This window comes from Phyllostomus hastatus, unplaced genomic scaffold, assembly GCF_019186645.2.
Source record: "Phyllostomus hastatus isolate PE091 unplaced genomic scaffold, TTU_PhHast_1.1 phas_contig_86, whole genome shotgun sequence".
Taxonomy (NCBI): domain Eukaryota; kingdom Metazoa; phylum Chordata; class Mammalia; order Chiroptera; family Phyllostomidae; genus Phyllostomus; species Phyllostomus hastatus.
The window spans coordinates 87,100,586-87,244,764 of NW_025333977.1; the positions used below are offsets into that span (position 1 = coordinate 87,100,586).

The 144,179-nt window shown below is 39.3% G+C and overlaps 4 protein-coding genes and 2 pseudogenes across 8 annotated transcripts; 3 read left to right on the plus strand and 3 right to left on the minus strand.

Annotated features, from left to right (window-relative positions):
* Nucleotides 1–257: 257 nt before the first annotated feature.
* TMEM39A (transmembrane protein 39A) lies at nucleotides 258–28,519 on the minus strand. Its single transcript, XM_045851720.1, has 9 exons — nucleotides 28,198–28,519; nucleotides 26,825–27,011; nucleotides 20,237–20,459; nucleotides 15,363–15,446; nucleotides 11,094–11,248; nucleotides 6,541–6,889; nucleotides 5,583–5,770; nucleotides 3,571–3,691; nucleotides 258–739 (listed from the first exon to the last, which is right to left on the minus strand). The coding sequence occupies exons 2-9, from the start codon at nucleotides 26,935–26,937 to the stop codon at nucleotides 506–508; spliced, it is 1,467 nt and encodes a 488-aa protein (XP_045707676.1). The 5' UTR covers nucleotides 26,938–27,011; nucleotides 28,198–28,519; the 3' UTR covers nucleotides 258–505.
* Nucleotides 28,520–30,635: 2,116 nt separating this feature from the next.
* Nucleotides 30,636–31,840, plus strand: LOC123827522 (annotated as a pseudogene).
* A 5,462-nt stretch (nucleotides 31,841–37,302) lies between these two features.
* On the plus strand, nucleotides 37,303–63,595 carry POGLUT1 (protein O-glucosyltransferase 1). Of its 4 annotated transcripts, XR_006787224.1 has the most exons (12): nucleotides 37,646–37,789; nucleotides 38,560–38,650; nucleotides 39,949–40,092; nucleotides 46,267–46,402; nucleotides 49,376–49,497; nucleotides 55,271–55,330; nucleotides 56,720–56,819; nucleotides 58,473–58,531; nucleotides 59,582–59,749; nucleotides 60,316–60,400; nucleotides 60,624–60,680; nucleotides 61,308–61,364. XR_006787224.1 is itself a non-coding variant. In XM_045851974.1 (11 exons), exons 3-11 carry the CDS (start codon nucleotides 39,998–40,000, stop codon nucleotides 61,462–61,464), a joined length of 954 nt encoding a protein of 317 aa, XP_045707930.1. In that variant the 5' UTR covers nucleotides 37,303–37,479; nucleotides 38,560–38,650; nucleotides 39,949–39,997; the 3' UTR covers nucleotides 61,465–63,595. The 4 variants fall into 4 exon arrangements, 3 of the variants coding, with proteins under 3 accessions (XP_045707930.1, XP_045707933.1, XP_045707932.1); XM_045851974.1 differs by lacking the exons at nucleotides 37,646–37,789; nucleotides 60,316–60,400 and adding an exon at nucleotides 37,303–37,479 and having other exon boundaries at nucleotides 61,308–63,595; XM_045851977.1 differs by lacking the exon at nucleotides 60,316–60,400 and having other exon boundaries at nucleotides 37,633–37,789; nucleotides 61,308–63,595.
* LOC123827665 lies at nucleotides 55,025–55,153 on the minus strand (annotated as a pseudogene).
* Nucleotides 63,596–67,020: 3,425 nt separating the features above from the next.
* Nucleotides 67,021–95,741, plus strand: TIMMDC1 (translocase of inner mitochondrial membrane domain containing 1). 2 transcript variants are annotated; one of them, XM_045852073.1, is made up of 8 exons: nucleotides 67,021–67,158; nucleotides 67,259–67,481; nucleotides 69,885–70,050; nucleotides 73,351–73,439; nucleotides 73,938–74,005; nucleotides 85,992–86,070; nucleotides 92,309–92,419; nucleotides 95,343–95,741. In XM_045852073.1, exons 2-8 carry the CDS (start codon nucleotides 67,273–67,275, stop codon nucleotides 95,491–95,493), a joined length of 873 nt encoding a protein of 290 aa, XP_045708029.1. In that variant the 5' UTR covers nucleotides 67,021–67,158; nucleotides 67,259–67,272; the 3' UTR covers nucleotides 95,494–95,741. The 2 variants fall into 2 exon arrangements, with proteins under 2 accessions (XP_045708029.1, XP_045708030.1); XM_045852074.1 differs by having other exon boundaries at nucleotides 67,045–67,139.
* Nucleotides 95,742–112,263: 16,522 nt separating this feature from the next.
* On the minus strand, nucleotides 112,264–142,415 carry CD80 (CD80 molecule). The gene is made up of 7 exons (XM_045851754.1): nucleotides 142,352–142,415; nucleotides 135,450–135,756; nucleotides 127,492–127,815; nucleotides 121,088–121,369; nucleotides 116,452–116,583; nucleotides 115,137–115,252; nucleotides 112,264–112,305 (listed from the first exon to the last, which is right to left on the minus strand). The coding sequence occupies exons 2-6, from the start codon at nucleotides 135,622–135,624 to the stop codon at nucleotides 115,152–115,154; spliced, it is 1,014 nt and encodes a 337-aa protein (XP_045707710.1). The 5' UTR covers nucleotides 135,625–135,756; nucleotides 142,352–142,415; the 3' UTR covers nucleotides 112,264–112,305; nucleotides 115,137–115,151.
* Between the last annotated feature and the right edge of the window lie 1,764 nt (nucleotides 142,416–144,179).

Consider the following 144,179-nt stretch of genomic DNA (forward strand, 5'->3'; position numbering starts at 1 on the left):
CCCAGTAGGCAACAAAAAGAATCCCATTTAGGACTACATGTAGCTTACTCCTTACCCCATGTACTCCAATTCTATTTGCCAGCCGAACAAAGAGAATGGGTGCTGGCAGGCAACTCCACTGACCTTCTTTTCTGCAGAAATAAGGTCAACTGGGGACTAAAGATAACTGGAGAAGGACTGAAAGCAAAGGAGACACACCAAAGGTATATGTCAAGTGGTATATGAGCTGTGTTCATAAACGAATGAGCTATTCTGGAGCCATACAAACAAATCAATCTCTTTACTGGAGAGGCATACCTTTCATCTGTATATTTGAATATACTAACACATGAAAGATCACATCACCTTGTTTATGGATACATTTAATATCCCTTACCCTTCCCACCTTCAAAACATAATAGTATACAAAATATAAAATATCTTAAATATTTATAAAAATTGCAAGAAAAAATAGAACGTATGAAAATATTTTTATCTGAGTTCTCCCTCATTGCTGAGAGGCAGCTTAGTTCGCCTTGAGTTCGTAACTGTTGAGTGGATAGGAGTATGCCCTGCCTAACACTATCCTGTCCCGGAGGAGCTTAAATAAAACATAGTAGTTGCAGAAGAGTATGAGAGCCATGGAAAGCGTGTGGTTCCACTTCTCCGACCTCAGTAAGGAATAGAGCTGGTAGAAGACGACACTGCCCTCAATGAGGATAAGCAGATTTAACAGCCTTAATGGACGATGAAATAGGAACTGTAAGGAAATCAGAAAGCAAACGTTATTTCACAGGGAAGTACACTACAGTTATTCTCACTTTTTTTTCTAAAACAATCTATTTATAGGTTCCTATATGTAATAACAGATAGATCTGATTATTGAGTATGAACCAGGCTATTTCTTATAGTAGAGACCCAAACCTTTTCCTTTTTTGCTCAAGGAATAATGAAATAGATTTTACTTCAATACCCCCGAGATACAAAAAGGGGTCATAACCATAAAAACTCTGCCTCTAAAGATTTTCCTTAGATTTTAGGTATATATTTTATTTGAGATAACCAAAAGTATAACTATCTATGACAGGAGCTGGATAAAGGACCAAATGGGAAATATTTTAGACTTTGCCAGTCAAGAGGCAAAACCTGAGGACATGATGGTAGTATTTACATAGCCACTTAAGATGTAACCATTTAAAATCCAATGTGACCTTGTGGACTGGTCTAAGCCCAGCTGACATATCAAGACAAATTTATTAATTTTTTAAAGATTTTATTTATTTATTTTTAGAGAGAGGGGAAGGGAGGGAGAAAGAGGAGAGAAATAGCAACGTGTAGTTGCCTCTCACATGCCCCCTACTGAAGACCTGGCCTGCAACCCAGGCATGTGCCCTGACTGGGAATTGAACCAATGACCATTTGGTTCTCAGGCTTGTCTGATTTCAATCCACTGAGCTACACCAGCCAGGGCTAATTTTTCTTTAAAACTATCTTTACGCACCATGGTCACTGATTTAAACCCTCTACACCAAGTGTTTCTGGTGTTTTGTTTTCTTTTTCTGGATATTGAAAAGCAGAGTGCAGAAATATAGGACAATAAAAAAGAAAGGGAAAATTAGTCATAAGTGGAGTTTGGCCAAAAACAGGTCTCAGTGTTTTCACACCAACCAAATTCTTCACTCTAAGAAGCTACATTCTGGCTTACTAATAAAAATGCATTACAAATAAAAAGAAAGAGGTCATGGGTTGCAAATTATGGTAATGGTAGTACATCATACCTAAAAGAAATCATTTAGAACTCAAGGCTCTAATCTGGGAATAAAGCCAAATTACTATGACAGCTCTGAAAGGCAGCAAGCTTCTCAGGGTCTGTCGTTAAAAGGAAGAAAATGCCTAATCTGGGCTGTATTACATGATATCCAGTAATATGTATAAAACTGACTCAGAATTAATATTCTATTGTAAAAGGGGTCAGTCAATTTCAGATTGTGTGGCAATTATAACAACTATAACTAAAAAAGCAGGCTTTACATTCTAATAGCTACAAGCCAGAGGCACATTTTAAATGACTGCCACCAAACATCAATGTGCCTAAGAATCATTTCCAAACGCGTTAATGCTGAAAATTCCTGGATCCTTCACAGATTCTGATTCAGAAATCTGGGGCTGGGACACCCATCACTATTTTTAAAGAGTGAACCAGGTGACTCATATGCAAGTGGCCCAAAGACCACTTTGAAAAGTACTGATTTATCTGTCTGGTCACGCATAATCAGTAATAAGTTAACTTCCCTAATCCTTCTTCTTTGGATTCCACCTGATTCTTCAGCTGTCCAGTGCTAGCAAGGAAAATACTTATTTTTCAAGTAGAAAATGCTAATAAAACATCTGGTTATTACAGGTTTCAAGGGGACAGCAGAGCCAAAAGATGTAATTAACAGTTTCTGGAATTTAGCTGGCTGAATCAAATATTCTGTGTAGAAACCAAATGCTCAGGCAGTTATGACTCAAGTCTACTATCCTCTACTATCCTCCATCCTAAGACAACCCCACAGAAGTCGAGGAGATGCTTATAGTTTCCTCATTAAAGGGTCTTTTACCTCCCACATGTTCCTCCCAACCCACCCTGCCCCCCCCTTCATGGCATTTACAAGCATCCTACCCTGATGCAAGTTCACAGTAATTAATTGAAAGGCCTTTAGTAGCAAACACCTGCAGAACCAAAAGTCCATGTACCCTCACAAGGAACATGAGAAAAAGGGACAAACAAAAAAGTATCTAAAAAAAACCAAAAACGATCTCCAATTCTCTTTTAGACTCTGATCTCCATTCAAAGGCAATGTACTGCACTATGGCATTTTTAGTAAGAATGGTCCCTGCATGCACCTTTGTTCCCACCCCCACTCCCACTGATCACTTAGCCTTTCTCTTATAAGTAAGTACTTCTGCCCGCTAGAGTCAGAATTTCTGGAAAATGAAGATGAACTGGAACATAACCCAAGGTATAAATTCAAATGGGTGAGAAGCTGGGTTTAGTGGGTATCTATTACTTTCCTTTTTAACTTTTAAGCCTTTTTTCTTTTTAATTCAGGAAAAGGTAAAAGGCTGCTGATCATGGCATTTGTCTAACTTTCAAAGGAAGTCAAGGTATTTTAAGATGATACATATCACAAATATATTAAAAAAAAGTCAACCCCAAAACATATTACATTACTATATTAAATATTGCTTAAGGATACACAGATACATTATAATAATGATACTATTAAAGCAAAATGTTACAAAAAATATAAGATGAAAAGGGAAAGTCTTAAATAACTGCCCACTCAAATCAAGTAATACTGCTAGACTCAATAAATTCTAATATAACTAGAGAAACCAGTCAAGCTGTTGAAATTAGATATTTGACCTTCAAACTGCCTTTCAGAAGACATTTCGAAAGAACAAAGGCCATCATTACAGAAGCAATAATCACATTGTATTACTGTAATTTCCTAGAATGTGCTTCACACTGTGGTAGGTGCTTACACATAATGGCCTTCTAACACTTAACCCTAGGCTTATGTTTGAAAAGAAATAAGTGGTACTTGCATAGAAGCGGGCATGGGATACATCTGAAGGCACTGCCACGTTGTAAGGCCCCATGGCTCTATATAAGCATCTGCTGTGTCGCACCAGCACCCCTTGAGGCCATATTGTATTTTCTGACCAACTAAGGGAGAAAGAAATACAATGTTAGCATATTGGCAATTACAGATAAGATAGTGTCTGGCAATGCCAGCTATATTTCTATGGAAGAGATTAAGTATTCAAAGCTTCATCTGTCTGAATTCTGCAAAGAGAGTTTTCTATGGTCAAACTGGAAAGAGTTAAAAAGAATTTGTTATTGTAACTTCATTGCTATACAGTAGAGAGAGGTTACAAAGTGATACAGTTAAGTCAATGACAAAGAACTAAGAGGCTTAGGAGAATGAGCAGAACTAAATGCAAAAGTAAGGTATCTGTGAGCCAGAAAATCAAGTGTAAGCAAGTAGACTGTCATCTCAATCCCAAGTGAGCAGAGTCTATCGGTGGAAATGCTAGAGGGAACAACCAAGAAGAGAAAGTGGAAGGCTGTAAGAGCGGGGGAGAAATTAACAGGTTGTCCAGCTGGCATGACATTTACTGCAGAATTACAACCCAAAAAGCTATATAGAAAATCAGTTTATCACATACTTTTAATGCTTCATATATGCAAGAAGCTCTATGGAACAACACAGACACACACACAAGGTACAGACACAGACTTCTCTTTTTACCGCTTTCTTGGTTTATTGTTATAGAGGTTTCTCTAGGAAAAAGAAGTTATGGAATAAGCTTCATTCTTTCCAGCACCAATGTAATGGAGTTGGGGTGGGGATGGGAATTTTCAGGTTAAGCTTAAAAAAAAAAAAATCTAAGTTAATTCATCTCTTCCTGATTTTGGAAAAGTTAGTTTCCTAAAAGAACTGGGACAGCATTTTAGATATGTTAAAAAATTCTAGTACCCTGAAGCTTTCCCAGTTCAGAAAATGTTCCGTCAGCCTTGCTCACACTTACCAGCATTAAAGTGATGATACACCTCATGGCCATGTGCCATCAGGAGCCTGAAGATGTACAGTACTAGTACTGTGGATTGTATTTTCAATTTTTATTGAAATTTGTCCTTTGCCCACAGTTGGGTTTCTTTCAGCCTGGCCCAATCTCTTTTCAGTTCCTGATCTTGAAGGCCTGTGCTAATCTGTATCAGACATCAAGGCAGATAATTGAAGGGAGGACTGTGAGGGGGAGAAGGGAGGGGAAGGTCACCTCAATCTGTCCCACTTAATTAGGGAAGAATTTCTAGGTGAGGAGATTTGTGAAATGTTCAAATTATAAAAAGGAGGGAGATGAGGATGGTCCAGATCTGAGAGAAAGGCATGATGAAGGCTCAGCAATGAGAGAATAAAAGGGTTCTAATGTTAGCCATTTTGGACCATAGGAACCAGACAGAGAAATGACAGATAAGGGGACACAATGAGAGCAATACTCAGTAAGCAATTAGGGGCAGTTTTCATTTAAATGTGGGAAAAGCAGAGAAATATTCATTAGCAATTAAAAAAAAAATGAAAAATGCAGGAAAATTACTAGAACAAATTTGCATTTATTAGAAAGAAAAGATGAGAGAAGCAAATTCCAGCTGCCTAAGTGTGAGATGATAAGCTAGCAACTATTTAGCTGTAGCAATGAAGATGAGAAAATGAATCTTACATTCTAAAGAGAATTAAAAATACATCATGACTCTGAATTTGGCCAAAGGGTTAAGACTGAAAGAAAACTCCGATGATAGCTTGGGAAACAAATTAGGCCTTCTAGAGTGACTGGGCAGCTGAAAAGTAGGAGGCATTTAAGGAGGTGCTAGGGATGGCGGTGGAGATGGGTTAATGTCCCCTATGTTCAGTTTAGAGTGATGACAAGCATCCATGTAGACAAAAACCAAAAATTAAATGTTCAAAGCCAAGAACAAGAATGACATACAAAGCAAATAAACATGATCAGCAGCATGTAGAAAGGTGTTATGTGGTTTTACCCTCTGGCCTACTCACATGTGCTGCGGAGCATTGCTGTAGGACCCATGTTCCAGCTTCTGCCACTTGCCCAGATGAGCGGCTGATTTATGTAGCAAATCACAGTATTTGGATGGCAGCAGTTGTGTGGTAAGCATGACAAAAGCATTGATCCATACCATAATGAGGTGCTCACACGACCAGCGCATGTCATAGTACTGGGTACTCTGGAAGAGATCAGAAGAGAGGAATGATCCATGCACTGGTAAGCAAGAAGGCAGAGATGGGTGCATTTACGTATGCCCTGCAGACAAATGCCACACTGAGTCACACATGCATTGGTTGTCTTGCTGTCTGTGCAGAAAGTTCACCAGCAGACTCCTCCAAATCCTTCAACCTGACTTTCTGACTGTATGAGTTAGGGCTGGGAGGGAGAAGCAATTATGTTTTAAGTGCTTCCTTTCTAGAAGAAGTGAGGGCTCTCTGTGAATGACCACTCCGGCTGTAGACGTGCTTCCAGTGGATGAAGGAAGGGCACTAAAATGTCCCAAAAGACTTTGGGCCCAGTGACATCCAGACCATTTTTCTTTTCTACTGAAGTAAATTGAAGTTTAGATAAAAGTTAGATTAAAATCAAGAAAATCCTGATAACCATGTTAAGATCAACCACAGTAGACTAAATTTTATTGAAACCTCGGTCCTCTTTTAGGCTACTAAATACTGACTCTATTTTAAGTACAAGTTTTATTCTCCCAGGAAACTGGGAAAAAAAAAAGGAGGAAAAGAAAAAAGGAGGGGACCACCACGGGTGCATCACATATATGGAAATACCTATCCACCAACCAGGAGCGGTATTAGTGCACTCCAGATGCAGCCGACCTCCACCATCCAGGCTGCCAAAGGGGAGACAGAGAAAAGGGGGAATTAAATAAGAAACACCCAGTTTATTCATTCACACACAAATCCAGGAAGCACATAAAAGCAAGGAACCACTTACCTTCACAAAACACAGGGGAAGAAATGCAACATAGTAGGCACTGAAGAGGGAGTTGAAGAGAACTTCCTTGATTCTGTGGTTGAAATCTGCTTTCAGACATTCTACTTCATTTCGAATGAGGTCTGGAGATAGAGGGCAGCTATGGGTGGGGATGGGTGTGCAGTTATTAAACTGTTCTTTTAGAGACTCCAGCAACAAGGAGAGGAAGTCTTTGGATTTGGCCAAGCCACCCACAGTTGAGGCACTTTCCTCTACCGCCTGGTGCTGAACCACATAGTTATAGTCTGTGAGAAGAAGATGAGCTCTACTATCTTGGTGGAAACAGCAGAGAGGAACATAAACACCAAACCTGTAGAAAAAGGTGAACACGAAAGTGAGACCACAGATGCCACCTAAGACAGATCTTGTAGCTATGTTATTAAAAGAGTCACCAGAGTGATTGTAATATAATGGGGACTTTCTTTACTGATGGTAATTCATTTTTGGGGAAGCTCTTTAAGTACTTTCTTTCCACAAATGCAATACATATTCACTGTAGAATGAATAAAAGAAAACTACACAAAATTGCAATGACAAAATATAAATCACCTAGAAATAATCATTTTTATAACTTTTATAATTAGGTGCAGACTATACACTTTTTTCTCTTGTATGTTAAGCCTCATACCATACACATTAGTGTGTAGCCTGCTGTTTTAACTTTGGGTATATTGAGCATTTTCTGTTATTAAATATTTTTTGTAATAATTTTTAAAGATATAGTATTTTCAGATAGATATACCATAATTTACCCATTTTTCTCTTTTTGGAAACTTAGGCTGTTTCTCATTTCCAGCTACTATAAATATTAATGGAATAAGCACCTTCCTACACAGATCTTTGTGTACATCTGATAATTTTCAATGGCTTGCCCTTCATGTTGAGTTTTCCTTCTCAGTCAGGGGTTCCCCTGCCTCTCCACTATGTCACCCACCCCACAGTTGTCTTAAAGGACAACTCCCAAAGGAGTGGAAGTAACCCTTACCAGTTTATTTTTCTCCACAGAACTTACCTCTCCATGTATTTTACATGTTTGTTAGATTTTTTATTTTGGGTTTTTCCCCCTTTGCCTATCCTTCCCTCACTACAATGTAAACATTGTGAATCAGGGATTTTAGTCTGCTTTTAATTCACTGCTGTATCCTTGATGCCTAGAGTAGTGGCTGAAACATACTAGGCACTCAATAAATATGTGATGGACTAATGAAAAAATTGCAGATGTATGATAAGTAAATATAAACTTGGTTAAAGGCCTGAATATTTTTGAGACTTTTCATAACTTCTTATAGTTACTCCAAACTTTGGTTCCTTAAAAATATTTTAAATACTTCCCCTAAGTTCTTAAAGTAACTTCTACATTGTAACTGAGGTATTATAAATAAAATGGTCATTTTACTGACAAAAATTCAGATGTGGAAAATAGCAAATGAAAAGATATGTAGTTACATATTTTATTAAAGAAATTAACAAATGTCACTTGTTTATAGATTTTTATAGAGGGAGAAAGGATGAGCTTAATTAGTACGAGAATGGTTAGCAGCAGCTCTGGGATCCACTGTGAATGTGCTCTGGGGAAGTAAGGTAGGAGCAGGTAAACACAGAAGCATGAGGCAGAAGAACTCACACCTATACAAAATTGCAAAGACCAGAGAAGGCTCTAGGTTCTACACTGCTGAAACACAAACTGCAGTGTAGGGGGTAGTAGGGCTGTAAGGCTGGGGAGGGGAGTAGATTGAAATGATGGTCCCATAAAATCTGAGTATGCCTTGATTTTATACTATGTGACTACCCATATAAATTTATGCTTATACTTCAGGCCCATAAATGATATCAATGATTGTCAAACTCGAACAAGCGGCAGAATCCTCTGGAGGGCATATTAAAAGACAAATTGCTTGGCCCTATTTCCCAGAGTTTGTTCCAGTAGATTTGGGGTGGATTCTGACAATATCTATTTCTAACAAACTGTCAAGAGATGCAGATGCTGCTGTTCTGGGAACCACACTTTGAGAACTATTGAATATAGAGTACAAGGGGGACCCAGAATTATCTTCGAGGGCGACACCCTTCTTGTACAGATGTCCCCCACTAGGTGAGTGTTCTAGGAACCCATCTGTATCAGTGTACCAGCTGGTGCTGTTTCGAGAGGCTGTGTTCGGCTTCAGTGAATTTTTTTTGAAGACTCTTTCAATTTCAATGTGTTTGCCCACTTCATGGTGGGTGATTTACGAGCGCCCACACCATGCTGAGTGTTCAGCAGATTTTGATCCAAAATGGAATGACCCCTTCACCCCATGCTTCACCCTTCACCCTCCGTATTCACCCAATACCAATTTATTTCCCTAGATGAAAAAAGTCCTCAAAGGGGAATGTTTTGCTGATGTGGAAGAGGTGAAACAAAAAAGGGCAAAAGCACTTAAAAGGCATCAAAATCAATGAGTTCAAAAACTGTTCTGAGCATTGGAAAAAAAATGTCAATAGGTGTGTTGCATCAGACGGAGAATACTTTGAAGGTAACTGAAGTCTGAACATGTAAATAAACACAAAGTTTTTTATAAATAAATTCTGGGTTTTGGGGGGATCCCCCCTTGTATGTAATGGTTAATAAGGGCTCTAGAATGAAAAAGACCTGATACTTTCTCACTAACTGTCTGACCGTGGAAAAGTTTTTAAATTTCTTAATCTGCCTCTACCTGTGGCAAAGACAGCTCATTGTCTACCAGTAGCCACTGTACTCCCGAGCTTCCACAGCACCAGAATCTTTAGCTGAGATAAAGGTGCCCTACTAAAGACTTAAGATAGCAGGGTCCAGACACTAGGGCACTACCATGATACCCAAGATCATTTGCACACACTGTACAGTAAAAGGAATAAATTTCTAATCTTTTAAAATTACTAATATTTTGAATCTGTTAGAACAGATTAAATATACCATCTCCTGGGTTATGGTGATGATTTCATGAGGTGATGTTTCTAAGTACCCAGCCCAGTACTTAGCACATAAAAAAGAGCTACATGTTTGCTATACTAACACACAATGAAGAAAGTATTAGCCAAATGTATATAAGCTAAATCATGCAAAGTAGTTAGTTTAATAAGCCAATATGTATCAGAATATACCATTATACACCCATTAGAAAGGTTAAATTTAGAAAAACAGAAAACATCAATGTTGGCAAAAATGTGGAGCAACCAGAACTCTTACAGAATTGGTAGAAGGATAAAATGATACAACTTCTTTGGGAAAAGGTCTGGTAGATTCTTATAAAACTAAACACAAACCTAACTTATAGCCTAGCAATGCCACACCTAGATATTTCTCCTAAGAGAATGAAAACATATTTTTACAAAAAAGACATGTAATAATGTGCATAACGGTTTCATTTTTAATGAAAAGCCCCCAAACTGGAAGCAATCCAGATATCCAAAATTAGGAAAATAAACTATGGTATATTTACACAATGAAATATTACTGACACACCCTGGCTGATGTGGCTCAGTGGACTGAGTGCTGGCCTGTGAAACAAAGAGTCGCTGGTTCCATTCCCAGTCAGGGCACATGCCTGGGTTTCAGGCCAGGTACCCAGTAGGGGGCACATGAGAGGCAACCACACACTGATGTTTCTCTCCTTCTTTCTCCCTCCCTTCCCCTCTAAAAATAAATAAAATAAAAATCTTAAAAAAAAAAAGAAGTATTACTGACACATGCAACCACACAGACAAATCTGAAAAACAATATGCTGAGTAAAAGATGCTTTAGACAAGAGTGTACATACTGCATGATTCCTTCTATATGAATTTCTAGAACAGGCAAACTAATCTATGGTAGAGAAAGAAATCAAAACAATGGTGGCCTTTGGGAGGCAGGAGGTGGGAAGTGATTGCAAGGGGGAATAAAGGATCTTTTGGAGTAATGATGTTCTATATTCGGATAGTGGTTTGAGTCACATAGGTATTTATTACAGCTCATAAATGTACACAAAATTTGTGAACTTTATTGCACAGAATTCTACTTCAAGAAAACTATAAATATCAAACTAATTACTGATATGCATATGCTGACATACTTTGTTTCATAATAAAATGTTGGTCAAAAAGTTTATAGGGTTTCATTATGGCATACTCCCATTACACAAACCCCAAGTTCAAAGTAATTTGACCAAAATGGTAAAACTGGTTGAACCAGTTCATTCAACTAGTATTAGCCACCATTCTGTGCCAATACAGTCAGTACCAGGGGCCTTTATGTGGTGAGCAGAGCAAATTAAGATACATTCTCTAGTGGTAGGAGAGCTATAACTCTTTTTTCCTGGGACAGTCCCGGTTTATGTCTAATTGTATCCCAATTTAGAAAATAAACTACAGGGTCACCCTACTCACTGATTTCTCCAATTTTCTGAACTCTTGGTTTATATTTAAAGAATTTCATTTTGTTCTCTTTTATACTATCAATTGCATGACCCAAATAATTTCTTAAAAGACTTACTAATAAAATGGGAAAACTGGATACTCACGGGTAGCCAAGGAAAAGGAGATTGAGGACTGAATGGCTTCGGAAGAGATTGACGAGTGTCCAACAAAGCACCCATCCACACAAAGTGAGCAGCACCAAGCGAGCTGATATCAGAACCATGTAGTGAATCATAGATGCTGCACCCGCCTTAGTGGCCTACAAGTTTGGGAGCACCAAAATGAACATTTTATAAACGACCTTATACAAAAACAATGTGCCTCAAGTAAAGACTTGGTAGATTTAATGAAAGTTAAACTGCCCAAAAAAAAAGGAAGAAAGGAAGGAAGGAAGGAAGAAAGGGATAGAGGAAAGGAGTGCAGAAGGAGGGTGGAAGAAAAGTGCCCCCCCCCTTATATTCAGGCATCTCCAGGCCGTTGGTTGTTTCCTCCTTGTATTCCCATAGTGCCTCATAGAGACCTCCTTTAAGTTCTTTTGATATTATCTCAGTTGTTTACATTGTGGTTTCTCAAAGTATGGTCCACGAACTATGTTCATCAGAGTCACTTGGGCTGCTAACACAACACAAAAATTCCTAACTTCCCTCACCAGATACAGTGAAAAAAAAATGGCAAGTCACTTGTATTTTAACAACCCACCAAGTGATTCTAGGTACATAAAGATATTAATTTATCTGACTCCAGACTAGATTATACTGGCTTCGATTGCAGCAAGTTTCTAATTTTTCTTTGAATCCTTTCCCCCATTCTGTTTGCTGAATTAATGTTTAATAAATTACCAAAGCTGCAAAAAATAATCAGATCTTCAACAAATCCCTATATAAATTAAGTTTCTTTTTTTTTGACTTTTGCAAACATGGGAATAATGCATAATCATTTCCAATTCTTTACACCACAGCTGTTCAAATATTCTTCTTTAATCCCAAAGCCTTAAAACTGGTTAAATATAATAAGAAAACATACTTGTCTAAACATGAAAGTCTGCAACGCCATTTTCTTTCAAAGTGAACTAGGAAGGAGAGAATAAGCAAAATGCAGAAGAAAAATGGTAGATTCCTATAACTTCTAAAACAAAAGTATCAAAACCAAGAAGGGTAAAATTATCTGGATAATGATCTTTTCAGGTCCCTCCACTATATCCATTTCTTATTTTACCCAACATACTACATTGCATATAATATATATATATATATACACAATATATACTATTTATATAGTTACATACGAATGCAAAGAAACAACTGAATTAATATCATAATGAACTGCTTACACCCCAAACTAAAAAAGGCCCACGATGTTCTCATCCAGAGCAGGGTAAATAGTTGTACAGAACTCCCCTGATACACACCTCATGCCAAGGTAACTCATGTTTCAAAGCCTAGAGAAGGTAATTAATCCCCTGGAATCACTCCATTGTCTCCATTCTCAAAAGTCTGGAGTTAGAAATAAAAGGCTGCTTCTGCCCAATGTCACCAGAGGTGCAAAGCTTGGATACATTGATCATTTTTGCCTTATTTCAGAGTCTAATAAGCTCTTAACTGGTGTGCTCTGTGTGACATATACTATACTAGGTCCTGGGGACACAGTGGTAACCAAGACCTCTATCTATACAAGACTGCTCAACCAAAAGGACACATATTAAATTTAGATTTACACAAGTAATTATTTTCATAGCTGTGATGAGTGCTACAGGAAAAGAGTAGGCTGCTGTGGAGAACAAATAATGGGAGACCCTAACCTAGGGAAGACTTCCTGAGGAAGTGATATTTTAACTGAGTTCTAAAGAACAAGAAGATTTAGCCAGGTAAGAAGTAGAAAAATATTCCTAACACTATGTTAAGTTAGAAATATAGAATATAAAATTTTATACAAATGATATCCCAAATATCCAGATAATATATACATAATACCCCCAAATATATATATTCCCTATATGCATATAAAGATTAGAGAAATATACCAAAATGTGGTTCTCTTAACGGTGTGGTAATATTTTTAAATGTTCTGCTTTATATTTTAGTGTTTCCAAGTTTTCTTCAGTAAAATGTACTACTTTTCTATTTATAAAAACAATTTTTAAAAAAAGAGTTGCCTTAGGTTGGTGAAAGAACAGCACAGTAACTTTTGGTCTTGTGGAGCATGTAGAGAAGTTAGAGTTGGCCTGGAGGTGAATAAACAGAGCCTGCCTAGTTGGAGAGGTATTCTGCCCAGAACAGTATTTAGCTTTCTGAATTAATTACCTCCAGCCTCTCCTTAAAAATGATTGGTCTTTCTCAGAGTAGGGATCCTTTCTGTGACATAAGCAAAACAAAAGGCAAACATATTTTAATAGAAGGAAGGAAAGATCATTTAAGATGGGTGTTATCCATCAAATTTAAGTATTTTAGAAAGAGAATTACTATATAGTTCTCATTTAAATTTTTGAATAGGTAATATATTCACATTGCTCAAAATACAAAACGTTTAACAGTGTTTGTAGTTAAGTTTCCCTCCTATTTTTGTCTCTCAGCCACCAAGGAGACAGCCCATTACTAGTTTGTACGTACTTCTAGAGGTAATTTAGTCATATATAAGCAAATATATTTTGTTCCTTCCTTGCTTTAAACACTGTTCTGTACTTTGCTTTTTTCACTTAATATATTAAAGGTCTATAAGTGAAGACATTTTCATCTTTTAATGGCAGGCTGCATGCAATTTATTCAATTATATTGATACACCATAATTATTTAAACATTCCTTTTCTGATGGACACTAAGGTACTACAAGTTTAAGTCTTTGACTAGAAATCTGTTTAAAATCAGCTTAAGTATTTTGTTCTCAGTAAGAATTACAGGTTTCTTTAGAAAACAGCTAATATATTCTCCAACTAAGCTTATGAAAAAACTGTTAAACTACTGTGATGCCATTAGAAAAAAGGAAAAATAGAGTATTTCAGAGTACTTTAAGTCATAGTCTTTGTAGCTCCAAGATAGAAATGCCAGTTATGAAGGGTTTACACACTAACTGGACATACTAATTTGATACAAATAAGTATCATCCTAAAACTCCACTGAGCTCCTCTAAAAAAAGAACAAAGTTTCCCAATATATATCCAAAAGTAAGCATATATTTTCAGGACCTAAATAAAGAACCTGGCAGAAAAAGTTATAGACAGCCTTTCCCACTGTGCAAAACAGATGATCCCACTACTATTGTTTTCCAGCTAATGGCTTTTAGATTATGATTTAATATCTGCAATCATTCTATGTTTGTAGAAATAAAGTTCCTGAAAATTAGAGCTTGCAGACATAAAGACTTCCCATGTACGTTTTGGAAGAAAAAAGTTGACTTGGTTATCAGTGATTACAGTAACTATTTGCTTAAAATTTCACAATGAATTATAAACACCAAGATTAAAATTATTAGACACTTTAGCTAAATTAATACTTTTTTTGTTTTTGTAATCATTTATAGGGCACAAGATAACAAAATTTTAAGAAAACACATTTACCTGCCTCCCTCACTGGAGTATATAAATATATATAAAAATGATAACAGTGGCCAATTCTATTAACAGCTTTAATTTAAAAAAAGACCATATTATAATATCCCAATTCTGTCCTCCACTGACTATTAAACTTAGATACTACTCTTCAAGGTAAGTCTTATGCCAATTTGGATGTGGTCATTTTAAAATTCCAAGTTGTGCCCTGGCTGGCGTAGCTCAGTGGATTGAGTGCGGGCTGCAAACCAAAGCATGGCAGGTTTGATTCCCAGTCAGGGCACATGCCTGGGTTACAGGCCACGGCCCCCAGCAACCGCATACTGATATTTCTCTCTGTCTCTCTTTCTCCCCCGCTCCCTCTCTAAAAATAAATAAATAAAATCTTAAAAAAAAAAATTTCAAGTTGTAATTAACTCAAACAAATGTCTCTTGCTAGCAACTCCACAAATGATATATAAATAATTTCAAGTAAATATTACTTTAAACAACTATTTACATAAAACCTTTCATATCAATAGTTACCTAAAATTCATCCTATTTTTACTGTAATTACTAAAATTAGAAAGACTGTACTGAAGAACCTGGAGGCTAGAAATGAGCTTCTACCAGACAAATCAGATTTCTAACAGTGCTTCTGAGTTATGTCACACTTGAATTTTAAATATATTGTAGAAAAAACTTTTTAAAAGAACACAATCCACATAGGAATAAAGAAATTAATTTATAATTGCATTCAAACTAGATTCAGACATTTCATATTTTCAACCTGAACCCATTCTAGTAACGAATTCTAGCTACAAGCGACAGAATATAGTGAATGAGCTGTTACCTCTGAGATGAGGGCCCATACAAGCCTCCTTGCAAGCATCACTGTGATGAACGCTGCCAGATGGTAATCAATGAGATGAAAATTCTGTAAGAGAAACAAACAACTTCATCAGAAAGAAATATGCATATCTAGTTGGAACTATTATGTAAAAAGGTTTGCATCCTCAAAAGATCTTCCTTACGTCACCTTACAGACCATGGGAATTTGAGAGATCTTGAGAGACCACCTATCTACTACTTCTTTCCACAGCAAGTCGCTTTAACTTTTCAAACACCGTTTTCAACTATCTGGAATGTACTCTCCTCTCCTTTTTTGAAAGTTTACTGTATTAAAAAGAAAAGATTAACATCTTTGGGTTAACAAATGGCAACTTGCAGAATTATGGCAAGAATAATTTATCTAAAATGCCATATTTTTGAGTGTCGAATTTAATGAATCAGTTGGAATTCTCAGTCTTTTGAATATACTGTTGCTGGTCTCTTTGGATCTAAGAGCTTATGTTACCTAATTGGGCATCTACTAGCCTAAACTCCCTATTTGCTGATACCTCAATTACATTCATTTAGTCTTTCTCCTTACTTTGATTTAGAAACATGTCTTATATTTGATTTCTTCTTCCTATAAAATGATAGTATTACCTAGATTCTATACATGATTCCTTCTGGTTCTAAGTCTGCACATGTAATGGTGATAAACAAAATGAAAAGTCATTAGCAACAAACAGAATCAGGATATATTTTCATTTTGATGGCCAAAGAGTCTGTAGGTTTCCACAACTCTCCTTCCAGAATGAAAAGTTCAATTTCATAATTAATACTTTCAATAAACATGTTCTGGGCATCCGTTACATACTGTGGTAAGTATTCTTCTTGAAACTGAAGATACAGTGCTGAGGAATGCTAGGCAAGTGTCCCGCTCCCCTGGATTCTACTTATTCCTCCAATGTGAGAGTGCGAGGGGATAGCAGGGATTACTAGTTGTCTCTTCTGCCATCACAGTAGAATTTAACTGGGCACTAACTCCAAACTGACTAAAGGTTCATTTCCCAGCCTCCCTTGAAAAAACTACTTGTGGCTAAGGGATGTGAGAGAAAGTGGTATGTTCTACTTCTAAGCTGTGCTCATAAAGGAAGAAGCTGTGCCTTTCCTCCTTCCTGCCGGCCAGATGTGATATCAGGAGTTGGAGCAGCTACTTTGGACTGGAAGAAGCGTGGTTTGGAAGAAGCGTGATGGGGTGGCAGAACAACAGATATAAAGAGTTGCCTCTTTGGCCTCGTATAACCTAATTTTTATTTAAGAGAATTAAGCTTCTTTTCTGTTTTAGCCACCCTATTATAGCACCTAAACCCATACTTTTAATAAATTTATTTAAGGGAGAAGAGCAATGACAATAAACAAGCTAAGCAGCAAAAGTATTTCTAATAGCTATTACTGCTGATAAGAAATATAACAGTAATAAATAATGACTGGTGGTAGCTCATCTCCTAACGACTATGCTGTACACCTGAAACCAGTACAAAATAATATTAAAAAGAAATTGTAATTAAAAATTTAAAAAGTAAATTAAAATTTAAAAAATAATGACCGGGAAGGGAGGTACAGAGCCAATTTAAATTGGTGGTTAAGGAAGATATTTCTGAGAAGGTGGCATTTGGGCTGAGTGCTGAATGACAAAAGAGCACCGGCAATGACAAGATCTGGGGACAGAGAGCCCCAGGCAGAGGAGAAAGTACTAATCATAAAGGCCCTAAGGCAGGAAAATATACTCTGGGTGTTTGAAATCAGCAAGAAGGTGGAAATGAGCAATAAAAAAATTGAAAATATATTCCCTAATGGGAAGTCATAGAAGTATTTCAGGCAAAGGATGCCTTGATTTTATTTGTTTTTAAAAATGCTCACACTGATTGCTGTATGGCAAATATATTACATTGGGGCAAGATCAATTAAGAAGCTGCTGCTTTTGATTCAGGTGAGAACTGACTGTGGATTGAACATAGTCAGTAGCAATGGAGATGGAGTGGAGAGATTTGGGATCCATTTTAAAGGCAGAGCAGCCAGGATGTCAAGAGAGCAGCTTACTGTACTTTCCCCAGATCATGTCTTCTTCCCTCTCTTAGAACTATAGATTCCTTCTCAGTTCTGAGACTCTCCCCTGCTCACCCCACTCATCCAAAATAATGTAAGCAAATTTAGCAGTCCCCTTAGCTAATGTCTGGGGGTCTTATTTATGCATCACCAGTCCATCTAAGACATTTTTTAATATAAAAAAATTTAAGTGCCTAATATATCTTATTGTTAAGCAAACTGTTACAAGTTGAAAACTTATCTGCTTATGATTAACTCTCTATAAATCATAATATTTGATTAATCAGAGCCCCCCCACTCCTGACTATTCTGAATAATTTACTATACTACTTATAGCTTTTATGATTCTTAGGGTCAGAACTCATTTAGCTAATTTCTTGACAGACAGAATGATACTTTATATATTTAGGTGTCCACATTTTCTTTTTGATAATTATTAAGATCTTGAAATGGAAAAAGAAAAACCTAATATACAAATGTGACAAATTTTTCAGTGTGGCATGCTTAACAGAACAAAACTTTAAAGAGACAGACCCTGGCTGAGGTGTAAGTAAGCCCCTTCTAGAAATCCCTGTCAGGCTGCCACCTGCCATGCACGAACACCTTCAGCAACAGGAAGTAACTAGGTCTCTGGCAGCCCTTTTATCTTTGAACAGCTCACTGACTCAGGCCCCTTTCAGATTCATGGGCTGAAATCTTACTTACTATTCCACATATGTTACTCTTAGCTCCACAATTAAATTTTAAGCTTTATGAGCAAGGATCATATGTGATGGATAAGTAAGCCAGTCCACATAATAACCTCCTCAAGTGTGCCTGCGTCTCTACTGCAAAGACTGGAAGGCTGAAAACTACATTCAGACTTTCTTGCAACCTAAATTCTGCATTTGATTTAGCTTCTGTGAAACAGGTATCACATAAAACTTGAACTCAGAGCTAAGCAAAGCGGAGAGATAGGCAAGTAAAAGGTACCTATTTTTGGTGGTTTGCATCAGAGCAAAGGAAGCAGAGCTCTAGAGTTGGCGCTGTAGCAGCAGCTTCCTGACTCACGGGAACACTGGCTCCCTTTGTTTCCAGGAAACATTTGTAGGAGACTTTTTAAAAAACTCATCAGAAATGGTGACTGGGAGAAAAGCTCTTTAATTAGTCTGAAAGTTCAACAAGTGAGAAGTTTCCATAGGATATCAGTCAAAGTAGAACTTGTACAGTGTATTTAAGGAGTAAATATAGAATAAATACAGGAAGTCAAGCATAGCAGACACTTTTGAATTTGAGTGCTCACTGTGTCACTATGTAATTCGGAGCCAGTTTCATGATTTCTAGGTCTCATATAACTCATTTATACAATGGGAATCATACAGTAGTATCTACCTGTTTTCAAAAGAGTAAATGAGATAATACTTGCAAAGAACATAGTAAGTGTCTGCTAACGTCACTGTTAAGATAGTGAAGTATTTACAGAGCTACCTAACTGGAAGAAGACCTAAAGATCATATAATTCAAACTGTTCATTCCATAACTCTGTGGCCAAAGAAGGATGGATGAAGTACAGTTTCTACACTCAGTAAACTCAAATTTCAGGTGGGAAAAAGGCTATTAAAAATAAAGGATATAATTTGACACTAAATCATTACAATTTTTAAACAAAGAAAATGAAATTCTCTTCACCTAGTAGTGATCAATATGGAAAGAAAATTCTTAATACTGAATTCAGGGAACAACCAACTGATACAAATATATATATATTTTTTTTTCTAATGTTTATTCCCTTCTCATACTATCTTAAAGATTTTGGTCTGCATATCCTTTCTACATTCACCAGGCCAGGCACGTTTTCTACTCATTTACAAGTCACAGATACGTAAACTACCCAGGATTAACAGCCTCTGTCTTATAGAGCACATCACCATCACCCACCCAGATCTGCCAGCCACTTAAATGTCAATCACCTGACTACCCTTACCATTATTTTACAAGACCTTCTATGCAGAACATTCTCTGCATCAAGATCATCACACCCCCCCCTAAATAACTGGGAAAAAAGCAGAAGAAACCCACAATATATTGTGATATACTTTAGCAGAGACAGCTAGTTCTTGTCTCAACTTTATTTTTGTAACAGAACCCAATTTTATTGAGAGTAACAATGAACTCAGTAAAGGGACTATGTTTTCCAGCCTCCCCTGCAAGACACATGTAAAAATTCTCTCCTTTGTACTCCCCTTTGCTATCTCCCCTTTCCGGCTGACAGGGATGAACCACGGCCACCTTGAAGGCCACACGTTGGACAACAGTCGTCAGCATCAGCCTGGGCCCGACTGACCACACAGCAGGTATGCTACTCCTGCCAACTAGGACAACTGCCTTAGACTGTTGTGTGTTTGCAGCATTATACAAATTTTGGGTTTATTTTTTATAGAAGCTTCCATTATTCTAGTACAGCCATTAAAAGGGTAGAGCTCCTAGAATTTAATCATATTGCCACCTTTAATTTCCAACAAATATAAATAACATGGTCTAGAGAACGTTAATATCAAAATCTTCCCATGATATTATAATAAATTATTTAAATGTTTTCTGCATTTTTATTTACATTTTTACTTCCTTCAGTCATGTAACAAAGCAGGATATTTTCTATTTTAACAATCTTATCGCATTATATTTCTGAAAGTAATCTGTGGTTTAACAGAAATACATTTTATTAAAAGAAAAATAATCTCTATACACAGGTTTTCCAACTAGTTTCTTGGCTAAGTAACATGAAGAACTTAAAAGCCAATTAAGACTTACCAATGAAGTACAAGAAGCAGGATGATTGTAAGGGTACCACCACACTGTTTTATAGATGTTGATGTACTGAATGAACAGTGCAACCAGCAGGTAGATGAAAAAGAGAAATTCAAAAAGCAAACTCCCATCCACAGGCAAATCAGGAATTTGGCAATGACGAACAGGACCTGGGGTGATTAAGGCTGTGATAGGTGGGACCGGAAGGCCAATAGCACTACCATTCCTGAAAGAGAAAACTAGAGTTAGCTCAAATAGTGATCACCCTTCAGGGTCATACAGCATAAAGGGCCCCCGTTTCCTTCTCCACCTGCCCTTTAACTGTTGGCTTTCCCCAAAACTCTACCCTAGAATCTTGGGCCCTTGTCTTTTCCCTCCACACACAGTCTCAGTGTCCTATAACATAATGTAGCCATGGCTTCCATTATCTCCTATATGCTTAAAACAAAAATTTTTCTCCACAGAGCTCACTGCTGAGTTTGACATGTTATGAAGCTGTCTACTGGCCATCTCTGTGTTCCCCCTCCTGTAATCCTGACCCTAGTTCATGGCTTACCCAGTTAGTTGCCCAAATCAGAAACCTGAGAGTCAAACTTTCCTTCTGCCTCTTCATACCCAATTGGTCTTTAAATCTTATGTATTCCACTTTATAAAACTTTTTCCAATGTTCCTTCTCTTTAAACCCCACTGCTTTAGTTCAAGCAGTTACTATTTTTCATCTAAACTACTGCAATAATCCCCATAAATTCAACTTCACTTTCATCAACTCCTCCAACCTTCCTTCAGAGATCTTTCTAAAGTGTTACTCTCTTAAATAAACCCTTTTAATGCCTCTGTACTGCCAACAGGATACTATCAAAAATTTTAGTATATCCTATGATGCTCAACAGTCTAGCCTCATCTCCAGAAACACCCTCTTTAACCCCGCACATACACATTTACTGACATAATCCTTCAAGACTTTTAAAATGATCAAGCATATCCTCTATAAAACTTACTCTGATTCACTCAATCAAAACTAATTCAGCTCTCCTCTGTGTCACCATTATATCTAAACTAGGCCTTTATCCTGGGAAAATAGAAGGCAGCAAGAAAAAAGGGAAGACCATAGGTACGATGGATTGACCCCTGCAAGAAGCCAAAGGCACGAGTCTACAGTGCATTGTTGAGCACAGAGTACTGTGAACATCGCTCATTCATAGGCTCACCAGGAGTTGCAGCTGACTCAGTGGCATGTAACACATACTTTTAACATTGCATTTTTCATACTACTATATAATTATTTGTATATATCTATGTCTTGTATATCAGACCATGGAGATACTTTTCCTAGATCACTGTAAATACATACCTTCAGGTTGAGGAGAGGACAAATACAGTCATGAAAAAGAGAATGATCTCTTACAACATGAATTAAAATAAACGGGTTTTAATCCCTATCTCCTTGTTGTTCTTTTCCAAACTGTTCTTTACCTCAGAAATAGCTGGCCATCTAAAATGGTAAAATTTCCCATTATATATACACCTGGGAATAGTTACAGAGATCTAAGAGACTATTATAGAACACAGAAAAGAGGGGTCATTTGGGTATTTCCAAAGAAGACTCTAGGAAAGGTACAATATTAGCATTACCACTCTACTCTAAAAGTTCCAAATACAGAATTCTAGCATTAGTACGTGATATTCACAGAACTTTGTGTGACTCACGAGGATATGAACTCTGCTCATTCTGAACAGTTAAGAGTACCAAGGCAGAAAAGCAGAGGAGCTAGAAGATAAGAACATGGATGGGGGAGAGGGTCAGAAAAAAATTATAAAAATTTCTTCCACTCATCCCCAGAGTGTACTCTAATAAAACAAGCTTACAAAGGAATAGGTGATGATATACCAATAAGGTTTCACAACCTCACCTGCACAATCATAAACCAATCATAAACACCATAGCCATCTGATCTGTTCTGGGAGATGGGCCCCAGCACTTCACAGCTCCTGGAGATCTCATTCACACAAAACAAAACATAAAAGGTGCCCTCTGGAGTTGCACAAGCTGGTGAACTTGAATGGAGGGGATTAATGCCAGCAGCCAATCTATTCCCTCATTCCAGTTAATCATAAGAGATGGAAATAAAGAATTCTGAAAAGAAGTTACAAGATTAGGGGCCTCTATTGTAAATCAAATAAAAATTTGAACTCCTGTTTAGCCAAAACTACATGAAGGGGGAAAAGCATGCTAAATTACTTATGACTTAAAGGTTAAAAAGGTTCTTATAGAATTTTTTTCCAAGTGAAGACTAATGTACTTTTGCTGTTAACAAAGTCAATAAAATGCTGGGCCTCAAGAAAGATATGCAAAACAAAGTACAAAAGATCTACACTTGTGATATTCTATACGCCTTGGCTATTACACTTCAAGCCAGAAGACAAAGAGACAAAGGTCAAATGAAGTGATCTGTAGCATTAGTAGGAAAAAGAAAATAAGGGAAAAAAATGAAAGCTTGAGAGGAGATGACTAAAGTTCTTCACCCCTCCTCCCCCAAAAGCTAAGAGCTAACATAAACAGACTTGGTTGATACATCACAGAAAATTTCAGGGGTGAAAAAAATGAAAGCATTATTCCCCTAATAGAATATAAAAACAGGTTCAAGAAAAGCAAAATGACACAAATTTTTGAGATATAATGTGGGATAGTTATCCCAGATTTTCCACTACCAGCTGTGGTCTTTGAGAAAGTAACTATATCCCTGAGCCTCAGTTTCTTCATCTATAGTACAAGATTGGTACAGATTCTCTTTAAAGAACTCTTCTCAATGTTAACACTGAGTATTATCTTCTAAACTGTGTTGTACTTCCCAAGACCAAGCCCAGGCTTGATGATTTGCTAGGAGGGTGAGAGGACCCCACATACAGTTGTGTTCACAGCTAAGATTTATTACATCAAAAGGAAACAAATCCAAATCAGCAGAGGGAAAAGGTACATGGGGCAAAGTCTGGAAAAAAACAAGTGCAAACTTCCAAGAGTCCTTTCTCAGTGGAATCATACAGGATGCAGGATGCACTTAACTCTCAGCAACTACTTGTGACATTATGTGTTCAGTGCTGTCTACCGGGGAGGTTTAACAACAGACTCAGCACTCAGTTTTCATTGGGGGCTGGCCATGGAGGGACTCTCTGCCTATCAGTACAAATATTTCCAGACTCCCAAAAAAGGACAGCAGGTGTTTAGCATAACCATTCTTAGAATGGCCTGCTTGCAAAGCTGGCATCTGGGAACTTGACTGGTAAACAGTCCTCTTACTGATATAAAAATTTCACTAAAATACTGAGTGGCTCACTATGCCTATAGCATTTGTGCAAACAATGTGGTTTATTCTGAACATCTGATCTGTCCTTGCATATAAAGTTTGTGTGCAGAAGAGTTAACACATTAGGTCTGAGATTGGCTTTTATGGAGACAGCAAACAACAGAATTTAGCTAAGCAAATGGATAAAGCAAGGAGGCTTCAAAGGAATAATGAAGAATAAGAAGGGATAAAGCAGTGATCATTTGGACATGCTCAGGCAATACTATTAACAAAGCACCTGCAAGGACAAAGCAAAGATAAACCACTCTTACTCAAGTAAGATTCTCCCTCAACTAAAAGCTCTCTAGGAAATTCAGAAACTCACAGTATGTCCTCCTCCTTTAGAAGGCAATTATCTTAAGCACACCGTCCTAAGAATAAATCCCTGTTCCCCATAGGTTACAGGTGGCAAACACAAGGCCCAAGGGCCCAATCTGGCCCTCCACCTTGTTTTATCTGGCCCAGTACCTTATTTCCACCCATCCACAGCACCGAGCTCTCGCTGAACTATTAAGGAGTAGTTACATTTATAGTCCTAAAATTAGAGTTGGCCCTTTGAAAGCAATTGCGAGGCTGATGTGGCCCCAATGAAAATGAGTTTGACATCCCTGCCATAGGTGGAAAACAGGTCAGGGAATTATGGATTTCATTCTTGACTCTATCACCAGACTAACTAGCTCTTTGACATTCTCAAGTTTAACTTCATGAATCATGCCATAAATACCTACCAAACAAAGGCAAATCGTCTCTTCTCCAGCTGACCTGTCTTACAGAATCAAAGATATCATCCAACATTATAACACACTTACACAATTACCTGTTTCTCTCTTCAGTACTCTAGACACTCCAGAAGAGCATTCTCTCCATCTGGACCCTGTCTTTCTTTGTACACATCCTTCCTGACTATATTCTAGGCCATCTACCACTGATTTTTATCCCTATTTTTATACACCTTCTTTCCCATCAAAATATAGTACCATCTTCTCCTAAAATAACCTCTCTAGATAAAAATGTCACAAAATAATCACTCAATAAGTGACACTTCAAACCATGAACAACTATGATCTTCCACTTTATTTTAGTCTGTTGAAAAATGTTTTTCTCCCTGCTGTACCAGCTAAAGAAACATAAGTTAAAAGAGAATAGTGGATAGAGAATGGTAGATTAAGGCAACCATGGCTGGAACCTTGAAAGCCAGGAAAAAGAAGCTATGAAAAAGGCAGAGAAAAGAATACATGATCTTAGCTAAATCCGCCCAAGAGCAGAGGTAATTTCCAAATGTTCCTAGTTCTTCCCAGTATTCTACTTGCAGACTAAGTACAAACATAATCATCTAGGAATGTGACTTTCAGTTCTTTTTAAATAGCGAAACACTTCATTTTACCTCTCCAAAATACATAGTACCTGGTACCCCAATATTTAAAACACACAGGAGTTAGTCTATTTAAGAACTAGGAAACCTGATGCCTAGACTGCTAGGATTGTCTCTTTCTCCCTTTTAAGCACTCCTACAGCAGCCCCTGAGACACTGAGGCGGGATTCCATGGGACAATTTGAAAACATAATTATCTAGGGAATCATCAAAGCCCAATTAGAAGAAAATGAACAAAGAGCAGCTGGAATTTACATAGAGGCAAGGCTAGACTTTTTTAGCTATCTAAAATTCCAGCTACACACAGCTACTATTTTCCATTGTAATTTGAAAGTATTGAACCACTAAGTTGACAGTCAGTATGTATTAGTAAAATGAAGGCATGTATTTCCTGTAGGAAACATCCTTTAGCTCAATACCCATGTTAGATACTATGTTCCTTCAAAAGCATTTTCACATATTCTCATTCTTTTTATTTTTATTTATTTTTAAAAAATATAATACATGTTATTTGTAGAAATTTTTGAAAATTCAGAGTAAAGTTTTAAAAAGTTACTGCAAGTTACCATTTCATTTATTTTCAGTATTATTCTATGATGCAGAATATCACTGTTTTAAAAGTATGAAATCCAGCCCTGGCTGGTGTAGCTCAGTAGATTGAGCACCAGCCTGTGAACCAAAAGGTCGCCGGTTCAATCCCTGTTCCAACCCCCCGTCAGGGCACATGCCTGGGTTGCGGGCCAAGTTCTCAGCTGCGGGCATGCAAGAGGCAACCCACTGATGTTTCTCTCTCACATCCATGTTTCTCTCCCTTTCTCTTACCCTTTCCCTCTCTTTAAAAGTAAATAAAATCTTTAAAAAAATAAAATTTAAAGTATGAAAATCCAAAGAACAGAGTAAAAAATAATACTCTAGAAAAATTATAAGCAATCTGTATACATAAACAAAATTTCAATTTAAAATTAGCATGAGAATCAGACTGGAAAAATCTTATTACCAAAATGGATTTTCATGGAGATCCCCAATGAAATGACAAACTCAGAACTGATTTGGAAGACTAAGTAGAACTTATGTCAGAAAGTCAGACAGAAAGAGGGAGAACAGGCCAGGAAGAAAGAAGTGCATAAATAACATCAGGAGGGCCTGAAAAGACAGCAGTAGTACTGACTACCAGATTTGAAAATTAGAATAAAAGGAAGAGAAAACTCTGTTCAGGGAAGAAGCAGAAATTAGTTGGCAAATATTATCTTGAGCAAGTAAAAGTCATCTCTTTCCACTGCTACATGATTAAAACTCCTGATGAAGTGAGTTATCCTAGATAAGAATTCTTCCTAACTTTTGAAATTAGAAACAGAAATAAATTTCCATTAAAAAAATCAATTTTATTCTCACATAACATGACACGATTCTTAAGATGTTTAGGTTATAGCTGACAGTTTAAAAATTATTTTCTTCAAAAAATTGTTTGAAAATTACAAGACCCTTGATACATGACTTATAATTTTAGAATCTCATGTAAACTGTCAATTTTAATTTGCCCTTAAAGAAAAATGCTAGTAAGTCATTAATCTACCACATTTGCCTTGTACTTTAATTTACTCCTCTTTTCTTTTAATAGCTAAAAAGGTGATGACCAGAAACTGGATTATCAACCATGAGTAAGGACTGGACTACTTTCAATTTGTGGGCCCCATATCACAACTACCTACCTCCCAAGTATTCTGAAATATTGAGCTTTCGGTTTTCAAAGCAGGATTTCTACTTCAGTGTCAAGAAATAATCTTCATAAACAAATACCTGAGTAGCATGATGACTTCCATATTAGATTTACTGATCACAGAATATTACAAATTATGCATAATCTTATTATTTCTTTACCTGTTTCTCAGGCCTGTTCCATTGCCACAGCCCCCACCAACCAAAGTCTGTAAAGAAGGTAAAGCTGAACGGCTTAGCTGCTGCCGACTAGGGCCCCTCCTTCCACCGGGCATGTCCAGGAACCAGTCTGCTTCCAGTGCCACCTGTAGTTGCAACCCAGGTTAATGGTTGTCAACCTGTTTCAACTCTGAACAACAAAAAAAAATTATCAGTTTGCTATTTTTAAACTCGGAAATATGACAAAACAGCCAGAAAAACTGAGTGAACAGGGCTTGTAAAACCAGATTTTCCAACATGCTCTTGGTGTCTATTACCTACTTTATTCTAATGAAATGACTACTCAAATTCTAATGGGTCAGGTCAGAAGGTTAAGTTCTGATCTAAAGTCTGTTCAGCATTACGGAAGTCACAATTTGTGTCTTTTGTTAGTTGAGTCATAGCACATGAAAGATATTATAATCAAATAGAAGTTCACAAGAAACATCTAATATAAACACTTCCAACTCAAATGTAATGTTTCTCAGCAAGCCACTTGAAATACAGGAGAATCAACACTGCCCAAAAGTTAGGTTTTGTTATCAAGGGATCTGGTTCTGAGATCAGATGTGTCACATGTTATCTGACTTTAACTAGGCGTTTAACCTCTGAGTTTATCAGGAAAAACAACAACAACACAACGTGTTCCCCCTCCTACAGAGGTTGCCAGGACTGACAGTGATAAATGGAAGTACTCTAGTAGACCCTTTTAACTCTGTAAAATGGTTCAAGTGGTATCTCCATATGTTTGAGTGAAAACAGTGGAAGAAACTCCAGTGGATGCCCACTCCAGAAAAATTTATGCAAAATCACTTAGAAATTACTGAAACTGAAGGATTAAAATATAAGTCACAGATGAAGACCCTCACTGAAAAGAAACTGCCTGCATCAATCTGGCAAAATCACGGCTCCTCCCGTATGGATAACAAAATCTGTTTCCTAAACAATACAACTTAAAAACTGAAGAAAGACACCCTATAAAAACGAACAAACAAACAAAACACCGTGGCTTTCGAAACGGTACTGCAAACTGATCGATGTTCCCCATTCTTACAGCTTTCGACAGTAGACTAACAAATATCAGGTGAGACAAAGCATTCAAACCGCTGGATGTAAGTAGGGCTTGCCGGTCCTTGCTCGAACAGAAAGAAAAGTGTGAGGCAAAAAAATTGGGATGGAAGAGGCGAAATTATGGGGTAGGGGTAGGTGGGTGGTGAGAGACTACAAGCTTGAACAGACCAGCCCCTAAAGAGGGGACGACAAGCCGTCCCCACCGCGAGAATCGAAAGAGCCTGGACAGACGGACAGAGACAGCACCGCAGCTCGGTAAAACTCACGCATGAAGGAAGCCCGGCCGGTGGGGCGGGATCCCTGGGAGGAGGCGGCAGCTTTACAAACAGGACCACAAACAAGAGAATTCCAACCCTGCGCTGGGCGAGCTGCTTGTCGTAGGCCGCGCAGCCCAGAGAGACGAAAAAAGGTGTTCAAGCTTCAAGCTGCCAGGCCCTCAGACTGTGAGTCAGTGCCAGACACGGGTAGAGCTAACGCAAGATGCAGACCCCAGGGCAGTCAGCATTCAACCTCAGCCTCCATTACCGCGGAGCTGAGCAGACGTGGCAGCGCACTACGATGACGTTAGCTCTGCGACGACCGGCGTCCCCCGGCCAGAGCTGGTTCCCGGAACTACACCAGCCGCTTTGGGAGCAAGAACCCCACCCACTCCTGTGTGCACCTGCGCAGTTGGGACGCTCGTGCTCCGCTAGACTGGTGGTCCCGCCTTCCCAGCTAGCGGTAACTGACGTATTTCCTCCTCCGTCCTCAGCCAGCTCTCCCGTAACAGTCATTCTTGTAATCTTACGGGCTGCAAGTAACAACTGTATGCAAGTTATCACTCCTATTTTACAGATTGGGGTAGGTGGCGTTGGGAGATGTCACCTAAAGTCACGTCACTGCTAAGGAAAGGAGCCCAATTCATGCAGTCTTGCTTCAGCAACCAGTCGTACCCTTATTGTGAAGGACTAGAGCTCACTGTCTAGTGGAAGAGACAAATTGTAACGAAATACATTCTGTTACAATTACAAACAAATTGCAATTCGTAACAGTAAATGAAAGGTTAAAATTATGCCCAAGTTCTGGAGATAGCACACAAGATAGTGTAATAGATTTTGGCAGATGGTGGTATCCATACCAAGGAAAGCTTCACAGAGAGCGTGGGGTTTAAAGCCAAGTCTACAGGAAGGAACAGGCGGTTGATAGAATGGCTTTCTAGGAAAGGAATTGGCAGATAATATGGTAAGGAGATGCACAACATCATGATGAAAACAGAAACTGTTGGCAGTTTGGTACTAGAAGAGTGAAAGTATCAAAAGGAGCACTTGGATGAGATCTCTCACTCTATAGATTTTAAGAGCCTTAAGCAAAAGCTCTTTGTATTGGGTATACGATTAGTTAGACATTATTGAGAGTTCTCTTAGGCACCAGACACTAGACTAGTAGCTTTATGTCATTTAAACCCCATAATGCTTGATACCACCACTGTTACTATTTTACAGAAAAACTGAAGTTAGGAGACATGAATATGTAAAACCAAACACATCATTAAATATTTTCATTGTATTCACCTGTAGGTGTAAGGAGTTTTACACATTTATTTTCTTAGTTACTTTGTTAACTGTTTCCTACCTTGCTACGTTGAAACTCCTTTGCCACTTTTTTGTTGGCTTCCCAGCATCCGTCCTGCATGCAAGCAGTTATTTAGTGACTACTATGCACCAGACACAATGTCGGTGAACAAGAGATATTTCTCTGCCCTCCTGGAGATTATATTCTAATGAGGGAAATGTTTATTTAATAAATAGAATAATTAGAGATTGCAAGTATTGTGAAGGAGACAAATAAGGGGGTGAGGGACACAGTAAGGAGAGTGCTATTTTGAGGTGATATCTGTCTGAGAGAATGACATATCAGCAGAAACTGAATGTTGGAAAGGAACCAGAAATGCAAAGATGGGAGAAAAAGTGATGTATATAGAAAATAAAACTTATGCAGAGATTCTAAGATGGATTAGAGCTTGGCGTGTCTGAGAAACTTAACACAAAGTTGTGTAGCTAGATCATGGTGAGCAAAGGGAAATGTGGCGTTAAAAGTTTTAACTTCCATAGCTGAAAGTCTTTTTTTTTTAAGAAAAGTTTTATTGAGCCAAAAATGCTATCCAAAAAGAAGACTAATTTTGCAACATGAAGTTCAAACCAGCACAGTTAGATAGAAAAAACATACATGTCCATTATCCTAAAGTTTTGCAAGTTATACATTCAGTGGGGGGTAAGCTGTTCTGAAGGGATTTACATTAGCTGTAGATAAAGCGGGTGGGAAAAGATGAAGCAGAGCTAGTTCTGGGATAAGCTCAGCAGAGTCCAGCAGGAAGTGTCTGTTCCTGTGCATTAGCTGTGAGCAGGAGGCTGGAAAATTCATGTCTTAATAAGTGGGTAACTGTGGCAAATTGGTGCAGCCATTATGGAAAACAGTATGGAGGGTCCTCAAAAAATTAAAAAATAGAACTGTATTTTGACCCAACAATTCCACTTCTGGGAATTTATCTGAAAATATCTAAAACACCAATTCAAAAGGATATATGTACCCAAATGTTCATTGCAGTATTATTTACAATAGCCAAGATTTGGAAGCAGCCTAAATGTCCACTAATAGATGAGTGGATAAAGAAAATGGTGGTAGAGTTCATGTGCCAGCAGCAGAGGATCCGCTTCCTATATTTTCCATGGCTCAACTTGGGACTCTGAACTTCAATAATGAGGTTGTCAAGATGAGAAAAGAAGTGAAGAGAATCCAAGTTCTGGTTATCCAAAAACTTGTCAGGAGTATTAGCAGACTGAAGTTAAAAAAAGGGTACTGAAGAAGCACTGTTAAAAAAAAAAGCAAAGACAGGCACAACGATTACTTGAAAAAATTCATGCCATGAAGAAATTGAAACCTGATTTAGTAATGAAATCTGCTCTTGATGATGATACCAATTTTTTAAAAATCTGCAAAAAGCCTGATTCTACTGCAACTAAAAGAGCAACTGCCAGATTAGCAACACGCCTTCTTCTGAAGAAAAAAATAGATGTGTTACAAGCTTCTGTCAAAGCCTTTAAAGATATGAGACAAAATGATACTGAAGTTCAGCCATCAAAGAATGCTTCAGAAGAAAGTTATTCCAAGGGCACTTCAGGTTCAAGTGATGATGCCATTAAGTTGCAGCATGAAGGAGCTATTATCAGTGAGCAAAAAGACAAAGAAGCCAAAATGTTGGCAAAGAAACCAATAAATTGTTCAAAAGAAAAAATAGCCAGATGGAACATGGACCCAAAACAGTGAACATTCCGAATTCTCCATCAAAGCATTCTGAAAAGGATTCTGTAGTTCTCTCTGAACCCCTGAAGATACCTGCTAACCCCACAATGAAACTGTTATGTCAAAACAAAAAAAAAAAGGGAAAACACCCAATAGCTCACTTGGTGAAAACAGTGATGGAGAAGAATTACATGAAGAAGAGGAGTATTTTGATGACAGCACTGAAGAAAGATTTTACAAACAGTTATAGAACAAAAATCCCCCCCAAAAGGTGTCTCCTGAAGAGAATATACTTGAAACCCATCAGGGTATAAGAAATGATTAAAACAAGCCAAGTACAGAAGGAAGAAAGTTTGAATCAGTGTTTTTTCCTTCTTTATCTGGATCTAAAACCTAATTTCTAAAAGGAATTGTAGAGAACAGGCTCCAAAAATCAACACCCCACGTTTTCAGCAAAATGAACCTCAGCTGAAGAATCAGTTTATTAAGCATGCACAAAGAGGGCCCCAAAACACAGCACAGCAGGCACAGCTGCCTCTTCATCCTTCCTGGGAAGCAAGCAGGAGGCGAAAGGAACAGCAATCTAAAATTGCTGTGTTTCAGGGGAAGAAAATTACATTTGATGATTGATTAGTACCTCTTTCTGTGAACTTTTCCATCTAAATTTTTTTAATTTTTAAATTTTATTTATTATTTTTTAGAAAGGGAAGGGAGGGAGAAAGAGAGAGAGAGAAAGAGAAACATCAATGTGCAGTTGCTGGGGGCCATGGCCTGCAACCCAGGCATGTGCCCTGACTGGGAATTGAACCTGCGATGCTTTGGTTCACAGCCCACACTCAATCCACTGAGCTACGCCAGCCAGGTAAATTTTTTCTTTTTGTTTTTGTTTTCCAGCCCATTATTTAAACTCATATTCAAATAAGTCTCTTTGGAGGAGGCATAGAAACAAGTTTATTGTTGTCCTTACTTCTTTTTCTTTTTAAGTGTGTTCAAATTGTGTTTATATAAACCTTCCACAAATCAACTACATAAATTGGTTTTTTAAAATATGCCCTGACTGTTCCCTTTATAAAAGAATTTTGAGTTTATAGCTCTCAGATTTCCTCATTTGTGCTTACCATGAAGTGTACTTCACTGGACTCAGTCTCTCCTTCTTTGCCTTGAAAATAAATGTTGAGATAGATTTAAAACAATGGAAAAATATGAGGAAATTGTAGCTATTTAAAATATAGATCACCTTTGCTAAAAGTTACTCTTGTTAGCAAAACTAAGGTTATTATAATAATGTTTATTATGAGTATACAGATAATAAATTATACTAATAAATACTAAAAAAAGAAGATGGTGGTACATATATTCAATGAAATATTAGACAGAAAAAAGAATGAAATCTTAACCATTTACAACAACATGATGGACCTAGAGGGTATTGTGCTAAGTGAACTGAGTAGAGAAAGATGAATACCATATAATTTCACTTATATGTGGAATCTAAAGGATAAAATAAACAAACAAAACAGAAACAGACTCATAGATACAGAGAACAAACTGATGGTTGCTAGATGGAAAGAGGGTTGGAAGGTTGGATGAAAAGGGGGAAGGCATTAAGAAGTACAAATCAGTAGTTATAAAATAGTCACAAAGATGTAAAGCACAGCCTAGGGAATATAGCCAATAATATTGTAATAACGATGTATGGTGTCTGGTGGATACTGAACTTATGAGGGGGATCACCTCATAAATCATATAAATGTCTAACCACTACACTGTATACCTAAAGCTAATAAAAGTAATACTTAATGTTGACTGTAAATGGAAGAAAGTGGGTAACTATGGAAATAGCCACCTGGAAAGTAATCCTAAATTCTAACAGATATACAATAGTATAAGAAGCTTTTTGCCAGAGCTGATCCGCAACTACTAATAGGCTAACTGCTCTCCTTCACTCACTCTCCAGCCACTGTAATTTTCACTTAGAACATCTCAGGATTTTTTTCTTGTTAATGTCATGAAATGAATTCAAAGACACAACCAGGAGTTTGAACATGGAGGGTCTTTTACACCACAGTGTTTGCATTTTGGCTGGCACAGGATCTAGAAATCTGTGGTTTTCATAAGCTCCAGGTTTCTGGCACTTAGTCACAGCTAGGAATCACTGGAATAAAATATCTTACCTGTTAAGGAAATAAAACTGTTATTTGGATTCAAATACAGCTATTCCACCTGTGTCTAGGGCCCACTTAACTCCCAACCTCATTGCTCTTCTTCCACACAGATAAACACTGCAAAATTGTGGCAAATACTGATTTATTTTCATTTCAAAGACATTATAACACAAGGTGATTTCCATTTTCTTCTGATCCCAGAGAATTGTGGAAAAGCTCTTTCATTAAAGTTTTAAAAAGTATTCTCCACTATATTAATTTTAGACTAACTTTGAAAATAAAAGTTATCGCAGTATTCATTATGTAGTGCACTGCCTTGTTGTGTGTTTTGATGAACATTCATTTTGAAGTACTGCAGACCTTCCTAAAAATAAAAGAAACTTTGACTCAAGGTTTCACTGGATTCCTAAAGAAGTCTTGTGTTGGGAACCGCCCTGACTGGTATCAGAGGCTGAAACCCCCACCTAGCTAAGGCTAAGGGAACGCCCTTGGAACCGTGAGCCAGCAAGGAGATAAAAGCTTATCTTCCTGGCAGGAATGCTGCTTCTGCTGCTTTATTCATAACTGAACCCCCAAAAGCTTGGTCGGTTAGCCAAAGACGGGTAAGATTCCCCACGGGGGGAACGACCTAAGACAGGCACGATCACTTTGGGAGGCCCCCCAAAAAGAAGGATTTGGGGGGCTGCAGCAAAAGGGGGTGATGGACCCTCGCTCCTCGGCTTTGACATAGCCTGAGTTCTCAGCGTCTGGGAGAAAATCTCCTTATCTCTTGGTTACCTAGTTCCCTTGCTCCACCTAAGCCTAAAACAATGACAGGGTGGTGCAGCTCGGTACTGAGAAGTGCGGACTCCCTGGGTGATCAGGCCTAAGAAAGAATATGTAAATTACTGTGAAACCTTCTTTGTTTAGAATGCTCTCAGTTGAATGAGAAGGGTCTTAGGAGGAAGGAAGTTAGTTCCTCAGTCTTACAGCTCTTTGACCCCAACTCAATAGACCAGCAGAGTTCTTTGTTTTCTATAGTTCCTTACTTCCCCTAATGAGTACTGTACTTTACCTGAATTATTATGCAAAATGAGCCTAATAAAAGCAGGTATGGACGGTAAATCAGCGCGCTCCCCACTAGGGGGGGTGGCCATTCTGTCCCTACTTCCCCACAGAAACTAGTCTGTCTCTGTGCATGTGTCGTTTTTTCTCGCGTGTTTATCGTCGAGCCATCCACAGCGTTCCGTGGTCACTGCTGGCCGGTGACCCACGTGCAACAGTCTTGTATGATATCATGTTGGAGATTCATTTTCCTTTTCTTGCCTACTTACCCAAAGTGAGTGACATGCCCTGTTCCTTAACTAATGAACATTATTTTGTCTTTCACCATTCCTTAACATGCATCCCAAGTTCTGTCCTCCACTATCACCATCCCAAGTTCTACCCGCTCCTTCTGCGAATCGTGACTTCCCCCTTTTTTAGTGTCTCTAGCACAATATTCCCTAACTACAGCTTTTCCTTTTTTTTTTTTTTTCCCCAGCCTGGAATACATCCCTTTTACCCCTTTATCCAGATGTCCACTTCATGTTGATCTTTCCCTCCACTGAAACTAGGAATGTTTACTTATTGCCTTAAGTTATTAGTTATCTCTGGGGAAGGCTATTTGTCTTCCCACTACTTCCAAACTCCTTCAGGGCACAGATCTCATCTTGTTCTTCCACGTATTTCCACAGAGCCTAAGATATCACTATGTACATTTTAGATAATGGATAAATACTTGTAGTTGTGTTAGGTAGAATAGATAGTAAATCAAGGCAGGGAGGAGGAGGGACACATATCTCAACCACAAATCAGCAGTCCTGAGCCTGGTCCAATAACATTGCCAGGTGTTCCAACATCACAAGAAACACCATGATTGCACAGGAGGAGGGCAGTCCTTGAAGTTCTACGTATCTTTTCCACTCTCTGGTAAAGAAAGCCTTTCAAACTATACTTTCGCCTCAAGGCCTGAAAGGCAGGAGAGGGTCCACAGCGCCCAAAAAGAAGAGGCCCATAAAACAACTTTGGTTAATTGCCTGCCTCTGGTCATAAATAACTTTGGGTAACTACCCCAACTTCAATTAACTACCTCCAATTATGTATCTGTTTTACAACAAGATGAACAAATGTAGTCTGGAGCAAGACAAGGATTTGGGCTAACAGACTACCACACATACCTAAGTTTGGGTAGTCGTGTCCCCCAGGAAAAGTCGGTACCACCTTTACCTGTCAATCAGTATGTAAGTTCTTTACCCTACCCTGCCAACTATATAAGTCCTCAGAACAAAGGTGTCTCTCTCTCTCTCTCTCCCTCTCTCAGCTCTCTGGCCACCCAGGCACTTGACACTTCATACTTCCACCACACTTACCCTGCTTTGCCTTGAACCTATGTCTTTCACCATCTCACACCCAACCTCAACAAGGCCTATTCTCTTCCCTGCGAACTTATTACCAGTAAACTCTGTTTGCAGGCTAATAGACTTGCAGATCTGCAATTCTTTACTGCATCCATGAGAACTGAGTTTCCGGAAGTTTCTACCAGAACAGTGGTATGATCACTATATACCTAAATATACTGTCCAGTATAATGTTTGCCCACTAACATTTTTTATATCTAAGTCACCCCAATTTTTATAAATTCCTATTATAAGGAGACCTATGCTACACTATTGCAAGACCTTGGGGTTTAACAGCGCTGTACACTACAGCGCTGTACACTGCCTGTACACTGCCTGTATTGCCTGTACACTGTACACTACAGTGTACAGGCAATATCTATATACACCTATATATCTATGTATTTTATATACACACATATACACATTTTATATATTATATAATATATATTATATAATATATACATTTTATATATTATATAATATATTATATAAAACATATATTGCATATATTATATATAATGTGTATATATACTTTTCCTCCCATCTTCTAAATTTTTCTAGATGGGCTTATAATTAAGTTAACAGAAACTGATTAGCAGGAGAAACTCAAATTGTATGTAATGCATGCACATAGGGAGTTCACATAAGCATGAAAATTCCAAAGACAGTGAAGCAACATTGGATATATGTGACATTTTGGACAAATGAGAGAAGGAGCAGGGGGTAGGGTCTTAGATTTCAGAAGTGAGAATGGGCTATAAGTAGTTGAGGAAGAGTGGAATACACAATGCAGGCAAATTCTTAGACAGTAACTCAAACACACTGGGACACAGTAGGTACCTCCCTAAAAGGCCTACACCTGAAGCCCTGTATTTACCATCCCTAATTCAAATTAGGATAAATCAAATGTTCTAAGATCCTTTGCCTGGAGTAGCCTTTTCTATCTGATCTGTTAAACAAGAAGGGGGAGAGGCGAGGGCTCTGAGTCTTTTGTTTCTTGATAGACAGCTTAAAATTCAATATCCTCAAAGGCAAAACTTGTGGTTGAAGGGGACCCAAAACACCCAGAATTTATTCATAAAAAATGTGTATTTATTCTTCCGTGTTTAAACTTCGGACAGCTTCAAAGTACTCTCTCCATTTGTTACAATACACCTATTGAGACTTTTTCCCACTGCTCAAAACAGTTTTTGAATTCTATTTTGATGCCTTTTAGTGTTTCTGCTGTTAGTTTCACTGCTTTCACATTGGCAAAATGTTTCATTTTGAGGACTTTGTTCATCCAGGGAAACAAACAAAAAGTCGCTTGGGGAGAGATTAGGTGAATAGGGTGAGTGGTGCCCCGGGGTCATGAGTTTTTTTTTGGTTTGTTTGTTTTGTTTTTGCCAAAAACACTCACCTGGTGTGGGGAGATGCGTCATAAATCACCCAATGGGCAAATGAGTTGAAAGAGCTTAAAAAAAAAATTCACTGAACACAGCCTCTCACAACAATGCCAGCTGGTACACTGAATCGGATGAGTTCCTAGAACCCTCACTTGGGGGGGCTGGGGGCTGCCTAACCACAAGGGTGTTGCCCTCCAGAAGATAACTCCGGTTTTGAGGGGGTCCTCCCTTCTACGGCTTGGCTCTAAACAAACCGACAGGATTGCACGCGCCCAGCGGAACAGCACGTTAACAGAGCGGTGGGAAGCCCTAGCTTCCAGGCGAGCATTTCCAGGGAAACTTGGCCCCAAGTTGAGACTTGTGTCCGAGGGAAGGAGGACGGCAAACCGCCACCGCCGTGGGCGGCCCTGCCTGCGCGCTCGCGGGGCGGCTCCCTCGGCCATGTTTGCGCGGGGCCGCGGGGCCGCGGGGCCGCGCTTCCGCCGGCGGTGCGGCAGCGGGGACTCCGCAGTGGCTCCCCGGCCATGGAGCAGCCTGCGCGCTCCCAGCTTGGGCTGTGGCTGCTGTTGCTGCTCTTGTCCCTAGTGCCCGGCCGCCAGAAGGAGTCAGGTGGGCTCTGGGCTGCCCCAGCTCGGGGTCTGGCTCGATCCAGAGGCGCCCTCCCGCCCCCTGGCTCCTCCGGGCCGCTGCACGCGGTTGAGGCTGCGATCGCTGTAACGCAGAGTTGGACGCGGGGCACGGGGCGGCGGGGGAAGAGGGGGAGAGCGCCTTGGAGCGGAAAGTGAATGTCGGGGTATCCGGTGCTGCTTCTCCCGCCCAGGACCCTGGAGAGTCACCCATTCTCCAGAATTCGGAGTGAGAGTGGGGAGCAGAGAGAGTTCCCCTGCTCGCGCATAGCGGGCATCGCCCGCGCTCTGCACCCCCTAAAACACACTGGGGTATAAATCGTGTGTGTGCGCGCCCGGGGGTGAGAAGGGAGACGGTGGGGTGTGTGTGTGTGTGTGTGTGTGTGTGTGTTTTCTTAGGCCATTACCAGAAGAGATGAAGGGAGGGTCAATTGATTCTCTTTATAGGACTGAGGTTGATTAGTGAAAGGTGGGAATGAGTGTTACCAGTTTATCCTTAGCCTTCTGAGTGCCAGGCATTATTAAGCTTGGAAAATTTCCAGTTTCTTGGTTACCTTAGGGCCTGAATAGAGTAGCAAGCTTGACATGAGTGCTGGGAAGTTACAGAATGAAGCCTTCCTGGCCTTTGGTTTCCACCAGAGGGATGGGAGGGGGTGTATAAAACTTTTGGTCTTCTCTTGGTTCTGTCTGCTACTAGTAAATAAGAATGCTCAGGGGTTTTTGTTAACCTTTATTTACTTCATTTTTGTGAAGGTTCAACATGGAAAGTATTTATTGACCAAATTAACAGGTCTTTGGAGAATTATGAACCATGTGCAAGTCAAAACTGCAGCTGCTACCATGGGTGAGTCCTTTGATTTGTCTTTGAGAATTTAGTTCTTGTCACAAAGAAGTCCCCTAAGATCTCCAAGGGACCTTGGTTTCAGTGCTCAGGGAGGCAAGTGTGTTTTGAAAGCAGACAGGGTCCCTGAGGTGGTTTCCTATTTCTAGGGCAGTGATTTTCAACCGGTGTGCCACAAGAATTTTTAAAACATGCAGCACCTGACTATTTAGTCAGGGGCACTGACCTCTTTTCCTTTAGATGTCAAATAAAGAAATGACAACAGCTAACACAACGATAGCTGTCCAGTATGAATGAATTAAAATTATACCTATTTTTGTGGTGTGCCACAGAATCTTAGTAATTAATTTATGTGTGCCACAAGATGAAAAAAGTTGAAAATTGCTGTTCTTGGGCATAGAAATGCCCTGGGATAGGAGAGGCCTCAGCCTCACCACTGACTCCTTGTGGGAGTCGGCACATGCACTTGTCTGTGTTCCCCGATGGACTGAAAGCTTCTTGAGGTCAAGGTTTGTGTCTTAATAAATCTTGCTGAAGGAATGAAAATATTTATAAATGAATCTAATTATACCTTTCCTGATGGTTATTTTTAAAGTATGCAAATTAGGGCTAGAGTGTCAAAGAAAGATTTTTTGGAAAACAATACTTGGGTTCTAGTCCCAGATTGCCCATTAATTATTTCTGTGGCAAGCCTCTTAAGTTGTCTGGGTCTCAGAATCCCCATCCACTAAGTATCAGGAGCCTTTAGCTCTTCATTATGTTACTCTATGGCTCCTCAGAAAATTCACTTGATGCTTATGATACTTATTAAAAATTTACTATGTATTGAACTTTATTAAAGGGATACAAAGTAGTATGATTTCTGGTGATTGCTGTTAGGCTACAGACAGATCAGAATGAGAGAGTCAAACAATGTCAGAGTACCATGCATAAACCACACCTTCTGTAAGATTCAGAGAAGAGGGAGTCAGTGGGACTGCAGTGAGGGGGGCGGTGGACAACAACGCAACGTGGATGTGGTACCAAGAGGGAAGGTGGAATATGCGTCAGGCAAGGGAAGGGCAATCTAGATGGAGGGAGGAAGAAGAGAAGTTGACTTACTTTTTCCTTTTGGTGGCTTTGATGTTGATGATGTTTTAGATTGCCTAAGGTGCCTCTGGAGGAAAGGGTACTCATTCCTTCCCTCTATTCTTTCCCTCAGCTTACTGTGTTCTTTAACACTGAACCTAGAGCCAAGGAAGTAGGTAGAATGGTACCACTCTCTTGGCCTGCTTTCCTTGATGATTCCCATTCTTTCCTAGTGTCATAGAAGAGGATCTGACTCCTTTCCGAGGAGGCATCTCAAGGAAGATGATGGTGGAAGTAGTCAGACGGAAGCTAGGAACTCACTATCAGATCATTAAGCACAGATTATATAGAGAAAATGACTGCATGTTTCCCTCAAGGTGAGAGTTATGAGGTAAAGATATTTTCTGACTTTATTACACATGAATTTACTTGATTCTGTTCTTGCAAAGAAGCCAATTAGGGGAAGGAGGTGGTGAGGGCTGGGGTGGTAGTAAGGAGAGGGGGAGAAAGGCAGAAAAGTGTACTTGAACAACAATAAAAAATAAAATAAGATTAAAAAGACACACAAAGAAGCCAATTAAAGGGACCCACAGGAAAATCCCACCTAACATTTTAGAGGACTGTAAAATGTGACAAGCTCTTTTCGCCTGGGAATTTTTCTTGCCAACTCCTACCAAAGCCTGTCTCTTCTCTCTTCGTGAGGCTTAGGCATGTCACTAGTTGTACTGGCCTGTGCTTCTGCCCTTTCTCTTTTTTCCTGCATATTCCTGCCCTTTCTTGTAGCTGCAGAACACAGGCTGATGAGACCCACCAGGAGTGAGCTGGGCTGAAGGTGGGGGAAAAGCATGGATTGTCAAGGGCCAAGTATTGTTCTACATACCAAATATTTGAAGTAAGGTGGTAGAAAGTCAAGAGGAGTGACTGGGGCTGCAGACTGTGCAGGATACGCTAGCCAGGACTTCAGGTGTGAGAGTGAGGTAACAAATCAGTGGGCTGAGGGCTGGTGGAGAGCAGGAGGGTCACGGACTGAGCCTGGAAGTTGGGTTTAGGCAGCATTATATACAACAGATAATAGACATCCCTTTTAGAAGTCTTGTATTTAGAAAACAACAACTCATCTTTATCAAATTACAAAGAATAAAACTCAAAGGGCATGACATTTCCTTACCTTAGGTCATCTTTCTAAATAATCTCTATGCTGTTATTAAAAGTAAAATAAATTAATCAATATTGCAAAAAACATGTATCCACATGGACATAAAGATTTATATTATTTGTTCTTAATAACAACTTTATTACCAACTAGTACATTTTCATTGTCAAAATATGTAAAAACAACAACAAAAAGGAAAATGAAGATCGCTTAGTATCTTATACACTGAGGTAATCACAATTACTTTTTGGTTATCAAGTGTCAAGAGAAAATAAGGTAGTAGTGGGGAAAATCATTGAGGTATTTTAAACAGACATTTGTTTCATCACTTGGGACAATAATAGAGACTCTAAGTACAAATTATGAGCATAGAGGAATTTCTAATTTCCACAATGAGAAATGATGCGGACCCTGGCTTGTGGGGTCCACGACAGTATGCATGAGACTCGAGACAAATCCACATGGACTACCGAGTCCTGTGGAGGAAAAGGGAAAGCACGGCCACTCTCTCAAGAGGAGAGCGTGCCAACCCTTGCCTTAACAAACTTTTATTGCTTTTCTGGGCACATTACCTCAGGGATGGTCCTCATTTACTATGCACAGGTTCCCTTTAGGTGGTTACCTTTTACAGAAAATGAAGGAGAGGATGCTGCTAATCACATCAAGGAAGAAGGATATTTTCAAATGCAAAGGGAAAAGTGGTTGAACTGGTTACACTCATCCTTGGAAGGCTTAGCATAGATTTTAGGAAGTCACTTTAAAGATATGCAGTAAATGTTTTCTGCCTCAATTCAGGGTGAGGGAGTTTTAGCAAAAAGCAAGACTCAAAGCAGCCTAGGTACAATGTGGGCCTGATTCCCCATGGGAGAACTTATCCATGGGTGTGGATCCTGTGTGCTGGACCTCGCTCCCCACTGGCCTTTCCGAGTGGGAGCTGGGCCCACACCACCTAGAACCATTTCCTATAGAGAAAGAAAATATGAATATATACATTATTGGACTTTGAAAGCTTACCCAGTATCTAACAGTTAGCTGAACAATTTCCAGATGAAATGAAATACTTTTGAAGTTTCTGAAAGGTACATAACTCTATTTCAGACCTCAGAGCCTTTTGGTCAAGATCAGGAGCTCTTAGAAGTGTAGGATGCTCTTAAAGGAGCGTAGGACCTTCCATTGATAATCAAATAGTCTGTATTTCTGCCCTGGCTGGTGTGGCTCAGTGGACTGAGTGCCAGCCTGCAAATGAAAGGGTTGCTGGTTCATTCCCAGTCAGGGCACACACCTGGGTTGCAGGCCAGGTCCCCAGTCAGAGCACATGAGAGGTAACCACACATTGATATTTCTCTCCCACTCTTTCTCCCTCCCATCCCCTCTCTAAAAATAAATAAATAAAATCTTTAAAAAAAAAGAATTTAAATTCCAGGATACATTTCTCTTTCTCCCTTCCCCTCTGTCTAAAAAAAAAAAAAAAATCAATAAAATGAAATCTTAAAAAAAACTCTGTATTTCTAATGCATTGAAAGGTCCCTATCCCAAGTGTACACATAGCTAAGGAAAACAGAACAGAAATAGAATGAAAATATTCAGGCCAGTGTTTTTTTTTTTTTAACTTTGATGTTTCCTTTATTTTATACAAAGTTTTCATGTAAACATTAGTTAATTTAAATTCCTCTTTTGTGTATAACACATATAGAAATCTTATGAGAATACATGCCATTTTAAAAACTCTACATAATAAAAGTATTTCTTTTTGTGTGCGTGTGTGTGTACTTTTTAAAAAATTTATTTTATTTTTTATTGTTGTTCAGGCATAGTCTTCTGCCTCTCTTCCCCTTACCCCTCCCCACCACCCCAGCCCTCCCCACCTCCCTCCCTTGTTCCCACCCCCACTGTTACTGTCTATATGTACTTTATAATTGTTCTGTAAACCCTTCACCCCTTTCCCCCATTATCCCCTCCCCTCTCCTCTCTGGTCACTGTCAGCCTGTTCTCAATTTCAGTGTCTTTGGCTATGCTTTGCTTGCTTCTTCATTTTGTTGATTAGGTTCCTGTTAATGGTGAGATCGTATGGTATTTGTCTTTCACCACCTGACTTATTTCACTTAGCATAATGCTCTCCAGTTCCATCCATGGTGTCTCGAAGAGCAGGAGCTCCTTCATTTTTTCTGCTGCATAGAATTCCATTGTGTAAATGTAGCATAGTTTTTTGATCCACTCATTTACTGGTGGGCACCTAGGTTGCTTCCAGCACTTCAGGCCAGTGTTCTTAATAAAATAGATACAGTTGTGTTATATCTCAGATTTCTATGTAGTTATAAATAATATCTTTATAGATCTAGCTGCTTTTAATTCACCCAGTTTCAGAAAACTATATGAAATTTAAAAAAATCAGTTTTGAGCAAAATAAAATGTAAACTCAGCATTTCAAGGATAAGCTGAGAGATTTTGCTAAGGAACCACAGCACCATGTAATTAACACTGGAGACACATCATCATTTCTGAGATGGAGACTAATGATATTTTTAAAATCATACCTTCAGCCTTGACTGGTGCAGCTCAGTGGGTTGGATGTCGTCCTGCAAACTGAAAGGTCTCTGTTTTGATTCCCAGTGAGGGCACCGTGCCTGGGTTGCGGCCACGTCCCTGGTTGGGGGCGTGGGAGAGACAACTGATGAATGTGTCTCATATCGATGTTTCCCTTCCTTCTTTCCTCCCTCCCTCCCCCTCTTTCTAAAACTAAATAAATAAGATCTTTTAAAAATTTTAAATAAAATAAAATAGAATGATAACTTTAATGAGGTATGGTTGACATAAGCTGCACACATTCAAAGTGTACAATTTGGTGTTTTTTGACTAAATCAACACCAGAATAGTGAGCATATCTGTCCCTCCCAAAAGTGAACTTGTGCCTCTTTGCAGTCCCTCTCTCCCACCCCTCCCACCATTCTCAGACATCCACTGATCTGCTTTCTCTTATAGACTGTTTCCTAGAGTTTTGTATAAATGGAATCATTCAGCATGTGAGAAGACACTATTTAAAAAACCAAATGTGAAAGAAAATGTTTTAGCGGTTACATGCAAATGTACTGCAATAATGTATATTTAAAACTTTTAAACTAGTTTTATTTATTTAGTATCAGAGTGTTAATGTTTCGGTAATTCAAAAAAGATGTACAATGAAAAGGAAGTTTCTCTACCAGCATAGACCGCCCAGACTGCTAGTTCCTAAGCCCTCCTCTCAAGAGACAATCACAGTGACAAGTTTCTTGTATATCTTGTCAGAAATAATCTAGGTTTATATAATTACCTAGACTTATCAACAAATTAGAGCATATATATCTTTTGTTCTGCAACTTACTTTTCTTTTCCGTATAACAGTGGATTTGGAAATTGTCTCATAAGAATACATAGAGAACATTTCACTCTTTCATAGCTATGTAATAATCCATTATATAGGTTTCTTTAGTCTTGTGTCAACTGACTTTTAAATTACTCCTTACCACTCCCTTTGATTTTTGACTAATGCAAACAGTGCTGCAGTGAACACCCTTGTATGTTGCCTTTGAGCACTCCATGTAAATATGTCTGCAGGTTAATTCCTAGAAGTAGAATTAATTAATTAATGTGTCTTTTGAAATCTTCATAAATAGGAGCCAGTTGTTCTGCAAAGGGGCTCTGCCTACTTATACTTTCACCAGCCTTGTGTCACATGCTTAGAACAGACCTCACACCCTAACCAACACTGTGTTATCTGACTCTGCCAATTTGATTAGCGAAAATGGGCATCTAGCGTCACTATGTTTCTTTACTTTTTTGTCATGGTAATCCTTTATTTACTTAATTTTCAATTGTAATGTGTTTGACATATACACATTACAATTAAATTTAATGTATACAGCATGTTGATTTGATACATTTTTATATTGTAATATATTTACATTGTGTGATAATTACCACCTCTATCACATTACATAATTATCCCTCTTGTTAGTAGTTGATATAAGTTCTAGTCTTTTAGCTAGTCTGGTGATTACGATGCAATATTGTTGTCTGTAGACATTGCACAGCAGGTGCTCGAATATTGGAATATTGTCGTTTGTAAGAGCATAACTCATGTTTATATCAATTAGCCTATGGTAAAATTGGTTTTGTTACACTTAAGGTTGTAGAACCTGTAGATGTTAAGTGAGGACTTACTCTACTGGGTGCATTAGATCTCTAGGAATTATTACTACTCACTGTAAGTTTGTATCATTAAACAACACCTGTCCCTGACTCCCCATTCCTTGGTTACCACCATTTTCATCTCTGTTTTCACAAGTTTGATTTTTGAGCATTTCTTTTTATTTTCCCCAAAAATGATTTTATTTATTTATTTATAGAGAGGGGGAAGGGAAGGACAAAGAGAGGGAGAGAAACATCAATTGATTGTTTCTTGCATACTCACCCTCAACCTGAAACCTGGCCCGCAACCCAGGCATGTGCCCTGACAGGGAATCGAACCAATGACCTTTTGGTTTGAACAATAATGCTCAATTCACTGAGCCACACCAGCCAGAGCCAGACATTTCTTTATTATCAATATAGTTGAGCAACTTTTCTTATGTTTATGGACCATCAATATTTTTTGTAGTTATCTCTTTATATATAAATCACTGTTTTAAATAATTTGTTTTCCTGCTGCCAGAAAATTTTGGTTAAGCCTTGGAATGCTGTTCCCAGTACAATACTGTTGAGGACCTTGAAGGACGGGTCAGGAAAGCTAAGCTGTCACTCTGTTCTCCATTTCTTGCCAGAAATCCTGTGAGGATTTCTGGGGAGTCTAGCCGGTATGTTTTATTATGATGCTCATGATTGTGTACATAGCATTCTTTTTCTTGCTTGCAAAACTAATTTGGATAGTGTTCTTCATTTCAGGGTGAAGGTAATGAAAGTTTCCCTATCTTTCCTCATAAACTGTTAAGACTTATTAATTATGTAGAAAAAAATAATGTCTTGTGAGAAGCAAGCCCAAGGTATACAATTAGAAAATTAGCCATTTCAGTTCCGAATCAGAATTTGTATCATGCTTACTGAAGTGTTCCATATTGGAGAAATAAAGAAAAAGACAGGGGATGAACAGAGAAGTGGTGGTAGGGGTAGCAATGATACTCCCTTCAAACTTATGATGATCTAGCTGGAAAATTAAAGTATTGGAAGCTGGAGGATCTGTGCTAGGAAAGATGACTTACACGGCGTGAGGAAGTGGGATAGTCTGTAGGAGCACCGTTTTGAGGGGACTTGGCAGTGGCTGATAATGTGAATACTGACCTGTTTTTCTTTAAAAGTGTGCCTGGAACACTGGTTTGTCCCAGAGCTGGCCCTGCTCTGGTGAACCGGTGCTCTTTCTGTTTGACAGGTGTAGTGGTGTAGAACACTTTATTTTGGAAGTTATCGGACGCCTCCCTGACATGGAGATGGTGATCAATGTTCGAGATTATCCTCAGGTCCCTAAATGGATGGAGCCTGCCATTCCAGTCTTCTCCTTCAGCAAGGTAAGTACAGGAAAAGCCAAATGAGAGGGTGCAGGGTAGTCCTCTGGGGTATGACTAGGTGATGATCGTCCTATGGCAGAATCTGATGGGTAACGATGAGGATGAGGCCTGAGATCCAGGAATGGGTCTGGGTCCCTGTTGGCTTCACAGTAGTTGAGCAGGAAGACTGGGGAGATAGGCTTGAGGGCCTGTAAGTAATGTGAGATTGCTTAAGTGTCTGTAGGGCTAGGGGTGGAGGGTAGGGAAAGAGAGGCCTGAGGAATATATAGGACGTTGGAGGGGGTATTCAGAGATCCTTGAGAGAGAGTGGCCGAAGAAAACTCTTGGGCTCAGAATGAGAGAACACATTCAATATACTTGTTGAGCTCTGACAATGCATACATCAGCCACAGTATTGGGTGTCATCTGGCCTGTCACTGTATCCCAGGGGCTTAGTGTGGCTAACAGCGAAACTGACGGTGTTTCCTCACAGTTTGTGCCCAAGCAGCACATTGAGTGGATAGGCCTGAGATATACAAGACAGACTTGAGGGGGGTGATCTTTGGGTCTAGTTATGGAGGAATAGGATTACTAAGACACATTGGTGGGCTTGGAGAGCTTAGGACAGTTAATATCTTGCCAGCACTCAGATTCTTGTAAATGGTGTATTGGCAGGGATGAGCCTCGGTTCCCTAGAGACTAAGTATGAACGCGTTTGTCTGGGGGAAGAGTGGGTTTAGGAAAACTTTATGGACCTTGAGAAAAGAACATCATTTCTGATTTGGTTTTTCCAAAGCAGAGGGACCTTTTATCCCCACCTTTTCTTTATCCCAGTTTACTTTCTCTCTAGACTTGTTTATTTCCTGTATTGCAAGTAGGCTGTGGCCACATTCGTGTTGCATTTCCCATGATTTAGCCTCATTTCTCAAAAGTGCTTGGTCCTGTTGTTTGTCAGGAAACCCTTCCTGGATAACAAATAGAGGGTCCCATGTAAGTCAGTAAGGACTTTGTTTGTTATTTATCTGTTCTTTCTGTGGGTAATAAAGTATGACCATCATTATACTAACTTTCTTTTCATTTTTACTTCCCTCCTTTTTTAAATCAATGACTTCTAGTCTCCAAAGGAGGGATTTTAGTCTGCCAACTTTATAGTAATTGTGCAACTTCCATTGAGAATCTATGTCTGAGCTGCTTGATAAATCACATACCTTTTTTCAAGTATTTGAGAGAGAAGGCAAACAGCATATTGGGTATGTAATTCCAACAGAAGAAACAGTAGAGTTAGAGGTTTCTCAGTAGGCAGAGTTTTAACAGAAGTAACTATAAAAAGGGAACAGATGGTTTCAAACTTTTTTCAAAAGATGTGGGATAACCCCCTTACCCCAGTCTGCCCATCAGCACTTCTAAACCTGTTAGATGAATAACCAAGAATTTATTGACCAACAAATGTGAGCACAACAATGCTATAGTGTTGGGAAGTACTAACACTTAGTACGTAATATGTGTTAGATGCTGTTCTAAGCTTTTTACATGTATAACTCATTTAATATTAAAAACAAACCTATTACATAGTATTATTGACATTATTATTTCTCCCATTATAAAGATAAGGAAACTGAGGCATAGAAGGATTAATTTGTCTAGAGCTGAAAAGAGGTGGAGTCAGCATTCAGATTCAAATGATCTGTCTCAGGAGCCCACAGTCTTAACCACTGTGTTGGGGACTGCCCTGCCTTGTATCAGAAGCTGTAATCCCCCCCCCCAAGGCTAAGGCTGAGGGAGTGGCCTTGGACTGTAAGCCAATAAGGAGACAAAAACTTATCTCCCTGGCAGGAGCGCTGTTTCTGCAGCTTCATTCATAACTGAACCCCAGTGCTTGGTCGGTTAGCCAATGACGGGTAAGATTCCCAAGGGGGGAACGATCTAAGACAGGCACGATCATGCGGGAGGCCCCCAAGAAAGGACTTTGGGGGCTACATTAAAAGGGGGTGATGGACCCTCGCTCCTTGGCTTTGACATAGCCTGAGTTCTCAATGTCTGTGGGAAAATCTCCTTATCTCTTGGTTGCTTAGTTCCCTTGCTCCACCTAAGCCTGAAACAATGACAGAGGGTGGTGCAGCTCTGTGCTGAAAAGGGCGGGTTCCCTGGGTGATCAGGCCTAAGAAAGAATATGTAAAATCCTGTGAAACCTGCTTTGTTTAGAATGCTCTCAGTTGAATGATGAGGGTCCAGGGAAGAAGTAAATTTGTTCCTTAAAGTTTTTTACAGCTCTTTGACCCTGACTCAAAATAGGCCCTCAGACTTTCTTGTTACCTATTGTTTGATCCTTACTTCCTAAACATGAGCAATGAGCTTTACCTGAATTCTTATGCAAACAAAACCAAAAAAGCCTCCCTGGAGGGGGAAGGGGGCGCTCTCCCCACCAGAGAGAGGTAGCCATTTCGTTCCTACTTCCCCACAGGACCTGGTTGTCTCTGTGTATGTTTTTCTCGTGTGTTGACGAGCGTTCTGCTCTCACTGCTGGCTGGTGAGATCGAAACACCACTGCACTGTATTTCCTAATTCTTGCTTTCAAAAAACCCATCTAAGAAATAACCAAGAACTGGTAAGACAGTATGCACTTCAAGTGTAATAGCAGTTAAAACATGAGAGAGCTCTGTGATCATTCAGAATTGTGTACATTATTTCCTTAAACTAGAAACCCTAGTTTATGCCCTAGGTGTATGTCCTCTAGAAAAACAGAACTTTGGGGAACTGGAAAAGTTGACTTTTAATGGGATCTCAAATTCCAGGATTCAGTGAGCACACGCTCACTGAATTTTTGCCTTTTAATACCTAGAGTCTAGACTTTGCAGACTAGGGAAGATATATTTTTGGCAATGTGGCAATAGGGCTTGCAAAGCCTTTGTCCAGATCCTGTGGTATGAATGCAGTTGGCTGCTTTTCCCTCTGTTCTGAGACTGATTTAGAACCACCTTTCTGTTTCTGTTGAAGACGTCAGAGTACCATGATATCATGTATCCTGCTTGGACATTTTGGGAAGGGGGACCTGCTGTTTGGCCAATTTATCCTTCAGGTCTTGGGCGGTGGGACCTCTTCAGAGAAGATCTGATAAGGTAGGTCCTTTAGAGAGGTTTTGTTTGTCCCTCTTTATGGGTCTTAAAATAAATAGCGTATAAACAATTACTTTAAAATGACTAACTTTTAAGTTAAAAATAAAAGACAAAAGCTGTTTATAGAAAAAGTTACTTTGTATGTGTTTGTATATATCCATAGAAAAAGAACAGAACAATCTAAACTGTCAGTGCCTCAGTGGGAGGGATTATAGGAGCATTTTCTTCTTTAAATTTTTCTACACTTTTTAGATTTTGTAAATAAGAAAGAATTACTTTTATAATTAGAAAAAAATGAATGGCCATGTTGCGGGAGAGGATAGAACATTACCTGAAGTGACAAAAATGTGCTTTATAATTTAGAGCTACATCCTTTAGGTGGGAGTGGCCTGGGCATAAATGCCCCATGGGCAACTGAAAGGCCAGTTTACTCTATATTGTCTCTGATACATGATTAAGACATGCCTTGGCCTGTTGTTTTCATCCCATCCTGCCATCATTTCAGAATTTATATTGTTCAGGTCATCTAAGCCGTAGGTATTTTTACCTAGCTACATTTTACATTAATGATTCAAACAACATTGGTACTTAGTTAGCAAACTTCTGGAAACATAGTCTATATAGGTCTTCTCTCAGGTATAGGGGAAGTGATAACTTAATTTAACTTTTTAATTTAATTTAACTTTTCTTAATTCAACTTTTTAAATTTAACTTTTCATACTCTTTTTGTAGCTCTTTTTCTACCTGCTATTCATATACTTTTTAAATCTAAAAATAACTTTCTATTATGAAACCTATCCATGCTCATAAAAATTTTAAATATGTCTAACCTAGCCAACTTTTCCCCCACTTATCAATGTGTGTCAGTGTACACAAAGCCACCTCATTATTTTTAACAGATGCATAGTGTTCTATTGCATGGGTGATAATTTTTTTATTATGTCTTTTGATAGACATTTAGGACATATATATATATACACACACACACATATATAATAGTACAAGCATACTTTGTTTTTTAATGGACTATTTGAGAGTATGTTGCATACCTTATAATCCTTTACCCTTTAGTACTTTAGCTGTGTATTTCCTAAAAGCAAGGGTGTTCTCTTCTATAAGCACACTACAGTTATCAAATTCAGAACACAATATTGCTACAATACTTAATTGTCTCAATAATACCCTATATAGTACTCTCCCCCTCAAGTACAGGACACAGTTCACAATAATAGATTACATGTATTTGTCATGTGTCCTTTAATCTGGAACAATTTTTCAATCTGTCCCTCTCTTTCATGACATTGGCATTTTAAAGAATACAGAATGTTCTTCAATTGGGATTTGTCTGTTTCTCATGATCAGATTCAGTGTATGCATTGTTGGTCCAAATACTGTATTTATGTACTACATAAGTGATTTTTTTATACAATTGCCCCTCGTTAGTGACGTTGGCATTGATCACCTGGTCAAGGTGTTATCCATTTCCTTCACTGTGTAGTTGCTGTTTTCCTCCTTGTAAATTAATAAGCATTTTATAGGGAGATAGAACATGTTTTAAAATCTTACATGAAAATGTTTCATATCTTCCCCTTATATTCTTCAGTTGAATTTATTCATGATTATAGAATTGCCGTTTTATAGCTTAGAGCCTCCCATTCAGAATCTCTAGCAATGTGATTTTATTTTTTTACCTTGAAACTTAAATAGTCAGTTTGTTTATCCAAATGCACTGGCCTGCCATTTTTCTACTTTTATCATCTTATGGGAGTTTCTCTTCGTTGACTCACTTTCCACTCTGTAGAAGAATTCACTGTCACTGTAGATTTAAAGATTGCACTCTCTACTGTCAGGGATGGGGGAGAGGCTAGTCGAAGAGGGTGGGGGCAACACCAGTGTGTGGTGGCCACTTTCAGCATTAGCCTGAGTATTTTGAGAAGTGGGCGGAAAGAATGAGAAAGAGAGAAAACAGAGACGATACATTATTCAAGTCTGTGTGTATTTTTTAAAATGTATTTTATTGATTATGCTATTACAGTTGTCTCATTTCCCCCTTCACTCCTCTCCACCCTGTACACCCTCTCCCACCCACTTCCCCCCCCTTTAGTTCATGTTCATGTGTCATACTTATAAGTTCTTCAGCTTCTACATTTCCCATACTATTCTTACCCCCCCCCCGTCTATATTCTACCTACCTTCTATGCTACTTATTCTCTGTACCTTTTCCCCCCTCTCTCCTCCTCCCACTCCCCTGTTGCTAACCCTCCATGTGATCTCCATTTCTGTGGTTCTGTTCCTGTTCTAGTTGTTTGCTTAGTTTCTTTTGGTTTTGCTTTAGGTGTGGTTGTTAATTGTGAGTTTGCTGTCATTTTACTATACGTGTTTTTTTTTAATATTGTTTTTTTAGATAAGTCCCTTTAACATTTCATAAAATAAGAGCTTGGTGATGATGAACTCCTTTAACTTGACCTTATCTGAGAAGCACTTTATCTGCCCTTCCATTCTAAATGAAAGCTTTGCTGGATAGAGTAATCTGGGATGTAGGTCCTTGTCTTTCATGACTTGGAATACTTCTTTCCAGCCCCTCCTTGCCTGTAAGGTCTCTTTTGAGAAATCAGCTGACACTCTGATGGGAACTCCTTTGTAGGTCACTGTCCCCTTATCTCTTGCTGCTTCTAGGATTCTCTCCTTCATTTTTACCTTGGCTAATGTAATGATGATGTGCCTTGGCGTGTTTCTTTTTGGGTTCAACTTCTTTGGGACTCTCTGAGCTTCCTGGAAGTCTATTTCCTTTGCCAGAATGGGGAATTTCTTCTTTATTATTTGTTCAAATACATTTTCAATCTGTTGCTCTTCTTCTTCCCCTTCTGGTACCCCGATAATTCGGATGTTGGAACGTTTAAAGATGTCCTGGAGGTTCCTAAGCTTCTCATTTTTTTGAATTCTTATTTCTCCATTCTTTCCTGTTTGGTTGTTTCTTTCTTCCTTCTGGTCCACTCTATTGTTTTGAGTCCCAGTTTCCTTTCCATCACTATTGGTTCCCTGTGCATTTTCCTTCATTTCTTTTATGGTAACCTGCATTTTTTCATCTAATTTGTGACCAAAATCAACCAATTCTGTGAGCTTCCTGATCACCAGTGTTTTGAACTGTGCATCTGATAGGTTAGCTATCTCTTGGTCACTCAAAAGGATGAGTTCTGGGGTACTGATTTGTGCTTCTGTTTGAGCCATCTCTCTTTCTCTCTGTCTCTCTTTTTGGGGGGGGGGGGGGGTCTGGTCTCTCCTGTTACAGTGAGGGGCAGAGCCTTAGGTGTTCACCAGGGCTGGGCACCCCAGTCGCTAGATTGTGACCTTGTATGTGGGGGCGGGGTTGAGAGGGAACAATGGCGGTTGCTCCGTTCTCCGTGGGACCTCAGTCCCTTCCCTGGGATCCTTGGTTGTGCGCTCTGCCCTGCTCCACAATCGCTGCCTCACTAGGTCTGCCAGCTGCCGCTTGCTTACTCAGGGTCCACCCGCTGCGATCTTGTGTGCCCCAGATGCCTTACGTGCTCCCAGTTGCCTTCTGTGCCCAATTCTCCCTGCTCTCCGCGTGCCACGCCCCGCGCCCAGCTGCTTGTCTCCGCCCCTTTTACCAGTCTGGATAAACGGGTCTATTTCAACTTCTTGGCTGTCCGACTTCCATTCAGATAAATTTTCTGTCAGTTCTGGGTGTTATTCTGCCTCTAAATTGTTGTTGTTCTAATCTTGGTTGTGTGTGGAGGTATGTTGCGTCCACCTATGCCTCCATCTTGCCAGAAGTCCAAGTCTGTCTGTATTAAACATACCTTTCCCAGGGACCAAGGAAATTTATACTAAAAATTTGAGTATAAATTAATACAATTTTTCTTAGACAGTTTGGCAAAATATGTCAAAATTTACAGTCTATGTATCCTTTTACTCTGCTATTTCACTTCTACAGTTTATCCTGAGGTGTTAATTAGACAAGTGTGCAAAGATGTGTGTATGAGGATATTCGCTACTGTGTTGTTTCTTAAAGGAAAAAGTTAGGAACTACCTAAAAGCCCATCCATAAGAAACAAATTATTGCATAGCTATCAAATGGAATACTGTGTGTGACTGGAGAATAAAATTAATACAGGACTTAAAATCAGGGAATCTTGCTTCAAACCCTGGCTCTGTGTAACTGTGCAAATTGCCCAACCTCTCAGGAGCCTAGGCTGTAAAGTAATAATAATGAAACCCACCTCATAAGTTTGTGAGGATAAGTTAATAAATGCCTAAATCACTTAGAACAGTGTCCAGAACATAGAAAGTACTATGTAGGTATTGGCTCTTATCTATATCTATAATATTTGTCGTTATAAGAATGTTGCCTAACAGCATGCCTGGTTTGATCTCTGGTATGTATAACAAGGTCTGTCAATCTTGGTGCTATTGACATTTTTGGGCCAGATCATTTTTTGTTCTAGGGGGCTGTCCTATGCATTATAGGATGTTTAGCAACATGCTTTGGCCTTTACCCACTAGCAGCGGCCAGTAGCAGTCCCTTGGTAATGACAATCAGCAATGTGTATAGACATGGCCAAATGTCCCTTGAGGGAAAGGGGCAAAATTACCTTTGGTTAAGAACCCTGATATGGAGAGATGATTGGAAGGAAATTCTTCACTGAAACAAATGTTCAATTGTTAAAAAGTATTTATCTGTGCGTAGGGAAATTAGATGTTGCTTTTTCCACTTTTATTTTATGTTTTTACATTTATGTAATTAGCACATATCATTTTCCACTGGAAAACTTATAAAACAAAAACCTGTTGTTGTAGTGATTATATTTTGGTGGAAAAGAATATGGGACAGAGTGCAAGAGAGTGCTGGCTTTGAACTGGACAATCAGCTAAAGATGATCCAGCAAGAAAGGGCTAGAGATAGGCCAGGAAAAATGGAGCACTGCTGTCAGCTGAGAGAAATGAGCAGTGTGACACTGTGTATCTGAAAAGCATCTTTACTTAACAAGTTTATACCCTAAATTTCATTACAGTAATATAGACCACCAGTCCCCCATTAATTCCAGCTGAGCCCTCCTCTCCTTTTTCAGAGAAAACTTCTGTGCAGGATTCCTACGAAGAAAGTTAAGAAAGGTGAGCTAGTGGTTTCAGCAAGAAAAGCTGGTTGTGGTAACATGTTCTGAGACCTGAGTGGCAGGGACTTTGTCTTTATGGAGCACTTAGTACAGTTTTGAGAATGCCAGGGTGCTTTGCAAAATCAGACTAAACCTGATGATACCTCCTATGTATCCACACATGAAGGCAAGGAATGATTTTTTTTCTGGCCCTTAATTCAATTTCTGATATTTTCTCCAGTTCTCCTTGCATGTTAACTTTATTAATAACACTCTACTTGAAGTAGAGAGGAAACCCTCTGAATTACAGAGCCCTAAACATGTCACTTAATGTTTGGGAACTTTTCTTTCAATGTTGTTAACTTCTTAATGGAGCAGTAGATGTGTAGATACTATTTGCTAATACCTCTGGAGGAATGAAGTAATTACAAAAGGGGACACAATGTCATTTAGGGATTTTTCTTTGGAATAACCTGGCTCAGACTTACTTAAACTGATAAGAACAGATACTACACTTGATCTTAGCCAAAAGACTGAGAAGCGATCTGGCTCAGACTTATTTAAAAATGTAAAGCTCTGTACTAATCCTCAAAAATGGTTAAAACATATCCTTATATAGTTAAGAATAAAAAACATAGAAACTAATCAAAACCTATTTTTAGGTCAGCAGCACAGTGGCCATGGAAAAAGAAAAATTCCACAGCGTATTTCCGAGGATCAAGGTGATTATATTTTATGGCATTTTACAAAGATATTCTTACAATTAATGTGTAAAATCTAAGTAATTTTGAGGATGTAGCAAACTCTAGCTCACAAAGAAAGCTAAGAAATACATGTAGAATCATAGAATTTTTAGACTACAGAATAACTCAAATTGCTTGCCCAAATCACCCTTAATTGAACTGAAATTCAAAGAGGTAAAGTTCACTCAGTAATTCAGCAGATATTTACAGAGTGCCACAAGTGTGATGGGCAATGAGTACATAACATCAAACAGAAAGGTCAGTTGTCCTCTTACCTGAGAGATTACAGTTTTTGGGGAGCAGTTTATGATCTTGCCCAGTCACTTTGCTAGTTGGTATCTCTCGACTACCCTTTTCATCAGACCTTGTGTCTGTCAAATAGTGATAGAAAGTGTGGACAGAGACTGGTAAAAATGGAGAGGGCAGCAGGGAAGAAAGAGAGGAAGAAGGAAAGGGAGAAGGTGGGGAAGGACTGCATCTGTGTTGTTCAGTTCCATATCCCCACTGCCAAGATCAGTGTCTGCCACATAGACACCCAATGAGTGTGTGTTGAACAGATGAATACAAAAGAGACTGTGATGAGAGAAGGGTTTTGTAGTTTTCTCAGTGAGTTCTTATCAGGGACCCCCCACTCTCTTTACTTGAACAGTAGACGGCCGAACAGCCACTGCTTACTGTTTCTTTTCAACTTCTCTGCTGCTCAAATCTTGAGATTACAGATTCTCAACTTGGGATCCATGTGCGGACTTCAAGGGTTTTAGGACTTTCTTGAACTTGTAGGGGGATATGTGCATTTTTCTAGAGATGGGTGCGTAGTTCTCATCATATTCTCAGAGGGTCTATGACCCCACAAATGTCAAGACCATTTGCTACTTGGCCCATAGCAAGCACTTTTTCTACAATAATCTTCAGGTTTTTAAGCCTTTTACTTTTCTTTTTCTTTAAATATTGTCCTAGACGTTACAGAGCATACATAACAAAGGTCATGTAGCTATTTGCTGAGTAGTGATTACGTAGTCACACAGTTCTGGGTATTATTGATCATACAGGCTACATGAATCCTCCTAAAAGGGAAGTCATTTCCTGGGATATGGCTGTAGTGACCAAAACAACATAATTTTAAAAACTAGATGCAAGCAAAGAAGGGCCAAATACTCCCCATCCATGAAGGTAAAGTGGGGACAGCCCCAGACCACCTAGATGCTGCAGTATCCAGTATCCTTCTCCTCCACTATTAAAGTAGCCAATGGGTTGTCCATCTGTGTGTACCATCATTGCATTGGGTCCAGTTACTGCTTACCTTCCAGAGACTGGAAATGGTATTGTGGTGTAGGGCATACAGTTTTATGTGATGTGTTTCTTTTATAGGACAAGTCCAGAGCGAGATCCTCTCATTCTCCTATCTCGGAAAAATCCAAAACTTGTTGATGCAGAGTACACCAAAAACCAGGCCTGGAAGTCTATGAAAGTAATCACCAGTCATCTGAATAGAAACCAAAGCAGCGAATATTCTCACTCGAAGAACATTGATTGCCACCTGGGTAGAATTTCAGATTAGGGTTCCTGTCAGTTGTGTGATGAATATAGAGAATGTTTTATGAACTAGTGTTAGCATTCTTTTTTAAACTCACATTGCTTTTCTGGTCCATATTCTGAGTAGTATTTTATACTACTTTGAAGGTTTAAACCAGAAGTCACAGAGTTTTTATGTAAAGGCCCAGATGGTAAATGTTTTAGGCTTTGTGGGTCATGAGGTCTCTGCCGCAGTTACTCAACTCTGATGTCACGGCACGAAAGCAGCATAAACAACACGTGACCATCTGTGGCTGTGTGCTAGTAAAACTTTATTGTTCTGAAATTTGAATTTTATGTAATTTTCATATGTCAAACTATTCTCCTTTGGATTTTTTTGCAACCATTTGAAAGGTGAAAGCAGTCTTAGTTTATGGGTTGTATGGAAAAAACAAGCAGTAGGCTGGATTTGGCCTATGGACTGTAGTTTGCTCACCCCTGGTTTAAACCAGTGGTTCTCAACCCTGTGACTGGACAATCCAACCAGAGAGCTTGAAAGTGATTCAGATGAATCAGGATCTCTGGGGATATGGTCCAGGCATCTTCATTTGTTTAAAACTCTCTGAGTATTCTAAGGTAAAGCCTGCATTGGTAGGCTTTGGTTTGGAGCCCATTGCTGTCCTCTTAACTCTATGACTTCTTGCCTAATTCAAAGAACTTTAAGCTCGAAATGTACTTACCTGAAATTTCCACATACTGTATGAGGATGATACAAGAAAAAATATTTAAACTTCTTGTGAGAAAAATTAAGTGTATCTTTAAGATGGGCGTACTTACTGTATAATAGTTTTAATCAGGAGCAAATGAATTTTAAGAAACTTTGCTTAATAATAAAAGTAAGAAAAAATGTACCCATTTAGCAGAGCATCTACTGTGGGAGGCTGCAAAAACAAACAGGACTTGTCACTCTTATCCAGGAGTATTACCTGCTCAGGTGACTGGAATATGCGTGGATGGGTGTCTCCATTGCAGATGCCCCGGGGGCCACAGGAGTGGGCAGGAGAGTGCTAAAGGTCCAGTCATTGCTGTCAAGGGGGATAGGAGCCCAACTTACCAGCTCTCCTTTCCTTTTACAAGGAAAGTTGAAAATCTGGATTTTTGTATGAAATATCGTACTACCTATCAACGTTGTCAGTGGTTTGAATACTTACTTCAGATACTTTGCATGGCCAACAAAATTTGTGGGTGATCTACACCTCTGAACCCACTTGTTACCTCCTGTGTGTATAGTTCACACAGAGTGAAATGCTCTGTAGGCCATGACCTCTGAGTTCATATGGCTTCAGGGAAGCTTAAACTCTCAAATCAGACAGACCCAGGTTTAAAAATGTAGCCCTACAACTTAGGGCCATATGATCCTGAGCAAATCTTCCAACATCTTAAAGCCTTGGCTTCTTCATCTATAACATGAGGTAATAATGCTCCTGAGCATATTTATTATGAGACTTAAATGAAATCATGTAATTGAAATGTTTCCCTTGCTTGCTGCACAGTGGTCTTCAATAAATGCTACTATCACTAATGTTAATGACTTCCTTTTCACTTAAAGGATACCTTGGGAAAGCCAGCTGCTAAGGATGTCCATCTTGTGGATCACTGCAAATACAAGTAAGACTTCCTGGACTCCTGACTCTTGGATTCCCTTTTGCTTTTGGAATAGCTGCACTTTGGGTGAGAATTTTAATGCCAGGGCCCAGCTGGGGTTTATGAAAGTCACGACAATTCATTTAGCTGTTGTTTACTGAAAACCTGCTGTGCACAAGGCTCTGTCACAACTTCTGTGGGAACTGTGTGGACGCTGAAATATAGTCCCTGCTTCCCTAGAGCTTGTGTGCTAATCAGAGTGATGGGATTCCTTCTCTCCACACCCCATCCAGTCGGTAGCTAAAGTTAGATGAACTATTTACCAGGTTTATAAAATAGTTTAAGGTTCAACAGGGGTAAAGCATATGTAATTGAAATATTATATTTAAATGTCAGGACTAAGAATCAGAAGAACAGGTAAAATCAGGTCAGAAGGGGGACAGTGACAGGATTCAGAGAGATGAATGCTGATCACAGTGCACAGCGGGAACCACAGGGAGAAGAAGCTCTGATTGAAGCCAGGGTTGCATGCATGAGACATGTTGGAAAGAAAATGTTCTTTTTAAGATAGTTTTTTTTCTGGGATGTATTTCTTCGAAGATTGATTAGGTATGCCTGATTGTCCTCTCCAGACTTCCGAAGAGGGAACAGGGCAAGCCTTTGACCAGATGGGGTACCCTGTGGGAAAAAAAAACCTTGGGGGTGGGCATGACGAGTTGGAGACATTAGGCCTGTAATAGCTTATAGCAAAGGGTGCGGTGTCATTTCCAGCTGAGCCTTGAATCCTCTCTACTTAGCACCCAGCTCCTGGCTCTATCTAGCTCTGCCTGGAGAAAGTTTCCCCCTTTCTATCTCATCCTGACATTTACAGGAATAACCTACAGCCCCTGGAAAAGCAAGGAGTTTATGGAAATGCCACAGTGACATGCTGATGTGACTTTGAAAAATGAAAAGGAAGAAGAAGGGAGAGGGGTCAAAAAAGGAGAAAAGGGGAAAAAGGGATTAAGAAAAAAAAGGTCATATTTATGGGAGCAATTATATAGTATCAAGTATATTCTGCTCTTTCTTTCTCAGGTATCTGTTTAATTTTCGAGGTGTGGCTGCCAGTTTCCGGTTCAAACACCTCTTCCTGTGTGGTTCGCTTGTTTTTCATGTTGGTGATGAGTGGCTGGAATTCTTCTATCCACAACTGAAGCCATGGGTTCACTATATTCCAGTCAAAACAGACCTCTCCAATGTCCAGTAAGCCACTCTCTCCCAAGCAGAGTGTCTAATGACCCCTGTAATCTGCCTCTAAGTCCCCAGCCTTTCAAGTCATATACTTCTGATGACTTTTTCCACTGACAGCTTTTTCTTTATTTTGTTCACATAGGTATTATTGCATTATTATCCAATGAGGCTGTAAATACGATTTAATTTGAAAAAGTGCTGGCTCAAAATGTGACATTCAGACAGTATTCAGTGAAAAAGCTCTAATCTCTCAAAGACTAAAGAAAGGGATATTTAATGTTATTATATTGTCTAAGGAACTCTCAGATACATTTTGAGAAATTATCCCACTGAAGTTGAAGAAAATTTCCTCTCATGATGAGAGGGGCTAGAAACATAAGGGAACCAGAGCAGGAGATAAGAGAGAAGTTTTTTCTGTGCTATTGATTTTTAAAATATATTTATTTATTTTTAGAGAGGGGAAGGGAGGAAGAGGGAGAAACATCCATGTGTGGTTGCCTCTCGCACACCCCCTACTGGCCTGCAACCTAGGCATGTGCCCTGACTGGGAATCAAACCCACGACCCTTTGGTTTGCAGGCCTGCACTCAGTCCACTGAGCCACACTAGGGCCTGCACTGTTGATTTTTGATGTGTATCATTGAACATCTCTCTATTTTCTCAGGTATGTCCCCAAACTACAAAACATTGCCTTTTGCCTTGTGGGGACTTTTTTTGTTGTTGTTACTTTTTTCCTGTGGGGACCCTGATACCTTTCCTTTAAAAAAGAAATAATCTACCATCAACATACCTAGAGATTAACTGTAGAACTCAACCTATGGTCTTTCTGATTTAGTGCTAATAAACTTGCTCTGTATTTCAGAATCGAATCATTCTTTCCATTTTAGGGAGCTGTTGCAATTTGTAAAAGCAAATGATGACATGGCTCAAGAAATTGCTCAAAGGTAAGCTCTGTTCATTTCTCCTTTTCCACTTTATCCTCCCCATTTTGCTCTCGCTAAAGTTATGTGAATATTGTTACCGTGGCACTATCTGGATTTGATCCTTATTATCAGAATCAGAATTAAATGATCCTTATTATCAGAATTAACAGAGATAATCAGAATTAAAACAGTTTTGGGGGAAAACCAGATGTCCCAAGCCCATTCTTTGTAGAAGTAGATTGAAGTCATTGAGATAACTAATCAAGTACTTTTTGTGAGCATTGGCTGTTTACATGCTTATTTTTAAGAGAAAAAATAAGTTCTATTGCTAACAGCATATGTATGGATATGATGGCTAGAGTGTTCTGAGGATCAGAAGAGTTAATTCATAGAGCCCTGGCCAGTGGCTTGGCTGCTTGGGGCATTGTCCTATACACCAAAAGGTTGTGGGTTTGATTCCCAGGCAACTTATCGGTGTTTCTTCCTTTCTTTCTCAAATCAATAAAAACGTGTCATCAGGTGAGTTAAAAAAAAAGAGTTAACTGATATAAAGTACTCTGAACAGTTCTTGGCACAAGGTAAGCACTCATGAGCTATTAGTGTTATTAAATGCTGTGTTTTAAATGCTCTTATTCATCTTGTCTTTAGGGGAAGCCAGTTTATTGTGAACCACTTGAGGATGGATGACATCACCTGTTACTGGGAGAACCTGTTGACTGAATATTCTAAATTCCTTTCCTATAATGTAACAAGAAGGAAAGACTATGATCAGATTATTCCCAAAATTTTGAAAACTGAACTCTAATAGTCATCATTGGACCAAAGTCCTCACTGTAGCAGCAGATCTGAGATACACTGTGGGGAGGAGCTTATCGTGAGTGTGGCATCTGTGTCCTGAATAGTGTTATCAAGTCAAATACCTGTTATCCTTATCATGCTTCACCCAGAGCAAATCTTGAGAAAGATCCAAAATGTGTATAATACAGCTATGAAGCAGATCAACACTTTGGCTGAATAAGGACCAGAAATTATGAAATGTGGGTTTTGAACCCAATTCTACCTTACAATTTCTTAGGACCAATCACAGCTTGTGCCTCAGATCATCCACTTACGTCTGTTCATCACTGTGAAACTGACTATGTCCATGGAATGATGTCCTTCTTCCCATTGTTTGGAGCAGAAACCCAGTCATTTGAAACCAGTACAACTCATCACCACAATTCGGTAGGTATTCTAGGCTTGATCTTTGATGCTGTATTTTAATGTAAGGAAGCCGTATATGGTTTGTGAAAAATACTTAGGGATTATTTCCTGAAAGGTCTGAGGAAGCAGTAGTTGTGCCGTGCAATGACGTAGGAATTCTCTTTTTAAAAAACATAAACTCTTCAGTACTCAGGAGGTTTTTATGATGCCATGTAGAAAGGGACCAGTTGCATGAGTAATTGCAATTGGATCTCGAATTCCTTTTGTGCCTTCACACCCCCAAAAATAAAAACCTCAATAAATTTAGGATGTAGCTCTCGCTCTTCAAAGGAACTGTGCATAGAAAAGCCAATTCTTTGCTCTTTGCACACCTTTAATATTTTTCTTCCTTCAATTGGCAGCAGTCCACCCTTGCATGGTTTTGCAGGGACTGGCTTTTCCCTTTTTGAAACAGACATTTGGGTAGTAGTTTAATCCCTCAGGATGCTCACGCTAACATAGTCAAAAATAAAAAATTGTTGGATTAAAACTTGTATAATCTGATGACTCAGAACCATCCTTGTCCTTTAAATCCAACCTTCCTACAGAGAAATCAGTTCTTTCCCTTTGACTCCTGAGAACGGGTTGGTATTACTTAGTTTCAAAATTAGTAAATGTGAGATTCAATCATATAAACTCAGGATTTTATTCCATTTGTGGGAAATGGCCTTATAAACTCCCTTCCACAAAAAATGTAAGCCTAAGGAACTTCTGAGAGTAGTTCAATACCCCTGGTAAGATCATTGCATGGAATAAGGCACACATTTAAAGTTGAATTTTTTTGAGTATTAAAAATTACTAGGGATTGTGTGCTTAGGTGATATAAGTCTAGCAATAAGAGGTCCAGATTTCTGAGTTATATTATGGTTTTGCCTTGTCAATTTGAGGTCCTAATAGATATCATCATTCTCTCTGTATTTTACTTCTCCTCTGACTAAACTAGTGACAAAATTTTCTGTCCTTTGGAATAGGAGCTGAAACACATTTTCCTGGGAGTGTTTCTTATTTTGCTTTAAGTTCCAGCTCAAGCATCACCTTTGCTTTGAAGCCTTTATTTCTCTAGGCAGTTAGGGGGCATCATAATACTTTGCTCATGCCTGTATTATCTGACATCACATTGTAGTGTAGTTATTTGACTATTTCTCCTGCTGTTTTGTGAGCTTCTTGATGGGTGGGAATCATATTTTACTCATGAAGCCTCCATTATCCCGTACAGTGAATGCTCACATAGAGTAGACACTAAAGTACTGTTGGAAGGGTCAATGGGTGAACGGGTGGATGGATGGAGACAGCTGGTTTAATTATATCCTACTTAACACATTGCATAGCCATTGGCTCCAATGGGTGACTGCTCAAGACTAGCAATTGGAACAATGCAAATTATCGTCTGCGCTTTGGGGATTCAGTAAGGACATCTTTTCATTTAAATACAGAAGATGTTAATCAGATTTTATACTTAACTGTTTACTTGATGTGGATGGTATGAGGATGGTGTGTGACAATATGTAAAATGTATGTTTTTGAAAATAACTTTTATCCCCATAACTTTTGAAGGTTGTTTGCTGTTAATACTAGCTGGGTCTCAGACTTGCCCCTTCCTCCTCAGTGATCTAAAGACTACACTTTTTTTTAAAGGAAAGTATAATTTTGTTTCTTTGAATGAAATGGGATAGTTGGATAACACAAGTTATGCTTTTCCTTTCTTTATTCGGTGAGTGTCACTTGTGTGATGTTGTCAGTGGCCCACCTTATACCACTGTTAGGTAAGGTTCTCCTAGTCACTAAGAACAGAAACTGCCCCTAGCTAGATTAAGCAAGAGAACTTATTAGAAGGTTATGAAGGCATGTTGAAGAACCTAAATGAGTTTCTTAGCAGTTGGAAGGGTAGACAGCAAGGCAACCCGAGGAATCTCAGCAAGAGCTGTGAATGATAGAACGCCACTGTGTGTAGTTCCAGACTCTGCCAGACTGTGTCTCTCAGCCTAATATTCCCAAGAGAAGACAAAATTAATGGGCTCCTTTGGGTCATCTCCAAAGTAGATAGTTTTCTATCCTTTATCCTTCACCCCTATATTGACAATGAACAGGAATACACAGATACATAAAAAATCATCTTCCCATACATCTAAAGTGAAGATGGCTTTCACTTAAGATAATCCTACTGCATCTAGTGGTAAGGTATGAGTGAGGCAAAGGGGTAAAATTACAGTTCTCTTAATATTCATCAAATACTTTTTGAGCATCTACTATGCACAAACAGTGGGAGATGAGGTGTTTACAACAGACTATCATGAAGGAGCTGTGTAGTTGAGATGGTAATACTAGAGGCATTCATAAGCAGGTGATTAAAATGACATGAAATTAATTATAAGGCCAGCTATTTACAAAGACACTGGATTTTGAGTTTAGAGGAAGAAGCAATTTTCATCTCGTGCAGATGGGAAACTTCATGGAGGTAAAAAATGATTTATGTTTTGAGGGATGGGTAAATGGAGTGGTTCTTGGGAGTTCTCAAAATTCATTCTATCTATGGAAACAGTCTGTAAACATGTAATATAATGAATTAATGTGACAAGGGCATTGGTGGTGACAGGGAAATTTTTGACCCCTGGAAGAAAATTCATGATGTCAGAAGACGCTATTGAGTCTATGAGCAGAACTCAGCAACGATGGCTGAGGGGAGGAGAATGGTGGTTCCAGGCATAATGTGACTGTACTGAAATCCTTCCCTGATTCCTTCATTTGGGTGGCAAAGGCACATAGTGGGAGAAGAGAGCTGCATGTTTGTGAAACAGAGTGGCCCAAGTAAACCTCATAACAGTTTTTTATTATTGCTCTGAGACCCTTCAAAAAGCAGACTACAGAATAGAGAGGGTGTTTCTTTAGTGATAAAAGAAGGGAAGACCCAGGGTCTTGGAGAAGTGGGAATGTGGGAATGTGACAGAGCCTTAGGAGATGTGATAAAACAACAGTGAGCAGTGGCCAAGGGTCTAGGATATTGAGGTACTGTCTGGGAAAGGAAAACTTAAAACTGAAGCTCCAGTTATGCAGAGGAAAAGGTAGCTATGGAGTTAGTGAAATTTGTCTGTTAATTTGACCTCCTTTGTGTCTACAAGGTAGTGAGTCCTGGAGACATTTGATTTGTGTATAAATTATTTCATTAGTATCTACCCAACACACCTGCCTCACAATTCCAAGTCCTCCCTCATCTCAGGATGATTCTTGGATCATCTTAAGCATTAGGTTTTTCCACATATAGACTAGAAAAAGTGCATAGCCATTTTCTTGTGACTTTATCCTGATACCCTCCTGAGCCTATATGCCATAAGCAGTCACCTGGAGGCAGAGCCAGGAGTCAGAAGATCTGAATTCTTTGTTCAACAGTGTATGTGCCAAACATTGTGCTAGGTCCTGGACATGAAGATGAATATACATGGTCTCTGAGCTCAAAGCTGCTCTACTAACAGTGAATAGGAAATTGTGATGCAATGTAGTAAGTAAGGGAGATGAACCTAATCCTGTCTCCCAGACACCAGAGAAATCTTTCTCATACTGTCAGTAATTCAGCTAGTCTAATCAGTTCTCTGGCCTTATCTATAAAATTCCAGCTGGTGTGAGCAACAGAGCATTCCCAAAAGTTGTCACACACATTTGTTTTTCCACAGTGGTGCCAGCTTCATTTGGGGAGACCTCCCAAAAAAACCATTAAAGTTACACACAGGTTACATGCAGAAAGGGGAAGCTTTTGTGATAGAGCAAGCAGAGCAAGCATCAGGTGCAAAGTCCTGTTCACTGGTGGGTCTGTGGATGGAGAGGCAGGCATAGATCTCAGGCCAGGTGGCTACAGTGGTGGCATCTAGTGGAGCGAAAGCCCTATTGGGTTCCAAGTGTGATTCCTAGTAAAGCCAAGCTCAAGCATCAAACGGTGGAAGCTCTGCTCTGGCTGGGTGGTTCAGTTGGTTGGAGCATCATCCCATACACCAAAAAGACTGCAGTTTTTCAATCCCTGATCAGGGTGCATATGGGAGGCAACCCATTGATGTTTCTCTCTCTCCCTTTGCTCTCTCTAAAATCAGTAAACATACTCAGGTGAGGATTTAAAAACAAGTATTGGAAGCTCTGAATTTTTATAGCCCACAACAGGTAGTGTCCCACTCATATCAGTGTCCAGGTGCAGTCCTTACCTTAGTGTTCGGACATGTGGTTTTGGTAGTTAAGGACCATTGTAAGGGTGTTCTGTCACACCCCATTACCTCAGTTATGAGCATCATGCCACTTGACATAACTGCCATGGCTGACAGTGATTCCATATTGGATTCTTGAAAAACATCCCAAGTCCGCTCTGCTCTTGCTCTATATACCAGCTTTCAAATTCCAGAATTCTATTTACTAAAGAGTGTTTAAGTTTTGAATTACATCTATAAAGGAATAAAGGAGGGGTAGGGATTAGCAAATATAAGAAAATGTTTGGTTGTTAGCAAGAATTTGAGGTACACAAACCAGCCTGAGACTTTTAAATACGTGCGTTTTAATAAAAGCTACACTTCGAAGCTTGTTAGCAGAGGCTGCACTGATGGGATATTATTGCTGGACTATTAAAGACGCGCCTGCTATAAATTCCAGAAACTGTCCTGGCATTTTGAGAAACAGTAGGAATTGGGGGGTGGAGGGGGAGGCGTAAAATCCAACTTGTAAGAAACTGCCCAAAACTGATTATTCAAAGTAGTGTTCTGGAAATCTCAGCGTATTTGGAACCAAGACCCCTCTTTAATGCCTCGGTTCTTTCTAGAAACCAAAACTTGAACGTTTGAATACGAACTGAACCGCCCAGGAGTCTCCTCGTGCCGTCATACAGTGGGTTGGGCTTGTATTTGCACAAAACTGTCCACATTCCACTTACATTGAATACTGCACTCTCTTACTCATTTCTGTGGGATTTCTGGCATTTTAAATACCCTAAACTACCTAAGCGTATGACCGCACTTACTCCAGGAACCAGACGGAGACCCAACGTGGCCCTGGAAGCCCAAAGAGGCGGGGCCAGAGGCCGAGCCAAAAAGCGCTGAGCTGGGTCAGTACCGCCTCCAACCGGAAGTGTTTTCCGTTCCGTCTTCGCCGTCGCCCCGCCCCTTGGCCTTTGCTCTGGTGAGGCGGGACTTCCTGTCTCCTCTGTCCAAGAGCCTTCAAGTGAGGCGGCGTGTAGAGTGTTTGAGTGTCAAGACCTGTGGCAGTAGATAAGTTCGTACCTAGTGCACGGGTATTCATCCACTTGTTCTTGTAGTTATTCTTGCTGTTCTCCCACGGCGTCTCCGAGAGGCCTTGGAGCCCCGAGAACCCAAGCTTGTGTCTGTCCGCAGGTTCGGAGAGGGCCATGGAGGTGCGACCTCCAGCACCACGGAGCTTCCTCTACAGGGCACTGGGTCCTTTCCCCCGGGTCTTTGCTGCAGAAGCTGTGGCTGCTAATTCTGTGGCCGCCGATTCGGAAGTCCTTGTGGAGGACCAGAAGCTTCTTTCCTACGTCTCGGAACCTCGTTATCCGGAGTCCGGATGGGACCGCCTCCGAGAGCTGTTTGTTAAAGAGTAAAAGTGCCTGGGGCCTGTGGGGAGGGACTGCGAAGGAAGTACCCTGAAACCTGGGTCACCCTGAAGCAAAGGACCACAAGGTGTTTGGGTTTATTTTTAAATGGGATCTGGGCTTCTAACATTTGTGCCCCTACCTTGCATCCTGTCATTCCCTGTGATAATTGTGTTAATGGCAGGACGCCATTTAGATGATAAGGGTGCGACTCATGAATGAGAGCTTTTAGGGTTATTTAGGGAATATAGTCTTAGTGTAATACTCTGACTTTACAGATTAGAAGAATTGGACTGAATTAATTAGTGTCAGAATTGACTGTGGAAGAAACATTTGCAGGATCCTATTCCAGTTTTCCTTTTCGGATTTCACTTGATCCCAGACTTCTATATTTAGTGACCAGCAGCCCCTCTACCCTCCAAAAAACTGGAAGTTGGAGAGATGGGCAGAGGGCTGTAAAATTCTTTTTCTTCCAAATAAGGAATATATAAAAATAGCACCTATTGTCTCATCATTTTATAAAAGATATTGGCTGGGTAACAAATGAGGATACTTAAGAATAAAAGATCATCCTTTGAATTGAATTAACTTTAATGAAAAACTGAGGCTATTTCATCCACTCTTTGAATAATTTTATCTATCCATTACTGGTGAAAAGTTTGCCCTTTTATCAAGTACTTGACCATACTATACCGTGTTATAAAATGGATAAATTAATGTTGAAGATTTATTATGTTGCTGAGGGGCATATAGTTGGGGCAAGGGAGTTGGCAGAATTATATTTATTTAGATTTCATCATCATTTTAAAAATGAGTTAGCCTTTCTCATTGGTCCTTCCAATATTTGGTTGAGATTCTTGTGAAAGATCCTATGTAGTATATAATGGGAGGGGGTTATTTTGATAAACTTTATAAACCAGAGAATGTTAGAGCTGAAAGAAATATGAAAGACAATCTAATATAACTTCCACACTCCCTTCCATCATAAATGAGAAAAGCAAGATTCATAGAGATTGTGATCTGGCTGCAGGTCACTTAGCAGTGGGTGACCGAACCACAACTCCATTGTTACTACTTGGAATCTAGGCCCTTCCAATCACTGTGCCCCGTTTGTTTTTCACTATTCACCGCTATTCATTAGCAGTTTTGGCCAACCATATAATTTCTTAGAGCCTCTATTTCCATATTGGTAAAATGTAGAGAAATATCACCTATGTCATGGAATTTTTCAGAAGCTGAAAAAGTACAAAGTATATACTGCTGCTTTTTAAATCTTAAGCTGTTTTACATTTTTTTCTTTTCTGAATTCTACCATAGGTCATTTTTTTAATGTAAATGTTATTGATCTTATTCACTATAAAGGATAAAATATAAAGTTCAAATTATAGTTTTGCCTATTGACATAGTATAAGAATGACAGTTTTCTAACAGATTTAGATTTCTCTCATAGATCCAGAAACTAAAGGTTGTGATTCTGATATCAGAAATATGGTTATTGGCAATTAGACAAACACTTGTATAGTCGCTGAAGAAGCAAGTAAGTAATGTAAACAATTAATATTTAATAGTTTACTTACCTGGTAGGATCATTATTTATAGTAGCTTAATACTTAACAAATGTAGCTATTCGTTAGAGCAATTTCTGGAGCACATCTTGAATAGGTATCTGGAGGACATCTTAGTAATTCTAGAGGTATGCTATTGAGAGTAATAAGTTGAATTAAAACATTTTTCTTTGTTATTTAGGTTGTCTGTGCTGTCTGCTGCATCATGAGTTTTCTCATTCAGTGTCCACCTGAGCATGACATAACAGTTGAAGTATTCAGAAGTATTCAAAAAGATAGGGTCTTTTTTTTTTTTACAGCTAAGATTTCATTCTTGCATACATTGTCCTAAAATTCCAGAAGTGTGTAATTTCCAAAAGTTAGCTTAAAATTCAAAAAGGAAAATCGTGATCTCTATGCCCAACTAAATTTCTTCCTATTTCCAGAGGCTATAGTAGAGTCATTAAATGAAAGTGCCTTTAAAAACAAAACAAAACAAAACAAAACAAAAAAACCTTTTTGTTGAGGTGTAATATGCATCTAGAAAAATGTGTAAGTGTACTGATCAATGGGTTTTCAGAAACCCAATACCAAGAGACTGTTACCAGCATACCTAAAGCTCTCTTTGTGTGCCTTCCCAAGAGTAACTAACCATTAAACTAATTTCTAACAGCATAGATTAGTTTGGGCTGAAATTTGAGTTACTTGTAATTGCATTATTTAATTCATCAGAAAATTTAATTGGTTCAGCCCATACTGAAGAATGTGGTTGTATTAGCATTTGGGGTAATTCTTCCATTCTGTTTTTTGGAGAGCAGTATACATATACTAATTCCAAACAACATTGTGTTTTTGGTGTTTTAGTGAACAGCAGAGAACGTCAAAAGAACTTGAGAATATTTATAGGGCAGCAGCTTCAGCAGGCATCATTGGCTGGGCATATGGGGGAATACCAGCTTTTATTCATGCTAAACAGCGCTACGTTGAACAGAGCCAAGCAGAAATTTATCATAACCGGTTTGATGCTGTGGTACGTACTGGTGTTCTAAAACTACTTTAAGGGCTCGCCGATTAGCAGTTCACTTTACACTTAATCATTCAGTTAAGTGGTAGGTTGGGAGGGTTTAGGATGTCAAGAGTAAAGAAACAGTCTATCTTTACTAACAATGGAAGTATTAATGCTAAACTATGTATACATGGCCTGTCAGACCACTTATTTTTAGAAGAGATTACTATAGCTCTGTCTTCTGGAAAATATTTCTAATCTGCTAAATTATCAAGACTCAACTGTGGCATATTTACCCTATTCACAAAGCCACTGTGGAGTACACTAGCTCACACTAAAACAATAATTAACATTTATCAGTTTAGAGCAAGGATGTCAAATTCATTTTCACCAGTGGCCATATCAGTCTCGCAGTTGCCTCCAAAGGACCGAATGTAATTTTAGGCCTGTATACATGTAACTACTTCTTAACAGTTAAGGGAGAGCTCGGCGCTGCCACTGTGTAGAAACAAGGTGCTGGGTGGGATAAAACAAGGTGGAGGACTGGATTTGACCCACAGGTCTTGTGTTTGCCATCTGTGCTTTAGAGTTTTAGAGTGCTAATTCATTTGTTAGGTTTGTGCATCAGTTCTGTTGTACTAGTGAGGAAGTTACAGCTCAGAGTTTTTGTTTTTTATTTTAAAATTATGTCAAGAGTTAAAAGTTTCAAAAGTATAAGGGATTGCTATCTACCTTTCACCCAGATTATCCAAATGTTAACATTTTACCACATTTGCTTTATCATTTTTTCTGTGTATAATGCCTACTGTTATTTTTTTGTGTGAACTACTTGAGGTTAAGTTATAGACGTGATGAATACTTCAGCATTGTTTCTTGAAAGGAGAGACATTTTCTTATATAATTATACAGATCAGGAAATTACACTGTTAGAGTGTATATTATCTACAGACTTTATGTAAATTTTGCTAGTAGTTCCACTAATATAGTCTGTTTGAAAAGCAACTAAATGAAAATATTTTCTGGTCCAGAATCTGATACTGAATCAAATACTGAATTTGCCTGTCATGTCTTTCTAGTCCCCTTTAATCCAGAAAGTTCCCTGTCTTTCTTTGACTTTCTTGACCTTGACATTTTTGAAGATTATTGGCCATTTATTTTGTAGAATTTCCCTTAATTTGGATTTGTTTGATTTTTTAAAAATGTGGTTAGTTTCTGGCTATGTGTTTTAGCAGGAATATCCTAGAATTGATATGTCCTCAGTATATTATATCAGCAGTCCATGATACCTGTTTTTCACTACACTTATGGTGTTTACTTTAGTCACTTGTTTAATATGGTCACTGCAAGGTTTTTCCACCATAAAGTTACTATTTTTCCCATGTCAGCAATTTTCAAGGTGTGCCATAGCACACTGATATGCTGCAAGAATTTTTAGAGCATGCAATACCTGACTGTGTAGTCAGGGGCACTGATCTCTTTTCCCTTAGACTGTCAAATAAAAAACACAACAACAGCCAATACAACAATTGCTGTCCGGTATGAACACATCAAAATTATACCTTTTGTTTTTTGTCAGATTGGCAAAAAAGATATTTTTTGGTGTGCCACAGAATTTTAGATTTAGTTTTTATGTGCCATGAAATGAAAAAGTTGAAAATTGCTGCTCTAATGTTACCTTATGGATACTTATTAGACTATGCAAATATCCTATTTTTCATCAAATGTCTACCTTGTAGTTTTAGCATTCAATAATGCTTCTTGTGTGAAAACAGTTATCACTGTGGTGTTTGCCAAATGGCCATTTGCCAATTCTGTTACTCCGTCTGCATTTATTGGTTAGTATTCTGCTATCAGAAAGAGCTTTTACTTTTCCTCTGTTTATTTATCTATCTATTTAATTTATTTAGTGTGGACTCATGGTTTCTTATTTTATTCTGTATGTTTATAAATCCATTATTATTATTATCATTTATTTTGATACTCAAATTGGCTTAGATATGGACATTTGGAGCCCTTCAAGCTAGGTCCTTTTGATACTTCCTCATCATTTTTTGAGCATACCTTTACTTTTTGGCATAGCAAGGTAATCCTAGCTCATCCTTTACTTTTCAAGATAGAATCGAACTCCAGTTTCTTTTGGTGGAAAATGGTATTTAAAAACCAAGATCTGATGCTAGGTATGGTCATTGCTACTGGGGTGTCAGGGCTTCTAGGCCCTAGGCAGACAGAGTTAGGAAGTGTGTGTGCATGCACATGATTTATATTCATATGCATATTCCTACATCTCTTATCTATTTGTGTATCTACCTTCTTATTAAAAGCCATGAGTTCATACTGACACCTTTCAGAGTGGTTTTCACTTGCCCAATACTATATAGTAGTTTAGAATCCAGTTAGGGATTCTCTCAGATTCTTTAAAAACCCAGAGTTTATCCCCACAGTATTATACTGGACGTCCTTTTATGGTAGTCTAGTGGCAATGGGCTGTGGAGACACACAACCTACCTTCCATTTCTGACTTTATTCCTTATTAGCTAAGTGATCTTGGTTAGAAACTTCCTCTCCATGCTATAGTTAAAACTAAAACACCTATCTCCTGGCTGGCGTAGCTCAGTGGATTGAGTGCGGGTTGCGAACCAAAGTGTCGCAGGTTTGATTCCCAGTCAGGGCACATGCCTGGGTTGCAGGCCATGGCCCCCAGCAGCCGCACATTGATGTTTTTCTCTCTCTCTCTTTCTCCTTCCCTTCCCTCTCTAAAAATAAATAAATAAAATCTTTAAAAACAAACAAAAAAACCCACTAAAACACCTGCCTGAAAGAAATGTAAAGATTAAATGGGATAGAATGTTAACACACCTTTTACCTAGAACGTGGTCAGTAAATAATGACTTTTTTTCTTCCTCTGCTCCTCTTTTACACATCTGTATTACTTTAATCCTTACCTTTTAATTTTCCATTTACTGAGTTCTTTATTTTATGTTTTTCTTTTCCTCAAGATTTCTTGGTGGGGGGAAAAGCATCATGTCTAATACTGATTTTATAGCTGGCATGGTATTTGCCATCCCAGTGATGTTTAATTGATGAATTACTTGGTTGCCACTGGCAATTCTTAGTTTCTTTTCTATCTCTTGATAGACTAGGATGCACATGGGACTTTTGCTTAAGCTTCAGTACTTAAGGAATTATATTTCTGGAGATTTTCTGTTGTTTCTATCTGTTTAGGTCTCCCTGCCTAGCCCATAGCTGACATCCCTCCACCACAGTTTTAGAATAAGGAAAGTATCAAGGTACCTTGGAACCTCACAGCCTTTTTGTTAACTTTAGCAATCGGCGCATCGTGCTGCCATGCGAGGCTTCATCCGGTATGGCTGGCGCTGGAGTTGGAGAACAACAGTGTTTGTGACTATATTCAAGTAAGTTCTCTCTGAATTGTGAGAGGGTCTTCCTATTCTTTTATCAGCACATCTTTGAGCAAGTAGGATTATGAAAACTGAACACCCACATGAAATTGATTCATAATACTTTTTTCTTAAGAACTGTTGCCTGTCTATGTAAAAGACAGGGCCAGTTGTAGTTTTTGCATTCATGAATGGAAGTCTACCAACTAGTACCAAAATAGATACAGAGTTTTTAAGTAAGAGAAATTCTGCAAAATTCTTCTTGATGTTTCTATTTTTAAGTTAATATTTATTCCAGAAATTTGATTGTTCTTTTGTTCATTCTTCAGTGGGAGAAGGTCCACCTAGGAACCCACATTAATAATGTGAAAGACATTTAGGGACTTAGGGAGGAACCAGGGATTGACATAATAGGCTCTTCTAAACTAATATGTGTCTCTTCAATGAAGTTGTGGTCAAGAAGGTAAATGAGATATATTTTAAATTTTATGTTTTCCTCTTCCTTCTTCCCAGCATAGTGAACACTGGTTTAAATGTATACCGAGATAAAAATGCCCTAAGCCATTTTGTCATTGCAGGAGGTAAGACATTTTTGTTCTTCTTTATGTTTTTCAGTCTCAAATATGATTTGGGAAATATGTAAGGATGTATAAGTCATACCTAGTAAATTCTTTGGTTGGCTTATTCAACATTCCTGCCAAAGGTATGGAGACTAGTATGCTTGCTCTTTGGTATGCATGGTGAACAAAACAGAAAAGGTCTTTGCTTTCATGGAGTGTTACAGTCTAATGTGGATGGGAAAAACAGTTTGTTATGATAGAATATACCAAATTGGCAAGGCAGTGGGATCTACTGTGGATCACAGAAGGCCTGTCTGAGAAAGTGACATTTAAGCTTTGACATTTGATGTCTGAAGAATGGGAAGAAGCAAGCCTTGCAAAGAAGAGTAGCCTAGGCAGAGGGAACAGCAAAGGGGAAGGCTCCTAGGCAAGAAAGTTTTTCAAAAATAACATGACTGGAACATAGTGAATTAGAATAAGAGTGGTTTGACATAAAATTGGTTAGGTAAAGTAAAAAGGGGCCAGGTTTTTCATGGTAAAACTTTGGATTTTATTTTAAAGCTCTCTACCTCTGATAGGTAATTAAAATGAACATTAAAAAAAGAAAGTACAGTCATCCCTCGGTATCCATGAGGGGATTGGTTCCCAGACATCACACCTCTCAAGTCTTACTGCCTCCCATGGATACCAAAAATCCACAAATGCTCGAATCCGTTATATAAAATGGCATAGTGTTTGCATATAGGTTACAACAGGGTATGACTGCACATCCCTTCCTTCACATGGATTCAGCATAGTGCTTGGGCTGTGGCAAACTCAAGTCTTGCTTTTGGGAATTTCCTGGGATTATTTTTCCAAATACTTAAAATCTGCAGTTGGTTGAATCTACAACTATGGACCACATGGATATGGAGGGCTTATCGTATTAAAGTGTTATTTTCAGAAATATAGATGAAGTTAATACACTCAAACACTAACTTATGTACATTCTCTTACATATAAAAACTCACATATACTGCATATAACTTTATTTTTTTACTTTTTATTTGGAAATAATTTCAAAGGTATAGAAAGTTGCAAAAATAAAAGTGATACAAGAAATACCATGATCAGTACCTTTTAATACAGAGATGCAGCTATTAACATTTTAGCCCATTAGCTCTATCCCTTGTGCCCTATTTTGGGTGCATTTTCTCTTTTTCTATGTATATGTATACATGCACAAACTCATGTACATAATTTGAACTTAATATTTTAATGAAAAAAATTTTAAATACGAAATTAGAAATAGACATTAATATCATTGGAGCAGCTAGGACTTGCCCTTTTTGAAGTTGTGAATATTACTACATTTACTACATGTTTGGTAAGCTCAAATGCTTACATTCAAACCAAATTCATGTCTTTCTCCACCCAACTTTCGTAGTTGGTCCTGCTGTTCTGTTCTTTGTTGCCTACCCTATTAAATTCCAAAACTGGAAAACAAGTAACGATGTGATTCTTTCCTTTATTTCCCTTTTTCCAAACTCCTAGTCCTATCCTGAAAGAATATTTATATTCTTTAAATATATATGGAGCTCTCTCATCTCCTCTTTATTCTTACTGCTATTATCAGGTTTCCCCCTTTCTATTCTTGGTTCATTCCACCTCTTCCGTTGTCTTTGTTTTGAAATAAGAATATGATTATAATACTTTCCTGCTTGACATCCTTCCATAGTTTTCCATCACGGCAATGTTGATTATTGATCTGGCCCCATGTACCCCTCTTGTTCCAGTGTTATAAATCCACCTGGATTTCCCAAACCCAGTATATTCTTGCTTTATGTGTATTGGTCCCTCTTCTTGAGACCACCTTCACACTCCCACAACTAATTTTCTTCATTTCCTACTTAATGTATCTTTCAAAGTTCACCTTGTCTGTCATCTTCAGCTTCCCGAGAGAGTCCTCCCTAGCTCCAATTTTCCTATCTTAAGGCTTGTTTAGGTGTCTTTCCCCTGTGTTCCCACAATTCTCTATTAATAGTTTTATCAAAGTACTGTATTATAGTCATTTATTTGTTTTGTTTCTCTACTAGATGACTTACTTGAATTCAGAGAAAGTATTTTCCTTTTATATAACAATTTTGTCACATATCGTGGAGTAAATCAAATATCACTTGATTAACTGTAAGTATTAGTAAAATAAGAATGGAAAAATATACCTGATATATATTTTTATTTCAAAACAGCAACCAACATTGAACTTGATATAATACTAAAGTTATATCTTTAAAGTCAGAATCAGGTCATGGATGACTTCCATCACCATTATTATTTGGCATTAATCTGGACATTTATGAAAGTATATTTCACATTGAGAATGTTTGAGTGAGGAGCTTGGCAAATCTTCTCCCCAAAAAGCAACAATAAAGCTGTACAAAATTAATAAAAACAAACATTTAAAGATGTTGGAAATTGAGGGCACACAACAAATTGAGAAGCAATTCAAGAATTTCTAAAAATAGTGGGAGTCAGTAGTGTTTCAGCCTAGGTTTTCTCCCACCTTCTAATCTTCAATCCCATGATGAAGTTCTGCAAGAGGAAGGCAGGCGAGAGGACCAAAAGTTCTGCTGCTTGAGGTAGCAGACATTATTTGAAACAGAGCACAGAAAATTCCATGACTTCAAGTGTTGCCAAAAACAATTGGAAACATGGAAGAACAATATCACACAGCTAATTTGAAGTTTTGATGCTCTTTGGGGCAATAGACTAGCAGATGAGGCAGAATTTTAACAGAGACAAGACAGCTAAACAGAGTTATGATAAGATTCTACTGCCCTGGCTGGTGTAGCTCAGTGGATGGAACACAGACCTGTGAACCAAAGGGTCACTGGTTCGATTCCCAGTCAGGGCACATGTTGGGTTGGGGGCCAGGTCCCCAGTAGGGGACGCGGGAGAAGCAATCACACATTGATGTTTCTCTCTTCTCTTTCTTCCTCCCTTCCCATTGCTCTAAGAATAAATAAATAAAATCTTAAAAAAAAAAAAAAAAAAGATTCTACTAATCCCCAGAACCCTGAAGAGTTCTACACATGTGTAAGAACTCTGAATACTCAGAGACACTGAATACTCAGGAGACACTGGTGGAGCAGGCTACTTATTTTTGGTTAATTGTGAGGCCTTGTGAACACAGAAAATAAAAGCCAGAAAAGACTTATAAATTGTCTAACTTCGAACACATTCTTCAGGCCACAGACAGATCTACTAACAAAAGATGGAAGCCTTACTGGCTTCAGATGTTTATGCATAACTTCTGACAAATCATTGGATGACTGCTAAGCTGGTATGATTCCTAGGAAGCCAGACATAAAAATAAAACCTGAGCGGACATATCAGGTCCGCTAATATTTACTAATATTTACAGTTAATCAAGTGGCTGTACTCTGTAGAAAAAAAAGACTCCATAGAATTGGTCCATGCAAGTCATTCTGTAAATAAAGAACCACAGCTACGCCCATGAGTAGGGAGATATTCCAAACCCAGAGGTGCTATAATTTATTACCTAAAATGTCCAGTTGTCAACAAAAACAAAGTCACAAGACATGCAGAAATAGGATTAAAAAAGGAATCATTGGGGATATGTCTGACAGGAACTATCTATTTGACATAGACAAAAGAATTCAAGCCAATTTTAAAGAATTAAAATACGATGTCAATGATTCATCAAACAGACTCAATAAAGATAGAAATTATTACAGAGTAAAAAGTCTGGGGTTGATAAATACAATAATGGAAATTAAAATTTCGCTGGAGAGGAAGAGTTCGGCAGATTTGAGATAATATAAGAGAATCAGTGAACTTGAAAGTAGATCAATATGGATTGCCTTTTCTAAAGGCCAGCATTTAAAAAGATGAAGAGAAAATAACAGCCTAAGAAATCTATATGAAAACATAAAAAATACCAACATATATGTGATGGAAATACCAGATGGAAAAAAAAGAGGCAGAAACAGTATTAAGAAATTATGACCACAGACTTCCCAAATTTGATAAAAACATTGATCTATATATCCAAGAAGCTCAGCCAACTCCAAGACAAATAATCATGAAGATATTCACATTTAGACACACAATAGTTAAACTGTTGGATGGCAAAGGGAAAAATCTTGAAAATAGGAAGAAAAAAAACCCAACTCATACAAGGAACACCCAATAAGAATAACAGCTGACTCCACATGAGAATGGTGAAGCCAGAGGCAGTAGAATGACAAAGTGCTGAAAAGAATGAGATGTCTGTATCTTGCAGATGTCTGTAAGAATTCTACATCTAGCAAACAATCCTACAAAACTGAAGGCAAAAATGAAGACATCATCAGATAAACAAAGAATTTGTTGATAGCAGACCTCTCTTACATAAATACTAAAGGAAGTTATTCAGGGTGAAAAGAAAGGATACCAGATAATAACTGGGATCTACATGAAGAATTAAAAGCACTGATAAATTATTTAAGTAGTTATTAAAGGCAGCATGAACATTACCTTCTTTAATTTAAAATCAGATACATGAAATAATAAAATTAAGTATTGGTCATATAACATTTAAAGATATATGACATTAAAAATAAAGATACACGGCATTAATAGAACAAAAGAGAAAAGAAGGGAGATTTATCGGAACATGGAAATAGTACCTTCACTGAACAGGAAAGAATGAAAAATATTATAAATAGTAATTATATAGGTTATAAAAGACTTTGTAAATATATTGTTCTCTTTTTCCCCTTAGCTGAAAAAATACATATATGGTTGTTTAAAATGATGATAATAACATTGTCTTGTTTTTAAAGATATATATATAAATATTTTTTAACAAGGGTTTTTTAAAAAAGATTTTTATTTTTAGAGAGAGAAGAAGGAAGGGAGAAAGAGAGGGAGAGGAACATCGATGTGTGAGAGCTACATCGATCAGTTGCCTCCCACATGCCCCCAATTGGGGAACTGGCCCACAATCCAGGCATGTGTGCTGACTGGGAATTAAACCAGCAACCCTTGGATTCACAAGCCGGCACTCAGTCCACTGAGCCACACCAGCCAGGGCTGTGTGTGTGTGTGTATACCACAAAGATGGGAGAGAAATGGAGCTGTATTGGAACAGTTTTACTGGAATTAAATTATTTCTGATCTGAAGTAATTGTGATAAATTGAGATGCATAAGAAAGTAACTTAAAAATAGTAAAAAGGTCAAAAATGAATTAAATAAGATATATTGAAAACAAATAGCAAATGGCAGACCTAAATCCAATCATATCAATAATAGCACTAAATATAAATGGATTACATACTTTCATCAATAACCAGAGATTGTCCAACTGTATTTTTAAAAATCCAACTAATATGCATTCTGCAAGAGACATAATTTAGGCTCAAAGAAATAAGTTGAAAGTAGAAAGATGGAAAAAGATATACTATGGAAAAGAGCTGAAGTGACTATACTATTATCAAACAAAATATACTTTAAGACAATACTAACAGTGGAAGGGTATTTTATAATGTCAAAAGGGCCAGTCCATCAAGAAGATAAAACTTTCTAAACATGTATACATTTAACAACAGAGCTCCAAAATACATGAAATCCTTTGAATTGAAAGGACAAACAGACACCTCAATAGCAGGAGTTGAAGACTTTAGTACCCCACATTTAATAATGGACAGAACAAATAGACGGAAAACCAACAAAGATCTAGAGGATTTGAACAACACTGTCAGCCTGTGTGACCTAACATCTCTAGAACAGTCCACCCAACAGCAGAAAAGACATTCTTTTCAAGTGCACACGGGACAGTCTCCAGGTTAAACAATATATAAGATCACAAAACAAGTCTCAATAAATTTTAAAGGATTGAAATCATACAAAGTATGTTCTCTGATGTCAATGGAATTCAACAACAAAATTTTGGGAAATCCACAAATATTTGGCAGTTAAACCACATATTGATAAATAACCCATAAACCAAAGAGGAGTCACAAGGTAAATTAGAGATATTTTGAGTTGAGTGAAAATGAAAACACATTATATAAAAATTTTATGAGATGTAGCCAAATTAGTACTGAGGGAAATTTATAGCTATATATGGCTATATTTTAAAAGAAAAATACCTCAAATGAATAATCTATCATTTACCTTTAAAAACTAAGATACAAAAAGCAAAATAAACCTAAAGTAAGGAGAGTGACATAATGGAAATAGAGCAAAATTCAATGAAGTTGAAAGAAAAACAATAGAGAAAATTAATTAAATTGAATGTTGGTTCTTTGAAAAAAATCAGCAAAATAACCAGACAATTCTTTAGCGAGACCAACCAAGAGGAAAAGACACAAATTACCAAATTTACTCAAGAAGGAATACAAAAATCTGAACAGCTGTATAACAGATTAATACATAATTAATTTAAAAATCTTTTCACAAAGAAAATCCCAAAACCAAATGGCTTCCCTAGCTATTTGAAAAGTTTCTTTAACAAACGCCTCCAGAAAATAGAGGAAGAGGGAACACTTCCTAATTCATTCCCTCTATTCTATTAGACTATTATTACACTGATACAAAAGCCAGATGAAGATATCAAAGGAAACCATAGATGACTGTCTCTCAAGAATATATACACAAAAATCCTTTAAAAATATTAGTGAACAAAATCTAACAAACAAGGATTATATACCATGACCAAGTAGAATTTATCTAAGGAATTCAGAAAGAAAAAGCATTTGACAAAAATTGAATATTCATGATAAAAACTCTCAATTAGGAATAAAAGGGGACTTATTTAAACTGATAAAGATTATCAATGATAAATCAACAGCTAATATAATATGTAATAGTGAAAGGCTGATTTTCCTCTAAGACTGAGACCAAGGCTAAGATTTATACTCTTGTATTGAAATGTATGCTTGAAATGAATACTCTTGCATTTGGTATTATAATTATACTGGAGAGTTTAGCCAGTGCGTTCAGGCAACAAGAGATAAAAAGCATCTGGACTGAAAAAGAAATAATCTCTTCACTGAAAACATGGTTCTGTGTAATAAGGACTCTGATTTTTTTTAAGATTATTTACTTTTAGAGTGAGGGGAAGGGAGAAGAGAGACAGAGAAAAACATCAATGTGAGATAGAAACATTGATTGTTTGCCTCTTGCATGCACATCGACTGGGAACTGAATCTGCAATCCAGGCACTTGCCCTGACTGGGAATCGAACCAGTGAACTTTCACTTTGCAAGATGACGTCCAACCAACTGAGTCACACTGGTCAGGGCTGAGTCGCTATTTTTAAAATCATTTAAAAATTTTTTCAATTATAGTTGAGATACATTATTAATATGTTTCAGGTGTACACTTAAGTGATTAGACATATGATCACTTACTAAGTGATCATCCTGGTAGGTCTTGCACCCATCTGACGACATACATAGTTACTAGAATATTATTGATTATATTCCCTATGCTCTACTTTACATCCCCATGACTGTCCTGTAACAACAATTTGTACTTCTTAATCCCTTCACCTTTTTTACCCACCTCCCCCAATCCCTATCCCACCTGGCAATGATCAAAATGTTCTCCATATCTGTGAGTCTATTTCTTTTCTGCTTGTTTGTTTATTTTTGTTTTAATAGATTCAATTGTTGATATGTATTATGATCATATTGTTCATATTTTTTTTTCTTCTTTAAAGAAGGCCGTTTAACATTTTACATAATACTGGTTTGGTGATGATGAACTCCTTTAGCTTTTTCTTCTCTGGGAAGCTCTTTATCTGTCCTTTGATTCTAAATAATATCTTTGCTGGGTAGTGGAATTTTGTTTTGCTTTAAATCTTGCGAATCCCTCCTGGCCTGCAAAGTTTCTGTTAAGAAATCAACTGACAGTCTTATGAAAGCTCCCTTGCAGGTAACTACTTTTCTCTTGCTGCTTTTAAGATTCTTTGTCTTTAACCTTTTGCATTTTAATTATGATGTGTCTTGGTGTGGGACCCTTGGGTTCATCTTGTTTGTGACTGGCGCTCTCTGCTTCCTGTACTTGTATGTCTATTTCCTTCCCTAAGTTAGGGAAGTTTTCTGTCATTTTTTCAAATAGGTTTTCAATTTCTTGTATTCTCTCTTCTTCTGGCACCCCCATGTTGTGAATGTTGATATGCTTGACGTTGTCCCACAGACTGCTTACACTATCCTCATAATTTTGGTTTCTTTTTCTGTTCTGATTGGGTGTTTTTTGCTTCCTTATTTTCCAAATCTCTGATTTGATCCTTGTCTTCATCTACTCCAGTGTTGATTCCCTGCAATGTATTTTCATTTCGGTTAATGTGTTACTCCTTTCTGACTGGTTCATTATGTTTTCTATCTCTGTTTTTGTTTTCTGTCTCTTTGTAGATGTTCTCACTAAGTTCATCTACTCTTCCCCTAAGTTCACTGAGCATCCTTATAATCTGTTTTGAACTCTGCATCTAGTAGATTGCTTGTGTCCATTTTATTTACTTCTTTTTTGGCATTTTGGTCTGTTCTTTCATTTGGGCCATGTTTCTTTGTCTCCTCATTTTGGCAGTCTCCCAGTGTTTGTTTCTGTGTATTAGGTAGAGTTGCTGTGTCTCCTGGTATTGGTAGCGTGGCCTAATATAGTAGGTGTTATGTAGAGTGCAGTGTACAGACTCTCTGATCACCCTGGCTGGGCACTAGAGGTGCACCCTCCATGTGGGCTGTATACACCTTCCTCTTGTAATTGAGCTTTGATTGCTGTTGGCAAGTCAGTGGGAGGGATTTACCCCCAGACTGATCATCTATAAGGACTGGCTATGGCCACTGACCTCTGATCACCATGGAGAATCAGCAGTGCAGGAGCCCACCCCACAGAGCAGGATTTACTATATCTTGCCATGTATAATGCACATTTCTTGCCCAAATTTTTGAGGGAGAAATAAGGATGTGCATTATACATGGGTAGTACCTTGTATCTATCTGTTCTTGTGTTTTGTAATTATTTGTGACATAAAATTTCTTGTACCATAATATGTTCAAAAATAAATGCTAAAATTCCTTTATAATACAAAAAACAAGTATCTAAATATAAGTGAATAAAAAATTGAATAAAAAAATTAAAACAAGATTTTTTCCAAGAAAGTTTGTGCCCAAAATGTGATGTACATTATATAAGGCAGAATACAGTACTACAGCAGGGCTCTTGTACTTGCTGAGTTCGCCTATTGCGTGTGCTACGTGTGGAGGTGGTTGGATGCTGGTGCCTTGATGTGGTCTCAAGCTTTATGGTAGGTGTGCTGGCACTGGGCTCTCCTGGTAAGTGCAGGCCAAGGTTAGTTGCCACCAGTGTTCTGCCCAGGGCCACCTGGCATTAGCTGCAAAGGGATCTGAAGATGGCTGCTACTTGTGCTAGACTTAGAGGTGCCCACCCAGGTGAGGTCAAGCTGTGAACCAAGGCTGGCTGCTGCTAGTGCAAGGCCTGGGGCCATTTAGCGAGAGGTACGGGGTTCATTTCCTAATACTGCATGTTTGAGAGATTTTAGGGAAATCTGAAATCAAGAGTCAAGACAGACCATTCGTATGGAAAAGCCACTGGAAACAGCTTGGGCAGGGGTGTGGGCCTCAGGGACTTATCAAGGTAGGGCAAAGAGTGTGAGCCAGATTGGTAAGAGTCTCAGGTATGGTGCCTGCCAGTTTATGGGGGGGAGGTCTCAGAAAAGGAACAATGGCCTCTGCCAGTACTTCTGTCTGAGAGAAAGCTGCCCCACACCCTGAGTTCTTGTCCTGTTGCTGGACAATTTAGTTCTTCCCGTATGTCTGTGGTGCCTTCAAGCTGCTGCCCTAGTGCTGGAACTCAAAGGAAGTGAGTTCAAGTAAGTTTGTATGTGGGCCCTTTAAGAGAAACTTCCTGGGGCTCCAGAAACCCTCCAAATCCTTCAGCCTCAATTCCCACTGGTTTTTACAGCCAGAAGTTAGGGAAACTTTTTCCAGGGAACCTGGACCCCTTGCTCCAAAGGGAGGACCTCTGCAGCTGAGCTATCCCTCCCAATTTTTATCTGCCACATGTGGGTGTGGGACTAGCCCATTTTGCATCTCTAGCTTCCCTACAAATCTTGATGTGGCTTCTTTAATTCCCTAGTTGTAGGACTTCCATTCAGCCAGATTTCAGGTGATTCTGAATGAATGCTGTCCTGTATTTTAGTTGTAATTTTGATATTTGGCTGCTGACAGCTTCTAGGCTCTTGACTTTATTTTTTAGAGCAGTTTTGGATTTACCGCAAAATTGGGCAGGAAATACAAAGATTTCTGTATTTTTCGGACCACACAAGACACACCTAGGTTTTAGAGGAGGAAAATAGGGAAAAAAATTTGAAGCAAAAATTGTAGTAAAACATTTAAAAATATAAATAACATAATATTTCACCAGTGTAAATGTAAAGCTACATTCAGACATAAGATGCACCCCCTTTTCCTCCCAAATTTGGGGGAAGTGTGTTTTATAGTCCAAAAATTACTTCCTTATAGTCCATACATTACTTCCTTCCTTTATACATACACATAGTTTCTTCCATTGTCAACATTCCTTACCAGAGTGGTATAGTTGTTACAATTGAAGAACCTATTTTGACATATCATTATCACCCTAAGTCCATAGTTTACCTTAGGATTCACTCCTGGTGTTATATGGTATATGGGTTTGGACAAATGTATGATATATCCATAATTATGGTACCATAAAGAGGGTGTTTACTATGCTAAAAATCTGTGCTCCAGGTATTCATCCCTCTACCCCAACCTGCCCCTACAACCACTGATCTTTTTACTAAGTCCATAGTTTTGTTAAGAATGTTGTACGGCTCAAGTCATACATTATGTAGCTTTTTCAGATTGGCTTCTTTCATTTAATATGCATTTAAGGTTTCTGCATGTTTTTTTATGAGTTCATAGCTTATTTCTTTTTATAATATTCCATTGTCTGGAGGTACCAGGCCCATTTATCCTATCACCTAATTAAGGACATCTTTGTTGATTTCAAGTTTTGACAATTACGAACAAAGTTGCTATAAATGTGTGTTCAGGTTTTTGTGTGGACATAAATTTTGAACTCTTGGGTAAATACTAAGGAATATGATTGCTGGATCATATGGTAAAAGTATGTTTATTTTTATAAGAAACTACCAAACGGTCTTCCAATGTGACTACCATTTTGCATTTCCACCAGAAATGAATGCGTTTCTGTCATTCCACACCCTTACCAGCATTTGGTGTTAGTGTTCCAGATTTTGGCTACTGTAATAGGTTTTTTAAAAAATATCTTGTTTGTAAAAGAAGACTAGCAAAAAAGATGAAATTGTGTACTCTCTTTGGGTAATGGAATTAAAGGTGATATTTGTTCTTGTTAAACATAAACTTTAAATGTTTTTAAAAAATGTTACCATTTGAGGTGACATTAGTTGTGTTGTGCTTAGTAAAAGAGGAAAATGAATGACCATTATGCATATACAATCCCAGCGGGAAGGAATCTCTGAGTACCCGCCACCATGTAAGGCACATCTGCTCTCAGGCCTACCTGAGAGGTGTGGTGTAGCAGTACAGAAAGGATTGAAGGCATAAACTGCAGATGTTTTTGTTGTTTATTTGGGGAAAGCTTTCCTTGAAGAAGAAAAAAATGAAAGAGGTAGAAGTGAAGAAATTACAGATTTTTAAGGGGAGGTGGGTAAAAATGAAGTAGAATAAGAAGAGGTTCAATCCATAGAACAGATTAATAAATTAGTTTTGTAAAAGGAACATTTCTTCTTTGAACCAGCAGAATAGAAGAGAAGCTTAGCTGTATTGGCATTTTAGACCCAGGAAATCTTGGTTGTGATAGTATATTAAGGTTGGATTCAAAAAGCTTTCTTAGGTATTTATGCCCTTTTTATAGAAGAAAAACTTAAAAGTGGAATTCTAGTGCTTAAAGGTGACTTAATATTGCTGTTTTTCTGTGTTTGTTTTTAAATAGCTGTCACAGGAAGTCTTTTTAGAATAAATTTAGGCCTGCATGGCCTGGTAGCTGGTGGCATAATTGGAGCCTTGCTAGGGTAAGTGTTAACATGGTTTGATTCTAAATTAACACAACTTTCATTAATGCTCTGCTTGTTTAATATCTCATTCATTTCTAAAGAACAAATTTAATACTTAGGGCTTATAAAAGATTACTAGTCACATACTGGTAGTAGCTTTGACTGTCCAATTCTAATTCTACTTTAATTGTTCATTTACTTCCAGTTTTCACTGGGTTAAAAACTCTTTAAATATTACTAATACTTGAAACTATTTGTAGTTTGACCAAAGGTACTTATAAGGAGCAAGAGAAAAGAATAAGGTTAAATAAGCACATTTCTATCTTTAAAAAGTTTCAGTTTTGTTTGTTTAGTTTAATAAATTAAAAAACAATTTCTTCTCTAACTTTTACTTTGAAAAATTCTGAACCTACAGAAAAATACATTGAATGAATACATAGAACACCCATTACACTTCAGTTAGAATCACCAGTTGTTAACATTTTGCCATATATATTTTCTATGTCTGTATATGTGTAGGATATGTGTGTTTCTTTTTTTTTTTTTTTTTGGTTAAACCATTTGAGACTTCATAACTCTGTACCCTGAATTACATGAGTATGCATCTCCCAGGATAAGATCGTTGTCCATTGATATCACAGTACAGTTATCACAATTAATAATTTAGCATTGATTCAATAAAACAATCTTAGGTAGGGTCTGTATTAAAAATTATTTAATTATTACAATAATGTGTGTATAAAAAATGTTTAGAGCCCAGGACCCCACTGTATATTTTATTTAGTAATTGTCTCTCTTTAGATTCCTTTCATCTAGAACAGTTCCCTTTATTATATCATAGTTCTATAGGTCAGAAGTCTGGTTGCCTTGAATGGGTTTTCTGCTCAAGCTTTCACAAGGCCAAAAATCAGTGTTGGCCAGACAGGCTCTTATCGGAAGCTCTGGGGAACAATCTGTTTCTAAACCACTCAGGTTGTTGACAAAATCCTTGTCCCTGTTTCCTGGCTGGATGTCAGCCAGGCATCTCTCTGTTTCTAGGGGCATTCACATCCACCTCACAATATCCCGCCATGTTCCAGCAAGCAGCCAGCGTGTTGAATCCTTTTCATACATCAAATCTCTCTGACTTCCACTCTAATACTAGCCAGAGAAAACTCTCTGCTTTGAAAGGGTTCAGGCAAATCTCCTTTTTGATTGACTCGAATTCAGTTGATTAGTAACCTTAATTACATGTGTAAAATCAATTTGTCATGCATCATAGTATAATCATGGGTGTGATATCTCATCATACTCAGAGTGGAGATATGATGGCAGGAAAATTTGGGGGCACATTTTTGAATCCTGCACACAAATTTCTCTGCTGCAGTTGTATCTTTTCCCCAATATGATTAACTAGTAATCTGTGGGGTAAAAGTCTGTGAGTAGACTGCTTTCCATCTATCTTCTGTGATTTTTTAATGATCCATTGATGATACATGATATAATCAGTTATTACAAAGACAAAACATTGACTCACTATTCTATCATTTCTTCTGTTCTCATTGGCATTCATCTGAGTTCTCCCTTTCCCTCCATCTACCCACTCCCTTTTCCCATCCTCTTTTCAGAAGGTAACAATGTAGATTTATGGATCCTTTTATTTTTTTTTTTTAAGTTTTGAGTTCAGCCTTATTTTTTAAATTTTATTTTTTATTCTTCAACTACAGTTGTCCTAGTTTTTACCCCATTGCTCTCCCCTGCCCTGCTCATGTCCACCTCCTCCCCACCCTAGCTCGCTCAGTCAATCCCCACCCTGTTGTCCATTACCATGGGTCCTTTACACATGTTCCTTGACTGGACAATTCCCCTTCTTTCCCCATTCCCTCCCTTGTCACTGTCATTTTGTTCATTTCTATGTCTCTGTTTCTATTTTGCTCATTTGTTTGTTTTGTTCATTAGATTCCAAATAGAGGTGAGCTTATATGGTATTTGTCTATCACTGTCTGGCTTATTTCACTTAGCATAATGCTCCCCAGTTCCATCCATGCTGCTGCAAAAGGGTAGGAGCTCCTTTCTGCTGCATAGTATTCCATTGTGTAAATGTACCAGTTTTTTTTTAAGTATATTTTATTGAATATGCTATTACAGCTGTCCCATTCCTTCTTTCTCCTCTCTCTCCCTCTCCATCCGCTCGCTACCCCCACTCCCTCCAGCATTTGCCCCATTAGTTTATGTCCATGGGTCATACATATAAATTCTTTGGCTTCTCCATTTCCTATACTACTCTTAACCTCCCATGTCTATTTTGTACTTACCAATTATGCTTCTTATTTCTTGTACCTTTCCCCCCATTCTCCCCCTCCCTGCTGATCACCCTCCATGTGATCTCCATTTCTGTGATTTTGTTCTTGTTCTAGTTTTTGATTAGTTTGTTTTTGTTTTAGGTTCAGTTGTTGATAGTTGTGAGTTTGTTGTCATTTTACTGTTCATGGCTTTGATCTTTTTCTTAGATAAGCCCCTTTAACATTTCACATACAAAGGGCTTGGTGATGATGAACTTCTTTAACTTAACCTTATCTGGGAAGTACTTTATCTGCCCTTCCATTCTAAATGATAGCTTTGCTGGATAGAGTAATCTTGGTTGCAGGTCCTTGCTTTTCATCAATTTGAATACTTCTTTCTAGCTCCTTCTTGCCTGTAAGGTTTCTTTTGAGAAATCAGCTGATAGTCTTATGGGCACTCCTTTGAAGATAACTGTTTTCTTTTCTCTTGCTGCTTTTCAGATTCTCTCCTTATCTTAAATCTTGGGTAATGTAATTATGATGTGTTTTGGCATATTCCTCTTTGGGTCCAACTTCTTTGGGACTCTCTGAGCTTCCTGGACTTCCTGCAAGTCTATTTCCTTTGCGAGATTGGGGAGTTCTCCTTCATTATGTTTTTAAATCAGTTTTCCATTTCTTGCTCTTCCTCTTCTCCTTCTGGCACCCCTATGATTCGGATGTTGGGATGTTTAAAGTTATCTGAGAGGTTCCTAAGCCTTTCCTCGTTTTTTCAAATTCTTGTTTCTTAATTCTGTTCCAGTCGAATGTTTATTTCTTCCTTTTGTTCTAAATCGTTGATTTGAGTCCTGGTTTCCTTTCCTTCACTGATAGTTTCCTGTATGTTTTGCTTTATTTCACTTTGTATAGCCTTCACTTTTTCCTCATTTTGAGCTCAATCAGTTCTGTGAGCATCCTGATTACCAGTGTTTAGAACTTTGCATCTGATAGGTTGGCTATCTCCTTGTTGCTTAGTTCTTTTTCTGGAGTTTTGATTTGTTTTTTTTCACTTGGTCCATATTTCTTTTTCTCGGTGCACCTGTTACATTGTAAGGGCAGAGCCTTAAGTATTCACTAGGCCGGGGCAAACCACATCACTGCATTGTGGCACTGCATGTGGGAGAGGGGTCAGAGAGGGAACAATGCTAGTTACTTGGCTCTCACCCCAATTTCAAGAGACTGGCAGTTTCTCCTGCTTCCACAACCCCCACAGGTTTTTGTAGCCAAAGGTGCTGAGGCCTTGTCTTGCCCGTGCTAGAAACCCTGGGTTGCATGGTCTGTCTCACTCCCAATGTATTCCTCCTTGTTTACCTGCATGCGATTGTGGGAACACTCAGTCTATCAGCTGCTGCCTTGCTGCACGTCCTCTCCGCCCCAGCTTCCCATCTTCATCCCTCCTACTAGTCTGGATGAATGTTTCTTCTTTAACTCCTTCATTATCGGACTTCCATGCCATTAGATTTTCTGGCAGTTCTGGTTGATTTTGTTTTTAAATTGGTTGTTTTCTTCTTTTGGCTAAACGAGGAAGTGAGGCATATCTACCTACGCCTCCATCTTGGCTTGAACTTATACCACAGTTTTTTGATCCACTCATTTCCTGGTGGGCACTTAGGCTGTTTCCAGCACTTGGCTATTGTAAATTGTGCTGCTCTAAGTACTGGGGTGCATAGGTTCTTTTGAATTGGTGTTTCAGGATTCTCAGGGTATAATCCTGGCAGTGGGATCACTGGATCAAAAGGCAGTTCCCTCTTTAGTTTTTTGAGGAAATTCCATACTGTTTTCCACAGTGGCTGTACTAATCTACATTCCCACCAACAGTGCACTAGGGTTCCCTTTTCTCCAATCCTCACCAGCATTTGTTGTTTGTTGATTTGTTTATGATGGCCCTTCTGACAGGTGTGAAGTGGTATTTCATTATGGTTTTAATTTGCATCTCTCTGATGACTAATGATGTTGAACATTCTTTCATATGTCTATGGGCCCTCTGTATATGTACTCCTTGGAGAAGTGTCTGTTCAGGTAATTTGCCTTTTTTTTTTCTTTTCCTCCCTAAAGAGAGGGAGAGAAACATCAATGTGTGGTTGCTTCTTGAATGCCTCCCACTGGGGATCTGGCCCAAAATCCAGGCATGTTCCCTGACTGGGAATCGAACCAGCGATCCCTTGGTTCAAAGCCCGTACTCAATCAACTGAGTTACACCATCCAGGCATGTTTGCCTATTTTTTAATTGGATTATTTGTCTTCCTGGTGTTGAGTCATATGAGTTCTTTATGTATTTTGGAGGTCAAACCCTGTCCCTGATGTATGATTGGCAAAGATGTTCTGCCATACAGTTGATTTCCTTTTAATTTTGCTGATGTTTTCTTTAGCTGTGCAGAACCTTTTTATTTTGATGATGCCCCATTTGTTTATTCTTTCCTTTGTGTCCCTTGCCCTAGGAGATAGATCAGTGAAGATATTGCTGTGCAGGATATTTGAAATTTTCCTCCCTATGTTTTCCTATAGGACTTTTATGGTATCATGACTTATATTTAAGTCTTTTATCCATCTTGAGTTTATTTTGGTGTATGGTGTAAGTTGGTGGTCTCATTTCATTTTTTTGCATGTTGCTCTCCAGCTCTCTGAACACTTTTTGTTGATAGGCTATTTTTAGTACATTTTGTGCTCCTGTCCCCTTTGTTAAATAGTAACTGACCATAGAGACATAGGTTTATTTCTGGGCTCTCTGTTCTGTTCCATTGATCTATGTGTCTGTTCTTATGCCAACACCAGACTGTTTTGATTATAGTGGCCTTGTAATAAATTTGATCTCAAGTATTGTGATCCCTCCTTTTTATAAGTAATTCTTTTAAAATTTAGCATACCTTAATTTATCACTGATATTTTGTTGCAGTGTTAATATAACAGGTTGATTTGAAGGGAAAAATTGTTGAAGTTAGCAACAATAATAAACTTTTTTCACTGGGGAATAAAAATAAAAGTTACCATCTTAACCATTTTTAATCATACAGTTTCAAGGTGTTAAGTATATTTACATTGTTGCTCAACAGATCTCCAGAACTTTTTCATCTAGCAAACCTGGAACTCGGTACCCATTAAATAGTAATATTCCCTCTCCCTTTCCCTCAGCCCTTGGCAGCTACCTTTCTATTTTCTGTTTCAGTGGTTTTGACCACCTTAGATACTTCAGGTGAGTGGAATCATATGTCTCCTTTGTAATTGGCTTATTTTTCTTAATGTGATGTCCCTGAGGTTTATCTGTATTGCATGTGACAAGATCTTTTTTTTAGTAACATTTTCATTATTCATCTGTCTATGGACATTTCCACTTAGCAACAATAATTTTTTAAATGAGCTTACTTAAGTTATAACCAGAGGAAATTTAAGTCACATGAGAGCCAAAAAAACTCCTTTTCTCTGAGAACACAAGAACAAAACCCTCTTCCTTATTGTAATAAATGTAATATAAATCAATTTCTAAATGGATAACTCTTGGCATTGTAGGTGAGACCTTGTGCTGAACTTTTGGATTTTAGGATATATTGCTGGCTCCAACCCTAAAAGCTGGTAGCATTCTTCCCTCAACCAAAAATAGGGATCTGGTGCCATTTCTGGTATTCATTTTGTTTCTGTGAAACCTTCTATATAAAGCTACTTACGAGAACTTTTCATAAGCATATATTTTCCTGGTCAGTTTTTGATTAAAAAATAGCCAATTTATAGACATGTTTTTATATCACTTAAGGAAGTTGCAGTGAGTGTTTATTGTTCAGACCAGGAAGGAAATTGCCTTGATTTTTTTTCTTTATTCAACAAGGACACTTTAATTGTCAAGTGTTCCTGTACCTGCCAGTGAACAAATGGCTCAGTTGGTATTGCTCACGTTTTAGCAGAGACACTCACATCTTGTCTGGTCTAATGGCGTGTTTTTTCTAAGCTTCCCCTCTTCTTCTTCTCAGCACGCCTATAGGAAGCCTGTTGATGGCACTTCAGAAGTATTATGGTGAGACGATTCAGGAAAGAAAACAGAAGGATCGAAAAACTCTCCATGAGCTGAAACTGAAAGAGTGGTAAGGAACATTCTAAGACTAGGTTGTCTGACTTTCCTAGCAGCAGGCCTTTGATACTATAACCGAACCCAAACTCGGCTGCCTGTCGCAACAGAAACCAAACTCATGAGACAGGTGTTGGTGAGGAGGAAAGTGATTTACTCAAGTGCCAGCGTCTTGAGAAGAAGGGTTGATTCCTGTCCTCAAAAACCCATCTTAACATCTCTGGTCACGCCAGTGAGTCTTAAGGGAGTTTGTAGGATTTCAGGAAGGGGAAAATTCTTAGGGGGATTACAGACCTGCTGTTTCTTTTGGGAGTAAGAGGTGGGAATACTGAAAGGGAAGTCACAGAGCTTCTCTGTTTGCATTAGCATTCCTCCCTTTCCCTGAGGAACGTAAACCATAAATGTGGTTTATGGTTGGCACCAGTGTATCTTGCAACTACAATGAAGACTGAAGCACAGGTTTGATTAAATACTTTGATTATTAGCTGGGAGATGCAAAATCATGGTTATAATTTTAACATCTTAGTGCAGGCAGAGGTTTCCCACTGAGGAGGGTGAAAACTTTCACCCATTCCATGTAGTCATTTCCTGTGGACCAGTAGTCAGACTGACAGCAGACTTCATGCTGACTTCATGATTCTTTGAAAGGTCAATGTAACAGGCTGCCATCTGGTGCTCCTGGTACAAATCACTCTTACAGTTCAGCTCCCTGGTACCTAAGGTGACATTTGCTGCAGCTGCTGCATTGAGAGTTGAATAGATAGGCAGTCTTTTTAAATTCAGGTTTTTACTTGAAACTTTCATTTCTGCTAAAACACACAGACATGGGAATTCTTGATATCTGTAGATCTGTTGTCCAAGGACTTACATGCTTTAGGAGAAAAAGCGTTGATTGTTGGAGCCAATGAAACCTTGAAAACAAGGCTTTAAATCCTAACTAGACTATTCATTACTATGACCTTAGACATTCTTCTTAACTTTAAGGCCTAAGTTTCCTCAGGCATTCTAAGGGCAGAATCACACCCTTTCTCTTATTTCATTCCTTTCTCTTCTCTATATTAAGAGGGTGGATGAGATATGCAGTTATGTAGGTTCTAGAGCAAAGGCACTTAAAATTCTGTAACCAGCATAAAATTTAATATTAGGGAGAATTAACATGAAAGCATTACCTTCTTTCTAGTTCTTAGGTATCATAAGAGACTTCTTTTCTTAAAAGGAAACCTTGAGAAAGGAGTTGGAAAGGTAAGGAAAGTATATTGGCTATTTGAATCTGATATAAAAAGTATGGAAGAATTAACATTTGGAAAAATATGAACAAGAATGATTTTATTTCAATAAAAAAATGGAAACCAGAAAAAGGAAACTAGAGAAGATGATTGTTATTTAGTGATGGAAAATGGGTAAAAACAAAAACAATTATCATAATGAAAGAATACTTTGGCAGAAGGAAATAGTATCAAAGTATGGAATGAAAAAGTATATATACATATGTATGTGATTTGTTTAGAAAGTGTCCAACCATATAATATGAAAAATAGAGACATTTAATGAAGAATATATAAGAAACATTGTACACAGGACAATAACACCTCAGTCCCCTTCAAAGTAGGTACCTTGGGAATCTCACACAGTCTTCCTAGTCACCATCAGCTGCTGTGTCTTATTTTCCTGCATCTCATTGGTGGTCTGAAATCTCTTCCCTTTCAAAGGTGATTTTAGTTTTGGGAAAAACCAGAAGTTGCAGGGCACCAAATCTGGGCTACAGTGGGGCTGAGTTACCTGGGTGATTTGAATGTTCTCCAACAAACTGTGCACGAGATGTGATGATGAGTGGGCACGTTGTTGTGATGGAACTGCCAATCCCCAGTTGCCCATAGCTGCGGCCTCTTGAATCATCCAGATAGTTTCCACTGAGAAATGCTCAAGTTTAACACAAAATCTGATGCAGATGTGTTGCTCTACTCAAGTCATTTTGAATGTGAGGGCCATGCAGTACATACGCTCACTCAATGGTGTCTACCGCCCCAACTGACTAGTACAGTGAAGTTGTCATTGTTCACACATGTGCATTCCAGTCCACTCTCCTTGGCTGGAAGTTTACATCAATGTCTCCCAAAACATTCTTGTTACATTAACAGTGCCTAGACTTTTGACTTTTTCTGGACTGACTATACACACACCCACACACACACATATATACACATATATAAAAATGATATTTCTGAGAAGCATTAATTTAATAACTGGTAAGAAACTTTTATCTGCTTCTTTAATCTAGAGAAATCAAACATAGTTAGAATCTACAAAATTGTTCAGTAAGCACTAAATGTAGAAAACTGGCTATAGAGATATGGAAAAAGAACTCAAATCTGGTTGTGAAGAGTTGAAAGTCATAGGTGACCCTGATAATCACTTAAAGGAAGGCAATAACACTTCATTTAGAAAAAGAACTGATCTCTTAAATGGAAATTAGATTTTAATTCCGCACATATATACATCTGTAGCATCCCATCTGATATTTCTGTACCAAGGTTACCATTGTTAAAGCTTCTGTGTAGTTTCTACATGGTATGGCAACAAACAGTTTAACAGAGCGGCTGGGGACTCATGTGCCCTTGACCATGAAGGCAAGAGGACAGCCACGTTGCAAGGCTTACACCTTAGATCAGGGTGCTTCAGCTCCTGCATCACGTCATCCCTGTGACAACTCTGCTGCTGCAGTAGCAATATCCATTTTGGTAATACGAGAATTCTAGTTGGTGTGTGAGTTGAAACAGGTTAGGAGAGAGAAGAAAGTCACTGTATTTGAAGTGCAAGGAGCAGTGTTTGCTCATAAGTTGCAGGGAGAGTACGACAAATGCTATCTTTAAAAAAAAAAATCTCTCTACCAACTAAAGCATAGCAGGACTTGATACATCCTTTTCATTCTTTGGTTACAGGAAAGCCAGACTACAGTTTACTGAGCTCCTCCCTGAAGAAATTGAAAGTAGCCTACAGAAAAATCGATCCAAGGATGATGCTGAGAAAATTGAAGCACTGCTAAATCTTCCTAGAAACCCCTCATCAACAGATAAACAAGACGAGGACTGAAGTTGTTCTGGACTTGAAATTCACTGGAAAGTTGAAAGGAGCTATGTTGCCATGTCCACTGAATGCCGGTGGTCAGGCTACTCCTTGGTTGCCCTGATGACAGCTGTAGAGGCAGTGTTTGGCCTTACTTGTGTTTTTTTTAATATTATTATTTTATTGTTGTTCAAGTAAAGTTGTCTGCATTTACCCCTGCCACTCCCCTCCCCACATCAGTCATCCCCACCTCCCTCCCTGATCCCACCATGCCTTGGTTTTGTCCATGTGTCCTTTATAGTTGTTCCTGAAAACCCTTCCTCCCTCTCCCCCATTATCTCCTCCCACCTCCCCTCTGGTTACTGTCAGATTGTTCTTAATTTCAATGTCTCTGGTTATATTTTGCTTGCTTGTTTGTTTTGTTGATTAAACAAATGGGACCTCATCAAAATAAAAAGCTTCTGCATGGCTAAAGAAAACAGCATTAAAATGAAGAGAACCAACTAGATGGGAAAACATATTTGCTAGTGATACCTCAGACAAAGGTTTGATCTCCAAAATACATAAAGAACTCTTACCTGTTTTTTAAACCAAGAATTGGGCCAATGTACTCTCACTTTACTCATCTTTAAATTTAAATACATACATTTATATTGATCAGCCTATATATTTGACATATCTGTATCAATCGATCAATATTTTTTTTCCTAAATTTTACAACAGTAAATTACCCAAAAGATTAATGTGGAATTCTATAGGTTATGTATGTATGCTTATAGCCCTTTAAAAGGGTCCTCTAGAAATCAGGAGGAGGAGGAGAGAAAAGAAACAGGTAAGGCAAATGGTCTGTGAAACCCTGGTGCCTTGGGTCCTAGTAGCAGTTTGGGCCTAAATATGTAGTAGTGTTTGGTTTTAATAAAAATAAAAAATGATTTCTGTCATTTGAAATAACATGAATTTCACAATAAGGATGTAGATAAGCATTATTACAGAAACATCCTGACTTTGTTTACTCGGTCAGTATTGCTGGCAAAATGTATGCTGTGTTATGAGTTACTTAGCATAGATATGATAGATACATAGTTTCTATACTCCAGAAGCTTCCTGCCTCAGAAGGAAGCTGTCCCATAGTGGATTGTGACTTTTACTAAATGAGGGGGTGGTGGGATGGCTGAATTAACTATAAAAGGGAAGAAAAACTTGTAGTGCTTTGTTTAGATGTTAGACCTCATAGTTCCTACTTTGGAAATACTGTTGCAGGAACAACGTTTGTGAAGTTGCAAGTGTGGTGGATAAAACAGTGGTTCTGGAAGAAGACCTCTGGCCTGCAATCCCAGCCATATGGCTTCAAAGCCTTGTAATTTTAGCTAAAACAAATTTTACTTATTTTATTTTTTAAAAAATTTTATAAAGTTATTGGGGTGACACTGGTTAATAGGATCATATAGGTCTCAAGTGTATAGTTCTGTGATACTAGATCTGTATACTTCACCCGCTGAAGTCAAACCATCACCTTGAATTAGGCTCCCTCCATGCCCTCAAAACCCACAACTCCCGCCCTCTGGTAACCGCCACACTGCTATCTGTGTCCACGAGTTTCAGTTTTATATCCCACATTTGAGTGGAATCAGATGGTTCTTAGCTTTTCCTGACTGCTTTATTTCACTTAGCATAATGTTCTTGATAATATTCTATTGTTTTAAGGTTTTTATTTGGTTTTAGAGAGGGGAAGGGAGGGAGAAAGAGAGAGATGTGTGGTTGCTTCTCGCGTGCCCACCTGGAGACCTGGCCCACAACCAGGTATGTGCCCTGATTGGGAATCAAACCAGCAACCTTTTGGTTTACAGGCAAGCCCCCAGTCCACTGAGCCACACCAGCCAAGGTGCTGTTCTTAATTTTTTGAGGAACCACCCAACTTTTCCATAGTTGATGTGCCAGTTTACATTCCCACCAGCAGTTCCCTTTGCTCCACACTCTCCTACACTTGTTTTTGTCTGTCTTGTTGATAACAGCCATTCTAACAGGTGTGAGGTGGTATCTCGTAGTTTTGTTACGGAAAAAATGACTCAGATGACCTCAGAGTTTGTGAAGTGGGGTTTTATTCACACATGCGGACCCAGAGGAGATAAATTCCAAATTCTGGGCACCAAGCTTAAGCTGGAGTTTGCTTATATTCTTGTTACAAGGCAAAAAGGAGGAGGAGGAAAACAGCTGCTGAAAGCAGGCATAGTAGAAAGCGAAGGTTAGTGTACGACCTTGAGGTAACTGCTTATCTGGGAAAGGCTGCTGCCTGGGAACGGCTGCTGGTCAGCTCCTACCCAAGAATGACTACTGCTCAGCTATGTCCTGTCACAGTTTTGGTTTGCATTTCCCTAATAGTGAAGTTGACTGTCTTTTTATATGGCCATTTCAAATGGCCAGTTGGCCATTTGTATGTCTTCTTGGGTGAAGTTCCTGTTCAGGTCCTCTGCCCATTTTTTAATCCTCACCTGAGGATATGTTTGTTGGTTTTAGAAAGAGAGGAAGTGGGGACAGGAGAGAGAGATAAACATTGATGTGTGAGAGAAACATCAATCAGTTGCTTCCTATTTGCACCCCAGTCAGGGATAGAACTTGCAACCTAGGTATGTGCCCTGACTGGGAATAGAACCTGCAGCCTTTTGGTGTATGGGAAGATGTTCCCACCAACTGAACCACCCTGCCAGGGCCTCTGCCCAATTTTTAATTGGATTGTTTGTTTAGTGTTGAGTTGTATAAATTCTCTGCATAATTTGAATATTAACCTTTTTTCACAGCTGTTGTGTGCAAATATCTTCTCCCATTCAGTCAGTTGCCTTTTTGTTTTTTTGGTTTGTTTTGTGTGCAGCAGCTTTTCAGTTTGATGTAGTCCCCTGCTGATGCAGACTCCAGCTCCTCGGGTCCGCCACATTGTGGATGAGGCACGAGAAATTCACACGGACTACCGAGTCCTGTGGAAGAAAAGGGCGAGCATGGCTTTTCTCTCAAGAGGAGAAAAAGCCTCGGCCCTTGCTTTGACTGGCCTTTATTGCTTTTCTGGGCACTTACATGATGGTCCTCATTTACTATGCACACGTTTGCTTTAGGTGGTTACCTTTTACAGAAAACAAAGGAGAAGATGTCACTAATCACATCACAGAAGAAGGATATTTGTAAATGCAAAGGAAAAAGTGGTTGAACTGGTTACACTCCATACTGGGGAGGTTTAGCACAGACTTTAGGAAGTTACAGGAAGCACTTGCTGCCTCAATTCAGGGTGAGGGAGTTTTAGCAAAAGCAAGTCTCAAAGCGGCCGAGGTACATTGCAGGCCTGATTCCCCACAGGAGAACCTATCCGTGTAAATGGGTCCTGTCTGGGCCCACACCACGCAGAGCGGCCTCCTATATCCCTCATTTATTTTAGCCTTTACTTCCCTTGCTTTTGGGGTCAAATTAATAAAATGTTCTCTATGACCAAGGCCTATACATTTAGTACCCATGTTTTCTTCTATGTAATTTATTGTTCCAGATCTTATATTTAGGTGTTTGATCTGTTCTGAATTAACTTTTGTATATGGGGACAAACTGTGATCTAGTATCATTCTCGTGCATGTGGCTTTCCAATTTTCTCAGTACCATTTATTGAAGAAGCTTTCCTTTCTCCAATTGTATGTTTTTAACTTCTTTGTAAAAAATTATTTGCCCAGGCTCTGTGTTTCTGTTAGACAGATGGCCATTCCTTCCTGCTGAGTGCCAGCCACAATCCTGAGATACAGTGGTAAAGGTTGCAGTGAACCGATTTGGCCATATGGGGGCCTGATCACCTGGGCTCTTTTAACCCCGACAAAGTGGATATTATCATCAGTGATCCCTTCACTGACCTCAGCTACATGGTCTACATGTTCCAGTATGATTCAACTGATGGCAAGTTCAAGGCACAGTTAAGGCTGAGAATAGGAAGCTTGTTATCAATGGAAAGTCCACCTCCCTCTTCCAGGATCAAGATCCCACCAACATCAAATGGGGTGATACTAATGCCGAATATGTTGTGGAGTCCACTGGTATCTTCAAGTGAAATGGATTCACTTGAAGGGAGGAACCAAGAGGGTTGTCCTATCTATCCCTTCTGCAAATGCTCCCATGTTTGTGATAGGTGTGAACCATGACAAGTAGTTCTGGGGAGGCAAGCTATGGGAGGGTGGGTGAGGACTGTGACTTTGTTTCTCTGTCTGGAATGCCAATTGCCACAGAAGTGTGGCCACACCTCTATGCTTCATCCCTGCCCAGTCAGAGGGATGTGGGCTCAGAAAAAGCTGTACTGTCCACTCCTGCAGGAATGCTCATTAAATCTGCTCCATCTGCTGGAGGGAGTTCCAGCTACAACTGTATTCCTTCCCTTTCCAGCCTGAGATTGTGGTGAGCGCTAGATTGCAGGGCTGCATTCATGGATCCCCTGAGCTTTTTCCCCTTCTTGCTTCCCCAGTTTGCTCCCACTTGCCCCACTTTAGACGTTTCAGTGCATGGGTCTTTCTGGTCTGTGTGTGCATTGAGAAGGGAATCCTTTGTGGAATTATAGCTGTTGAGATTGTTGAAACTTCAAGGGGAAAGACCTAGGTGATCTGTCATGCCAGCAATCTTCTGAGGTCACTCAGATGTTGCATTTTTACAAATTGAGTGCAAGAACTTTCCCCAGCAAAAACAATATGACTTGCTTTATTGTCATACTAGATTTATTGTAGTAGGCTGGAACCAAACCTGCAATATTTCCAAGGTATGCATGTATACTAAACATTAAGCTATCTTTAAAAGAAATTGATTGAGGTACTAAAAATAGCATTCCATAGGGCTTCCTTCGGTCCCTAAAATAGCTTTCCTTGGTATTTCTGGATTCTTCTGAGATCAGCACAGAATTTAAAAGAAAAAATCAGTTAACAGAATGAAAATAAAGGTAGTGGACTAACAAAACTTAAAACAAATGACAAAAATAAGAATTGCTGCATTTAGTTAAGACTCATAATCCTTCCATGATCATAAGGAAACCTCAAGGAATAGCCATAAAATAGGAAGAACCTAAAAGACAGATTACTTATTTTTTAAAAATTTTTTTGAGAGGGAGAGACATTGACTTGTTTATGCATTCATTGACTGCTTCTTGTATGTGCCCTGACCGGGGATTGAACCTGCAAACTGTGTGTCAGAGATGATGCTCTAACCACTGAGATACCTGGCCAGGACATGACAGCTTATTTATATTTAAATAAACTATACTATCATTGCTTATTACATTTCATAAATGTGTTAGTACTATTTTTTTCAAAAAGTTGTATTTTTGCTTTTATTATTCTGATAAATATTTTTGTGATACAAATAAAATTACTTTTAAAACCAACCATCTAATTTTATATTTTCTAGTAAAGGGGTTTAATCTACATGTGAGTATGAATAAAACCATGAACAGATTGATTAATTGCCAGTTTGTCAGCAATTAATGAATTGGAAAATTAAACATGCTTTATGCAGTGTGGTATTAACATGTAAATTATGGTGAAAACACACTGGTGCAGGCCTGGCCACCAGTTGGAGCATCATCCTGTACACCAGGAGGTTGTGGGTTCAATTCTCAGTCAGGGCACATACCTGAGTTGTGCATTCAATCCCTGGTTGGGCCTTGTGCATGAAGCAATGAATCAATCATTCTCTGTTTCTCTTTCTTTCTCTCTCTCTCACTCTCTCTAAAGGTGATAAACATATCCTCAGGTGAGGATTGAACAAAGTTACTATTTAAAAAAACATACTGGTGCAGATGTCATATCCTCATAACTAATATTTGTTATATGATGTCCCATGTGTCAGGCCATTGTTCTATGCTTTAAATGCATTGTTTCATTTAATACTCATTCTGAGGTAGAAATTCTTTTTGACAGATGACAACACTGAGGGAGCCAAAACCATACAATTGGAGAAAAGAAAGCCTCTTCAATAAATGATACTGAGAAAATTGGAAGGCTACATGCAAAAGAATGAAACTAGATTACGGTATGTACAAAAATGAACAAAAACTAATTCAAAATAGATCAAAGACCTAAATATAAGATCTGAAACAATAAATTACATAAAAGAAACCATAGGTACTATACTTATGGACTTTGGCCATAGAGAACATTTTATGAATTTGATCCCAAAGTAAGAGAAGTAAAGGCAAAAATAAGTGAACAGTACTATATCAAACTAAAAAGCTTCTGCACAGCAAAAGAAACAGCCAACAACAACAAAGGCAACCAAACAAATAGGAGGCAGTATTTGCAAACAACAACTCTGAGAAAAGGTTAATATCCAAAATATAGAAAGAACTCATAAAACTCGACACCCAACAAACAACCCAATTAAAAAATGGAAAGAGGACCTGAACAGACACCTCTCCCAAGAAGATATACGAACAGTGAACTGATACATGAAAAGATGTTAAACTTCACTAGCTATTAGGGAAATGCAAATCAAAACTACAATGAGCCCTCACTGATGTGGCTCAGATGGTTGGGCATAATCCTGCAAACCAAAAGATTGCTGTTTTGATTCCTGGTCAGGGCACATGCCTGGATTGAGGGTTCAGTCCTTGAGGCTCATACAAGAGGCAACTGGTTGATGTTTGTCTCTGACATTGATGCTTCTCTCCATCTCTTTCTTTATTCTCCTCTCTCTATAAATAAATAAAATCTAAAAAAATAATTACAATGAGATGCCACCTCACACCTGTTAGAATGGCTGCTATCAACAAGACAGGCAAAAAGAAGTATGAGAGAGTGTGGAGAAGGAACCCTCATCCACTGCTGGTGGGAATGTAAACTGGTACAGCAACTATGGAAAACAGTCTGGTGGTTCCTCAGAAAAATAGGAATAGAGTTACCATATGACCCAGCAATCTCTCTCCTGGGTATCTATTGAAAAACTCAAAAACATGCATCCACAAAAATATATACCTCCCTATGTTCATTGCAGCATTATTTACCGTGGCCAAGACATGGAGAAAAACAAAGTATCCTTTGATAGAGCACTGGATAAAGAAGATGGGGTACACATATACTATGGAATACTAATCAGCCATAAAAAATGATAAAATACTGCCATTTGTGACAACACAGATGGACCTTGAGAATATCATGCTAAGCAAAATAAGTCAGTCAAAAAAAGCTAAGGACCACATATTTTCACTCATATGTGGGATATAAAACTGAAACATACATATAGACAACAGTATGGTGATTGCCAGAAGGAAGGGGGTGGAGGTAGTTGTAAAGGGCCAAATATATGGTGATGGAAGATTATCTGACTTTGGTGGTAAGCACACACTTCAATATCAATAATGTATCTGAAATGTACACTTGGAATCTATACAATCTTATTAAACAATATCACATCATTATGCTTAATTAAAAATAAAATTAAAACTTTTTAGGTTAAGCATGTCCCTTGCAAAGTTTGGGACATGCTTGTACTAAAAACCATATTTGCTCTTTATCTAAAATCTTTTTATAAATGCAACATTTGTAAAGTGCAATAAAGCAAAGCATTACAAAACAACATATGTCTGTATACACAATTTAAAAACCTATCTTATTTTAGCCCTGCATGGGTAGTTCAGTTGGTTGGAGTGTCATTCCATAAACCAAAAATGTTGCGAGTTCAATTCCCAGTCAGAGCACATACCTAGTTTATGGGTTCAGTCCTTATTTGGGGTGTCTATGAGAGGAAAACCAATTGATGTTTTTCTGTCACACCTATGTTTTTCCCTATTCCTTCCTCTCTCTAAAATCAATAATAAAAAAGTAGGCATTGGAGAAAATGGTGGTGAAGTAGGTGGGAGCTGAGCCCACTTACTTGTGCATCCAACTGGGACACTTGGCTGATCTTCAAAAAATACAAAGTGAACAGCCCACAGATCTTAGCTGATTTCAACTTCGGAAACCAAAGTGTACAGAAGATGTTTCAAAATGGGTGGTAAGGAAGTTTTATAGGTCAAGTAGGAAGGTACCCTGGTGTGGTGCCAGAAACCAGGGCTGCCATGGTGACATCAGAGGAGAGCCAGGTCAATGACAGCAGCCTAGCAACTCCCTCACTTCCCAGAGTGGGCAATTTGCAGACCTGCACCAGGAGGGACTTGTTCCTCCAGTTCTTGTAGATGCAGGGTTAGATCATTTATTTGAAATGTTTCTATGTTTTATTTTTTTAAAGATTTTATTTATTTTTTGACAGAAGGGAAGGGAGGGAACATGAGAGAGGGAAACATCAATGTGTGGTTGCCTCTCACACACTCTCTACCTGGGACCCAGCTGCAACCCAGGCATGTACCCTGATCTGAGAATCGAACAAGTGACCCTTTGGTTTGCAGGCTGGCACTCAATCCACTAAACCATAGCAGTCAGGGTGAAATATTTCTATCTTTTTTAGGTAGACTTGTATCCCTATGAACTTCCCTCTCAGGACTGCCTTCTCTGTGTCCCATAAGTTTTGGATTGTTGTGAGTTCATTTTCATTTGTTTCCAGAAACTTTTTTTTTATCTTCCTTGATCTCATTCTTAACCCCTTCATTGTTTAATTGCATTCTATTCAATCTCCATGAATTTGAGTGTTTTTGAGTTTTTTCTTTGAGGTGGATTTCTAGTTTCAGGCCCCTGTGGTCCGAGAAAATGCTTGATATGATTTCAAGTTTCTTCAATTTGTTGAGGCTTCTTTTGTGTCCTATCATGTGGTCTATCTTTGAAAATGTTCCATGTGCATTTGAAAAGAATGTGTATTTTGCTTCTTCTGGATGAAAGGTTCTCTCTCTCTCTCTCTCCATATATATATATATATCTATATCTTCAATATATATATATATCCATGGATATCTATCTATCTCTATATATAGATAGATAGATAGATATCCATTAACTGATATATATATATCAGTTAAGAGCATTTTATCTAGGGCATTGTTTAATACTGCAATATCCTTGTTGATTCTTTGGAAGATCTATCCATTATTGACAGTGGAGTGCTAAATTACCCTAGTATAAATATGTTGCCATCTATATCTTTCTTGAAGTCCTCCAAGATTTTGCTTATATATTTGGGTGCTCCTATGTTGGGTGCATATATGTTTACAATGTTTATGTCTTCTTGATGGGTTCTTCCCTTGAGTATTATGAAGTGTCCTTTTGGGTCTCTTTTTATGGCCTTTGTTTTGAAGTCTGTTTTGTCTGATATAATTATTGCTAGCCTGATGTGGGTCTCTGATGTGGGTCTCTTGTAGGCAGTGTATATGTAAGTCATGTTGGTCATGTTTTCTCTCATCCATTCAGCTACCCTATGTTTTTTGACTGAAGCATGTAATCCATTTATATTTAAAGTTATTATTGATAGGTACTTATCCATCTCCCCTGCCTTTATACTTGTGTTCTTCTCTCTCTCACCCTTTTCCTTTGCCTTCTTGAAGCAATTCCTTTAGCATATATTGCAGTGCTAGTTTGTTGGAGGTGTAGTCTTTCAGCCTTCTTTTGTCTGGGAAGCCCCTTATTTCACCTTCCATTTTAAATGAGGGCCTTGCTGGGTAGAGTAGTCTTGGTTGCAGGTTTTTGGTTCTCATTACTTGGAATATTTCTTGCCATTCCCTTCTGGCTTGTAGTGTTTCTCTGGAGAAGTCAGCTGCTAGTCTTATCAGGGCTCCCTTGTATGTTACTTCCTGTTTCTCCCTTATTACCTTTAAGATTCTCTTTGTCTTGGAATTTTGCCATTTTAATTATGATGTGTCTTAAAGTGGGCCTCTTTGGGTTCCTCTTGATTGGGATCCTCTGTGACTTCTGAATTTGTATGACTTTTTCTCTCATCAAATTAGGGAAGTTTTCCATCATTACTTTTTCAAACATGTTTTCTTTCCCTTGCTCTTTTTCTCCTTCTGGTATCCCTATTATACAGGTATTATTACGTTTCATGTTGTCCTGCAGTTCCCTTAACCTCTCTCTCTTTTTTTTTGTCTTTTTTCCTTTTCTTGCTCTTTCTGGGAGTCTTTTCCTACCTTGTCCTTCAGCTCACTGATTCGATCCTCTGCCTCATCTAGCCTGATTTTGATTCCTTCTACCATGTTCTTCAGTTCAGAAATCATATTGTTCATTTCCTCTTGGCTCTTGTTGATAGTTTCTATGTCCTTTTTCATGTTGATATAGTATGCAATGAGTTCCTCATAGTTTCCCTGCAGTTTTTGGTAATTTTCAGTGAGCTCATTGAGCTTCCTTATGACCATTGTTTTGAACTCAATACCTGATAGTTGACTTGCCTCTATTTCACTTAACACTCTTTCTGAGGCTTCCTCATTTCCTTTCATTTGGGGTTTGTTTCTTTATCTTCCCTTTGTTTATGAGACTCTTCTTGTTTGTCTCTGCTTCTTAAATTGATCTGTTTTGACTCCTTGACTTTGTGGTGTGAACTTTTATGGTAGGAGACCTGTGAGATTCAGTGGTGCAGTCTCCCTCATCTCCTGAACTTGATGCTCTTGGGAAACCCTTTATGCTGTTTATGTTGACTCTCTGCATGTAATTGAGTTTTTAAAAATATTTATTTACTTTTAGAGAGAGGGTGAGAGAGAGAGAGAGAGAAAGAGAAACATCAGTGTGTGGCTGCATCCCATGTGCCCCCCAGAGGGAACCTGGCCCTCAACCCAGGCATGTGCCCTGACCAGGAATCTAACCAGCAACACTTTACTTCACAGGCCAACGCTCAATCCACTGAACCACACCAGACAGGGCTATAATTGAGTTTTGATTGTTGCTGGGTCATTTTGTGGCGGGTCCTTCCCTTCAGCTTGTTGACTGAGCATCACTCTGCTCACCACATCTTATATGCTGTTGTGCAGGTGCAGTTAGTTAGTGCTGAAGATGATTCTTCTGTCTGTCCAAAGTTATAAGGGCAGACAGAATTCTCTCTCACTATTGTTCACTTGTTTGTTCCAAGTGATTTATCCACGGTTTAGTTGTAATTCCAGATTGGTCCTGGGAGGAGGTTAGTGTGTGTTCCATTCACTTCTCTGCCATCTTGTTTCCCATACCAACAGTATGGAATTTCTTCAAAAAACTAAAGATGGAACTTCCTTTTGATCCAACAATCCCACTGCTGGGACTATACCCTAAGAACCCAGAAACACCAATTCAAAAGAACCTATGGACCGTAATGTTCATAGCAGCACAATTTACAACAGCCAAGTGCTGGAAACAGCCTAAGTGCCCATCAGTAAATGAGTAGATCAAAAAACTGTCGTACATTTACACAATTAAATACTGGTCAGCAGAAAGAAAGAAGGAACTCCTACCATTCAAAACTGGAGAGCATTATGCTAAGTGAAGTAAGCCAGGCAGTGAAAGACAAGTACCATATGATCTCACCTGTAAGTGAAACTTAATCAACAATAACAACAACAACAAAAATGAGCAAAATAGAACCAGAGACTTGTAAATAAAGAACAAACTGACAGTGACCAGAGGTGAGGGGGGAGGGAGATAATGAAGCAAAGAAGGGGAAGGGGCAAGCAAAGGAACATGAATAGAGGGCTCATGAACATGGAAAATAGGGGGGGTTGACATTGGGAATTTGGGGGGTGTGGGGTAGGGGAGATCGATGGGGGAAAATGAGGGACAGCTATAACTGAACAACAATAAATAAAATAAATATCCTTGGTTGGAGATTTTTTTTCAGTACTCCACATTCAGCTCTTTGATATGGCATTTTGCACTTATATACATCAATGAAAATTTGAAACAAAAAGAACTTTAGTCAAACTCCTCTTCTTCCAGTTTTATTGGATAATTTAAAATTACATTTCTATTATCTAGGACTTCAGTTACTTTTTCCATGACTTTTAAAACTGATTACGTCAAATGAAACACAATTGTCTAAGGGATATAGCATACAAAAATAACATCTTGATTTCTGTGAAAATGCATTTCTCTGCAATTCCTGAATAGCTCCAAATTACACTTACTTGGAACATAGATATTTACTCATAAAACCCATAGATGGGTTTTACATTTCATCTTTGACAGAGAATGTGTTCTAAACCTTTGTCATTTGCATATGAAGTAGCAACACCAAATTATTCCTGTTTAGGCTTTTATTCCAATTTTCCTCGCAGATGTTAAACACACATTTATCTTTTTATTTTGTTTACTCCCATTCACCTATATGATCTATGTAGGGCCTGATACAGATATTAATTGATGTTATTTAACAGATATTGAGGTCAGACAATCCAAGGACATCATTATGTTAAAACTGAAGTTATTTATGGAAGCTCACAGACACTTCCAGAATTGGTTTTTACCTTCTACATGGGAACATATTCAAGAAACCCAGAAAGGGCTTACTGGTCTGATTCAACTCTTCCCATTCATCAATCCCTATTCACCAGTAGCAATAAAAGGGGATTCTTTAACAAAGCATTATATATAACACCTCTACCAAACTAAACATAAACTTTCTTTCTGTAGTTAAATGCAGAAAGTCAATTTCTTTCCACCCCTTTCCTCCTTTACATGGCAAGTAAAGCTCACTGGCCTAAGAGTAGCCTCTATCTGCCAACCTTCAGCCAGTAAAGAGGATCCAGGAAAAATAATACAACAATCAATCAGAAAAAGGAGGGGCGACAAGGAAAATAAGCTGTGGCCTCAATTTTGCATTCTTGTACAAGGTGCCCTGATTCACCACAGCGGTAGCAGTTGACTTCACTTGTCTTGCTGCAGTTGATGGCTACATGACCAGTTTCACCACACCTATAGCACTTGACTATGGTGCAGTCTTTTTGAATATGTCCAAATTTCCCAGAAGAATAGCACTTCTGCTCATCTGCATGGTCACAGTCACGAGTCAGATAGCCTGGTTTGCCACAGGTGTAGCAGCATTGCTCTTGCTTTCTCTTAGGTTCCATGCAGTCCTTGGCAATGTGACCACCTTGACCACAGTTATGGCAGGCATCCTCCTGAGGATCACAATCCTTGGCAAGATGACCAGACTCACCACAGCGATAACACATGTCTTCAGCATCTGAGCTGGCGAACAGTGGCAGAGGCTAAGATGCAGGTGAAGTGAGTGGCTCCCACGGCAGCAGCTGTTTGTTTCCAGGAGTGTGCTTGCCTGCACCACATGTGGGTCTGCGCACGGCCCCTCACACTGACACTTTTTAAATGTATCTTATTTTAAATTAGAACTTTCTCATAAACATTTTACAAAAGAGGTTAAACTGACATAAAACCATTTAAGGAGATTGTCAGTCCAATATGAACCAGTAGAATGTGAATTTTTTAACTAAACTATCCCTTTGAAAATTTAAAAGCAAAAGTTAGGTTAGAGAGGGACAGTTTAATTTCTATGTTGTTCCTTCTCCATGTCAGAGTAAATTAGTTTTGGATGGGCCTACTTTCTTCTGAACCTGATGGAAAAGTGGGTGAACAATGAATGAAAGCACCATGAAAAATGTAATACTGGCTAAAACACCAATAATATTTCCATTAGCCTCATACAGGTGTATGAGGTCTACCTGGAAAAAAGTCCAGCCATTGTTAATATAACAAGAACAATTTGTGCAATATCCATGTAAGCTGTCAGTCAAGTACAATGGACTGGAATGTGCCTGTGTGAACAATAACAACATTACTGTACTAGTCAGTGGGAGCCCCAGAAACTATTGAGTGAGCATGTGCACTGTGTGGCCATCACATTTGAAATGACTGATTGAGTAGAGTGATGAAACTGCATCAAATTTGGTGTTAATCTTGAACATTCCTCCAAGAAAACTACAGCAAGCCCTTCTTACCTATCTCAGGAGTTATGTTCCAGAGACCCTCTCAATAAGTGAAAATTCACAAAGTAGCATTATTACATTTATTTTATTATTTATATATATTTTAAGGCTTTATAAACCCTTCCCACACTCTAATAAACATGTCATATGCTCTTAAACACATTCTATACTCTTAAACCTCTGTAATTTTTAAAAAATATATTTTATTGATTATGCTATTACAGTTGTCCCATTTCCCCCTTCTCTCTCCTCCACCCTGTACCCCCTCTCCCACCCACATTCCCCCCCTTTAGTTCATGTCCATGTGTCATACTTGTGAGTTCTTTAGCTTCTACATTTACCGTACTATTCTTGCCCTCCCCCTATCTATTTTCAACCTACATTCTATGCTACTTATTCTCTATACCTTTCCCCCCTCTCTTCTCTTCCCACCCCCCTGCTGCTAACCCTCCATGTGACCTCCCTTTCTGTGGTTCTGTTCCTGTTCTAGTTGTTTACTTAGTTTCTTTTGGTTTTGCTTTAGGTGTGGTTGTTAATAATTGTGAGTTTGCTGTCCTTTTACTATACATGTTTTTTCTTTATCTTCTTTTCTTAGATAAGTCCCTTTACCATTTCATAAAATAAGGGCTTGGTGATGATGAACTCCTTTAACTTGACCTTATCTGAGAAGCACTTTATCTGCCCTTCCATTCTAAATTAGAGCTTTGCTGGATAGAGCAATCTGGGATGTAGGTCCTTGTCTTTCATGACTTGGAATATTTCTTTCCAGCCCCTTCTTGCCTGTAAGGTCTCTTTTGAGAAATCAGCTGACAGTCTGATGGGAACTCCTTTGTAGGTGACTGTCCCCTTATCTCTTACTGCTTCTAGGATTCTCTCCTTTCGTTTTTACCTTGGCTAATGTAATTATGATGTGCCTTGGTGTGTTTCTTCTTGGATCCAACTTCTTTGGGGCTCTCTGAGCTCCCTGGATTTCTTGGAAGACTATTTCCTTTGCCATATTGGGGAAGTTCTCCTTTATTATTTGTTCAAATATATGCTCAATTTGTTGCTTTTCCCCTTCCCCTTCTGGTACCCCTATAATTCGGATGTTGAAACATTTAAAGATGTCCTGGATGCTCAAGCTTCTCCTCGTTTTTTTGAATTCTTATTTCATCATGCTTTCCTGCTTGGTTGATTCTATCTTCTTTCTGGTCCACTGTATTGTTTTGAGACTCAGCTTCCTTCCCTTCACTAATGGCTCTCCTCCGTGTATCTTCCTGCATCTCTTTTATGGTAACCTGCATCTTTTCATCTAATTTGCGCCCAAAATCAACCAATTCTGTGAGTTTTCTGATCACCAGTGTTTTGAACTGTGCATCTGATAGATTGGGTATTTCTTGGTCGCTCAAAAGGATGAGTCCTGGGGGACTGATCTGTTCTGTTGGAAACATGTCTTTCTCTGTCTCTCCTTTATTTTCTTTTTTTTTTGCCAGTCTGGTCGCTCTTGTTACGGTGGAGGGCAAAGCCTTAGGTGTTCACCGAGGCTGGGCACCCCAGTCGCTAGATTGTGACGTTATATGTGGGGACGGGGGCGAGGGTGGGGGCGAGAGCGGGAAGGGGAGGGGACAATGGCGGTAGTTCCATTCTCCTGGGATCTCAGTCCCTTCTCTGGGATCCTGGGCTACGAGCTCTGCCCTGGTCCACAATCGCCACCTCACTGGGTCCGCCAGCCACAGCTTGCGTATTCAGGGACCACCGCTGCGTTCTTGCGTGCCAGATGGCTTTCGCGGGATTTCGCACCAAGTTTTCCCCGACCTCTGCGCGCTGCTGACCCGTGCCCTCCTGGCTCATCCTCTCCTACCAGTCTGGATGTACGGGTCTACTTCAACTTCTTGGCTGTCCGACTTCCATTCAGATAAATCCTCTATCAGTTCTGGGTGTTATTCTATCTGTAAATTATTGTTGTGCTAATCTTGGTTGTGCAAGGAGGTACGGTGCATCCACCTATTCCTCCATCTTGCCAGAAGTCCAAACCTCTGTAATTTTAACAACATAAAATTCTATATGGGTACTCACAAGTGAAATATATAGTCGTTACTTAAAACCCACGATACAGTGAAGCCACAATAAGTGAACCATGATATAGCGAGGGACAACTATATTTCACTTAGCGTAGCCTTCATTTTTTCATCTAATTTGCAACCAAATTCAACCAATTCTGTGAGCATCCTGATTACCAGTGTTTGGAACTGTGCATCTGCTAAGTTGGCTATCTCTTTGTCGTTTAGTTGTATTTTTTTCTGGAGATTTGCTCTGTTTTATCATTTGGGCCTTTTTTTTTTGTCTTGATGTGCCTGTTACCTAGTGAGGGGTGGAGCCTTACGTGTTCACCCGGGTGGGGCAACCCAGTTGCTGTGTTGTGACGCTGTTTGTGGGGCAGTGGTCCGAGAGGGAACAATGGCGTTTGATCCGCTCTCTGCCAGATTTCAGTCACTTCTTCCACTTCCCCCAAGCAATTTGTGCCCTTCTGGTGCTGATTCCCATGTGGGTGGGTTTGTTTCCATTCTAGGACCCTGTGGGTCTCTCTAACAAACTCTCCTGTGAGGCTGGGAGTCTCTCCCAGCACCTCAACCCCCACATGTGTTTTCAGTTTGTGTTTTGAGGCTTCATTTCCTTGAGCTGGGCCCCTGGGTTGTGCAGTCTGTCTCACTCCCCAGTTTCGCCTGGTTTATCTGCACGCAAAATGTGGGACCGCCTGGTCTACCAGTCACCTTCTGCGTCATGCGCCTCCACAATCTGCCGCCTCGCTGGGTCCGCCAGCCACTGCTTGCTGCGACCACTCTCCACCCGGCTGTTGGACTCTGCCCCTCCTACCGGTCTGGATGAATGTGTCTACTTTAACTCCTTGGTTGTCGGACTTCCGTACAGTTCAATTTTCTGTTGGTACTGGTTGTTTTTCATTTCTAAATTGTTGTTGTCCTTATTTTGGTTGCGCAAGGAGGCACAGTGTATCTACTTATACCTCCATCTTGGCCGGAAATCTATTTATTTATTTTTAGAGAAAGGGAAAGGGAGGGAGAGAGAGAGGGAGAAATAGAGGGAGAGAAACATCAGTGTGCGGTTGTCCCTTGGGTCCCCCCACTGGGGACCTGGCCCACAACCCAGGCATGTGCCCTGACTTGGAATCAAACCGGCGACCCTTTGGTTCACAGGCTGGCACACAATCCACTGAGCCACACTAGCCAGGGCTGCAGAAGAGATTTTTAAATTACTAGAGGCAGTGAATTAACCGAACCAGATTGCCATAATGCACTGCCCAGGACACCAGAAGAAGAGTTCCCAAACAAGTCACTGAAACCAAACTGCTGATAAAGCAGCAGGATAAGGTGCCTGAGAGCCACCACTTCTTGGGGCTTTAATTCCCCACCAGGACTTGTCATAATTTAAACCTCACTACACAGAACAAGAAGAATGGGCCCATGAATGGGGATTCTGTAACATGGACCCTAATTCTATATGGAAGATCAACACTTACGGTATATCTCCTCCTCAAACACCCACATGAAGGGAGAAATTATGGATGGAATGTTTTAATGAACTTTATTAGACCACAAGGACCATCCAGAGGATCACCCAAGCTTGTGAGATATGTGCCAAAACAATCTTAAGACAGAACATTTCCCAACAAGAAAGGGGGTACAATATAAAGGGGTATGCCCATTTGAAGCCTGGCAAATTGACTTTACACAGATGCCTGAAACCATAGAAAACTTTAAATTGTTATTAGTCTTTGTAGACACTTTTTCTGGATGGTAGAGGCATACCCCCTAGAACTGAGAAGGCAACTGAAGTAGCAAAACTTCTACTCAAAGAAATAATCCCTAGGTTTGGACTTCCTTACATCATTCAAAATGACAATGGACTGTCACTCACTTCTGAAATCTCCCAGAAGATAGGACAGGCACTACAGATTCAATGGAAACTACAGGCATCTTGGAGACCCCAATCTACAGGGAAGACTAAGAAAATGAATCACACAATAAAGAATACTCTGGTGAAAATATGCCAGGAAACACTTTTAAAATGGATCAGCACTCCCTATTGACTTGCTTTGGATTAGAGTAGCACCCTGAAGTAGGCTTAAATTAAGCCATTTTGAAATAGTTTATTGGAGACCCTTACACAATTCTGTTTTAGGAATACCCTCTTTCGATTTAGAATGTGAATCAAAAATAAAAAAGTTGTACAACATTACGACAAGCACTAACAACTTTGCACAAGTTTGCTCATTGCAGCTATCTACTCATCTGATGAGTCCTTATGCCCATTCCACAGGAGACTGAATCTTTCTCAAGACCTGGAGGACTCAAGGTCCTCAACAGCAGTTAGCTAAGCAATGGACCAACCCCTATGACATACTGCTGACAACAAACTCTTCCCTAAAGCTCACAGGAACCAAGCCTCAGATCTACCACACATGGATAAAGCAGGCGCTACCTGAGGAAGACTTGGGTCTTGTTGCTGCTGTTGATATTGAAAGAGAAAGCTGGACTTGCACTCCTGAAGAAGATTTAAAATTCTTCTTTTGGAAAGGTAAAGCACCTCCCAAATCTAAATGACAATATTACTTTTTGTTGTATTCCACATTTCCCAGACAATGGTTTCCTTGGCAAATTTATCCTGCTGTTGGGTGTACCACCCAAAGACCCCCTCAGGATTAGACCATGGGGATCCTTTGGTGTCTCTAGTTTCTGAAGTCACTATAATTTCCCGTATGCTACTAGCCATACCACTAACTAAATAGATGATTGTTTGTCTTCCAATAGTTCTCACCTTGGAAGCCCATTTGAAATACCATTTCTTGAAACATGAAGCAGTCTACCAGCGTGACTTGTTCAACAGTGCCATCCTCTAGACACTGAGTAAGCCACCTTCCAAAACAGCAATTCTCCCTTGCATAAAGGCTTTCCTCCACTCCTGACCTCCTTCCTTTACTAGATGAAGAATCTCTGGACCCAGGGATAGGTAAGACCATTTAGTGTAAGAACCACCCCCTGCTGCCTTATTGGCCAATAGGGAAGACTCCCCAGTATTCCCAGTGACTGTCTACAGTAACAGCATCAGTCTTTGAAATTCCAATGTTCCAATGTTTCTTTTATATGAAAGACCTTGGGGTTTTAGGATAACACAAAATTGATATGTTAACATTGTGACTCACAAAAGACTCCCTTAAGAGAACAACCATTCCAGACCCCAGATGGTAATTATTCCATTGTATGTAGAATTAGCCAGACCAAAACTGAAGTCTTGAACTCCACTTACTGACATCTGGTGTTTTTACCTGAAGCTTCTGGAAACTACCATTCAAAGAACAATGGAAAGAACTGAGGATGTTTAGATTGAAGAGATCAACTGGACTGTGGAAAGTTAAAAGTTTTGAAGGCTTTTCTATAGGCACTGAGGGCTCTTTTGAGTTTGGGGGTGGAAAATCACATGGAGAAATAATTCGTCATGAAATTTGGCTTCGTCACTGGCTTGGTAGAGAATAGTGAAGATGTTAATGAGTTAGTACACAGTGACTCATAAGAGACATGAATTTGTCCATCAGTACTGGGGGTTACAAAGAAAAAGAGATAGTCAGAATAAGGAGTTAGACCAGAAATATTACTTCAAAATAAATTTAATAAAGTAGTGTTTTGCAGATAGTGATTTCGTCACGGCCACAACACAGGGACCACTGGCTGGAGTCCATACCAGTTAGATAAGAGGTAGAGGCTTTTAAATTTGGTAATGAGAAGAATAAAACCTTGTTCCTCCTGATGCCCTGATCTTTTTTGCCCCACATTGGTAGAGAAGGGCTAAAGGGAGCTACCTCCAGATGTTCTGTTCATTCTGATGCTTTTACAGGTCTTGAGTAGATAGGAGAGATCCTTTCCATTTCCATGCTCTCCTCATTCCTCCTCTTGCAGTACGTCCTTGCAGCACATCCTTGCAGATAAACACAAAAAATAAAAATTTACTACATAGGTGAGTTTCCTTTAAATCATGTCCATATATTTCAGCAAGCCTTCCGATTGGCTTAGAATGACAGCAGCAGTTCTTAAACCGGGGTGGGGGTGGTGATTTCCACCCCACTCCCCTTCCCAACAGGAAACATTTTGGGTTGTCACTACTGGGACAAGGAGTGCTATTGGTATAAAGTGAGTAGAGCTAGGGATGCTTCTAAATATGCTATAATGCACAGAATAGCACCTTAAAGCAAATAATTATTCAGCCCCAAATGTCCATAGTACTAAGAATGGAAAATCTGAACATTCTTTATACCAGAGGTATAAAGCTGGTCAGTCTGTATCAGAAACATCTTTAAGCCACCAGATGTTTTTCATCCTCCCCATGGGTTGAATTGTTCATAGCAAAGAGTCTCTAGTGACTTCCTTGACCTTTGACCTTTTTTTGTGCTAAAGGTTGGCAAAATCACTAGAGGTTGGTTTTCCCATTTTCTTTACTCAGTGTACATGATTTCTACTCCAAGAAAAGTAGGTACTCCAGGGTGACTATGGCCTTAGCTCTGGACTGGCAGTTTATCTTCATTTCATAGAGATTGATAGTAGCATATATGTAAGGCCAAACTTTTAAACTCATAGGGTAAAATATTCTGGATATTTCTTTCTTCAACCATTCCTGATCTTTCATCCAAAAATGTATTCTGAAGAATTGAGAATTGTTCAAATCACTTGTGGCCACGTAGTTTCTCAGCTTCATTAGTGCATCTAACCCTCCTCCAAGAAAAGCATTCTTACCCCCATTCCTGTCATTTATGACTTTTCTCAAATTCCAAATTGAAGATTAGAATATCACATTGCATCAGAAACATTTTCACATGATTAAGCAAGCCTTGGTGACTCCAAAAAATATTACAAAGTTGGGGGTGAATGAAAGGACTAAATTAAAATTTAGTGTCTTGAGGGCAGTGATTTCTTATCTTTGTAATTCCAGAGTGCCAGGCACATAATAGGTGTCTAAGAAATGTCTGTCTAGTGAATGAACAGAACTTGCTGAGCCAAGTCAAAGAGACACTAAAGTTTCCATAGACTTTCTGAAAATGGGAACAGCCTAAAATCTCAGAGAGATGCTAAACCATACTAATAGAGTTTGGGCTTCCAGGATGATAGTATGATAGCACTTACTACTGTCAGGTCGGCATTTTAGGATTACCACAAAGAGAACGCAAAGAACAATAGCACCGGGAACAAACCCAGATACTATTTTGGTGGTCCAAGTCGAGGACTGATGAATAAAAGGAGGGACAGTTGGCTCATCTGTGGAGGGAAATAAATAGTGTTAGCTCTAATGTATTTTCAACTGCCTGCTACCCATTGTATGACCTCATATTCTGACAGAACTGTAAAGAGTATTTTTTACTTCTTTCCCTGGTCTGCTCTCTAATATGCAGTTGATAGCATTTTCTTGCATGACTTGTCAATCAGATATATACTTTGGGCAACTAATATCCAGATGCCAGATGTTGAATGTAAAAAATAAATTTTGAGCTTTTGATGAGTTAAGATGGCAAAAAAAGGACTCTAAAGAAATACCTTAAAAACCACCTTTCCTTTATATGTCATTTTTATAGCTGTAATATATTACTATGCATTATTATTAATAATTAGTTGATGTTGTGCTCTAGATGCACCTTATTTTTTCTTATGCAGCTCTGTCATGCCTTCTCCCTTTCTCTTAGCATGTTCTCTTAACACATACAAGTGAGCATGCATGTACACATGCACCCCTCACCATAGCTGCCTAAACCTACAAGAGCCATTTTGCATTCATTTTCAGATACACATTTTCACCATCCAGCCTAGAGAACTTCTAGAAGGGTACAAGAAACCCAGAAAAGAACTAAGATTTTATGTGGCTTGGTATTAGAAGAGATGACTCTGGAGGAGAACTCTGCAAACTGGCTATCAGCTGCAGGACACAAGGAACAGAGAGAACACAAAGATGTGAGGAAGAATGTAGGTGGGGAGTAGAAAGATGTGTGTGACACTGCTCTGTCCCTCCTGTTCAGCAGCAGCTGCTACACCATTTATCCTTCAACCCCTTTGAGGAATAGTTAGCAATAACATCTGGAGAAAGGGTAGGAACACAAATTTTAAAAAATATATGAATTGCCCTGGCTGGGTGGCTAAGTTGTTTGGAACATCGTCCTATACACCAAAAGGTTGTGGGCTCAATCTGCAGTCAGGGCACATACCAAGGTTGTGGGTTTGATCCCCAGTTGGGGCACATATGGAAGGCAACTGATCAATGTATCTCTTTGTATCAATGTTTCTCTCTCTCTCTCTCTCTCTCTAAAATTAATCCTTGGGTAAAGATTTTTAAAAAGGAATATTAGTAGCTCACTCTCTTCTGATTTCTCTGGAATAGATTACAATAAATATCAAACATTTGCTATCATCGAACATCAACTGTTTCTAATTTTTCTGATTACCAAGCCTTGTGGATAAATTCTGAATGTTGAAACCTTTTCCTTCTTGGATTTCCATGACAGTACATTCTTCTGTTTCTGTTTGTTGTGACTCAAGTTTTCTTTATAGGCTCTTCTTCTTCCTTTTGTCCTTTAAATTTGTTTTTTCCCCATGGTTCCATTTGTGGTTTCATTCTTTTTTTCACTGGCCGTAGTCCTGCTGGGCGATTTCATCCACATCCAAGATTTGAAACATCATCTGATTTCTAAATCTGTAGATCATATTCCTGATCTCATTTCTGAGCTCCAGATTTGTATTTCCAGCTGTCAACTAGATGGTTGGATGCCAGCATCTCCACTTGATTAAAATTGAGCTCACTATATTTTTTCCACAGCATATGTACCACTTATAGTCTCACATTTCAGTGAATGGCATTACCATTAATGACCCAAATAAGAGTGAAGGCTCTGTTTGTGCCCAATATGCTCCCATGGCTTTCTGTTCTATATTCAGAACATCTCTGCAATTGATTCCTTTCCCCCAAATCTCTAGCAGCAATTGCCTTAGTTTAGGTTTTTCTCATCTCCTACCTAGTAGCCTCCATACTGGTGTCTTTGCCTCTGGTTTCCTAGGCCTAAGGATTCCTACACACTGCAGTATTTATTTTAAAATGCATAATTGCACCTACTACTCAGAGACTAGGGAAAGTTGGTTTTTTATTTTTCCCTAAAGTACCAGATTACATGGAGACATCAAATGATTACCAGTGCTGGCCTTTACAGACCAGAATGATACTCAAAATAACAAACTCTTGCTGTTATCTTGAGAATCTAGAAGTTACACAGATTCTGACTCACTCCTGACTTCCTCTGAGAGGCCACTCCCATCCATCTTCCAGCCCCACTCAGCCTAGAGACAAGATGTGTGTTTAAAGGAAAGAAGGAGGAACCAGTGACAGTAAATTGTCTCTGTCATAATGCCTATTAGGAACCTGCTAATATGCCAAGAACAGACCTAGAATCTAACTGCAAAGTTAGGTGGGGACATCTGCACATATAGATTATTAGACATCATGAGTGGGACTTCCTGATTTATCCCTGTCCACCCACACACATATGTCTTCCAGTACATTAATGATTAACAGATTTGCCAAGGCCAGACTAAAAGTATTACAGACCAAATTTATTTAATTAATAAATATGAGGGTTTTTTTGAGTGGGTATTTATATAGTAAAGCTTTACTCATATTGACTTGCAACATTTCTATGAACTGCACACCTAATTTATGTTTGCTTATGCATTCAGTCCTTGAATACTCACAGATGCATTATTTCCTTTGACTCTAAATGGTGCCTATAGTCCAGTCAATGAGATCTGAAGTATTTATACACTCAAGTTCTCTGACCATAGAGGCAACACTAGTATTTAGCAAGATGCTTGCTATGTGATAACTACTTAAAGATTAAATAAAGGAATAAATAAACACATATATTTAATATCTTTATTAATCATTGTGAATGTAGACTAATAGGGCAACCAGCTTTTATTTTTAATTAGACTGAAAAGGGATTCTGCTCATACTCAGCATGGAGGAAGAAATGAGAAAAAGGAATATTAGGGAAAAGATGATAAAAATGGGCAGTCTAATAATGTAATTTTTAAATAATAGCACCATCTTTTTACTTGGAAGTTTACATTCTATTTCCTGTAAGTCAGCAAACTACAGCACACAGGACAAATGAAGCTTGCCACCTCTCTTGTTGAAACACAGCAATGTTCTTCATTTATGTCTGGTCTATGTCTGCTTTTATGCTGTAATAGCAGGATTAAATTGTTGCAAGAGACCATATGACCTTCAAGGCTAAAGTGTTTACTATCTAGCCCCTTTCTGAAAAATTTTGCCAGCCTCTCTCATAGAACATTACATATACCTATATTCCAAATGTAAATAATATTCAAAATAAAATATGATTGAAGCTATTATTACTAATGTGTTTGTTAATCCCCACCTTAGTCATTATCTAATTGGTTAAATAATGATAAGTGAAAACTAATGCTGAATTAATCAACTATTTTTACTATATGATTCAGCTCATTTTATACATTTTTGAGAATATATAAAGTTGATTGAAAGAAAGATGCAGCTGGACTATCAATAAAATCATCAAAATTTGGTTTGTAATTGAATTAATTTTCCCCAGGAAATTTCATATCATTACCTATTGAGGAAAATAATTAAAGAATTAACTTCAAAAAGGAAAGATCTATCTAAAATATCTCCTCTTAGCCCTGGCTGGTGTGGCTCAGTGGATTGAGTGCCTGTCTCTGAACCAAAGGGTTGCCGGTTCAATTCCCAGTCAGGGGACATGCCTGGGGTATGGTCTGGGTCTTCAGTCGGAGGCATGTGAGAGGCAACTGATCTGTGTATCTGTCACACATTGATGATTCTCTCTCTTTCTCCCTTCCCTTCCTCTCACTCTAAAAATAAATAAATAAAATCTTAAGAATTAAAATATCTCCTCTACTCCAAGTAAAGACAAGAGAAAGACATAGGACATGCTCTACAGTATATATTATACTCTCTACTTACATGTTATTGTATATCAAACTCAGTGTATTGTTTAATACTGTGTAGTCACAAAACATATTGTTGGAAGTGGGGATGAGAGGTGGAGAAAAGGCCTATTTGTTTTCCATATAAGTTAGACATGTATTTCAAGTATCTGAGTTCTCCTGTAACAACCCATTATGGGTTTGATGTGCATAAATTTATATAAACCTAACCTTTTGCACTTTATATTTTCAGATGACTTTACTTCTTGGAAAAGAAGATTCTATGAGTTTACCACATGTAGGGTAAAGTATCTGGTTATGGTGTTTGCTCAAAAAGACCTCTTTTTTCAGGCATTGTCCATAGGTAGTTTGTCATTCACTTCCTTCACCAGACCTGGTTCTGAGTGAACCAGTAGTTCTTTAAAGGCACTGTCACCCACAAAAGACAATGATTTGACACCATGGGACCATGGAGAGGGGATGACCTACAAGAAACTGCCAAAGCCCTGAGGGCAATTTCAAAGAAGGACAAAGACAAGCGCTTTCAATGACAACAATATTGTTACCATAACTTCCTAAGATGACTATTTGATGGATAACACTTATTTGGACTCTAAATTTTAGAATTTTTATGAAAGAAAATAAAATTAATCTAGTAACATTATAGTCATACTTACAAATTGTAAGGTGTGTGTCTAAAAATACTACAGCAAGCACAGTTAAATGCACAATTCTAAAGTATATCTGGCTGAAGTATTTCTTTTTAGACTTTCCACTGTAGAAACTCCCCAGGACTTACATTTTTGCCAGTTGAAGATCTGTGCCACTGTTAAGTTTCCATACTTGATGAGACACGTGAAGCTGTGGTTGTTTGTCACATTGAAATCCAGTTCACTGATAACAGTGTAGAGCTCACTTTCAGGATCTTGGGAAACTGTTGTGTTGATGGCATTTAATTCTTTTCCATTTTCCAACCAGAAGAGGTAAGGTTTTGGAAAACCTCCAGACGATGAACAAGTTATTCTTTTGATGTTAGTAGATGGATTTCCAAGCTCAGTTATACTTGGGACAGGGAAGTCAGCTGAAGAAAGAACAAGAATAAGTATATACCATTATATATCTAAGTATATATGAGTGCAAAAATTAGATGTAATTTACCACTTTTCACAAGCCATTAGTAGTCATGTATACTCCAAAGACTAACATTGTTCTGAATTGGCTATAGCAATTCTTTATTCCTTTCCACAGGGGTAGGAGGGCAGTTATTAGAGAAACAAGAAATAGGTTCACATGAATAAATATTGACATAGTACTTGAATTCACAAGAAGTGAACAGAAAAATAAGAGACAACATCTATTGAGCTCTTAATTCTTGGTACATCTGGGCATTTTCTCTTTTTGTCTTTCAACAACCCTAGGAGGTAGGTTGTATATTAAGAAAATCAAATATCAGTAATTTCATATGATACAATTAGTAATTTCATAATCTAATACAATTTATATTTCATAAATAATGAAGTTGAGGTCTAATCACAACCAATAAGTGGCAGAACTAGTATTTGAATCCAACTTTTTCAGTTACCAGGGCCTTCTTTTTTTTTGCCTTCCTTTTTTTTCTTTGTTTCTTTCCTTTCTTCCTGATGTTTAAGGTACACACGCTGGCTCTCTTTCACTCATCAATTTATTAGTTAATATTATATTAAACATTATAAACCTACCACCCAGCTTGAGAACCAGAATACTGACAGTAACTTATTTACATATACTTGTATGGTCTCAGTTATCCTGTCTCCTACTTCCCACATCTAATGTAACAACTGCTCTAAATTTGGTTTAGCACTCTCTAGTCTTTCCATTGGGTAAACTTCTGCCCAAAATGTACAATCATTACAAATCATTTACTAATCTCCTTGCCATTCTGATATGTCTTAATACAACAGAGAGGCCTTCCTAGCATTGCTCCAAGATACTTGAGGCACTCTTTCACTTGTCCAGTTGAGCCCTAATAAGATATTAAAGTATATTCAAAGCAAAGCGTAGTAGAATGTCTGCAGAGAACACAGGGGAAAGCTCCCCTCACCTCTTCCTCACTTACTCTTAGATTTAAAGAATTTATACTCTTTGGCATGAATGTGGGGAGTGTATCCTCCCATACTTCATTCCATAGTTTTCTTTTCAGAATTCTGAGTCCCAAAGAGAGATGTAGTATAGCCAAGTGGTCGTCAAGAGCAGGTTTTAAAAACAGTTTTGCCTTTTAATCCTGGGCCAGTTACTTGACCACTTTTAGTCTTAGTTTGCTCAACTGTAAGATGGACATAATAATACCTACTTTGTAGGGTTGTAAGAATTAAATGACATGTTAATATAAATTACATAGCACAGAACCTAACACAAAGGACATTAGTTAGTAAACTGACCTTTGTGGGTCTCAAATTTGCCCCCTCTTAGATGAGTTTCCTTATTTAAATCAGGTTATTAGGGGAAAGTCCCAGGACTAACTGGTAGCACTGCAAATAAGAAGGAAAGGGGGAACTTATGACAGGTGATTATAATTGCCAAGAAAAGGGAAAACTTGGATTTGGTTGGAGGTGAAGTCACCTTGCCTTTTTTAATTAATCCTGTTTCTAAATTAAGTCTGACATTTTCCTGTGCCATTTTTAGTTGACATTAATATTTCCTACTCCTGTAATTTATCCTATAAGATCAAATCATTACACTGGTAGCTGACATTTAAGAATATTTCCTTTGTTTCTACAAATGCAAGTAACTCATGTCCTGAATTACAATTCTTGTTCATTTCTACACTCTGCTTTTCTGAGAAGTAGATAGACCACAAGGCACTAATACCAGGGATTGTATTAAAAATCATCTTTTGAAGATCTGACTCAGCTTAGAACAGCCTCAGCTCTGTCTCCTATCCCTTCTGTAAGGTGATCTGTTTAGGATAACAGCTCCTAAGGCCTTGCAAGACCATGACCCATAAAAGAATTACTCTTCTGTTCTCATTTTAATTAGTTAATCCAAGATTTCAACATTTTTAATGGGTAGGGTAAAAATACCTTTTTAGGAGAGGGAGAGGTACACATGTTTTAGAAGGTAAAAATCCATTAACTAGTTAATATGTTAACTAGTATAACTAGTTCTTCAAATGTACTGGTTAATGGAGCTTTTCATACATTGCTGTGCTGATATATCATTTTGCAATCTTAGGCAAATGTAGAGAAACTAAATTGTCCTGGTTAGCCTGAGATTTTTCCAGTTTTAGTACTGAAACCCTGCAGGTCTAAGGAAAGCCTTCAGTCCTGGGCAAAATGGGACAGTTGATTACTCTAGCCAACAGACAGACTGTTTATAATTTCTTGTTCCCCCCACTGTGGTCCTCAACAGCCATGCAGGCATCACCTGGAAGCTTGTTAGAAGTGCAGCATCTCAGATCCACCTCAAGACTTGCTACATTTGGGTTTGCATCTTAACAAGATCCCCAAGTCATAGGCCCATTTGCATCTGCAAAGCACTGCTCTCCATGGGCTCAGTTGGAAAAAATCAGAATTGGTTCTGGGTCAAATTAAGCAGGTTATATTTCCCTTTTTGTCTTCCCTTACCTGATTTGAGTGCTCCACCCCACTCCCCAGGCCTTCCGCACTCTCAGGTTGCCCATGTCGACCTATCCTTTGCCTCCTACATAAAACACTGCTAGGGGCTGCCCTCCCTGAAGCTCAGGGAGAACAGAGTCCCTACCTCTTTTCTATCAAAAGGTACATGCCCCGAGTCTACTCTCTGTGTACTCTGTTAGAGGAATATGTACCTAATGTAATTAATTGATACAGACTACTCTGTCTGTGGTGCCACTTCCCCTAGGGAACACGTTTTCATTTTTAGCAGGACCTTATAGGGGAGGTCATAATGGCAGGAACTCCAGGAGTCAATGCAGGTAAGAATTTTGAAGGAAGTGAGCTTCTTAGAGCCCCTCAAATCCCACCACTTTATATTCCCTATTTCCATGAATAGGAAATACACAGAGTGAGGTTTAAGATAAGTCCATATAACTTTGCCTCACCACCTAAATGTTAGGTGTGAACTGGGTGCTACAGACCATAGCTAAAGACCAAAGCAGGGAAAAACGGTGAAGAATTTACTACATTATCTATTATCAAGGTTAATCATTATCTTTTTGTTGCTTATTTATTTTTTTTTTTACTTTTTCAATTATATATGACATTCAATATTATATTAGTTTTAGGTATACAGCATGGCAATTAGACATTATATAACTTATGAAGTGATACTCCCAATAAATCTTGTACCCACCTGGCACCATACATAGTTATTACAACATTGTCTTTCATTAAGAGGTTTGGTTTCCATTAAAGGCTCAAGTACCCAGGGAGAAAAAGAAATGTATTTGAATTTTAAGTGTGAGGGAATGGCCCAGGGCTATATTACTCAACAAGGGCTCAGGTTACATCACACTGTCATTTGTAAGTCAAGGCTTCTTTTGACCCAAGATAAGAAATGCTTACCCTTCACAGTAGATGTACATTTAGGGTTTTGATTCATGAGTTAATTTCCTTTTCCAGTGGCAGGCATAAATTATGCTTTCAGTTCTCTCACATCTAAATTTGTAGGGATGACTTTTAGATGAGAGCTTCAAATATACAATAAATATAATAGTATAATAGCCATAGTAATAAATATTTAAAACTATTTGAAAACTATTTATGCCTGCAATTCTCTTATACCTTTCAACATGCCTTTATAATATATATATATATAAATATATAAATATATTACTGGATCAGGACAGTTAATAGTAGAGCTACCTCAATTCAAATATGTCCTCTAATGATTCAGAAGGCATTCAGATCATTAGAGTGCTCCAGAATGATTGTCACGAACTTGGATTTTCAAAGTGCAAGAAATGTAACAGGGTGCAGCCAAGGGGTGGGGCCCAAATAGGAATTTGTAATGGGGTCCAGAACTCAGGGTGTCCAGGGAATATTAGAGAAAAAAAAAATATATATATAGGATGTCCTCACCCCCCATAAGTCTGAGCTGGAGGATGGGACACATGGAATAGGGCCATTGAGAGTTGTTTTACATAGCAACAGCTTTGTAGCTAACTTCTGGCATGGTCATTAACATATCTATAACCTTTAAATGGTTTCATGAATATGTTAAATAGCTGTGACCATGCTCTGAGCCAGGGGGTTGGAAGTGACTTCCAACCAAGACTTAACTGGGAGGCATCTCCCCCTGGTTACAGTGCCTGCACGAGAGCTTGGAGATGATTGGCTCCATGCCATGGGGCCACGCCTGCCTGGACTTACTATGGCAGCCCAGTAAAGCTGAAAGAATATGGGAATGCTGGCAGGTATAACTGATTGTGGGAGGAGTTGGAAATGGGGCTGCAGAGGAAGATTGGCACAGGGATTTAAACCCAGGTGCGGCAGCCATGCCAAGGTGGGGGACCACGTGACTTTGTCAGAGAGGGGACCCCATGGCTTGGGTGAGAGTCAGGACAACACAGCTTTGGGGTGCTCCCTTTTGCTACGTGGCTTAGGAAGCAGGAGAGACTTTGCCTGGAAGAAAAGGGGTAAAAGGACTCTTGCTGGTGGGCCATGAGAAGGTGCCACATGGCTTTGGATTAACTGGAGATCATGGTGGCAATGCAGCTGATGGTGCTGGGAGCCTTCTTTTCCTGAATATGGTACCCTGGACTGGGCAGAGGGAGAAGGAAGGACTGTGTGCATCTGTGGGTATTGTAAAGGACTTTTGTATTTTAATGAAGACATTAAGTCATTACTCTAAGTCTGTGTAAGTTTTAAATAAATAATTCCTTTCCTTTTCACCAATCTCTGGCATTGAGAGATGTCTTTTCCCTGGCGGTGGGCAAAGTGAACCTAGTACAGTGTGGGGAACCCCCGGAGAAAAAGGGGGGGACCTTTTGGTAATAGTATATTGTTTACTCCCCCTGGGTTTGTTCTGTAACAGAAATGAACACTAGGAGATATTGTTACAGGGTGCAGCCAAGAGGGGGGACCCCAAATAGGCATTTAAAATGGGGTCCAGAACTTAAGGTGTCCAGGAGATTTTAAGGTGTCTTCACCCCTTCCCCCACAGGTGTGAGTTGGGGGAAGGGGCACACAGAGCAAGAACATGCAGGGCAGCTTTGCAGCTGATCCATGGCATGGTCATTTAGCATACCTATAGCCTTTGGCTGGTCACTTAGATATGCTAAATAGCTATGGCCATGCTCAAGGCCAGGGGGATGGAAAGGGACCTCCCCCCCAAGATGGGACCTGGGAGGCAGGTCCCCTGAGTTACAGCGCCTGCGTGGGAGCTGGGAGAAGATTGGCTCCAGGACATGGGGTCACACCTGCCCAGACCCACGATGGTGACCAGAAAAGCTGGAGGAGACAGCAGATTGAGGGCAAGTGTGCCCAAGTGTAGGAGGAGTCGGAAATGGGGCTGCAGAAGAATATTGGCACGGGGGATTTAAACCCAGACACGGCAGCCATTGAGGGAGAACCACGCGTCTTTAGCAGAGTGGAGACTCCCGCATCCCAGAGAGGGAGAACCACGTGGCCTGGACAGAGTGGGGACCCCCACAGCTATAGAAGGGGGAACCACCACCTGGTTTTAGCAGAGATCCTGGTGACTCAGCCGAGGGTGCCGGGAACCCAAGGAGGTCTCCCAGTCAAGATGGAGTGCTAACTAAGAACCAGAGGACTGCCTGAGCCATGGACTTCTATTCCTTTCCTGAGATACGGTATTCTGGACTGGGCAAAGGGGGAAGGAAGGAAGGACTGTGTGTTTGTGGGTGTTTTTAGGGGCTTTAGGATTTTTGATAAAGACATTAGGTCACTACTTGAAGTTTGTATAGCGTTAAATGAACATTTCTTTTCCTTTTCACAAATCTCTGGCATTGAGAGACGTCTTTCCTAGGGCGGCGGACATAATGGACCCGGGGCCTTCTTTCAATAATAGTATATCGTCCCAGGCCCCCCTTGTTTGTTCTGTAACAATATGTCCAGGACATTGTGAGAAATCAGTTAGGGTTTACTGTAAAACTAGAGATTCACTTAGCCATAACAAATACAATGAGATACATCCCTCTTTGAGAAAATGTTCACCTAATTCAATAGTATATTTTGAAGGGCATCAAGAGTCTGCAGACAGAGTAAATCAGAAAATTCCACTGACCTCTGACCAGTAATCTCACCGACTTTGAATGTACCATTTGGTAACCCCCTTTTTCAAGTCTCTGAATGATGCAGTCGTAGATATCGCTGTCCGACAGTTGAAGAGCCAGGATCACGATGGACGGGTTATTGGTGATGGTAGGTATGGTGCGATTCTTGTATTTGGGCCACACTTTTGCTTCTCCAGATACGACACTCAGCACCACATCACTATATAATTTTTTTTGCCAGTAGATTCGAACTCTTGTCAGGTCATTAGCAGAGATATTGTAATCACAGGTTAGTACTGCCGTATCTTTCACTCTCTTGGTCACCTGGCTGATACCTAAGGAGAGGCAAATAAAACAAGATTTTATATATTTATTAAACATATATGCCTGTACAAGCAGGAAATCAGAGTTGTCAGTAACAGAACTCACGGTGTTGTATCTAGTGACCAAGCACAATCAAAGAATGCAGTTTGGTTTTGATATTTTATTGTGGTTAAAAATTAAATAAAATTTATCATCTTAACTATTTTTAAGTGTATAGTTCAGTAGTGTTAAGTATATTTACATTGTTGTGAAACAGATCTCCAGAACTTTTTCATCTTGCAAGTCTGGAACTCTATATATATTAAACAGCACCCCTTTCTCCCTCTCCCTGATTCCTGGTAACCACCACTCAACTTTATGTTTCTATGAATTTGACTACTTTAGATAGCAATGTAAGTGGAGTCATGCAGTATTTGTTTTTTTGTGACTGGCTTATTTTACTTAGCATAATGCCCTCAAGTTTCATGCATGTTTTAGCATGTGCTAGAATTTCCCTCCTATTTAAGGAAGGATAATAAGATAATGATTATAATGAATAATCTTCTATTATATATATAAATATATATACACCACATTTTCTTACTCCATTTGTCTCTCCATAGACAGTGAGGTAGGAGGTCCACTAGTCTTGTAAGAAGAAGGACTTTGGGAAATCTAGCATGTGAACTCCAACCACAGGTTGGACATGCACTCAGCCCCACAGGGATATAGAAGTCAGAGTTAAGAAATGTGATCTCTTGAGGGGATTTTCATGATCATTGTTACAGATGGTCTCTTTGATCTGATCTGGATGCTCTAGGGTTGCCCTTTATGCAGTTCATGTGGCCTTTCTGGCTGTACTTTGGCTTTGATTATTGATGGCTCATTCATTGCTGGGCTCTCTCCTCTGGCTGGCTGACTGGGAGTCACAGCTCCCACTACATCTTGTGTGTGGTTGTACAGGTGCTGGTTAATAAAGCCACACTACCCAGAAAACCAAACCCACGCCAATAAAAGTACTCCATACCACATCAGCAACATCAACAGCAATTGAACAAAGATTGTTCTGGATGCTCTAGGGTTGCCTTAGCATCCAGAAAAAGGGAAAAAGGGAATATGAGATGACTAAAGGAGAGAAAAATAATTTTGAGAGGGAAGAAGGAGGAGAAATAATACGAGTAGGGCATAGAAACAAAGCAAAGGACAAAATAAAATCTAAAATTAAGGAAAATAGGCAATAGCAAAATGGAGTAAGAAAAGGGGAGAGTATAATATGATGTTTGAAATAGAGAACCAAAAGGCACAAAATTTTAGAAAGGCCACAAGAAGATCGATAACAATGACAGCTGAGCAAAGATTAATAAAGATGGAAAGAGAATAAAAATATAAGGAGGTGAAAAAGAATGTGAGCTGACTAGAGGAAGGAAGGATGATTTTGAGAGGATAGAGGGAGGAGAAATAAAGTAAGAAATAGGAACAAGGTGTAGCATAGGGGAAAATATACTATTTACAATGAAAATAAGAAAGGGCAGGAAGAAGGCAAAATGGAATAAGACAAGGGAAGGGTACGATGTGAGATTTGAAATAAAAATAAAATAAAATAATATAAAAATCTAAATAAAAAGAATAAAAAATAAAAGACAAAGAATAGTTCATTAGTTGGAATACAATTGGAACAAAAGAAGAAATATTAAAAGGCTATGCAGCCCTGGCTGGCGTAGTTCAGTGGATTGAGCATGGGCTGTGAACCAAAGTGTCGCAGGTTTGATCCCCAGCTAGGGTATATGCCTGGGTTGCAGGCCATAACCCCCAGCAACCGCACATTGATGTTTCTCTCTCTCTCTCTCTCTCTCTCTCTCTCTCTCCCCCTCCCTCCCTTCCCTCTTTAAAAAAAAATACAAAGAATAAAATCTTAAAAAAAAAAGGCTATGCAAAAGGAAGAAAAAAATAACATAAATTCTGAAGAAGAACAAGGTGGAATTCATCTCAGCAGAGTTTGGTGTTTGCCTTCTGTCTTCTCTTTCTGGACCTGCGTCTGGCTTTTTATCATTTCAAGGTCCCAGGGTGGGTTGTTCAACTTCTGGCAGCACCACTTGTATTGCCTTCACCTGCCTCTAGAGGGGGCTTCTATTGTGATGGGGAGGGTGGGACCCCAGGGTCTCCGCTGGGAGGCACTGTTCAGTCTTCTGGAAAAATTGTGGGTGCATTCCCCTGCCCTTGCACCACCAATCTTGGTCTGTCCCAGTTTATTTCCAATAATGTGTAGTTTCTGATGAACTAGCTGTCTGTTTCAAGGGAGGGGCCCATCTATGTAAGAGGGTCAGCCCTTTCCTGCTTGGTGCTGACAGCAGTTCTGTGTGCCAGCCAAGGCTAGGTGTGGCCTTGATTCTCCCTTGCTGCACTGATTTCTAATCTCCCTACTTTGCAGTCCTCAGTGGAATAGGGCCCTAGAAACCAGTGTATTTTGTCTCCCTGGGAGAAGTTCAAAATGTGCCCTTTTGGTGTTTCTTTTTCTGTCTTTCTCTTGTGGAATGCACACCACACAGGGTTCTTGAGCCCGTCCTGCCTGTTTTGCAGAGCTTCCCAATTTGATGTGGTGGTGCTTGCAATCATGCAGGAGGTGGGGGCCGGGTGCATCCTTCCCTTCCCAGAGGTTTGAACTCTGCTGGCCGGGGAAGGGGGTTTTTTGCCTGGCTATAAATAATCTCAGGTGTGTAGGAGAATGTTCTGCATGGTGTGGGCCCAGCTCTCACTCAGAGATGCACAGGACCCATGCCCACAAATAGGTTCTCTCATAGGGAGTCAGGCCTGCAATGTACCTAGGCCGCTTTGAGACTTGCTTTTGCTAAAACTCCCTCACCCTGAATTGAGACAGCAAGTGCTTACTGTAACTTCCTAAAATCCATGCTAAATCTTCCAGGGACTAGTGTAACCAGTTCAACTACTTTTCCCTTTTCATTTGCAAATATCCCTCTTCTGTGATGTGATTAGCAGCATTGGGTCCTTTGTTTTCTGTAAAAGGTAACCACCTAAAGCGAACCATGCATAGTAAATGAGGAACATCATGTAATATACTGAGAAACCCAATAAAGGCCGGTCACAACAAGGGCTGAGGCTTTTGCTCCACTTGAGAGAAAAGCCATGCTCTCCCTTTTCCTCCACAGGACTTGGTAGTCTGTGTGAATGTCTCGGTTCTCATCCACAATGTGGTGGACCCCACGAGCCGGGGTCTGCATCACAGGTGCTCAACTCCTGCCTGTCCAGTTCCCAGTCCACTGCCCTTATAGCATGCACAGTTCCAAACTCTTCACTCTGCAGCCTCCAGCCTGCTAGCTGGGCCTGGCTGGGGCCAAGAAATCCCCTTGTTATGCACCTTTCGGATCTCTCTGCCCAGCAGTATTCAGTGGGAGCAAACTGCACTTTTTATCTTTTCCCTTTGTTGGAAGGGCAGCTGTGCACAGAGTCCCTGCCCAGCATGCTTCAGCTCCCCCTTTAAAAAGTCTTTCTGGGCACACTCACTGCAGAACTGAGTCACTGTCTGGTTTTCCACACACACCAACCACCTTTCCCAAAAGTCGAAGGTCTGTCACAGTCCTGGCTGGCCCCAGCCTGCTTCCACCCAACCCAGGTGTGGATAGAATCCCCCTCTCTCTCTGACACTCTCCTGGTTGGCGTTTGCCACTGCAGCTTTGGGTGTGCTGCTCACTGAGTGTGTCTGTAGCCTGGATCTCCCTGACTTTGTGTTTCCAAGTCACTTCCAGTCCGGATCTGGGGGTTCCCAGGGAGGGAAGGAAGTAACAAAGCTGTGATTTCTGACTAGGCTTTCCACAGCTGCAGGCTCCTTGCCAGGGGGTATTTCCCCTTCAACCTATAAAATCTCCCTACCGCCCACTGTGAAATGTCTTCTGTTCTCCTTGGCTTCTGAACTTCACATCAGCTAAGATTCCATAGAATGTTCAGTTTATTTGCCAGCAATTCACCAAGTATGCAAGTTGGAGGCAAGAGCTAGAGCACTCAGCTTCCACCTACTTGGCCTCTGTCTTCTCTCTGGTTCTTTTTTGTTCATTAATTTTACTTCTGAGTTCATCAAATGACTTTTCTGAGTTTTGTATTTCCTTGAGTTTTTTCATAACTGCAATCTCAAATTCTCTGTCATTTTAACTGCAGTCTTCCATGACTTTGAGTTTGATTTCTGGAGACTTTTCATTTTCTTTCTGTGCTTCCACATTACCTTGGTTATTCATGGTTCTTTATGAATTGTTTTTCTGTCTGTGAATGCTTTTCTTATTTAGATAATTTTGCTCTTAATAATTCAGTAGCTTGATAAGTAGGTTACTTTCTTTTGTTTTCCAGTAGATGGTGGTATAGCACAAGTTTTTGTTTTCTCTTACTTAGGGTGTTAAATTGAGGAAAATGCCACAGAACCATTGGAACAGTGGATGTCCCCTCTGTGTTCTGTTCCACTTGCTTAAGGGGTACCACCAGCATGGTAGAGAACCAGTTTTGTTAGCTCCGAGCACTGCCTCCTTGTTATTAATGGCAGCTGGCTCCACTGAGTTGTTGAAATTGTCTCCACTGCCTCTGCCAGGGTTTGTGGAGATGAGTGGTGCAAGGGAGGCAATTTCATGATTTTGCAGCTCTGTCTTCCTGTTAGTAATGGCTGCCAGCACTGCTGTGATGTTTAAGTATCCAAGTCACCTCTCCTGGGCTCTGCTGCAATGGGGAGGGGAAAACAGAGCTGTCCTCTCAGGGCAGGATATCACCTCTGCCTTTCTTATGCTCCAGGCCGTAGTGTGAGGGCTGCAGCCTGACACCTCTGCCACTGCTGTGCTTGCTGGAGCCACAGTGGGTGCCAAATTGTGTCTTTATCCACACTTTCCCATTCTGCCTCCCCTACTCATTCCAATACACCCACCTTCAGATGGGTGGATCTCTGAGGAAGTTTGTGTGGTGAGCAGGGGATCCTTTGTTGAGTTATAGTTGTCTGACTTCTTATAAATTTAAGGGAGAAACAAAGAAGGCCTTTGACTCTTCCACGATGCTGATGTCAGTACAAATGGGCTAACTTCAGTGATGTTTCTTAAGGAATTTTTGTCTAGTCATTCAAGAAGTGTAAGTATCTTAAAGGTCAGTGATACACTATGTGAGGCCACCTTGAAAGATGCCCACGTTGAGGAAGAATCAGACTGAAAAGAGGAACCAAAAGTCTTCTGAGCATTTTGGAAATCCCCACTGGGACCCCTTCCACTTAGGTCCCTGTGCTAGACACTGCATTTTAACAAGGCTTCCAGGTAAGGATGTAAAATAAAAGTGTGAGCAGCACTGGTATAGACTATGTCACTCCCCTGCTTAAAACCCTTCCATGACTTCCCAGTGACCTCCAGATAGTATGGCCTTCAAGCCCTGTGGAGTCTGGTCCCCATCCCCCCACCTCCCACCCCTTTACTCCCTTGCTCTTGGTTTCTCCCACCAGCTGCTCCTTCCACTTTCTCCCCAGTTTACTCTTACCACTCTCCCCTCTGGCAGGGAAAGACAGTGTTTTTCATACCATCAATTGGGTGATTATGTGATTAATTTTCATTTCTTCCTAACAACCATGAATTCTAAGAGGGCAAAAGCCATGTCAATTTTGCCCATAACTTGTCTCCAACACCAAGAACATTGTCTTGTACTTAGGAGATGCTCAATGTCTGTTGAATTAATAAATGATTAAACAAAAGAATAAATGCATGTGCCAGATTCATCCTTATATTTGTGCCTTTGTCCATACTCCTGCCCCACATAGAATTCTCAGATGATCACCCGTCTTCCACCTGCCCAGCTACCCCAGCCCACACTGGTACACCTTTCTCAGGGCTTAGGCTTACAGTCAGACCAAGCAACGTCTGACTGAAGTCAGACCAGTCAGACTTCACTGCCCTTCACTTGCTTGCGAGTCAGTTTTGCCTCATCCAACTGACAATACTCAAATCTCTTTGAGAGCAGGAATCCCAGGCTCAGTTTTTAAGACATATTTGGTAAGTGCTCAGGCATAAAAAGCTCATGGGTTTGTTTGTGACTCAGTACAGTAATACTAAAATCAGGATGTAGCTATAGAACAGCAATTTTCAACTGGTGCGCCACAAGAATTTTTAAAACATGCAATACCTGACTGTTTAGTGAGAGGCACTGACCTCTTTTCCCTTAGATTATCAAATAAAAAATGACACCAGCCAACACAACAATAGCTGTCTGGTGTGGATTAGTCAAAATTAAACCTATTTTTTGTTATGGCAGCAAAAAATATAATACATTTTTTTAGTGTGCTGCAGAACTTTAGTAGTTAGTTTATGTGTGCCATGAAATGAAAAAGGTTAAAACCACTGCTATAGAACAAGGTACTTTCCTAAATATCTTTCTTTAGCTCCAGGATCATCTTCCATTTGCAGATGACTAATTTTTCTGGTATAATTACTAAAGTCTTGGTTTTAGTTTTAATGTTCTTTTTTTTACTGCTACAATTTTTAATATATTTTATTCAATTTATTTTTGATGCTTTTTTAATATTTTCTTTTTTTATTGTTTCTCTCTCTGTCACACACAGACACACCCTCCCACCCCCAGAAAAGCCTGTATAAAAATCCTTCTAAATAATTTGTAACTTAGACTATCCAGAAGACTCTAGTTTGAGGGTGCTTTCCCAACTTCTCAGAAGAAAATTGGAATTTTTGGAAATGTATTATAATTGTCAAGTTTACACAAATAATCAAGTAATTTGTGTACCCTAACTCCTCTTCCCTTTCCTCAACCTCTCTTCCTCACACCTTCGATATTCTGGACAATGCCCATAGTGCAGACATGTTTTAAGCAAGCAGCTCTTAACACAAGCACTTTTGATATTCAGCTCTTTGTAGACTGGAAAACTGTGCTGGAGTCAAAGCCTTTATTTTGGGGAAACCAGATACTCAGCAGAAAGCAATCTTCTGTTTTGACTTTAAAAGTAAAGTCAGAACCATCCTATTGCCAGGATGAGTCCCACCCTTCCCAACAGTCCCTTAAATCCAGCACCTGAGCTGAAACAAATGCCTCCAGAAGTCAAGTATTCTTTGCAAAACACACATGAAATAGTTATGTAGGAAGTTTAACATAACTAAAAATATAATTTCATGTTAAATCTGATACAATTAATGTCAGATGTCAGTGTCCACAAAGGGCATCAATACCTAAAGCATAAAAATAAATATTAAGAGAAAAATTCAACATTAAGAAGATTATATGCCTCAACTGCTTTCTCTTTCCCTTTCAAATTGGAAAGATCATCAATGCCCTGTTTTAGAAGCAGAACACTTTAGCTGTGTTGTCTCACAGAAATACAGTTTGGTAATCAAAGCCCTAAACCAATGCACTAGTGTGAAACTAGTATTCATGGAAGAGACCACAACTCTAAGCTGGACTTCTGAATCAGCTTTATGGTTTTGTTAAAATAACACTATCCCACCCTTGCTTTAAGGTCTGGGTTCTTGAGCTAACTTGGTCACTGACTTGCTGTATGATCACAGGCAGGACCTTTCTCATCTTTGAAATGGACAGAAATATGCCACTTGGCAGGACTATAGAGAGGACAGCACTGAGAATCTCATCTCCTTTCTCTAGACCCTGAGACAATGGACTCAGTCACGTTGCTTACCTGAACAGAAGCAAAAAAGACCAGCCAGCACCAGAAGCTGAAAGAGTTTGAGGAATGAACACTTGGGCAGTAGTGTTTCCAGCATTAGTGTTTGGTCCATGGCTTTTGCTGCTTCCGATGGAAAACGAAAGTAAGTAATTTTGCACCACGTGAGAACTGGGCACCTTCCAAACATGCACCAGGCTTGGGCAGAAGATAATTCAATTGCCCCAAACACTCACTTCAGTTATAAAACACACCAAGAAGAGGCTGATGGTGTACCTAGGTCTCCAAATTCCTAAGTATTAAAAATTGTGGATTTGACAACCTAAAAAAGAAGAATATAAAAGTCACTCAAGAAAAATGGTCAGCTCACTGTGGGGTAAAACTTACTAGTTGCCTGCCTAAAATAAGTTGAGGATCCTAATCTGAGTGATCTCCAAACCAGGGCATGATGGCAAGTTCACAGTAAAGGTTGGGTGGACTTTGGGGAGGTAACCCTACCTTCTACATGTTCCAAGAACCAACCACAGCTCTCCCATGGAATGGCTCTCTGCTCAGTTGGGATGATCAAATCTTGGTTAGAAATGTAGAGAACTACAATATAATGGCCAATCCATGAAAGTTCAGATCCTTTGCAGAACATACTGGTTTGCAAAACTATAAGGATTCAGTGTACAAAACATCATTTACACAGAAGGTCACAACATAACCCTAAAGGGACTCATCCAACAAGAGGATATAGCCATTGTAAACATAAATGCACCAAACATAGGAACACCTAAATATATGAAGAAAATGTTGATGGACAATAAGGGAGAGAAATCAACAATTCAGTCATAGTAGGGATTTAACACCCCACTGACATCAATGGATAGACATTCCAGACCAAAAATCAACAAGGCAAGAATGACCTTAAACAACACACCGAATCAGGTGGATTTAATTGATTTTTACAGAACATTTCATCCCAAAGCAGTAGCATATACATTCTTAAGTGCACATGGAACTTTCTCAAAGACAGACCATATGTTAGGACACAAAATAAGTTTTAATAAATTCAAGAAGATTGAAATCATATCAAGCATCTTCTCTGACTACAATTGTATGAAACTAGAAATCAACTACAATAAAAAATTGAAAAACATTCGAACACATGGGTGCTAAATAACATGTTATTAAATGATGAATGGATTAACAATGAGATCAAGGAAGAACTCAAAAGTTGCATGGAGACTTCTGGTCAAGATGGAAGCAAGGGAAGCACAGCTTGCATCCTTGCACAACCACATCAGAATTACAACTAAACTATACAACAGTCATCACCCAGAACTGTCAGAAAATTAGTTGAATGGAAGTCTGACAACTACAGAATTAAAGAAACTACACCCACCAAAACTGGTAGGAGGGGCAGATATGTGGAGATGCTGAATGGGCTGGTACTACAACCACGTGTGGTCGATAAATATTTGGGAGGGATGTCTCTGGAGTGAGGAGTCCCAACCCCACACCAGGCCTCCCAGCCCATGTTTCCAGTGCCAGGAAGATAAGTTCCCATAACTTCTGCCTGCAAAAAGAAGTGGGGATTTAATCAGTGGAAGAAACTTCTGGAGTCCCAGGCAGTTCCTCTTAAAGAGCATGCACACGGACTTACTCAGACTCACTCCTGAGCTCCAGCACCAGGATAGCAGCTTGAAAAACACCAGTGGCATAAGGGGAGGAACTGAAGTGTCTGGCATCAAGGCAAGAGCTGGGGGAGAGCTTTCTACCAGACAGAAAGGCAAACAGAGGCCACTGTTCCTTTTCTGAACCTTTCCACCACAGAGCTACAGAGCTAGCAGGTGGGTGCCATATCTGAGACTCCACCAACCTGGCTAACACTGTTGTCACTCCCTGGAGATCCCCTGAGGCTCCACCCCACCCAAGCTGTTAAGACAGGCTGTTCCATATGAATGGCTGGTCTTGGCTCATGCTTCACAATTTCCCAAATTCTCTCAAACAAGCAAAGCTGGCCTCAGTAAACCCCAAGTTCCCCTACCTCTTGCTAAGTGGCCCCAGGCCTGGTACTGGCAGTATCCAGCATAGTTTCACAGCTTGGTTCCCTTGGGAACCTCTAAGCCCAGCACAAGTAGCAGCTGTCTTCAGATTGCTTTGTAGTTCAAGAAGGGTGGCCCTGTGCAGAACAATGATTGGTGCTGACCTTGACCTGCACCACCCAGGAAACCCCAGAGCCTGCATATATCAGTGATCAGCTACTGGCTACATTGAAGCACCACTATTCTGCCCCTGGACAGCTGACTGTCCACAGAGGGCAGAGGTTGGTGGTCAGTGGTTGCAACCAGTCCTTATAACTGACTGGCCTGGGTAAATCCCTCCCATTGACCAGGCAACAAAAATCAAGACTCAACTACCAGAGAAGGGTATACTTAGCCCAAATGAAGGGTGCACCTCAAGCACTCTGCTTGAGTGATACGGGAGGCTGTGCCGCTGGACCCTACAGGACACCTACTATATTAAGCCATGTTACCAAGACAGGGAGCCATAACAGCTCCACCTAATACATAGAAACAAGCACAGAGAGGCTGCCAAAAAGAGGAGACAAAGACACATGGCCCCAGTGAAAGAACAGATCAAAACTCCAGTAAGAGAACTAAACAAAATGGAGATAAGTAATCTATCACATACAGTTTTCAAAACACTGGTTATAAGGATGTTCAACTAACTTAGTGAGGACATCGACACCATAATAAGGACCCAGTTAAATGAAGGATACACTGATTGAAATAAAAAACAATTTACTGGGAAATAACTGTAGAGTGGATGGAGCCAAGAATCAAATCAATGATTTGAAAAATAAGGAACCAAAAACAACCAATCAGAATGACAAAAAAAAAATGAAGATAGCTTAAGCAGCCTATAGGACACCTTCAAGCATTCCAACATTCACATTATAGGGGTGACAAGAGAAGAGAAAGAGCAAGAAATTGGAAACCTATCTGAAAAATAATGAAAGAAAACTTCCCATTTTGGTGGAGTAAATAGACATGCAAGTCCAGGAAACACAGAGAGTCCCAAACAAGATGGATGACAAGTGGCCCACTCCAAGACACATCATAATTATAATGCTAAAGGGTAAAGATAAAGAGAGGCTTTTTTTTTTAAGTGTGGGAAGAATTATTTTTGGTCACAAAAGATTTGTCAATTTTTTAAAGCACCAGTAAATATGTGCCCAAAACATCTGATACAGATTGCAAGAGTCCATAATTCTGGCTTGATTTTTTCTTAAGAATTTGACACTCAGTCCTTTCCTTGAGGCAGAAAGGAAGTGGTGAATTGGCCCCTTGCTGGAGGTCAGTTCCTGAAGGTGAAAGGAGACCCGCAGCCAGCACAGGCCCATGAAGCCTCCCTCTCACTTTCCGCTGGAGTCCCTGGAAAATGGGGGACGATGTTTTACAAATCCTTTTCTGTAAAGCAAGACCAAAATATCAGAAGGGTCTGTAAGGAACACAGGCTGGTCCAGACGGACCTTGCTTTCAGAAGCTGCCATGCTTCCATTCACCAAAGACTGTGCTTTTTAACTGTGGTTTTTAGAAAAGTGCGCCAGCTGGGACTGAGCATAAAGGAGCCCCAAGCATTGGCAATACAATGATATTACAGATTGCTCAACAGGGAAGAAAGCGAGTTTGAGAGCCCATTTCCTCTGCCAATCCTTTGGTGTGGCAGGAGCCATAGCCCCGCCTCCACCCCCACCCCACCTGTTGTCATTGGGGACAGGACCAAATGAGGTGATTTCTTTCTATTCCTCAGGAGGCATTCCTGGGACCCGCTCCAGTTTGTCTCCTGGGTTTTCTTCATAAGTGATCAGTTCAAATGTGGATAATTTAAGGCTTGCTGATTTTCCTTTCTGTGTCAGTGTGTATGTCTCATATTTTTTAAAATTGAAGGTTTAAGGTACCAGTTTTATTCATGAAAAAACTGGATGGAAGAAGGATGTTTGGAGTAAAGACCAAAACACAGCTTCCTTCTCTTTTCCCCTTTGAATTGAGTTGAACCAAAACAGCTGGGCCCATCAGAAAGGTAGGAGGTGGTAGGGCAGCGGCTGGGGATGCAGGAGGGGAGGGAAGGAGACTCAGCACTAATATTTTCCTGCCTTCAGTCATTGTCCCAAAACTGTCCCATCATTGGAACAGAGGACCCAGTACACCCTCCGGTTCCTGTTTCTCAGCCTTTTAGGGGCTATACACACTGCTGTGTGCAATGCTGGGTTTGGGTGCCTGCTCTCACAATTATCAATGTGTGCCTAGGGCAAGTTATTTAACTTCTGGTCCTCTCTGCTGTGTAAAAGAGATAATAATCCTTTGGCGTCCTGAGGATTCTTTGAGATAATAATCCATTTAAAGCACTTAGAACTATGTGTAGCAAGCAGTAGATTCTCAGCAAATGCTGGTACAGTCCCTGTGCCACCTGCTGACAGCCCCTTTAGGTTTCCCCAAGGCCCTTTGATCAGTTACTCTGGGGTGAGAGAGGCCCTGGATACAAGCAGCTAACCGGGATGTGGACAAAGAGAATTTATCAACAGAATCCTCTTCTTTCTGGCAATTTCTGAAGATGCTCAGGTCTGTGGCAGCAGCTGATCAGGAGACCATCCAGTAAGCATTGAAAATCTAATGATAAGGGCCCCTCCCTCCATCAGATTCTGGTGATTGTGCCACACAGAGGTGTGGTACTAGGACCTGCAGACCTACTCAGACTCACTCTCTGTGAGCTCCAGCACCGGGGTAGCAGCTTGAAAGGCACCAATCAAGAAACTGCAGTGTCTGCCATGAAGGTGAGCAGATGCCGCTGTCCCTTTTCTAAATCCTCCCTCCACAGGGCTACAGAGCCAACAAGCTAGTGCCATATCTGACATTCCATCAACTTGAAGGGTGACTCTTAAAAGCAGCAAGAGAAAAGAAGTTAGTTACCTACAGGCGCATCTCCATAAGACTGTCAGCTGATTTCTCAGAAGAAACTTTGCAGGCTAGAAGGGATTGGCAATATTCAAAGTCACAGAAAGCAGGGACCTACAGCCAAGACTGCTCTACCCAGTAAAGCTATCCTTTAGAATCAGAGGGCACATAAAGAGCTTTGCGGACAAGAGAAAATAAAGTAGTTTACCATCACCAAACCATTATTACATGAAATGTTAAAGGGACTTATTTAAGAAAAAGAAGATCAAAACTATGAACAATAAAATGGCAATAAATACAAATCTATCACCAATTGAATCTGAAGAACAAACTAAGCAAACAAGAAGAACAGAGTCAGAATCATGGATACAGAGGGCATTTTGATGGTTGCCAGATGGGAGGGGGGTTTTGGAGGATGGGTAAAGAGGTAACAGGGTTAAGAAGTACAAATAGGTAGTTACACAATAGCCAGGGGGATGTAAAGTACAGTATAGAAAATGGAGTAGCCAAGGAACTTATACACATGACCCATGGACATGAACTAAGGTATGGAGATTATCTGAGGGAGCGGGGAGTGCTAAATGGAGGTAGGCAAAGGAGGAAAAATTGAGACAACTGTAATAGCATAATCAATAAAATATAATTTAAGGAGGACAAAAGGAATCACGTGTTAATGAATCAGCTTTACTACATAAATAAAATTTTATGAAATCAGAAAAAAAAGTTACATGGAAATAAATGAAAATAAACACACAAGCACTCAACATCTATGGGACACAGTGAAAGCAGTCCTGAGGAAAAAGTTCATGGCATCACAAGCCTACCTAAAGAAGCAAGACAGAGAGACTAAAAAGCAAAAAAAGAAGAAGAAGAAGATCAGTATAACTAAGAGCTGGTTCTTTGAAAAGATAAAAAGAAGTTTGACGAAACTTTAACCAGTTATGAGGAAAAAGAGAACACCCAAATGAATAAAATTAGAAACAAAAGAGAAGTAACAACTGACATTATAGAAATACAAAGGATTATAAGAAAATACTGTGAACAGCTGTATGCCAACAAATTGGACAACCTGGGAGAAATAGAGAAATTCCTAGAAATATACTATCTTCCAAAACTGAATCAGGAAGAATCAGAAAACATGAATGGACTGATTACAACTAATGAAATCAAAATGGTAATCAAAAAACTCCCAACCCACAAAAGTCCTAGACCAGATGGCTTCATAGGCAAATTTATGTCAAATATTCAAAGAACTAACACACCTCCTTCCCAAACTATTCCAAAAAATTCAAGAAGAGAGAAGACTCCCAAACTCTTTTTACGAGGCCAGCATTATCCTAATTCCAAAACCAGATGAAGACACTACAAAGAAAGAAAATTACAGGCCAATATCTCTGATGAACATAGACGCTAAAATCCTCAACAAAATACAAGCAAACTGGATCCAACAGTACATTAAAAAGATCACATACCAGGATCAAGTGGGATTTATTCTGGGGATGTAAAGTTGGTACAACATCTGCAAATCAATAAATGTGATACATCACAAAAACAAAATAAAGTACAAAAATCACATGATCACATCAGTAGATGCAGAAAAAAGCATTTGATAAAATCTGGCACCCATTTGTGATAAAAACCCTCAGTAAAGTGGGATTAGAAGGAACATACCTCAACATAATAAAGGCCATATATGACAAACTGACAGCCAATATCATACTCAATGGGCAGAAACCGAAAGCGTTTCCGTTAAGATTCTGAACAAAACAGGGATGCCCACTGCTTTCACCTCTCTTATTCAACATAGTGTTGGAAACGACTTCTTTCTTAATATATTAACATAGAAAAACAAGTATCTCAATTCTTAGATGCCTCTTCACAAAGAATAAATCAATAGAAAAATCTATCAGTAAGAAGAGAAGAAAAAAAACACACCAAGCTATCCCATATGAAAGTAATAGTAAATGTACTTACTAAAGAACAACTTCTTTTCTTGTGTTGAAAATCAATGTATGAGATGTTCAAATTGCTAAGTGTTCAACAGAGTGCATAGATTTGAGGAAGTTCGCCCAGCTAAATTAGCTTAGGGCGTGGCTAGACTAACCCCTCAATGTCTGGGGAGAGGGAAGAGGGCGGGCTACTCCACTGACTGTTTGCAATGGATACTCTGTGAGCTTTATGGAACCCTATTTCTGTGCTGGTCCCAAGTTTTGTTTTAGCACTCAGAGTTTTCCATCTATAGTCCCTGTCATGCCACTACAGCAGTTCGCCGCCCACCTCAGGGATAGTGGCCACCTTTGGGAGAGTGCTCAGATTGCAAGACAACTCTTTTTTTTTTTAAGTATATTTTATTGATTATGCTATTACAGTTGTCCCATTTCCCCCCTTCACTCCCCTCCACCCTGCACACCCTCTCCCACTCACATTCTTCCCCTTTAGTTCACGTCCTTGTGTCATAAGTTGTTTAGCTTCTACATTTCCCATACTATTCTTGCCCTCCCTCTATTTTCTACCTACCATCTATGCTACTTATTCTCTGTACCTTTTCCCTCTTTCTCTTCCTCCCACTCCCCTGTTGCTAACCCTCCATGTGATCTCCATTTCTGTGGTTCTGTTCCAGTTCTAGTTGTTTGCTTAGTTTGCTTTTGTTTTAGTTTTAGGTATGGCTGTTAATAATTGTGAGTTTGCTGTCATTTTACTATAGATGTTTTTATCTTCTTTTTCTTAGATAAGTCCCTTTAACATTTCATAAAATAAGGGCTTGGTGATGATGACTACTTTAACTTGACCTTATCTGAGAAGCACTTTATCTTTATCTGTTTACCTTCTATTCTAAATGAAACCTTTGCTGGATAGAGCAATCTGGGATGTAGGTCCTTGCCTTTCATGACTTGGAATACTTCCTTCCAGCTCCTTGCCTGTAAGGTCTCTTTTGAGAAATCAGCTGACAGTCTGATGGGAACTCCTTTGTAGGTGACTGTCCCCTTATCTCTTGCTGCTTCTAGGATTCTCTCTTTCATTTTTACCTTGGCTAATGTAATTATGGTGTGCCTTGGTGTGTTCCTCCTTGGGTCCAACTTCTTTGGGACTCTCTGAGCTCCCTGGACTTCTTGGGAGTCTATTTCCTTTGCCAGATTGGGGAAGTTCTCCTTTATTATTTGTTCAAATAGCATTTCCTCTCGTTGCTCTTCCTCTTCTCCTTCTGGTACCCCAATAATTCGGATGTTGGAACATTTCAAGATGTCCTGGAGGTTTCTAAGCCTCTCCTCATTTTTTTTTAAATTTTTGTTTCTTCATTCTTTTCTGGTTGTATGTTTTTTCTTCCTTCTGGTCCACTCCATTGATGTGAGACCCAGCTTTCATTCCATCACTATTGGTTCCCCGCACATTTTCCTTCATTTCACTTATTGTAGCCTTCATTTTTTCATCTAATTTGTTACCAAAATCAACCAATTCTGTGAGCATCCTGATCACCAGTGCTTTGAACTGTGCATCTGATAGGCTGGCTATCACTTGGTTGCTTAAAAATACTGATTCTGAGGCTTTTAATTTTGTTTGAGCCATCTTCCCCCCGTCGCCCCCACCTTGGTCTGGTCGTGCCTCTTACATATGAGGGGCGAAGCCTTGGGTGTTCACCAGGGCAGGGCATTCCTGTTGCTGGGTTGCAACGTTATATGTGGGGGCGGGGTGTGAGAGGGAACAATGGTGCTTGCTCCGCTCTCCGTTGGACCTCAGTCCCATCCGGTGCTTCCCCCGAGCAAACTGGTCCCCTCTGGTGCCAATTCCCATGTGGGTGGGCTTG

Excerpts from the sequence above, each read along its gene's own strand:
- TMEM39A (XM_045851720.1), bottom strand. The coding sequence starts at position 26,937 with ATGCCCGGTGGAAGGAGGGGCCCTAGTCGGCAGCAGCTAAGCCGTTCA. Across the intron at positions 20,460-26,824 it reads GGAACAGGCCTGAGAAACAG|GAATGGTAGTGCTATTGGCC; the intron begins GTAAAGAAATAA and ends TTTCTCTTTCAG. Across the intron at positions 11,249-15,362 it reads TATGGGCCCTCATCTCAGAG|GCCACTAAGGCGGGTGCAGC; the intron begins GTAACAGCTCAT and ends CCAAACTTGTAG.
- POGLUT1 (XM_045851977.1), top strand. The coding sequence starts at position 37,705 with ATGGAGCAGCCTGCGCGCTCCCAGCTTGGGCTGTGGCTGCTGTTGCTG. Across the intron at positions 46,403-49,375 it reads CAGTCTTCTCCTTCAGCAAG|ACGTCAGAGTACCATGATAT; the intron begins GTAAGTACAGGA and ends TTTCTGTTGAAG. Across the intron at positions 49,498-55,270 it reads TTCAGAGAAGATCTGATAAG|GTCAGCAGCACAGTGGCCAT; the intron begins GTAGGTCCTTTA and ends ACCTATTTTTAG.
- TIMMDC1 (XM_045852073.1), top strand. The coding sequence starts at position 67,273 with ATGGAGGTGCGACCTCCAGCACCACGGAGCTTCCTCTACAGGGCACTG. Across the intron at positions 74,006-85,991 it reads CCATTTTGTCATTGCAGGAG|CTGTCACAGGAAGTCTTTTT; the intron begins GTAAGACATTTT and ends GTTTTTAAATAG. Across the intron at positions 92,420-95,342 it reads GAGCTGAAACTGAAAGAGTG|GAAAGCCAGACTACAGTTTA; the intron begins GTAAGGAACATT and ends CTTTGGTTACAG.
- CD80 (XM_045851754.1), bottom strand. The coding sequence starts at position 135,624 with ATGTTTGGAAGGTGCCCAGTTCTCACGTGGTGCAAAATTACTTACTTT. Across the intron at positions 127,816-135,449 it reads TCTTTTTTGCTTCTGTTCAG|GTATCAGCCAGGTGACCAAG; the intron begins GTAAGCAACGTG and ends GCCTCTCCTTAG. Across the intron at positions 115,253-116,451 it reads AAAATGCCGACCTGACAGTA|GATGTGCTGCAAGGACGTAC; the intron begins GTAAGTGCTATC and ends TTTATCTGCAAG.